Consider the following 144,179-nt stretch of genomic DNA (forward strand, 5'->3'; position numbering starts at 1 on the left):
TCCTCTCTTTCTTTCTTTCTTTCTTTCTTTCTTTCTTCTTTCTCTCTCTCTTTCTCTCTTTCTATCTCTCTCTTTCTCCTTTCTTCCTTCCCTTCCTCCCTCCTCCCTCCCTTCCCTCCCTCCTCCTCCTCCCTCCTTCCTTCCTTCCTTCCTTCCTTCCTCCTTCCTTCCTTCCTTCCTTCCTTCCTTCTTCCTTCCTTCCTTCTTTCCTTCCTTCCTTCTTTCCCTCTCTCCCTTTCTTTCTTTTCTTTTCTTTTTTTTTTTGAGACAAAGTCTTGATTTGTTGCCCAGGCTTAAGTGCAGTGGTGTGATCATAGCTTGCTGCAGCCTTGACCTCCCGTGCTCAAGTGGTCCTCCTACCTCAGCCTCTCAAGTTGCTGGGACCACAGGTGCATGGCAATGTGCCTGGCTAATTTTTAAATTTTTTTTGGAGAGACGGTCTTGCTATGTTGCCCAACTGGTCTTGAGCTCCTAGGCTCAAGCTATCCATCTGCCTTGGCCTCCCAAAGTGCTGAGACTACAGGTGTGAGCCGTCATGCCTAGCTAATTTTAAAATTTTTAGTAGGGATGAGGTTTTGCTATGTTGTCCAGTCCAGTCTCGAGCTCCTGGGCTCAAACAATTTTCCTGCCTTGGCTGGTGTTTCTTTTTTTTCTTTCTTTTTTTTTAGACAGAGTCTCACTCTGTCACCCTGGCTGGAGTGCAGTGGCATGATCTCAGCTCACCACAACCTCCACCTCCTGGGTTCAAGAGATTCTCTTGCCTCAGCCTCCTGAGTAGCTGGGACTACAGGCCTGAACCACCATCCCCAGCTAAGTTTTGTATTTTTAGTAGAGACGGGGTTTCACCATGCTGGCCAGGCTGGTTTTGAACTCCTGACCTTGTGATCCACCCGCCTCGGCCTCCCAAAGTGCTGGGATTATAGGCGTGAGCCACCGCACCCAGCCCTTGGCTGGTGTTTTTTGTATTGGTTATCATTTTGGCTTCCGGGAGATTGAGCACAATCTTAGAGCTTTACTCTTCCCTGGCCATTCTAGCATAATGGCTTCAGCTCCCATCTCCCTGCTTTCAATTATAGAATATTTCCCTTAATCTACAGTCCTATTTTTTGTGCTCCTCTTTATCCAGTTGTCCACAGTGCTGCTATGTGTCAGGCTTGTGCTAGGATCTGGAAACAGAGAGATGAATAAAACATGGTCCCTCAGTCTTCAGCAGCTCATAAAGAACTGGGGAAAACAGAGTTGCAAGGAACTCACAGTGAGTGACTCTAGCTTTATCTTCTGTCTGGATTTTTGTTTTCATACAATTGCACCATTTTTCTTCTGGTTGAGCATGTTCCTAGATTGGACTTAGATTGTATAGGTTAACAATAAATACTGGCCATGCTCATGATTGTGGTTATGTCCACGTAAAGGCTCTCAAATGCCTCCAACTCATGGAGCCCTTGCTTAGCAGTGCAATGTGTGCAGGTAACAGAAACTTAAGAAAAATTTTGAAGTCATTTGAACATTTTTCTGTTTCTATTTTAGTTTTTATTATTGTATTGTTATTTAAAAAAACCCAAACCCCTGCAGGGGAGGAAAGATTTCTTTTTCGCACACATCCTAGGTTCATATTTGAGGCTCCTATAACAAAAGAAGATTAACAAGCAAAAGGCACACATTTATTTAATATAAGTTTTATATGAAGGGGAGACTTCTTCAGGAAATGAAGATTCAAGTAAACAGGTGCACTTGTGTATTGCTATGCTTAGGTTTGATGAAGCATGGACCGTCATGGAGAAATGTGACTGCAGGGCAGAAGGATGTGATTGAATGGTAATAAGCTAGGGGGAAACTTAGCAAGACCTGTTTGTTCAGGTTCCTCTCTGTGTCCCTGTGTCTTCAGAGGTAAGGATGTTCCTTTCACCCCAGGTATAGGAAGGGTACCTTTCAAATGAGGAATTTATGACCTGCTTCGGGGAGAAGGCTGAGGGAAAGGTGAGAGAGGCCTTCCTGCTTCTGTTGTTCTCTCAAATGCCAAGATATCATATTTTGGGATAGTGTATCCTGAACTCCATCTTCCCCGTCCCCCTACTGGATTAATTTGAAGTAAGTTCCAGGTATTATACATATATTTATATGTATCTATATATGTAAATATATATTTATAAATATCTATGCATATCATAAATGCAAATATGTGTAAATATTCCAGCATATATCTCTGAAAGTTAAGGACTCTTTTTATTTTATTTTATTTTATTTTATTTATTTATTTATTTATTTTTTTGAGATGGAGTCTCGCTCTGTCGCCCAGGCTGGAGTGCAGTGGCCGGATCTCAGCTCACTGCAAGCTCTGCCTCCCGGGTTTATGCCATTCTCCTGCCTCAGCCTCCCGAGTAGCTGGGACTACAGGCGCCTGCCACCTCGCCCGGCTAGTTTTTTTTTGTATTTTTTAGTAAAGACAGGGTTTCACCGGGTTAGCCAGGATGGTCTCGATCTCCTGACCTCGTGATCCGCCTGTCTCGGCCTCCCAAAGTGCTGGGATTACAGGCTTGAGCCACCGCGCCCGGCCTTTTTATTTTATTTTTATGTTTTTGAGATGGAGTCTTGTTCTGTTGCCCAGGCTAGAGTGCAGTGGCACGGTCTCAGCTCACTGCAACCTCCACCTCGTGGGGTTAAGCAATTCTCCTGCCTCGGCGCTCCGAGTAGCTGAGATTACAGGCACCTGCCACCATGCCTGGGTAATTTTTTGTATTTTTAATAGAGATGGGGTTTCATCATGTTGGCCAGGCTGGTCTTGAACTCCTGACCTCCTGATCCACCTGCCTTGGCCTCCCGAAGTGCTGAGATTACAGGCATAAGCCAGGACTCTTTAAAAAGTAACCATAATATCATGACCACACCTAAAAAATTATTGGCAATTCCTTAATATTATCAGATATCCAGTCACATTTCACTGATTTTATTATAAGCTTTTACTTTTATAGTTGGTTTGTCTGCATCAGGATTTTTGATAGGTTCCTATGTTGTAATTGGTTGGGATGCCTCTTAAATCTTTTCTTTCTTTCTTTGTTTTTGAGACAGGGTCTTACTCTGTCATCCAGGCCGAAGTGCAGTGGCAAAACCACTGCTCACTGCAGCCTTGACCTCTCGGGCTGAACTGATCCTCCTGCCTCAGCCTCCTGAGTAACTGGGACCACAGACATGTGCCCCTATGCCTGGCTAGTTTTTTTTTTTTTTTTTTGAGATGGGGTCTCACTGTGTTGCCGAGGCTGGTCTGGAATTCCTGGGCTCAAGTGATTCTTCCACCTTGGCCTCCCAAAGTGCTGAGATTGCAGGCGTGAGCCACTGTGCCCAGCCAAATCTTTTCTAACCTACAGGTTTCCCCTCATGTTCTTTTTTTTTTTTTTTTTCATTGCAATTTATTTGTTGAAGAAACTGAGTGATTTCTCCAATAGAGTTTCCTGTAGTCTGGATTTTGCTGATTGCTTCCTTGTAACGTTTAGCCTGTTCCTCTGGTCTCTGTATTGTCATCAGACTGATAGTTAGACCTAAAACTTTAGGCTTGAGTGTAGGGCAGAAATATCTCATAGGGGGTGGTGTGTGTATTTCTATCTGGAGACACGAAATGCTGGGTTCTCTCTGCTTCTGTGACGTGAGCTATCCTGATGTACAGATTAACTCAGCTCCTTAGCTCATAAGAGGTTGCTCAGTGGTAATACTCCAGTTCTGTTGTTGCTTCCTATGCCTTAGCCAGAATACTGGTCTGGAAGAGAAACTTCTTTCATCAGCATTTGGTTACTCTGAGGTGCAGTTTGTACAGGAAAGTCAGAATTCATGCCGGCTTCTTTCCCTTTATTAATAGTTTTTAAGGAATTTAAACATTGAAGACTTCAGGGAGTGTACCCCTTCTTCCCCAAATAGTTTTCTCCTCTTTCCTCTGGCCCCTCTGTAATCTAGAATCTCGCTATCTCTCTCTCTCTATTTTTTTTTTTTTTTTTTTTTGAGATGGAGTCTCCCTGTTGCCCAGGCTGGAGTACAGTGGTGCGATCTCGGCTCACTGCAACCTTCGCCTCATGGGTTCAAGCGATTCTCCTGCCTCAGCCTCCCGAGTAGCTGGGATTACAGGCTCCTGCCACCATGCCTGGCTAATTTTTTGTATTTTTAGTAGAGATGGGGTTTCACCATGTTGACCAGGCTGGTCTCAAACTCCTGACCTCAAGTGATCCGCCTGCCTCGACCTCCCAAAGTGCTGGGATTACAGGCGTGAGTCACTGCGCCCAGCCCCCTCTTTCTCTTGAATCCAACTTTGTAGAGCTTTGGAGAAAGAATTGCAGACTCATTCACACTAAGGTACAAATGACAAATAACAGGTTACAGTGTGATTACTCCAGACAGACTTTCTGTTTAACTTCCATCAACATCTTAAATCAGAGAAATGAAGCTTCTTGGAGAAGAATAACATTTGTATGCACTTACTATTATATGCCAGCTGCAGCAGTAAATGATTTATGTGTGTTGTCTCACACAATGCCTACAACCCTGTGAGTAAGGTATTCTATGTTATTCCCATTTTACAGATGTGGAAACAAAGCTCAGGTTGTTTCAATAACTTGCCAACTAAAAGGTGACAGAGGCGAAACTAAAACATATGATTGTCTCGTTTCAAAGCCAGACATCTTATTCTGGAATCACAGAGGAATCACATCTTGTTCTGCCTTCTTTGTATAATTTCATATCTTGAACGAGGAGAAAAGGCTCTGGGGGAGAGGATGGCTTCACAAGGTTGAAATCTTCCACTAGACAGACCCAAGTTACTCATTGCGTCAGTGTGTACGGAAAAGCCTGGCAATCACCCACGGAACCAAAGATTTGTCACTGGAGTGTCATTGTTGAAAATAGTTCTCTGCCACTGCAGCAATAGCGATGCCTTTGCCGCAGCCAGCTTCTTTCTGCTTTTCCAACTCCTCCTTCCTCTTGTTCACTTGTTCCAGTCACACTGGCCTTTTTTCCTGTTCCTCAAGCTCGCCAAGCTCCTTTCTATTTCAGAGGTTTGCATCTACTGTTCTTCTCCTGGATCTTTTTTAAATTTAATTTTTTCCAACTTCATTGAGGTATAATTGACAAATAAAACTGTGTAAGTTTGAGAGGTACAATGTGATGATTTGATACACATATATATTGTGACATCATTACCACAATCAAGTTAGTTAGCATATCTGTCACCTCACCCTGGTTACCATTTGTGTGTGTTTGTGTGTGTGTAGCAAGAACATTTAGTTTCTACTCTCAGCAAATTTCAAATACATAATACAGTATTGTTAACTAGAGTCACCATGCGGTACATTAGATCCCTAGGACATATTCATCTTATAACTGAAAGTTTGTACCCTTTGACCAACATCTCCCCAACCACCCTTCTCCCTGCCCCTGGCAACCAACATTCTATCCTCTGTTTTCTATGGGTTCAACTTTTTTAGACCTCACATATAAGTGAGATTTTTCCTGGATCTTTCCATGACCAGCTTACTGACATTCAGATCTTAGCATAAATATTACTGAATCAGAGTCATTCCCCTGATCTTTCTACCTAAAGTAGCCACTCCTTACCCAATCCTCGATTTTTTTTCCAGCTCTTCTTACCATTTGAAAGTATCTTCTGTCTTTCTCTACAAACTATAGGGAGAACATGTACCAGTTTTGCTCACTGCGAGGATTCTGGTGCCTGGCATGAGATGGGCACTCAGGAAGCCTTTGCTGAATGAATGAATTAGCTCAGGCATCCTTTGCTCATTGAAGACTACATGGAGGCCTGTCTCACTATCCCAAATCCATCACTGCTGGTTCCAGTTAATCACAAGAACTGCCATGGCTTTTCCTTCTGTGAAAGTCAGGGGTTCCTGCCTTTTGCATTTATAACCCAAAACTTGACAAAAATGGTCACATATAATTCTGGTTAGGTATTAGGTTGAGGTCTAAGGTAATTCCTGTTCTAACTGATACTGTTTGCTTGAGCTTGGTCTGGATGTTAATCCTCCCCTACCCTATGTTCCCAAATTTCTGTTGAAACCTAATCACCAATGTGATGGTTTTAAGACGTGGGGCCATTGGGAGGCACAGCCCTGCTGAATCAGATTAGTGCCCTTATAAAAGAGGTGCCAGTGAGCTTCCTTGCTCCTTCCCCATGTAAGAACACAGCAAGATAGGGGCCATCTATCAACCAAGAAGTGCAGCCCTCGCTAGACGTTGAATCTGCAGGCACCTTGAACTTGGACTTTCCAGCATTTAGGCCTGTGAGAAATAAATTTCTGTTGTTTACAAGCCACCCACACTGTGGCATTTTGTTGCAGCAGCCCATACAGGCTAAATCAGGGCATCTTTCAAATTCTCCATTCTTGTGTGAATATTGAATACCTCTGGGTGAAAGAAGATCATGACAGAATGGAAAGTCTTGCAGAAACTCTTCTGAAGTTGGGTGGCAACAGCTCCTGAGATCCTACAAAACTGGATCTGAAGCTCAAGGGTTTGCATTAGAGTTAACCAGTGACTTGAGAAACAGTTTATAGGGCAGTACAAAACATGGTCCTAAAATTACCTGTATCGGAATCATCTGGGGAGTGCATGAGACTTATTTAAAATGCAGATTAATAAACTGCAGTCAGACCTCCTGTGTCGGTATCTTGGGAGATGGAGCCTGCCGTTCTATATTTTGACAAGTACCCAGTTGTATTTTATTGTATGTTCCCCAAAGTTTGAGAACCAGTGTCGTTAAGAAAGGAAATTGTATTTTATTACAACCTACTTATCCCGAGGAACCTTAGAAAAGCCACCAAAACAAAGCCATCAGCACTCAGTCTCCAATCAGCTTTGGAATCTCAGGGTCCCACCTGAGAGATAGCATCAGTCTCGGTGTGGTCTACACTTGGAGAGTGTTACAAACCTCTGGGTGGCCAAGGTTCACTATTTTGCCTTAAAGTGCCTCTAACATGTCACCACTTTGCTTGGGGAATTTTTGTTTTCTGGCCTGCCTACTTTCTATTTTACAGGGGTGTGAAAAGTGAGACTTCGTAACAAGTCTAATGAGAGACATCGCCAAGCTTTCTAGTGGCAAGAACTTCCTTTGTTCTTTCAGATGTTGCCCTATTTCTTGCCTGAGGAAAGGCGTAGTTTGTCCTCATCTTGCTGTAAACATTGTTTAATATTCAAAGTATGAGTTGGGCTTAACCATCTCTCTTCTGTATCTGTTCTTGTCTTTATGGGTCTTTCTCTGAAAGCTTTTCCTTTCACCTCTAATCTCTCTTTCTTCTTCTTTCTCTTGTCTGAATCCTTCCTATACTTCAAGGACAAATTCAAGTTTGTCTTTATCCACTAATCACCCATCTACCTAAGGCTTTTTTCCTGGCTTGAATTCCCAAAGCTGTTGTACCATACTGTTTAGTACTTCACTGAGTTAATAGAATAGAATAGAATAGAATAGAATAGAATAGAAGAGAGTTTTGCTTAACCATATCTTACTATTCCCCTGCTCTCAGGACTCACGAATGTTTTGTGTGCAGCCATCATTCAAGAGAAAACCCCATGACACTTTGCCAGCACACAGGACACTTCTTGCAAGGGCCAGCAGAGGGCAGTGGAGCACCCATGGTTCTTTCCCCTTTTTCCACCTCTTCGTCTATGTCCGGGAAAACACAAGGAGCCGAGCCATTTGTTGGTGTCCTGAGCCAAGACAAAGCAGTTGTTAAGTCTTCTGAGATGTTTTATGTCCCTTTCTTACCTTTCTGCTCTGCTCCCTCTTTTACACCACATACCCCCAAGCATCCACCCTTCTGGGCCCAGTCCCATCTATTCCCTCCCCTCAACCTCTAAGCTAAAACTGCACACTGTGACCCTTTCCCACTGGGAACCCTCCTGAGTATTTATTTATTTATTTATTGGGAGAGTCTTGCTCTGTCACCCAGGCTGGTGTGCAGTGGCACGATCTCGGCTCACTGCAACCTCTGCCTCCCGGGTTCAAGCAGTTCTTGTGCCTCAGCCTCCCGAGTAGCTGGGATTACAGGTACCCATCACTATACCCACCTAATTTTTGTATTTTTAGTAGACATGGGGTTTCACCGTGTTGGTCAGCTAGTCTCCAACCCCTGGCCTCTAGTGATCCACCTGCCTTGGTCTCCCTAAGTGCTGGGATTACAGGCATGAGCCACTGCGCCTGACCCCTCCTGCCTATTTTAAATGTAAGCTTTGCAGGAGTTAATTTAACAATTGTATCCATGTAAGTTACTCCTTCTCTCTTGGCATGGATTGATCTTGCTGGTGGGGAATTCCGGCCTGTGGCCTGGTGAGAGCCAGAGATGGGGTGAGAAGGGTGCAGAAGAAAGAACTGCTGGGAACAATCCCTTGACTTCCTAGCAGGATAGGGTTAGTCCTAGGCTGAAGAGAGCAAGCCTCCCATACCCTCAGGGGTCAAGCTCCCTTCCTGGAATGATCAGTGATGAAATAGCTGGTGGTTGTGACTTAGCAAAAGGGCCATGCACTGAGAGAACTGTTTATCTTTCGGTGGATGTTCTCCGTGGGCTATTTACTCTCACATGTTTTATTCCAAATCCTCAAAACAAGACTGGCTACAGAATTTATGGGAGCCCAGGGCAAGAGGAAAATGCAGGTCCCTTTTTCCAAAAATTATGAAGGATTTCAATTTGGTCACTGAGAGCATTAAACCTGGCACAGGGCCCCTCTGAGCATGGAACACATCCATGAATCTAGCCCTGCCCCCAAACATGCATAGGACGAGCTCTCCTGTGTCCTAGACTTGGTATGAAACTTTCCCATATCTGACTCCTTCACTGCCCTCGGGAACCAGGGTCTAGAGAATGAGAAAGATACACAGGGAAAGTGGATGAGATTTTATTTGACAGATGAGTAATGGACACTGAGGCTCTGGAGATTCCAAAGTTAACAAAACAAAGTCCTTGCCCTCATGGAGCTTGTACTCTAGTTGTAGAAGACAATGACAGACAAACAGGAGAGTGCCTGCAGATAGTAGGTCAGATAGTGATAAGCATGATGGATAAACGGGGGGCAGGGGGGATAGGAATGCCATCATAAGGAGTGCTGTTATGAATTCAGGAAAGGTGGTCAAGAAGGGCCTCACGAATCGTGTGCTATTTGAGCAAAGACCTTGAGGGAGTGTGTCATACAGGCATCTGAGGATGAGTATCCAAGCAGAGGAGTTAGCAAGTGCAAAGACTCCCGCGGCTTCCTGACTTTGAGAAAGAGTAGGGAGGACGGGATGGTTGGTGTGCAAGATTGCGGCCTGGGAGGATGGAGAGAGATGGAAAGGGGAGGCCAGGTCTTATACAGTAATTATTTTGCATTTTGGATGAGATGGAAGCTTTGGAGATTTTAGAGCAGAGGAGGTTTGTGATCTGACTTAGGTTTTAAAGGACTCCCTCTATGCTCCATCAATAAGAGATTGTGGAGGCATACTGTGAAAGCAGGGTGACCAGTGAGGAGACTCCTGCAATCATCTGGGTGGCTTTGGACTAAGGCATTCATAGTTGAGGTGATGAAAAGTGGTCAGATTCTAGGAAAACTGTAAGCTCTCAGTGGTGAGGGGTCATGTTGGTCTTGTTTACTACTGTGGTTCTATTGCCACACACAAGATCTGGCATATATAGGTGCTTAATAAATATGTATTTAATGAACCCAGGGAGCAAATACAAATAGATAAGATTGGGATAATAAGATAATTAAGACAAATAGATAAGATTAAGTTCTTATAATAGAGCTATAAGAAATAACATTAAAAGAATGGAGGCAGAATACCTTGACAATGTTTATAGTTTTTATTCCCACTTTGCTTCTATTAAATCTGTTGAAATGTTTTTTTTTATTAGAGCACTGAACTGCTTTTTTTAATTATTAAATCTGTTGAAATGTTAAAGATCATTTGATATGAAATAAATTACATGTCTCAACCCTACATAGCCTATGAGCCTGAATATGCTCAAATGGACAGCCTGTATTTTTAGTATCGGGTCAATAGGTGGTGCTATATCTTGTTAGGGCTTCGTCCCCAACTACGCAATGTGAGAGGAGGCTTACTAATGTAGATCAAAATGTTAAATGCAGTCTTATCTGGAGTGTATTCTGAGTCTATTGAAAATTAGATTAGTTTCTCCAGCAATTTGGTAGGACTCTCTTGGAATTATATGTATGAAACTAACATTTGAAAATGTCAATTCTCCCTTACGTGGAACATTTAGATATTTAAATGATAGAAAATGCATCTCAGTATTAGAAACAGAGCTGTGCCCACATGCTGCAGATGCCCTCAATGCCTGATGACATTTTACTTTCTTTCTTTCTCCATGTGATTCTGGTATATGTGTGTATTGTCAATATATGTCTATTTTGGCTGCTATTTGTAAAAAGACCACATAAGGCATCATTAGATTTATTTCGTTTATTGAATGTGTAGGTGGGAACAGAATGTGTAGGTGGGTACAGAAAGGAGTGGCATGGGGAGAGGGGTATACTAGGAGAAAGTGAGGCTGCAGTCATATTTGGGAGACTGTGAGGTTGTGTGGAACATTCTATGAACACTTTTTGGATAGCAAATTTCTTCCAGCTGTGGGCTGTCTCCACCAGCTGGGCCATCTTTCTCCACCCAGAAAGCTCTTGAAGCAGTACCACCTCTTGCAAGATTGCATCTCTTGGAACCCTGCAGCTGGCTAGATCTTTCTTGTCCAATGCCCAACTTTCTGCTGTTAGAATTAGTTCTTGTGGATTAAATCCTGCCATTGTCGGGCCTGAAGAAGTGGAAGATCAAAGATTCTGGGCTGGCTTTCCTATGAGTCAGGCAGAGTAAACCTCACCCTACAAGATGACTTGTGTCCCCCCTCAGGAGTCCTTGGGTGGACTTGAGAGCTATAGGCATCTGAGGATGAAATCGTATTCTTTCATGGTGTTAATGATATGGCTCTCCTGAAATGGAAGGCCTTGAGAACTGCTTCTGCTAGCGGACCTGTAAAAGGGACACAGGCCAATATACTGTTGTTTCAGATGGTTTTCTCTCTGAGCAATATTTCTGCCTTTTCTTTTCTGGGACTTGATGCCTGAAACTGTCCTTCAACCAGCACCTGCTTCCCTCCTTGCTGTGATCTGAGACCTCTGTCCAAGGGGCAAAGGCTCTAACTGACCAGCCAGCATGTCCCCATTTCTTTGACAGAGTTTTTCCTTCAAACTCTTTGACTTGCACTTCCTCCCTCAAGCCTTCCTTGAAGTCCTTCCATCCATTTACTATTTGTTGATTCAGCAAATGCATGGTGTGTATCTCCTGGATCTCAGGCATCATGCTGGGTGCTGGGGAAACAGCAGGACACACTTTCTGTCCTCAACCTTTCCTTAGAATAAGCCTCCTTCCTTTTGACTCATTTAAAGCCTGATTTTCCTTCTATGATACTGCTTTGCTTTGGGCCTGCCTAAAAGCTCCCTATAGTCTAGAGCTAGAAAGTGGGACTTTCTGTCTTCTTACCTGGCTATCATTCATATATTGGCTTTTTGTCACCTCATGGGTGACAAGCTGGCTCAAAGAACTTTTGGACATTATTTCTGCATTCAAGGAAGATGGTGGGGGAAGCACCAACTAAGTCTGTTCATTTTATCAGAGAAGCATAAGTTTTTCTGGAGGCTCCCAGCAGAGTTCCAGTATCCCCACATTGCCCCCTTTAGCTAAAAGGAAAACAGGGAAAACGAGTATGTGGCTTTAGGGAGAAAGGGTTTGGGAATGGCTCCTTAAGTCAGTCATCCAAGAACATTGGCCCCAGAGGGACACTCAATCCAGCCATATTACGCTCTTCTACACAAGTTGCCATAACCTATCAACATCTGGGTCACTCCGTTACATCCATTGACTCCCGGGCTGCCATTTCTCTCCTGACTTCATCTCCTGTTATCATCTGGCTGGCTTTAACTTCAGCACTGACAACACTTGGATGTAGAGTTTCTTGACCTCCTCCATCCCTTTCTTCCACTCCTCCTAGGCAACCCATTAAATAGCTAACACTGAACTCACTGCTTCACCCAAACTTTCACCTCCTCCTGCTTTCCCATGACTGGCTCATGAAAGTTCATCTCACTTGTCATTGTCACTGAGATCATTGAATTCATCCCGTGCTGCTCCATCTTCTTCACTTCTGGCATCCGAATGTCCCTGAATCCTGTCCATCTTATGTCTGGAATAGCTCTTGCCTCCTCCTCCTCTCTGTATTGCCACAGCTCTACTTTAAGTCCTGATTTTCTCTCCCTGTTTCAATTCATCCTCTGAACTGCCACAATTATGTAATTATACCATATAATTTGATTTGATTGTTCTTCCTTGGTTAAAAGGCATTCATGGTTTCTTATTGTTTTAGTATAAAATAAAGGCATGGCATTCAAAACCTTTCCTGCCCAGTCCATCACTGTAGCCTGCTCTTTCCCTTGTCATTCTGGATTTTCAGTTTCCCAAACAGGTCTCAGGGCTTTGCTGTGTCTGGATGCTCTTTCTGTCCTTCCCCTTCAGTGAACTCCTTCTGCAAGCCGAGCTCAAATACAACCTCTGCAACATTGCTTTCCTCAATCTCTTAGAAGGAATGAATCACACTGCCTTCCTTTCTACCGTTGCACTGTTCATGTCATATTTGTGACACTGTTTTCTACATGCATGCTGATCTCCTTTAGGAGGGGACCAGTCTCTGATTCAGCTTTATATCTTTAATAGCTACTGCAGTGCCTGGCACATAGCAGGTGTTCAACAGAGGTTTGTTGAACAAATATTTTTGAACTATTGTGGATTGCGATGGAGGAAATTTTCTGAATGTTGTGCGTTTGGTACATTCTTAACATTTGGTAAATATGAATCCTAAAAGTTTAGTGAAGAAAACTTCAGAGAACAAATGTTTACCACAGTGTAGAGTTCTTCAGTTTCCAGGATCGGAGGTGGTGTGTGTGTGGTTGATGTTTTTAGAGTGAGGCAATGGCTCAGCCCCGTGGGAGCAGATTGCATGAGACAAGCACCCGGAATGGGGGAGATAATGCCAGCCAATCTGTCAGATTTCATCATCTGCTGGTCCTGGGCTGGTAAGATTCTTTATATATGCCTCTCTCATGCTTACATCTTGTGAGGAGCTGCCTTCAAATTTCATCCTCTGCAGGTTGCTTATACAACTCGACATCTAAAAATAATGATTTGAGATAGCATATTATTTATTTTGAATTTCGTAAATGAATCTTGGTGTATTTTTTTTGTTGTTAAGCACAGATTCTAATTATTTCTGCTCTGTGATGAAGTCTATAGGCATGGAGAAGAGGCAAATCTCTTTCATAGGTTATTTCTTAGTCAAGCAAGAAATAATATTTTTTCTTTTAATTTTATACTGCTAAAATTATAATTACATAATTATGAGAAAGCAGTTTGGGGAGGAGTCCATTTATGACTCAAGTGTATCGCTGTTACTTTCTTATTGTGCACCAAAAGAAAGGACCAGCAATTTACTTTTTGAATCTGGGAAACCTAATTGTGGGTGAGGTGTGGGTGTTGTCAAATAAAATGTGTGGGTTGGGAAGTTGTTTGAAGATACTTGCATGACTGTGGGTGAGGTAGTGGGTGTGTGTATGTGCGCGTGTGTGTAGCTCAGCAATTACAACAAAACCTCCTAAGATTTGGGAAAAGGTGGGACATAATGAACCCATGAGTAGATACCTATCATAATTGCACATGCATCCTGTCTTTCTGTGCTAGTATTGTTGAAGATAGCTCTCCTTTAACAAATTGATGATATTTGAAACTCTTTATGTTCTAAGTAGTTTAAATATCTTCCCTGGACATTACTCGTGTTATTAATTTTCTTTGCAATGCCTTCTTTTCAAATGTGCTACAAAGGTAATCTTCAATCAAGGTTGAATTACTGTTATTGTCAGAGTAGCAGGATCTGAAATGATGAGGTTTGATTGCAATTGTCTTATTTCCTAGCCATGGGAGTAATAATGATAGTTCTTCCCATCAGGTTGAAACAAAACAGATGATCATCTGTGTGAGTATAATGTCTTAGGTGCTTTCCTAGAAATATATTTTATAGTCTGGTTTAACTAGGGAAACAAGCAATTGGTAATTGCTAATGAGTTAGAAGGTACTGTTCAGGAATTTTAAGGCAGATCTTCCATTTTTGGGATAAAAAAGGAATGATTCTGATGGGTTTAAGTATCTCATCTCTTCTGCATTCACATATGGCTTTGTGTGAAAAAGAAAGAGACAGTTCTAAATGGGTAACTTGGCAGGAATGCTGGTGATAGGAGATGATTTTACAGAGTTGATAGAAAGAGCAGGTTTGGCCTTGAATGCAGAAATCTGGCTTCTGTGGGCCGAATACAGAGAAAGGACAGTGTGAATGTCCCAATATTGTTGTTCCAAAGGTGTGGCAGCAATATCAAAGCCAAAACTCCATTGTTGGAGCCACAAATCTCAAATTGAGGAAGAATGTTGCAAGTATCCCCTTCATGTAATGAACTGGATCCAGGTTTCATTTGAGTGATAGCTTAATTGCTGGTCAATGACCTTTCATTTTTTTCTTCTGCTTAAGAGATTAAGCTTTATTCAGGGCACAGCTGAAGAGAGAACAAAGAGTCAGTAAATTAGCGGCATAATCTGTTGAGTCATGAGAACATAAAGCCTTTTCCTACACTCACAGAAGCATTTCAGCTTGGACGACACAGATGTGTTCTTTAAGGGCCCTAGGCATTGTTGCTTCTTCCTCCATCCCTCCCTATAGGTTTAATGCCAGCCATGGTGCCCCTTTCCCATTTTTATCATTGAAGTTTTCTATCCTTCCTGTGGGGAAAAATATTCCTCTTCTTAATTCCATGAAACTGCTCGTGAAGGTCACCATGGCCTCTGCCTTGCTGCATCCAAAGCTTGGTTCTCAGTCTTCATCCCACCTCACCTTGTAGCAGCAGCTGACACAGCTGCTCACTGTCTCCTCCAGCAAACATTTTCTTCTCTTGACTTCCAAGACTCTGCACTTTCCTTCCTACCTCTTCTGCTGCTGGATACATCTCCCCAGATGTTTGTTGCTTCCTTCTCTTTTCATTGACACATCCAGGGCTCAGATCTTAGATCGCTCCTTTTTCTTGCCTTCCACACGCTCTTGGAAATCTCATTTGGTCTCCTGGCTGTCTATGCTGCAAACTCCCACACGAGCACCTCCAGCCCACACCTATCCCTGAATTCCAGACTCACAGAGACAACCATCTATTCCATGTCTCTGCATTTACACCTTCACATGTCTGAAACTGAACTCTAGATCTTTCTTCCAAGTTGGCTTTCCTTACCTTCTTTCATATCTCAGTTAAGGACTGCTTCATGTGTTTAAGTGCCCGAGTTAATTGCCTTGGAAGCATCCCTGACTCCTCTCTTTTGCTCACATTTCACATCTGATTTTTCAAAAAACCCCGATATCTGGAATCTCATTACCACTTCTCACTATCTCCACTGCAACCACTTTGGTCTGATCCACAAACATCCCTTGCGTGGATTCTTGCAGTTGCCTTTTAGCTGGTCTTCAAGCTTCTCTCCTTGTTCTCCGAGGTTGATTCTCCCCATTACTCTCAAAGTAAAGGCCAAGGCCCTCATTAAGGCCAATGAAGCTCTGCATGATCTGTCCCTTCCCCTAACTATTCTCTCTCTGACTCCTCTTCCTGTCACTCATCCATTTCAGACACCACAGCCTCTTTGCTGCACCTTTAACTTTCTGGATGTGTTTCTATTTTAGGGCCTTTGCACCTGTGGTTCTGTCTGCCTGGAATGTTCTTTCCCAGACATGTGCATCATGAACTCCCTCACTTCAAATCCTCTCTCTGATGTCATTTTCTTGCTGAGGTCACCTTGACAACCCTAAGTACCATTGCAACCCCCTCCCCCCAGCCCTGCTGACTCCCCTGCTCTATTACTTTTCTATAACAATTATCGTCTAGTAAGATACTATATAATATGCTTATTTTTATGTTTTTTTTTTTTTTTTTTTTTTGAGACGGAGTCTCGCAGTCGCCCAGGCTGGAGTGCAGTGGCCGGATCTCAGCTCACTGCAAGCTCCGCCTCCCGGGTTTACGCCATTCTCCTGCCTCAGCCTCCCGAGTAGCTGGGACTACAGGCGCCCGCCACCTCGCCCGGCTAGTTTTTGTGTTTTTTTTAGTAGAGACGGGGTTTCGCCGTGTTAGCCAGGATGGTCTCGATCTCCTGACCTCGCGATCCACCCGTCTCGGCCTCCCAAAGTGCTGGGATTACAGGCTTGAGCCACCGCGCCCGGCCTATTTTTATGTTTTTAAACATTGTCAGCCACTCCCCACTAGAATGTGATCTTCATGGGGGCAGGGACTCTGTCTGTTTTGTATCCCAGCACCTATGATGGTGTATGGCACATAGTAGGTTCTCGGTGGATGTTTATTGAATGAATGAAAGAAAGCTATAGATGCTAGGGTGGCTGGCTTGCTCTCAGGGTGCCGTGACTGCTTTTCTCTCATGTCTTTGATCGGGGGAGACCTCACTTCCTAAAGTGTTTGTTGGGGAGCAGGAGCAAGAATGAAGTTTCCCAGGGGTAGTTTCTGGGAGAGAGAAAAAGAGAGAACACCTTTCCTGCTGTTGCAGGGATGACTTGGGTGGTTCCTACTTGAGTGACGGAGGTGGGTGGTCAGGGAGCCTGGCCTGGCCTGATGTATTTTGTATTCTGATATTTTTGCTTAACATTATATCATGAGCATTTCTTAGTTTTAAAAATAATTTTCATGGTGATTATTTTAATGACAGCATACTAAAATAGAGTGTTAGTGCCCCAGCCTTGAAAGCAGATATGTAGATGCATGCAGATGATCATGGATTGCTTTCGAGAATCTGAGGGTAATGTAGTTAAGAGCACAGTTACAGTTAGGCTGCCTGGGTACAAATCCTGACTCTGGCCCTTTCTGCCTGTGTGCCCTTAGACAACTCACTTTCCTTCTCCATAAAATTGGAATAGCAACAGTACCTATATCAGTAACAGTAGCAGGGTTATTTTGGAGAATAGAAGAATTGATATTTATAAAGTACTTGGGGCGGGGCATGTTGGCTCCTGCCTATAATCCCAGCACTTTGGGAGGTCCAAGTGGATGGATCACTTGAGGTCAGGAGTTACCAGCCTGGCCAACATGGTGAAATCCCGTCTCTACTAAAAAATGCAAAAATTAGCTGGGTGTGGTGATGTATGCCTGTAGTCCCAGCTACTCAGGAGGCTGAGGCAGGAGAATCACTTGAACCTGGCAGGTGGAGGTTGCAGTGAGCTGAAATCATGCCACTGCACTCCAGCCTGGGCCACAGACCAAGACTCTGTCTCAAATAAATAAATAAATAAATAGATAGATAGATAGATAAATAAATAAATAAAGTACTTGGACCCCTGTTACTCAAAGTGTTGTCTTCAGACCAGCATCATCAGCAATACCTAGGGGCTTGTTATAATAGAAATGCAGACTCTCAGACCTGGCCCCAGCCCTGCTGAATCAGAAGCTGCCTTTTGACAATATCCCTAGGTACTTTCTATGGCCAGGAGAGAAACTGACTTAAGCAGTACCTGGAGCATAGCAAGTACTACATAATGTTGGTTAAATTTTAGAGCAGTTCTGGTTTTTCACCAGTCATAACTGGCCATAGAAAGATGTTGAAAATCTTGAAATAAGGCTTATTTCTTGTTTGCATCAGGCAAGCTTTTCCAATAAATAGCTGGGGTGCTGTCTCAGGCCAATCACTGTGTACCTCTGGGCTTCAGCTTACTCGTCTGTGATGTGAGAGTCAGAAATGAGTAATTTCAGAAGTATCCTTCCAGCTCTGGCCCTTTGGTATAAAATACTGCCTTTCAATTCACATTTTACTGAGCAGGGAGTTAAAGAAGACCCAGGATTTCTTTTGGAAACTGTATAAAAGTAAGGCCTTGGAAAAATATTTACAAATGTCCCCTATGATGCAAGCTAATCATGCCAGAATTGTCCAAATTAAAAAAAACTCACAGGTTCATCTTATTATGTCTTTTTATATTCTTTTTTGAGACAGAGTCTTACTCTGTCACCCAAGCTGGGGTACACTGGCGTGATCTTGGCTCACTGCAACCTCTGCCTCTAGGGCTCAAGTGATTCTCATGCCTCAGCCTCCTAAGAAATTTGGATTACAAGAACCCACCACCATGCCCGGCTAGTATTTTGTATTTGTAATAGAGACTGCCATGTTGGCCAGGCTGATCTCGAACTCCTGACCTCAAGTGATCCACCCACCTTGGCCTCCCAAAGTGCTGGGATTACAGGTGTGAGCCACCACACTCAGGCCATCTTATTCTGTATTAGTATTTATTTCATGATACTAAGAACTTGCAGGATTCTGTTGCTCTTGACAGCAACTGGTCTATATTTATTAGCCATTTTAGAATAAAAAACAATGACCCTTACAAATTATCTAACTTTTGGTGACATAATTGCTTCATAACCCGTGATTCAGACAGAGTTAGCAATTCTTAGAGATTAATTTTCTAAAATGTAGCCAGCAATCATACCCTAACAGTCTGAAAGGGCTCCTAGAAAATAGTCCTTACTTTATAGAACAGGAAAATGAAAAGGAGGATGCCTCTCTTGAAAACATTTTTATAACCTCGATCAAGATTTTCAACATCTTTCTATGACTGGTGGAATACAGGTCCATTTCCTTGGCCTGGTTGGTATTCTTGACCTATTTTTATTTGGCTTTAAATAATCTTTTATGGACTGAATTTTGTCTGTGTTCTTTCCACAGATTTACATGTTGAAGCCCTACCTCCTGATATAACTAATGGGAAATAAAAGTAAAATTCTAAGCCCCTCAACTGAGTGAACAGACCTTCTCTTGGCCATAGCAACCCCAGAATAACCTTGAAAATGGTTCTCAGCCATGATGGTATGAGAGGTTGGACACACCTTGTTATACCTGCTCCCTCATTAACAGCCATTAGGCCTTCTTCCCTACAGGCTGAATAGAAACCAGCCCTCTCAAAAGACTCTGCTGCTGATATCAACCAACCATCTGATGCTGCCCCTCACTTTCGCAGTTTCGGTGCAACAACGGACCAGCATTTCTTCCTGATGAGAGACAATTGACCGTGGAGTTGTTCTGGCCAATCTACAGAGAATGTGCAGTGAAGGTTTTCATGTCATCTGCTTCATCTTTTGATGCCAGAGGGCCTGAAAATCCACCCTGGGATTATGCTAACACTGCCATTTTTTGTACACAGGACACATGAAGAGGCACAAAGCTCAACTGTACATGTGCATGTTTTTCCTTTTGTAAATATTAATGACTCCTCCTATAATCTGTTGAATATGTACACTTAACCACCCAACTTACCATATGTTTCTGTTCCCTTTTCCCCTTCCCTTGAAGTATCTGTTTTTGGCTTCTGACCAGAGGCTACACTTCCCAGCCTCTGGGAATGGCCACCCTGCAGGCTGAAACTCTTCATGAGAAATAAAGCTCTTCTTTCTAAATTTATGAAAGTTGTCATTCTTAAATTGGTATGATATTTGGAGGTAGAGCCTTTAAGAAGGGAATTAAGGTGAAACGAGGTCATGAGAGTGGGGCCCCAATCTGATAGGACTGGTGTATTAGTCTGTTTTCATGCTGCTGATAAAGACATACCCAAGACTGTTTATAGAAAAAGAAAATGGATTCACAATTTCATGTGAGTGGGGAGGCTTCACAATCATGGCAGAAGGCAAACAGCACGTCTTACATGGTGGCAGACAAGAGAGAATAACAGAACTTGTGCAGGGAAACTCCCCTTTATAAAACCATCAGATCTCACAAGACTTATTCACTATCACAAGAACAGCATAGGAAAGGCCCACTCCCATGATTCAACTACCTCCCACCAGGCCCATCCCATGACATGTGGAAATTGTGGGAGTTACAATTCAAGATGAGATTTGGGTGGGGACACAGCCTAACCATAACAACTGGTGTCCGTATAAGAAGAGGTACTAGAACTCACTCTCTTTCTCTCTGCATAAACAGAGATGAGGCTACATGAAGATACAGAGAAAAGGCATTGTCTGTAAGTTAGGAAGAGAGGCCTCACCAGAAACCAACCCTAATGCCACTTTGATCTTGGACTCCAGGCTTCAGAACTGTGAGAAAATAACTGTCTGCATTTTAAGCCACCTGGCCTGTGGTATTTTATTATGGGTGCCCAAGCAGATGAATGCATTCTCTTTGCATTTTTTTTCTTATGCTTCCATAAGGTGCTTGTCTCTTTCTATATGCCCAGGATGTGCCCACTTCCATATCTTTCTCCTGAGTCCTCTTAGGATGGTTTTCCTCTCCACTGCCGCTGTAAGAATCAGTTGGTTTTCATGGCTCTGTTCAAATGACATCTCTTCTGGGAAGCCTTCTGAAGTGGGTTGCATAAGGTCTCTCCCAAATTCATGGTGACCTGGAACCTTAGAATGTGACCTTATTTGGAAATAGGGCCTAAAGACCAGTAACTCGTATATTTATAAGAAGAGGAGATGACCCAGAGATGCAAAAAAAATGGCCATGTGAAGACAGAGGCAGAGACTGGAGGGATGTTACCACAAGCCAAGGAATGCTGGTAGCTGGAACAGGCAAGAGTTGTCTTCTAGAGCCTTCAGAAGGGGTGTGGCTCTGTTGATACTAATTTTGGACTTTTGGCCTCCAAAACTGTGAGAGAATAAATTCCTGTTGTTTTATGCCACCAAGTTTGTGGTAACTTGTTAAGGCAGCCATAGAAAGCTAATAGGCCTTCTCTGATCCTCCCAGAGGAAAGTTCCCAGGGGACATTTTGCCTCTTCCTGAGACTTTCCACCTTCTATTATAGCTTATTTAATTGCATCCCATTGGTTCACCAAGACTGTGACCCCTGGACGGGAGAATCTTTGAGCCAACAAAATACTCATCACAGAACCTTGCATATTGCAATGTTTGTAGTCCTCAAAAATGTCTTAAATAAATGAACAGATTTCCTAAGGGAAATAATAGCTTTTTCCTAGGACAAAAATGCTCCAACCATGACATGTGCACATCTACTTCCAGATTAATTTACATAGCAGCATGTAGGGGGAATGAGAATTTCCTACACAATTGTTAGTGATTGTTTATTGAAACTTCATGAGAGAAACATTACTGTGTAGTAGAAAGGGCACAAGACTAGGCATTTAAAACTCTAGAATTGGGTTGGAGTCCAAGTCTTTCTGATTATTGGCTGTGATACCTTAGGTAAGCCATTCTTGGGCTCAGTATCAATATGAGCAAAATGAGAATAAAATGGTGAGGTGCCGCCTACCCCATGGGCATGTTAGGAAACTTGCATGAGGTAGGCTATAAGAGAGGGTTCTGGAAGCTACAAAGTCTCTGAGCTTCTGAGCTGGTTTGAGAGTTATCTAGAGTGCCTCGTGGGGTCACAGTCATAGTCACAGAGCTGTAGGAGTTAAACCTATCAGGGAGTTGAAGGATCATATAATGAACACTACAATATCACAGGAGGAAAATGAGGCCAAAAGAAATTGTGACTCACTTATCTACTGTGAATCCAGTGGCCCCACAGTGGGAGCCTGGGTCCCTTTTCACTAAGCTGAGATGCCATAGCAAGAGGCAGCTAGCAATGTTTCTTTCTTTGCAGAAACTAATCACAGTGAGCTCATCTGATGGAACAGACAGAACAAGTGCAGGACAATTCCCAGAAACACAATAAGAATGTTATACATAACGTCAAACTCACTTCGCCAGATGATTCTTTGCAGTTCATTTTGAAGAATGTCATAAACATTTTAGCAATCCTAACATGATAAGGGTATAACTTACGATGGCATTTATTCAAGGCTTAGGTTGTAGAATATTATGCCCTAGATATTTGACAGACAGGAGTGTGAATTTTTAAGTCAAATAGATGAGGTGGAGATACCCAGGGAATATACTGGCAAATCAGCAGTTCTCAATGGAAGAGTAAACGTCCATGATGTGATGTAAATGTCCGTGATGTGATGCAGAGATTGACAGTCTAGTTCCTAGACCTGAAACTGTTAAAATGCTGATTCTGGTATTCCCAGTCGCTTGTTGAAGAAGAGGTTAAAAACCTGTTATAAGGCGCTGTAGATGTGAGTGATCAGTTAACTTTAAAATGTCCCTTACTGTGGGCAAGATCACATAGTTGGATGCATGAAAGAGTGCTCTATTTGTTAAGGAAATGAGAAATACGAATGAGAAAGCTGGATGCTAACATTCTCAGATGGGAGCTCATTTTATTTTCTAGTAAAGAAAAACACCAAGGAATATGTCTCAAATTAAGGTTATGCTGTGCTAGATATATGAAGAACTATGTCTTTAAATGACTTAACGGGACATTTTCGAGCAACTCAGCACTTGGCAGATTTCATTTTGACAAGCAGGAGCAGGTGGGTGGCTCAGGCTTCTCAACCTTGAAGAGATGACCCCAAATGACTTTGTGTTTTCCTGATAGTTGCAAGATAAAATAAGGGTTAATTAACTGTCTGGGGGAAGGTACATCCATTGCTCAGGTGAAGGGGAGAGGATTGTATGAGAGACGAATAGAAAGAACCAGTGTCAGGAAAGCACACAGTGACATACGTGCTGGGAAGCATGCTGGCCAGGCATCCCTGGGGTCCGGTGGTAATGGTTTCTGTTCAGCACAAAGGAATTAAACCCAACAGTCAACGGTGCTCACACAAGCGTGCATACTTCTGCAGCTCTTGAGTGAGAGATATTTCTGTTTTTCTGCACTTGAGAGGAGCTGACCCTGCAGAGGCAATACACTTCCAGGCAGGCTTATGCCTTTTCTGAACTTTGAGAGGCTTTAAATGTTTTGAAAATAGGTAATTTTTCTGAAATTGTTTCAAATCGGGACCCTTTTGACACTCTTTTTCACTTTTCCTACTGCTTCTATTTTCTTCATTAGTGCCTCTCCCTCTTCTGCTTCCTCTAATCTCTGTCCCTGCCAGTCTGGGTCAAGTTTCTGGCACCTGACTTGTTTGCCAGGAAAAAGACAACTGCGGGTGAAGGAGAAAACCCTTTCCTGCGTGCTCGGCTGCCTTCAGATCCAACGCTCCTAGCTGGGAGATGGGAAGCTGTGGGCTGCGCAGTGCGTCCTATGGTTTTGGAAAGGGGACACCCCACCTTGTGTTCATCTTTGTAGAATCTGGGCAGGTTTGGGGGTCCTCATGAAAGATTTTGAAATTTTTGAGGTCTATACTCTGCCTGTTTTTCTACAAAATTCTTTAGTAGGTGAATCATTTACTTAACATTGCGTACTTGGGAGAATGTGATGATGGGGACAGAGCATGCTGTATTGCATGGCTTCTTAGGAAGAAAACACTATAGGCTGCCCTGCAGGAAGCAGGCAGAAGCTGTCATCAGTGAATGTTGGGAGGGTCCATAATGTTGGATTGGAGTAGAACTAGAGTGAGGTATTTGATTTTGGTTTTGTTTGTTTGGTATGAAAATTCTGTCAGATTCTCTCATGTTCATATTTCTCCCTGTATTCATAAAAGAACAGTTTTGCAAACCAGAAAAAAGATATATACAGTTGGCCCTCCATATCTTCGGTTTCTACATCTGTGGATTGAACCGATCGCAGGTTGAAAATATTGAGAAAAAATTGTGATATGTGTAAGTCTTTGGGAGTTCATGCTGTATAAATAATTACTGTGAAGTTTCCATTTCATACGTGTAGACAGACTCTTGGAAATATCTAAGATAGTAACAATGGGAAGTGGTCATATATTGAAAGAAAGAGAACAGCACAAATTGAATCAGAATCATAGTTTTTTAAAGCAACTGTGGATGTGAACATATATTACTGTACAGTCATCCCTGAATGTCTAAGGGAGATTGGTTACAGGGCCCCCGAGGATACCAAAACCTGCGAATGCTCAAGTCCCTGATCTAAAAATGGTGTAGTATTTGCATATAATCTTTTCACATTCTTCTGTATACTTTAAATTATTTCTAGATTACTTATAAGATCTAATACAATGTAAATGCTATGTAAGTAGTTTTCACACTGTATGGTTTAGGGAATAACAATAAGAAAAAAAAGCTATTTATACAGCATGGACTCCCAAAAGACTTACACATATAATAGTCAGATGATGATTTAAAAATTGCTATGTCAGGTCTTTCAACCTTTAATTCCATTTTTATTTTGCTTTTCTCACTCTCTCCACAAGCACGAATATACTTATATGTAATGTATATAATATTCTTCTAAATCTTGATCGTTTGGTTGAGGTGGTGTTTGCCAGGCTTCTCCACTGTAGTTACTATTTTTCTCTTTGCAAATAGTAAAAAATTTGTGAGGAGATGCTTCACAATTATGTAAACATCCTATTTGTCTTTAAATTTTCCTGCACTTGTTAGCATCCACTGATAATTTCCCAACTCCAACATGCCAAGAAATAAATGTGGAAGGAATGATGAAGTTAGAAAATCAGAAATCTATTTTTATAAAAAGAATCTGCAACATTTTTTTACTATTCTGGAATGTATTTTATAGGTGGTATAATCTATTTATAACTTCAACTGTAATATAAAGAAGAAACAAAAGGATGATAATGTATAATAAAAAATAATGTGTATTTCAGTATGTAAATGCTGTGGCACTTCTATACAAGAGAATACATTGGGATTCAGGTGTGTGCCCCTATGTGAGAAATCATGGTTCGGGGACAGCTACATGTGCAGAGGTGGCCTGCTGATGTCTCAGAGTCAGCCAGTGGTATTGTGTTGGTAATGTGATTTTTGAAATCAATGAACAATTTGGTAAAATTTGAAATAAAGTGTGCAAAATGTTCCTTCAATTACCCCATATTCACAATCCCACAGAATTTGGTATACATTAAAATAGTGCAAAAATTATTTGAGTTTAAATCTAAGATGTACATAAAATTTAGATAATGATAGATTTTTTATCTACATGGATGCTGGGCAGGACGTTTGACAAATTGTACAGGGTGTGGATAATTCTTTGGAGTGTGGCACCAATCTTCTCATTTCAGGACATCTGATACCACTGGTTTGAACCCACTAGATGTCTTTAGCATACTCTAATCATCCAGACAATAAAATAACTCCCATAAATGTCCGAAAATGTCCCCTGGAGGTGGTAATACTGGTTGAGAAGCAATGTTCTGAGCTCTCTCACAAGCTCAGATTCCTGACCACTGGTGCCCCTGCCCTTTGCCAACAACAACAAAAACACAAAAAGCACATATATTGGTTTTTTCTTGGTGTCCCTGAGTAATGTTCTAGTCGTTCACCTGTTTGCTTTAGCCCTCTCTATTGCATCTTGTAGGTCTTGGGCATGAGAGACTTTTTAATTTCCATGGATGCATAATATGTTGATTTGAGGTTTAAGAGAACAATGTCAAATGGCCTGATCCGCCATATTTACCCCTTCATGGAGATGAATACGAAGATTACTATCTCCTTCAGTTAAGACTAGGAAGACAAGGGACATTTTCAAGGACTCAAACCAAAGCTCTAGCTCTTCCGTATACTTCTCCCCCAACATTTGTAGATGTCTTTAACGTTCCATTAAAGGTTTTGCTCCTTGGTGTTCCTGAATTTAGATCAAAATCTGGAGCAGAAATGTGAACAGATAACAGGAAAGTCTGGTTTTGAAAGGCTTTCTTGCCACATTGAAATAAGAAGCCTTATAAACAAGTGCTTGAGTGACCAACAATGCAATTGTGGAGAACCAGCCTATTACTTGACCTTCTAAGTCATTAAGAATGTTTTGAAAAAGAAGAGCCTGGCCTACCTGATTTATTAATCTGTTTTAAACAATAATAATGTGAACAAGTCAAAGGAATCTTAAGGAAGGAGAACTGTATTTGAGTTGAGGGGTTTCTGTTGATTGAGTTTGGACAGACATATTATTAATAACTAAAACATGTGGTATTTTTGTCATCATTGGAGTATTCCTGGAGTCAATTTCCCCTCTGTTTCTCCATTTTTCTCTCTCTTTTGCTTTCCCAGGACTCCCATAATTTTGCTTTCTTTAATGCTTTCATGTTCCAACATTTTAGGCATGATGAATCTGACTTCTAACTGAACTGAGCAAATGATTTCATTACAGTCATGCTTTAAAATCACATTTACAAATTCTCACAGGTCAGCAGCACAGATACTAGAAACTGGGAGTGCCTACCAAGCACAGATGGGCTACATTATTTTTGTGGCTTTCACTTTGTTCTCTCAGACTGTTTCTTGAGGCCTTCTCCCATCTAGAATCTTTCTCAGGAGTATTCTGGGTGCTTTGACCTGGATCAGTTACTACTTTGGCTTGTGGCAACGTGACAAACTGGCACAACAGGACAAAAATGAGTTGACTATTTCAGCTGAATTTCCTGGGAGTTTCATTCACAATAAAGGAGAGGGAGAACAAGTAGAAAACGGGAACATGTGGCTCCTCATTATCCCTTTGTTGTAGTGCCCTTTGTTGCATTGTATTCATCATGCAATGAATGTTTACCAAATTCCCTTTATGTCTCATAGCAGAAGGCCACAAGGAGAGTGACTGAGTTCACATGGCTACCACAGGAGGCCACCAGGTGGGACAAAGAATTCAGGGTGAGGAAGTCAATGGCCTGGGTCCCCATTTCTGTTGTTACCTCCTAGCAGTTAGCATGTCTGAATCTCAAACTCCTTATAAAAACCCCAGTTTTGTCTGCAGCTCAGAATGATTGTGAGAGTCAAGTGAAACAAGAAAATCCCAAGGATGAGTTAAAGAAAAAAACCCCACAAGCATTTACAACAGCACAAAGCAGCTTTTCTGAGACCACATAGATGGGAATTAAGTTTCAGGAGTCTGGGGTACAAGCCTGAAAGCACATCCACTCTGTGCCTCCCAGGGCAGCTGAGAAGGCTGCATGTTCCGGAGCAAACTCTTTGAATGAGGGCGGAGTGGGCAAGAGAACAAGTGAGCCATCCTATTGTTTCTTCAACCTCAAAATGTCAAAATTGAACTCATCACTTCTTGACCTTGGCTTTAGGCCACCACTTCCCCTTCATGGCGCTCTCTGGCCCTAATACCCTAGCCTTTTGAAGTTAACAGCACGGAAGGCAACCGTGTCCACCCACAGTGTGATTCTTGGCTGCACTGTGAGGACCAGACACTGGGCCAGAGTGGACGTGGCTCTGATGTCTTATGATTCTCCCCGTTGTATGCTCAGAATCTTGTTTACTAAGTCTGCCAAGAACGGAGACTACCTAGAGAAGGTTTTCACTTAAATAATTCAGCGTGGCATTGAACAAAGTCAAATGGCAAATGATGAAATTGGAGAGAAAGAACTAGATTTAGGATTCAATAATCCAGGCTCTACTCTGGGCTCTCTACTTATTTTTTGTTGGCTTTGGAAAAGTTACTTCACCTGTTTGCACCTCAGTTTCCTAATTTGAAAAAGGGGGTTAATAATCACTGCCACTATCAAGTTACAGGGCTGCTGTGAGAGTCGAATGGAAGGATATATTTGGTGTGCCATCAACTGACGAGCTCCCTAGGGTACAAGGAACAAAAAGTAGAGTTGGGGTGATTCGTTGTTAAAGAAACGCAATCGGAAAGAAACTAGAATTTATTGAGGTTTGTTATGAACCTGACTTCATGTTACATATGTAATCACATTCACTTTTCACAAGAATCCCGTGAAGTGGACATTATTATCCTCATTTTTCTCAGAGAGGTTAAGTAACTTACCCAAGATTACACACTGCCAACTGACCTGGCTGGAATTCAAATCCAGGTCAGGCTGATTCCAAAACTCTTGTTCTTTGTATGACATCTGCTGCCTCAATAGTAGAACAAATTATATATATTTGTGTGTATAATTTATATACATATACATATTCTTTTTTCTGAGATGGGGGTCGTTGTCACCCAGAGTGCAGTGGTGTGATCTCAGCTCACTGCAGCCTCTGCCTCCCAAGTAGCTAGGGCTACAGGCCACCAACATATGGCTAATTTTTTTTTTTTTTTGTAGTTTTGTAGTGATGGGGTTTCACTCTGTAGCCCAGGCCGGTCTTGAACTCCTGAGCTCAAGTGATCCATCTACTTTGGCCTCCCACAGTGCTGGAATTACAGGTGTGAGCCACTGCACCTCGCCTAAAACAAATATATACTTTGACTCTAGGCAGTACATGAGTGATTTCTCTACTTGTATGTACAGAGATAAAACAAAAAAGCAAACTTTAAAATTCAATATTTATATCTTAATCCAAACAACACTTCTGTATTTGAGAAAGGAAAGTCCAGGCTAAATGGATATCTCAGAGAGATTCAAAGCTGAAGGTTTTGCAGACACCACACCTAAGCGGGTGTTTAATCCAGGATTGTTAGGAGAAGAATGCCAATTGACAGGACTGCCATGAGATTCCATAGGGACAGTAAACATCCATCGTGATAGCCTGAAGCCAAAACACATGCCATCAGCAGGCAGCTGAATCCACAAATTCAGCTGCATCTGGCTGCTAGGAAGCATTTCACATCATCTTTGCCGGCAAGAGCTCAAACTCACTAGATTTAAATGAAAACTATTGATAGGAAATGCAGAGAACTCATGAAGGAATGTGTTCGGTGGAAACTTAAGTGTAAAGCTCTAAATGTTTTGTTTCTAGGGATCGATGAGAAGGCTTAAGAATCTAAAATCTGGGCATTTTAGATCTGCTTAGTACGGGGATAATTTGTGGCCTCAGGTTTGGAGTCACGTTTGAAAAACTGGCTCTTGGATTGCAGGAAAAGAGAAAAACAATATAGCCATTTGGTATGACTTGTTATAAAACTTAGCTGGTGGTTTTTAAAAATAGTTCCAAACCAAATTAGCTCTGGGCACCTGCTGGAGCTTAGTATGTTTTCAGATAGACTTGTTTGCTGTCAGCCAAAAAAAAAAAAAAAAAAAAAAAAAAAAAAAATCCAACCCAACAAAACCTTCCACCCACATGGTTTGTTATAAAACCTGACACTACTAATGCTTTTCCAAGCCACTTTTCTTAGATCAAATCATTCAAATAAAGAAACATGGCATTTTACATCTTGAAAGAATGGGGCAAATTATTTGCTGTTAGATAACAGTTTCAGAAAGTCATGGGAAGAAGAAAGGTAGGAAATGTTAGAAAATGCAATGTATTAATCACTGTGTGAAAGCTTTTCTAATTCTTCATGTGACTTCATTCCAACACAGATATTATAATATGGCTGGAATGTTGGGATTTACGGCTTTATAGGACAGGCCTCTTAAACCATCTCTGTTATTGCAATGTTTACCCAAGATGTGCGTGGATATAGCTGTTTCAAGTGATTTGGACATTTTGTTTATGTGACGGAAAATATATAAATGATATTTAAACGAATAATGGCAACAATGACAGCAACCAAAGTGGCAAAAATTCGTTTTCTGGAGATTTTATTTTTTAAGCAATGTTGAAAGCTGTCCGCTGCTCATAGAGTATGTTAAGACCTGGATCAACATTCACAAATGAAAATCTCATTTCTGCAGTGCTCTGAGGGTGATTTAGGTTTCACAGGCCTCATTTAAATTCTGATCTGTAGCAGTTCTCTGCCTGTAGTTGGGAAAGAATCCTGTTTAATTATACATATGTTTTATATAGTAAAATGGCTTCAGAAAGCCTCTCTTACCATCACTAGTCTACATATCATTGAATAAAATACTACTGAGTCACTAGTGATTCACCCTGCCTTCCTGAATAACTTTGAATAATTTAACTTCCTAACCACTGCAGGTTCTTGAAATCAAATTGGTATCTTAGAAGTCCTGATAGGAGTAATTATAATAATAATGGCAAGGATATTGATGACTACTGTTGTTACTACTACTTACTAAATGCCTGGTACTAAAATAGACACTTTGTATGCATTTTTGATATACCTGATAGCAGTCCCGTAAAAGTTATTATTAGCCCATTTTATAAATGGGGAAACAGGACCTCAGAGTTTGCACAGTTTAAAAAAGTGGAAATATTGGAATCTGAATCCAAAACAGCCTGACTCAAAACAATGTTCTTTCCATTATGCAAGGGGAAAAAAGGTTGAGTATCAGAGAGAAGGTAAAAGGAGACATTTTCTCCAGGAAGTGACCCACAAAATGGCAAATATGCTTTGATCCCCATTAGAGGGTTCTGAAACCCCAGACATAAATATGATATAGAAACACTCTTGGCCGGGCGCAGTGGCTCAAGCCTGTAATCCCAGCACTTTGGGAGGCCGAGGCAGGCAGATCACGAGGTCAGGAGATCGAGACCATCCTGGCTAACACGTTGAAACCCCGTCTCTACTAAAAAATACAAAAAAAGTAGCCGGGCGAGGTGGCGGTGCCTATAGTCCCAGCTACTCGGGAGGCTGAGGTAGGAGAATGGGGTGAACCTGGGAGACGGAGCTTGCAGTGAGCCGAGATCTGGCCATCGCACTCCAGCCTGGGCGACAAAGCGAGACTCCATCTCAAAAAAAAAAAAAAAAAAGAAACACTTTTATTAGCTCTAAATGAGGAGATGCGGGTCAAAACTTGCAGAAATTCTCTAGGCACTCTTCTAAACAGGTGTGGTTTAAATTAACCCAGCCAAGCACAGTAAGAAAAGCTGCCTTATTTGTTGCTAAAAGGCCTGGTCAGATATAATCATTAAAGTGTGTGAGTTCTCTATTGAGTAATCCACTTTTGCCATGGAAATCTTAAAATAAACTCTTCTTTATGAATGTGAAGGCTCACTAATTCTCCTTTCACTAAACACCAAACCCTGTAATTTTTACTAAGTACCCGAGAGTCTCACAAATGCTGATACCAGAGCATTTTAGTCTATCACAAAGATTTTGTTTTAAATTATCATTGAAAAAAAATCAGATTCAGCATTTCCTATAAGTAATTGAAATGAAACTGGATTTCCCAAATAAAGAAAAGTATTTTAGTGGAGTTAATCCTCGACTTGTCTTATTGACAGCAATTTTTACTTAAGCTTTTGGCATTATTTATCTACACTGGTTTTTAAGGTTAACAGATGGGATTGAAGCATACATGACATTGCTATTTATGTAATTGTTTATCTCAGAGTATTTAGATCTTGGTTTAGCAACCTGGAAAAATATTTACTGGTCTTGGACTTTTTATTATTATTATTTTAAATAGAAGGGGCTCAAGCTTTGTATGAATCCTTGTACACTTCAGGCGACCAAACCAGAACACCTGAAAAATTTGGTCAGCTTCATTTGCCACCACTTGTTTACACAGCTGAGTCATGTACTAAGAATTTGGAAGCATCTCCCATTACTGCTTGTGTAGACTAAGTTAGCCCTCAATGAATTGGATCAGGGTTGAAAATAATCCTATTGTGATCTGTCTGAGGTTATGTAGGCTTGGCTAAAAATACCCTGCCACATCCTTATAGAAAATTAAAAAATGGTAAAGATGATGTAAGTAAACAACTGAATAGCAATGCGTTTATCTCATGATAAGTGTAATCAGAAGACCTCTACTAGCTGAAGTCTTTACCATCTCCAAGCTAATACGAACTTTCTCTTTTAAATCTTGCTGCCTAAAGTACTTAGGTCATATCTTTTTGTTATGCAAGACCATCTGCTAGAATATACCACTTCTTTGTGCATATTACAAAAAGGAACCCTGCTGATTAGATCAATTACAAAAAGGTAGCCCTTGCTCTGGGTCTGGGTTAAGGTAGCTCTGTGCCAGCTCTGTGCAGACTGGATTTCAGCCCCGCTTATCTTTCCTTGTGTGTGGTGACTTGTTCTTATGCTACTTATAGTTTGTCCTGTATGACAGATATTTATATTTTACCATTTACTAATTTATTCACTCGACAAATGTTTAATGAGCACTCATTACATACCAGGCATTAATGAAGCTCTGGAGAATTCAAAGATTTATAAATAAGACCTGGACCCTGCCTTCAAGGAACTCATGTTTTAGTCGGGGTGAAGGATACTGTCAATCAGTATCCCAGCAGCAAACAGATGGCACAGCCATAGGATAAGTTAAAGAGAATGTAATAAAGAGATTATTCACAGGACAGGGTGTAGGGAACTTACAAGGGATAGTGTAGGATCTAGGGGCTAGCAAGGCATCGTTAAAATGGTGGATTGGGGGAAGCAGTTACCAGAACCCAGAGAGAGAGAGTGCTGGCTGGAGAGGGTCCCTGGCCAGAGCTAAATTTAGGAGGAGGGTTACAGGCAGGGACCTGGGGGCTTTGCAACGAGGGAGGTGGGTGGAGGGAATAAACACCCCATCCTCACTCTACTGTCCTCTCATCTCCTCATTGCTTAAAGGTGTTCTTCATTGGCTGAACTTGAGCAGAAGTAGGTTGCTGATTGATGTATCCTTTAGAGTTCAGCCTTTGGGGTGCAGAGAACAGACGTTAAGGAGGGTGGAGAGTGAGTCTGTAGGAGAAAACAGAAGATATCCACCATGACCCATTCCTCTTGCTTCTCTCTATCCACTCCTGTCCTTTAATAGCTAAAAGTTTGTGTTCCAATACAGGAAACATACAAAATCCTATCAGTTTCCACATCACTGACATTGATATCATCAATCTCGTCATACTCCCAGCTGAAAATTAAAATGTCAAGAATCACCAGTGTTCTTCATATAAAGTAATGAGGGTGTGGGGGACAACCTATTAATATAAAATATAGCTGCTACCTTGTCTACCTCTATAGCTCGTCACAGGGCTTAACTGGTAATGATGGCTGTCTTTGTCCCACAGCTGTTTCCCTCGTTCTGTGCTCACATGCTGTCTGGTGCTATGGACTGAATGTTTGTGTCCCCCCTCAAATTCATAGGTTGAAACTCTACCCCAAATGCTATGGTATTCAGTGGGCTCTTTGGGAAATAATTAAAATTAGATGAGTCATGAGGGTGGACCTTCCTCAATGGGATTAGTGCCTTTGTGAGCGATGAGAGAGCTTACTTCAGCTCTCTGTTTTCTGCCACCTGACGATACAATAAGAATTGGAAGTCTATCTGAAAGAGGGTCCTCACCTGATTTCAGACTTCCAGACTCCAAAACTATGAGAAATAAATTTCCATTGTTTATAAGATACCCAGTTTATAGTACTCTGTTATAGCAGCTGAGTTAAGAGTGCTTTACCTGGTGAGGTGACCCAAACCTTCATTCCTATGGGATCTGAGTCTTTGGATTCCAGTTTGAGTTGCTGTAGTTTTCCATTGACCATCAGTTATTGTGCACATCTACTAAGAGGTGCCCTAGTGAATCCCTGCGTTTCAAACAGAGTGCTTCATGCTTCCATTATGCAGCAGCAATCTAGTTTCCTCCTGGTAATTCAGATCAATCACCCTGACCAGTAGAACGACCTTTTTCCTCTGTCTGTTAATTTATAGCCATGAGAATTTCAAGAAGGCAAGAGGGCAGCCTCAGGATTCATCAGAATAGTGACTGTGTTTCCTGGTAGAAGCATGCTTCTTTTGGGCATGAAGACATCTAAACCCACTAAGCTCAAAGTCACATTGAGAGTAAACAACATTTCTTTGAGTTGTGGGAACAAGATGAGAAAATTCACTAGATAATAATAGTGAGAAGGAGTACTTCTACCTTCTTGCCCTGGTTTCTGGACCCATGCATTCTAGCTCTGTAGGAGACAGGACCACATAGTGGAAACTGGCTTAAGACATGTACTGCATCCTGTAGGATAGCACCCCAATTTCCAGTATGTAGTCCCCCAACTGGTACCGTAGCTGGTATTTTAGAAGGCTATTCTAACTTTACATGAAACCAGGAGAAGATCAATGAAGGACATGGATATGAGCTCATTGCCATTCTTCTTTTGCCTTAAAATATTTCCCCTGAGGCCAGGCATGGTGACTCACGCCTGTAATCCCAGCACTTTGGGAGGCCGAGACGGGCGCATCACGAGGTCAGGAGATCGACACCATCCTGGCCAACATGGTGGAACCCCGTCTCTACTAAAAATACAAAAATTAGCTGGGCCTTGGGGCGCATGCCTGTAATCCCAGCTACTTGGGAGGCTGAGGCAGGAGAATTGCTTGGAATCCGGGAGGCAGAAGTTGCAGTGAGCCAAGATTGCGCCACTGCATTCCAGCCTGGTGACAGAGCGAGACTCTGTCTCAAAAAAAAAAAAAAAAAAATTCCCCTGGATGGGGAACTTGTGTAGGACACCAATGGCAAAAGTAAAGCTTTCTGCAACTCCATGTAAGGAAAGCACTTTAGGCAGAGAAGACAAGTCTGTCCCCCAGAAAATAAGTCAAATATGTGAGGACAAATTGACACACTTTCTATGACGGAGGAAGAGTCCACTGTAACTTACCTGACTCCAGCTGACTGGGCCCCTGAGAAATTGTATCATGTCAGGGGTTCAGTGTTGGCCTCTACTGTTGGCAGGTTGGGCACTCAGCAGGTGTGGTAGCTAGGTGCACCCTTCATCCCTGCTACCATGGCCCCCTTTTACATGCCCCATTGAGCAAACACTGAGGAGGCTGAGGAAAGAGGCTTAAGGATGCTGAATCAGTCATTTTACCCACCTGATTGTTGAGAGCCTCCCCAAAAGTCATCTTTCTAATGAATATTTTCATACTTGGTCCATTCGAATAATTCATCTACAAATCTCTTCCCCACTCACTCTTGTCATCAACTTTTCAATTTTGTTTTTGTCAACTCCATGACCATCCAGCCAACACTGTTAGTCTCTGCCCATGAGTTAGTGTAGATCAACCATTTTGCCTTTCTCATGAGGTAGACAACCAGATATACCTCTCAAAGTTCTGCCTTGGGGAGGACTTACATTAACCACTATCTTTCAGGGACAGCCCGGAAGAAGACATACCATGCAGATCCATCTGCTACCAGACCCAGGTATTTTCCTCCTCCCTTAGCTGGCCACAGGGAGCTCCCTAGGACAGCACAGGTAGATTGAGGGAGAGACAGTGAAACACTGGAGCAGGCACTGTGAAAATTCGAGCTTCCTGCTTGTGCCTTCCCAGCATGCTCTGGCGCCTCTGTATTATGCTGTTCATAACTTACAGTGCACAGTTTTATGACTTGGTGGATCAGACACTTTATACTTTCAATACATTATACTGAATCCTGTAGGCTAGCACCTTTTAATACTTTAGTATTATTCCTGAAAATATCAATGTAATGACCACCTTTTATGATCAAAACCCAGTTCATGATAAGCAGCTCAGGTTACTTGATGCCTATGTCTGGCATTCAGTCCCTACCAGGACTTGGAAACAAGCCAGAAACTGCATTTCAAATGGAGAAGCATTGTTGGCATAAGAGTGCATGGCTTGCTGAAGTCTCATTTGCAGTGCCAATGGAAGATAACTCCTGAAAATTCTCTTACAGAAGAACAGATCACTGAGTCAGGTTTTGAAGCACGAGGAACACATAACTGGGTGGACAAGCCATGGAACATCATGTGCAAAAATTTAAAAAAAGTAAAATCGGCTGGGCGCGGTGGCTCACTCCTGTGATCCCAGCTCTTTGGGAGGCCAAGGTGGGAAGATCATGAGGTCAGAAGATCGAGATCATCCTGGCCAACACGGTGAAATCCCGTCTTTACTAAAAATACAAAAATTAGCTGGGTGTGGTGTTGCATGCCTGTAATCCCAGCTACTCAGGAGGCTGAGGCAGGAGAATCGCTTGAACCAGGGAGTTGTAGGTTGCAGTGAGCTGAGATCGTGTCACCACACTCTAGCCTGGTGACAGAGTGAAACGCCATCTAAAAAAAAAAGGGGGGGGGGATGAGTAAAATCACATTTGGGCACAGTGACTCACACCTGTAATCCTAGCACTTTAGGAAGCCAAGGCGGACAGATCACCTGAGATCAGGAGTTTGAGACCAGCCTGGCCAACATGGTGAAACCACGCCACTACTAAAAATCCAAAAACTAGCTGGGCGTGATGGCTCACACCTGTAGTCCCAGCTACTCTGGAGTCTGAGGCAGAAGAATGGCTTGAACCTGGGAGGTAGAGGTCACGGTGAGCCGAGATTGCACCACTGCACTCCAGCCTGGGCGACGAGAGTGAGACTGTCTCAGAAAAAAAAAAAAGGACCCCTGGGGTCCTAATCAGGGGGTCTCGAACCTTGTAGAGGAAGTTACTGAATTCCTAGGCAGAGGAATAAGATAAGACAGAGGAATTGTCTTATCTCTTTAAATAAAGAGACTCATCTTTGTTTTCCTTCTGGTGCCTTTCACAGTCTCTTACAATAGCAGATTATATGCATTTTTTGTTTTAGAATTTTAATTGGAAATGTTACATATTGTGTTGTTTATGTAGGTTCACAGCATTTTTCTACTAGGCTTCTAAACTACTAATTTATTTTTTTAAAAATCAGGCATCCTCCTCAATAAATTTCACATGTGACTTGTTTAGATCCTCCTCTCTGTTTCTCCGTCTCTCTGGTACAGCATAGAGTCCATGTAAGGAGATTGCATGGGGGCACCTAAATGAAAATTGGCTTCTAGTCTGCTATTTGATTCTCATTATTCAAATTTCTAACCTATTTGTGTTCTTTGCTAAGTAACTTCCTAAGAAAAAAGGTTTCACCTCCTCACTTCTATGAGTAAGATACTAATGCAAATATACCCCGTCTGTTAACCTTTTTGTATTCCCTTTGTGGTACATGTAAAAGTATCTTGCCTAAACTATATGAAATATTCTACAGATAATGAGCATTGTGTTTTTGTAAGTGAATGGCATCTTTTTTTTTTTTTTATTCTTTGAGACAGAGTCTTGCTCTGTCACCCAGGCTGGAGTGCAGTGGCATGATCTCGGCTCACTGCAACCTCTGCCTCCCAGATTCAAGCAATTCTTCTGCCTCAGCCTCCTGAGTGGCTGGGACTACAGGCATGCGCCAACACGCCCGGCTATTTTTGTAGCTTTAGTAGAGACTGGGTTTCACCATGTTGTCCAGGCTGGTCTCAAACTCTAACCTTGTGATCCGTCCACCTCAGCCTCCCAAAGTGCTGGGATTATAGGCATAAACCACCACGCCCTGCCGCATGGAGTCTTTAAAACATGAATAAATGAATTGCTAATTTTTTTTCTTTTTTTTTTTTTTGAGACAGAATCTCACTCTGTAGCCCAGGCTGGAGTGCAGTGGCACGATCTCACTCACTGCTACCTCCGCCTCCTGGGTCCTGGTTCAAGCAATTCTCCTGCCTCAGCTTCCTGCGTAGCTGGGATTACAGGCATGCACCACAAAGCCCAGATAATTTTTGTATTTTTAGTAGAGACGGGGTTTCACCATGTTGGCCAGGCTGATCTTGAACTCCTGACCACGTGATCCACCCGCCTCAGCCTCCCAAAGTGCTGGGATTACAGGTGTGAGCCACTGCGCCTGGCCAATTGCTAAAATTTTTATAGTTTAATCAAAATATACAATCTTGAAGAATGGTCAAAGTGATAGTACCAGATATCCATATCTTTGAAATAGGTTGAGAAATGTATTACCTTACTTAGAGAAACACCATCAGTTCTGAAACATTTCTCCCATATTTAGAAATTAAAACGTTTGTTGTTCTGTGACAGGAGTAGGGCATACCACCAACAAAAAGTGCCATCTGGGCCAGGATCCTGGGAGAGAAGGGACTGGAGAACAAATGGCAGATCAAACGTTTGGATCAGAAACTCATGCAGTGTTTACAGCAGGTCTGAGCATGGCGTGCCTTTGATTTCAAAGACTACTCCATGCCTGGATAAGTTTCGTGGACTGGGGAACACAATAGTAACTGGCTCTAGGGGCACACAGAGGAACATTGGGTTACCAGCAGAGAAGGTAAAGATGATTAAGTTTGCAAAGGAAGTGTGAAGGAGACACTGACCAATATAACAGGATTGAGCTTTCAGCAAGCATTCTGAGAAAATGCAGATGCTGTTTAACCATGGAGCAGGGCTTCAAATTCTGTGGGATTGGGGTTGAATTCCTTGAGGGTTAAAGGTTGGTTATATTGTCTGTCAATAAGAGAGAAGCAGAGATTGAATTATTTTGCCAATCAACCATTTTTTATCCCTTTACCCTCTAGAGAATCACATGGTTCTAAAATGCAAAGATGTTCAGCCCTGCTAAGGTTGTCCAAACTTTAGTACTATTCCTGAAAAAAATCAGTATAATGACCATTTTTTTGTGTGTGTGACAAAGATTCACTCTGTTGCCCTCCCTTCCTTCCTTCCTTCCTTCCACCCTCCTCCCTCCCTCCCTTCCTCCCTCCCTCCCTACCTCCAGTGGCGCAGTCTCGGCTCACCACAACCTCCATCTCCTGGGTTCAAGTGATTCTCCTGCTTCAGCCTCCTGAGTAGCTGGGACTACAGGCACGTGCCACCATGCCCGGCTAATTTTGTATTTTTAGTAGTGACGGGGTTTCACTATGTTGGCCAGGCTGATCTCAAACTCCTGACCTCAGGTGATCTGCCTGCCTCAGCCTCCCAAAGTGCTGGGATTACAGGCGTGAGCCACCACGCCCCGCCACAACCACCCTTTTATGTTCCAAACAAGATTTTAGTTTAAAAGTAAAAAAATTTCACCATGAACACAACTCAGAATTCCTTCTTTCCTTCCTTCCTTCCTTCCTTCCTTCCTTCCTTCCTTCCTTCCCTCCCTCCCTCCCTCCCTCCTTCCTTCCTTCCTTCCTTCCTTCCTTCCTTCCCTCCCTCCTCTTTCTCCTTCTTCTTCTTTTTCCTTTCTTTTGTTCTTTTATCTTCCTTTCTTTTTCCTTTTCTTTTTTTTTTTTTTGAGACAGGGTCTCCCTCTGTCACCCAGGCTGGAGTGCAGTGGTACAGTCTTGGCTCACTGCAACCTTCACCTTTCAGGCTCAAGTGACCCTCCCACCTCAGCACCCCCGCCCCCGCCACAGTCTCCAGTAGCTGGAGCCATGGGCACCTATATTTTTTGTAGAGATGGAGTTTCACCATTATGTCCAGGCTGGTCTCAAACCCCAGGACTCAAGAGAACCACCTGCCATGGCCTCCCAAAGTGTTGCAATTACAAGTGTGAGTCTCTGCGCCAGACCTAAATCAGAATTTCTGTTTTCAAAACTAAAACAGTGATCAAATGTGCACTATGGGGTACAGTGGCCAAACATGCATCATCTTCTTCAGTCATCATCTAGAACTATTTAGTAAGCCTAAAATTACAAATAGCCTTAATAGGTGCTATGCAAAGACATGGCCACAGAGTCAGTCTATCTATCTAGTGTCTTATCAAACCACCAGCCTTGACATAAATACTTAGTTACAGGATAGGAAGCGAAAGAAAAGAAGAATAATCTCGAATCAAAGGTGGCTATCCTTAATACCCTTGTTAAAGGCAACAACAGAATTCATCACTGTCATTTATGCCATTGCACTGCTTTTATTTTTATTTTACTAAATAGAATGGCAATTCTTGTTACTGTATCAATGATCTCTCTACTTTTAACTTTTAAATTGCTTTCCAAGGGTATACTTGGAGCTCTATAGAGCTGCATATAGCTATAATTAAATAAACAACTTAGTTTTACATTAAGGCATTTACAAGTCAACTTACAAGCTTTCAGGATGGAAAGCAAGGTTAAATTACAGGGTGAAAACTGGGAGACCTTTGGGCAAGAATGAGCAAAAGGAATGTGACTGTTATTTGTAGCTTCCATATACTGAAAATAAACATTTTTTGAAGTTTTTAAAAAAACTTCTTGAACAACTCCAGTGTCTCTAAGGGTTTATGGAATAAACAGTTAGAATGTTCCTGATGCGTTGTTTGTGGCAAGATTTGCTAAAGATTGCTTCATTGCACTTCTATCCAACAATGACAGTATAAACTGGAATAAACACTGTTACAGCCCAAATCTCCAGGAAAGTAAATCTTCCTTTGTTGCTTGAATTAAAGGAAATGTTTTTGAGCTCACTTAAGCTTTCCAGCAATTTCTGAATTTCTTTTCTTTCTTTCTTTTTTTTTTTTGAGACAAAGTCTCACTCTGTCACTTGGGCAGGAGTGTAGTGGCACCATCTTGGCTCACTGCAACCTCCGCTTCCCGGGTTCAAAGGATTCTTGTGCCTCAGCCTCCCAAGTAGCTGGGATTACAAGCGCCTGCAATCACACCCGGCTAATTTCTTGTATTTTTAGTAGAGAGGGGGTTTCACCATGTTGGCCAGGCTGGTCTCGAACTCCTGACCTCAAGTGATCCACCTGCCTCGGCCTCTCATAGTGCTGGGATTACAGGCATGAGCCATCATGCCTGGCCTGCTTTCCAGCAATTTAGATGCCAAATATTTAATATCTGAGTCAGTGGGTAATTAAGAAACCAAAAGTTAAATCTCCGAAGATTTCTGATTGATTTTTCACAGGAAAAGAATAATACATTTATCTTTGAGGCAAATTCAACCAAAGTCTCTGGAGCTTGTCAATATTTAAAATTATATTTATAGATGGCAAAAAGATTTATTTTGGATCATTTGCCTCCTGGAGTTTATGAAATAATGGATGTGTTCCTGAACTGGGAAAAGATCCTTCAGGCCCATGAATGTTTAAGCTGACTCTGGACATGCATGTAGATGCTAATACTGGTGAATTTTTTCTGTTCCTTTCATCCTATTTTTACAGAACAAGAAGTGCAACTTTTAAAGAGTTTATAGCTGAATGCTCTGCATGCAAATTGATGGTAGATTGCTGTCAATTATTTACTATTGGACTTTACTAGAGAAGTAAAAAATGTAAAAAATTTAAAACTTTCTATGAGACTTTACTTACCTTTTATGTTTGCATTAATCATGTATGTATAGGGTATGACCCATATTCTCAGAATTAACTTCAAAAAAAAATGAAATTATTTTGTGGGATCCTGTCTCCAGAGGAATTAGAAACCTCTCTGGGTATGTTATTATCTCCTGTTTTCTTTTATTTTCCCTGAAAATGTATCTCCATGCTGTAAAGAAATCAATTTCTTATAACATAAAAGATTTGCTCTCTTAAACATAGCAAATATAGGAAGTAAATAATAAACTGATATTTCTTTATTTTTCATTGCAGCAATCAGCAATGTCTTGTACATATTGATTGATTAACTGATAAAATTCCAGAAATTCTTTTTTTTTTTTTTGAGATGGTCTTGCTCCATCACCCAGGCTAGAGCACAGTGGTGCAGTGGCACGATCATGGCTTACTACAGCCTCCACTCTCAAGCTCAAGCCATCTTCCCACTTCATCCTCCTGAGTAGCTGAGACTACAGACATGTGCCACTATACCTGGCTAATTATCAACAAAATTTTTTTTTTGTTCTTGGGATGGGGTCTCACATTGTTGCCCAGGCTGGTCTGGAACTCCTAGACTGAAGCAATCCTCCCGCCTTGGCCTCCCAAAGTGCTGGGATTATAGGGGTGACCCACTGGTCAGAAATTCTTAAAACCAATAAATTGATGATTAACCCATTAATACCAATTAATGATTAGTTGAAAACTTCTGGAATTGCATAATTTAAATAAACTATAGTTCAGCCTAAGATGGACCACAATTTAGCCATGGAAAACGATGTTATAGAGGATTCTTCAGGATATGGGGATAAGAAACATGCTCTATTACTAAGTGAAAATTTTAAATGACTGTATGACACTTCATATTCTTAATTTTATAAAAACAAATGGATGCATATGTATCTTAGAAAGAATAAGATAATATAAAGAATTGTCTCAGCTTGTCAAAAACATTTTCTCTGACTTTCAAATTTTCTTTTTTTCTCCTTCCCTCGTTCCTTCCTTCCTTCCTTCCTTCCTTCCTTCCTTCCTTCCTTCCTTCCTTCCCCTTCCCTCCTTCTTCCTTCCTTCCTTCCTTCCTTCCTTCCTTCCTTCCCCTTCCCTCCTTCCCTCCTTCCTTCCTTCCTTCCTTCCTTCCTTCCTTCTTTCCTTTTCTTTTTTCTTTTTTTTGAGACAGAGTCTTGCTCTGTCACTCAGACTGGAGTGCGGTGACATGATCTTAGCCTACTACAACCTTGAACTCCTGGCTCAAGCAATCTTCCTGTCTCAGCTTCCTAAACGAGACTACAGGCATGTGCCACCACATCTGTCTATTTTTTTACTTTTTTGTGGAGATGAGGACTCACCATGTTAACCATTCTGGTCTCAAACTTCTGGCCTCAAGCGATCCTCCTGCCTTGGCCTCCCAAAGTGCTGGGATTACAGGCATAATGCACCATGCCTGACCTAAATTTTCTATAATGCATCAGTTTTCCCCATCTTTTCTCTTAGAAGCTTTTTTATTCCTTTTTTCTTTTTTGTAGAGATGGGGTCTTGCTATCTTGCCCAGGCTGGTCTCTAACTCCTGAGCTCAAGTGATCCACCTGTCTTGGTCTCCCATAGTGCTGGGATTACAGGTGTGAGCCACTGCACCTAGAGAGATTTTTTTTTTTTAATTATAGAAGGATTTTATACACAAGAGTAGAGGAAACACTATAATGAATCCCCATCATGTATTCATCATCTGGCTTCAACAATTACCAATATTTTACCAATTTTTAAAAAACTGTTTTCTAATATTTTTGGAGAATTTTAAAATAAATTCCTGACAGTATGTCTTTTCATACAAAAACATCTTCCTAGGGCCGGGCGCGATGGCTCACGCCTGTAATCCCAGCACTTTGGGAAGCTGAGGCGGGCGGATCACGAGGTCAGGAGATCAAGACCACCCTGGCTAACATGGTGAAATCCCATCTCTACTAAAAATACAAAAAATTAGCCGGGCGAGGTGGCGGGCACCTTTAGTCCCAGCTACTCGGGAGGCTGAGGCAGGAGAATGGCGTGAACCCGGGAGGCAGAGCTTGCAGTGAGCTGAGGTCTCGCCACTGCACTCCAGCCTGAGCGACAGAGACTCTGTCTCAAAAAAAAAAAAATCTTCCTTGCTTATATTTCCTTTTTTCTTGAAAAAAAAAAAAAAAAGGACATTATCACTGGGTATAAAATTCTGCATTTATAGTTTTTTCTTTTAGCTCTTTAAGGATGGCGCTGTACTGTCTTCTAGCTTGCATCATTTCTGATGAGAAGTCCGCTACAATTTTTACCTTTGTTCCTCTAATTATAATTTCTTTTTTCTCTGGTTACATTCAAGGTTTTTCTCTTACTCATTTGGTGTCAGCAGTTGACGGTGACTTGTTGAGACGTGGGTTCATGTGTGTTTGTGGATGTGTGGACTTAGATGTGGGTCCCCCTGAAGCTGCCTATCTGTAGGGGGCTCTGCTTACCTGTAGGGGGCTCTCTGTGGTCTCCTGCCCTGCCTCTAATCTTCCTTATGAGCTGTTAGTAGAGGCCCATGGAGAAGCGCTTGGGAGTAAATGCAAAATTCCCTTGTGTCATGGGGCTAAGCTATTCCAAAATGCTACACTACCCCACATATGGCCTTTAAAAATTCATTAAAGGTTTAGCTGGTTTGTTTTCTCATCTGTTTGCATGGTGGTCCCCTCTATCTCCTCTGCTTGGCCGGACGGGAGGCAGTTAATGGATACTGTCTTTCCTTGGAGGGACCTGTCCCTCTTTAGCATTTGGTTAACTTGGTTGTTTTGTGTTCTCAGCTTGCTGACACACTTAAGAAAGTTATTATTTTGTAGATTTAATGCATTTCTCTTAGTGTTAGGATAGGAGTGATGCTCTTTGCCCCTTTCTATATCTTAAGCAGGGCGGAAACTGCTTATATAGTAATGCGCTGCATAACGTTTCTATCAACAATGGATCGCATATATGATAGTGGTCCCATAAGATTATCTAAACGTAGAAAAGGTGTCACATTTTTACTGAACCTTTTCTACGTTTAGACATGTTTAGATACACAAATATTATTGTGTTACCATTGCCTACAGTATTCGGTACGGTAACATGCTGTACAGGTTTGTAGCCTAGGTTTGAGGTAGGCTGTACCATCTAGGTTTGTGTAAGTATACTCTGTGATGTTGGCACAAGGAAAAATAGAGCTTAACAATGCATTTCTCAGAACGTGTCCCCATCGTTAAGTGATGCATGACCGTATTTCTATTTAGTACTCTGGATTTCTGCCCTCAGTTTTTTCTATCTCAGTAAATAGCACCACTTAAGCCAGATGGCCAAGAGTTTCCTTGATTTCTTTCTTTTATCTAAGCCTCTCCCCCAACCCCTACCCCATTCATTCTCAAGTCATATTAACTCTACTTTCAATGCATATCCAAAATGTGTCTGTTTTCTTGCTCTCATTGGTACTACCTCCCTATCCATTATCATGTCATACCTGGGCTACTGCTGTGGCCTCCTAACTGGTTTCTCCCTTCATTCTTGCTTTACCCCATATTGCCCAGCAGCCAGAGTCAACTCTAAGATACATAAGTTCAATTATGTTAGCTCTCTGCTTAAAATCTTCTTTTTTTTGAGACAGAGTATCACTCTGTCATCCAGGTTGGAGTGCAGCAGTGCGATCTCGGCTCACTGCAATTTCCGCCTCCTGGGTTCAAGCGATTCTCCAGCCTCAGCCTCCTGAGTAGCTGGGACTACAGGCATGTGCCACCACGCCTGGCTAATTTTTGTATTTTTAGTAGAGGCGACGTTTCACCCTGTTGCCCAGGCTGGTCTTGAACTCCTGACCTCAGGTGATCCAGCTCCTGCTGAGAACAAAACCCAAACTCCTTACTTTCACGTACAAAACTCCACATGAGCTGCTGTGTGCCTACCTTGGTGAACTCATCTGCCACTCTCCTCCTTCCCTGCTGTATTCGGACCTCTTTTCAGTTCCTGAAACATATCAAGCTCATTTCTGCCCAGAGACTTTGTGTGAATGACTAACCTTCTGTTTAGAATACTCTTCCCTCTGATTAGAATGTCCAGCTTTCTTTTTGAAAATTCTAATATTGGCTGAACTGATCTGCACCTGCTTCAGACTGCTTTTGGCTATTTTATTAAAAATGCCACCTAGTATCTTGTTTTTCTGTCACCCTGTATTCAATCTTTGCTTAGCACTTTTCATGTTTATTTATTTATTGGTTTTTCTGTGTATTGTCAGCAGCGCTGCCTTAAACCTGTCAGGAGATGCCCTTACCCCGGGCCCTTTGTTTGAGGATTACACTCTGACCCATTCCACACATCCAGGGATCCACCAGAGCAAAAGGACATGCCTTCCTGGAGCCTGCACTACCTTCTTCCAAGTTACAGACCGTGGTAAGGGAAACTGATAGGCCAGAATTCCCTGTGCATATTGTCCCAAGCTAGCTTCTAGGACCTGTATGGAGCTCATTTCTAGGTCCATCTTCCCAAGAGTGGACTGTGCTATCAGTGTGTGTATTCTGAAGCCTGAGGGATGGCTAGCCAAGAGGTGTTTGCAGGAAATGTCAATAGGACTTGGACACACAATCTGGGGAGTCCACACATATGTGCTCAAGGCCACTTGTTATGTGGCCAGAACTGGGGGTGAAAGAAAAAGGGGGTATCAACTAAGGGGTGGATTTCTACAATTGAGGAATCGAAGAATTCTGACTTTAAACCAAGCCTGCTTAGTTGTTATGAAGGAGTGTCTATCAAAGTAGGAGGCTAGAAAATATTTCATCTCACAATTTGTCAATTGTTATCATTGGTTTGAATTATAACTTTTAATCATTTAGACATAAAGAATACTTGGCTTGAATTTGTATTTTTGCCCTGAGTTCTGTAAATGTAAGGGATAGAAGTGAATGTCTGTATCCCACTGGATTCCATGTGAGCTGGGTCTTTTCTGTCTGGCTCTCTGCTACCTCCATCAAGCGTAGAAGGGTGCCTGCACATTTCAGGTGTGGAATCGATATTTGTTGAATGAAAAATGAAACTTACTTCCATGTTTCTTCTGTCTTGAAAAGAGTTTTATTTCTTGAACTTTCTTTTGTTGGAGATTAATATTGATACTTCTGTTTTATTTATGTTAACATTTGCCATGTCTGTCTTTTTCTATCTCTTTATTTTCAGTCCTGAGACATGTTATTTTAGGCCCCTTTACTATGAACAGCATTTGACTAAATTAAAAAAAAAGTCTCTGTCTTTTAATAGACCATTTTACCCTTTCCCATTTACCGTGATTACTTATACACTGGACTTATTCTGGCACTCTTACATTTTTATTTTAGACGAAGTCTTGCTCTGTTGCCCAGGCTGGAGTGCAGTGGTACAGTCTCGGCTCACTGCAAGCTCCGCCTCCCAGGTTCACACCACTCTCCTGACTTAGCCTCCTGAGTAGCTGGGACTACAGGTGCCCACCACCATGCCTGGCTAATTTTTGTATTTTTTTAGTAGAGATGGGGTTTCACAGTGTTACCCAGGATGGTCTGGATCTCCTGATCTTGTGACCCGCCTGCCTCAGCCTCCCAAAGTGCTGGGATTACAGGTGTGAGTCACCACGCCCGGCCAATTTTCATTTCTCTTTTATTTCTCTCCTCTCCCCTGACCTGCACCTTGAACCCAATTCCTGACTTTTGGGTGAAGATTGCTTTTTCAAGGTTCTATTCTCCTACCCTTATTGGTTTAGAAGTGAAGTATGTTCTGTTTTCTTGTAATTTGCTTTAAATTTTTATCTCTTATAGATAAGCATATTTTTGTATCAACATGTAGAACTAATGTCTTCATCCTTCCCCTAGCCCATACTAGAACTAGAGCCCATTTTTACTTCTTCCTGCTGTTCTAAGCCTTCCTGCCACAATCCCACCCTCCTGTGTGTTCCTGGCCACCATCTTCCATGTCAAGATCATTTGGACTTGTCACTACTTCTGTTTGTTTATTATCAGTACTTATTTAGACTTAGTAATAATTTTTATCTCCTTACCACCATTTTGAATACATTACTTTTAAAAATCTATTTGTTTTAGGTCAGGGCTGATTTTATTATATTTTTTCCAGAGAGTAAAGCATGGGTAGAAGCTTCCTAAATTTTTGCATGTCTGAATGTCTTTATTTATTTATTTACTTATTTATTTTTATTTTTGAGATGGAGTCTCACTCTGTCACTTAGGCTGGAGTGAAGTGGTGCGATCTCAGCTCACTGCAACCTCCGCCTTTTGGCTTCAAACAATTCTCCTGCCCTAGCCTCTTGAGTAGCTGGGATTACAGGTGCCTGCCACCACGCCCTGCTAATTTTTGTATTTTTAGTAGAGACAGGGTTTCGCCATCTCTCATGGCGAAATCCTACTTTAAAAAAAAAAAAATCAAAATCCTCAGTTTGTTCCATGACCTTTGGTTCTGTGGATGTGAGTTTGTCTATATAATGAGCATAGTGCCTTCTTCCAGAAGATTACTTTTCCTTAAATATTTGCTGGGTTTGGTTGCATGCCCCTCTGGAATCTGAGCTCCTATGTTAGCCGATTCCACGCAGGGGTGTGCCTGTGGCTTCCTGGGCAATGGAGGCTTCTGCTTCCTTCCGGATGGCAGTGAGCCCTGTCCTGATGACCAGGACTGACATGTTCGTGGATATGCACTACTCCTGTCTCGCTCAGAGCAGAAGCCTCTGCTGAACGTATGTGGCACCAGAAGGAGAGGAACAAAGGGTTCAAAGTTCCTGGATGCCTCTACTTCCACCAACCACTCTTCTGATTGACCCTGGATCCTCTTTCATTCCTTTCATTTATTGCCTCTCAGCTTGTAGCCTAAAAACACTTTTATCCTCTTTATCAGTTCTCTTTTGTGTCTGTTTTGGCTATTATTTCTTCCTTCACTATAAACTCATCTACCTTTAATTTTTTTAATACTTAAAAATAATCTTGGCTGGGCGCAGTGGCTCAAGCCTGTAATCCCAGCACTTTGGGAGGCTGAGACGGGCGGATCATGAGGTCAGGAGATCGAGACCATCCTGACTAACGTGGTGAAACCCCGTCACTACTAAAAAAATACAAAAAACTAGCCGGGTGAGGTGGTGGGCACCTGTAGTCCCAGCTACTCGGGAGGCTGAGGCAGGAGAATGGCGTAAACCCAGGAGGCGGAGCTTGCAGTGAGCTGAGATGCGGCCACTGCACTCCAGCCTGGGCCACAGAGCGAGACTCCGTCTCAAAAAAACAAAACAAAACAAAACAAAAACTTGTTTTTAAAATCGACACAAAATGATTGCATATATTCATGGGATATATAGTGTCTTTAACTTTTTTAGGAATTTCTATAATTTCTGATCCACTGAGAGCACCAAGTCTTTTTTTTGTGCTATTTCCTTCCTTCCTCCCTCTTCCTTCCTTCCTTCCTTTCTTTCTTTCTTTTTCTTTCTCTCTCTCTCTCTCTTTCTTTCTCTTTCTCATTCTTTTCCTCCTTCCCTCCCTCCCTCCCTCTCTCTCTTTCTTTCTTTTTCTTTCTTCTCTCTCTCTCTTCTTTCTTTCTTTCTTTCTTTCTCATTCTTTTCCTCCTTCCCTCCCTCCCTCCCCCCCTCTCTTCTTTCTTTCTTTCTTTCTCATTCTTTTCCTCCTTCCCTCCCTCCCTCCCTCTCTCTCTCTCTCTTTCTTTCTCTTTCATTCCCTCCCTCCCTACCTCCCTCCCTTCTTTCCTTCCTTCCTTCCTTCCTTCCTTCCTTCCTTCCTTCCTTCCTTGTTCTGACGGAGGCTCACTCTGTCGCCCAGGCTGGAGTGAAGTAACACGATCTCGGCTCACTGCAACCTCTGCCTCCTAGGTTCAACCGATTCTCCTGCCTCAGCCTCCTGAGTAGCTGGGATTGCACGCACCTGCCACCACACCCTGCTAATATTTGTATTTTTAGTAGAGACACAGTTTCACCATGTTGGCAAGGCTGGTCTCAAACTCCTGACCTCAAGTGATCTGCCCAGCTTGGCCTCCCAAAGTGCTAAGATTACAGGCATGAGGCACCACACCCGGCCAAGTGATGTTTTCAATTACTTCCTTTTCTTGTTATTTATGGGAATTTGAGATGGAGGAGAGGTTTTAGCATGTTCTTAGTTTGCAATCTTGATCCAATCTCCTTGTGATCTGTTATAAAACATGTTAGCCCAAATTAAAGGAAGCACATCCGTTCATCTGGCAAGTAATATTTATTCCTATCATAGAATTCTAGTAGAAATATATACTGTGAATATGTTAATATATATTAATATTTATTAAATTCTTGCTTATTAACACCTTTAGTTTGGCCCTCTCACAATCCTGAGATATACCAGTTCTAAGATGGGAAAACAGAGGCTTAGAGAGGTAAAATAATTTACCCAAAGTCCAAGAGATAGCACAAAACAGAGCCAGGATTCATACCTATGTCTTGCCATGACAACAGCTGCCTTCCATTAAAAGACATAAGGTAACGATAATGAACAATGTCTTCACTGTAAGAGATCAACAAAATACACTTAGCACTCACTAAAGTGGATGCTGTTAGATGTCATGAAATCAGTAATTACTGATTATCATGAATAATTTGTCAACAAATCACTGAGTTGACTGTATTTTTCAGTTCCATTTTGTTGCCTTGTCAATAAGATTTATTCTTGGAGCAATTTGTGAACTGTTGGTGATTTTTCAGTGGGCAGTGCACATAAATGGCACGTACATATTGGTAAACATCTCCGCAGTGTTGGCAAGTCGGAGGTTCTATTTTGAATTGATTGTTCTCATAGCTTTCAGCTGAGGTTTATTTTCATATAAGCAGTAATTACAGAAAACGAGTGCCTCCAAGGGTAAATGTTGCTATGCTGGTTAAAGAGCATTTATATGTATTATATGGAGTGCTATAATTATTTGTTTGAGTTATTTCACAGATATTTTTCCCAGCAATTGTGATATATGGGACTCAAGGTCAATAAAGGTAGAGAGTGTAGACGATTTCAGCTTTTATAAAATCTATGTCGTTTCGTTCAAGAAGCATTTTTGGAAAATCTAATATAAACACTTGGAAAATTGAAAGATGGATACAGAAATAAAAATCATTTGTATTTAAATTGAGAAGTTTTAAATACATCAGTGCCAGAGGACTTGAAAATCAAAATGTCAGAGTGCAATGGGTTTTCTGCAGCTGTGGTGTCGAATCCTAGTACTGTCCTTCACAGGTTGAAAATCCTTCTCTACTCTTCAGTTTCTTTGATGTAGAATGAATACACCACCTGCCTCACAAAGTTGTGACATAATGGATGCAAATTGCTTAGGATTCATTTTCACTGATCATTACTTGAGGCAAGTTCTTTACACCAAATCTAGACACTTTCTCACATTTTCTTCTAGTTTCTGCTCCACCCCACCAGGGTTCAGCCTAGGTGTCCAATGCCAAACAGCAGATTACAGAAGAGCCTGCAGAGCCAGCTGAGGGACCTGGAGTCAGTAGTTGCCTCCTTTGGGGGTGTTAGTCCAGATGATAAGAGAATCATTCATGCAGATGATTTTGTCCCTAACATTCTTAAGTTCCAAAGTTCTGAACATGTGTCATACTCATGACTGTTCATCATCTTTTGGATGACCTTTTTATATTTAGGAAAAGTCTTCCTATGGTGAATTTTTCCTTCTCTGTATAGATGTAAACTCAAATTCCAGGATCTTATGCAGCTAGGATGCAAGTATGGGACCCAGACTCTGCCAATCAGATGCATCCGTGTGAGGCTGCAATTCAGATGTCAAGAACATGAGAAAGCATGCTGGGAAGTGAGCTTCCGTTGTTTGGCCATGCCTCCACTGCTCAGTGGGGTGGGGATTTCCTCATTTGGCCAGTTCTGTGATTTGAAATTGAGTTTTGTTTTTAGAAGGTAAGACTTGTGTCTGGCTCCTTGATCTTCTGGGCAACTTATGTGCTACCATATATATGTGTGTGTGTGTGTGTGTGTGTGTGTGTATATATATGTGTGTGTGTGTGTGTATAATTTTATTTTTTTTTGAGACAAGCTCTTGCTCTGTTGCCCAGGCTGAAGTGCAGTGGCATGATCTCGGCTCACTGCCACCTCCACCTTCTGGGCTCAAGCAATCCTCCTAGCTCAGCCTCCTCAGTAGCTCAGATTACTAACATGCACCACCACACCTGGCTAATTTTTGTATTTTTTTGTCGAGACAGGGTTTCGCCATGTTGCCCAGGCTGGTCTTGAACTCCTGGGTTCAAGTGGTGCTCCTGACTCGGTCTTCCAAAGTGCTGGGATTACAGGAATGAGCAACCGTGTCTGGCCCGGTATGTTTTAAATCAACTAATTTTCCAGTTCATCGGTCAGCATTAGCTTCTGCTGCTTACAACTGAGATCTACGCTCGATAGATAAATAATCTGATGTGTTGGGCTCTCCAGTATGACTCATCTTTAAATAACATCCTATTTCTTCAAATAAATTAAGGGAGACTTTAAGGTTGAATTCATTCACCTGTTCAATCAGCACACTGAAGGGTGTGTAAAATACTGCATTAGATACTGAGCTTTCAATGAAAACTATTCTTAGTCTCCAGGGACTCCAAATCTTGGAGGTTAAATAAATATTAGCATATAAACCAAATGTGCTATGTCTGAGGACTCAATCAAATGTGACCTCTGAATGTGATTATAATTGACAAAGTGCTGGGAGTCACTCCCAGGAGATAAGGTATAATAACCTAATACGTTAAAAGAACTTTCTTTAAAGTAGGAAGGGAAATAAGAAAAGGTCATATTTATTGACTGCCTTACTTACGTTTTTTCTTCTAACTTGCTTTGGGGACTAATATGGATGCTTGGATAAGTTCCATTTCAAGCTTGTGGACCATTTCAGACTGGGGAGATGGAGAGAATTGGGCGAATATTGATACTCATTTAATGTTACTCTTGATGATGATGATTTGACTGAAGGATAAAAGAGAGGTACAGAAAACTTAAATGTAGGTTTCACCATAATACTGAGTGCCAGGTCTATGTGCTAGGGGTTTTCCAAATGCTATCACAATCAGTTTTTCTTTTTCTTTTCCTCCCTCCCAGTGCACGTGTACTCTCTTTAAATCACAAATGGAAGAGATGCAGCTCAAACTAGCAAGAGCAAAACAGGGAATGTTTTAGTTCATGTAACTAAAGAAGTTGGGAGTAGCTTCTTGCACAATCAGATCTAGGTTCTCAAATGATGTCATTGGGAATTTGTATTTTTCCATTTCTTGGCACTGTTTTCCTCTCTGCTGGTCTTATTTTCTCATTGCTGCCTCCCTTACGGAGGCTGGGGAGATCTGCGGGGTCATGTTCTACCAGAGTAGTCATGCTAATAGCAGAGGAAGTTCTTTTGTAAGAGTGGCAACAAAAGCCTCAGGTTTGAGCCTGAATCTGTTAGGATGGTTCTGGCCACAAGTAATTCAAATGTTGGATTACAGGGCTTTACTTTTCTTACATAGCAAGAAACTCAGAGGTAGGGGCAGTTCCAGAGTTAGTTAACTCAGGAGATCAAGGATGTTAGTGCATTTGGTCAGGTTCTCTATGAATTTCTTGATCTTCCCCTTATAGTTTCATACTATCAGACTATAGCACCCAGCATCACATCTTCACATGACAATGCCCAAAGGCAGGAAGGAATAAGTCCCTGCTTTGTGTTTTCTCTTGAGAGTGTGGAAAAACTCTCCAGAAGTCACTGAACAGACCTCTCCTATGTCTCCTGAGTCAGAGTTACATCACATGCTCACTCTTTACCAATCCTTTCCAAGGGGAATACAATTCCAAGTATGTTTCATTTTATTGCACTTTGCAGATGATGAACTTTTAAAAATTTTTTTATTTTAAGGAGCAGAGAGTTTAATAGGCAAGATAGAAGGGAGAAGAAAGAAGGAAGAAGCTCTCCTGTACAGAGACAGAGAGAGGGGGCTCCAAAGCCGAGAGAGGTAACCCCACCTGCCATGGATACCAGCCAGGTATATGAAGAGGCTGGAGGAGGTGCTGTTTGATTTGCATAGGGCTCAGGGAATTGGCTTGACCAGGCATGTCATTCATGTAGCCTGTGAAGAAAATGGCCCTCCCATCCTAGCCTTTTAATATGCAAATGCAGGGTGCCATGATGTTTTACGCACATGGGGATACGTTGGGGCCACCATGTCACCAGAAACATATGGGGCAAGGGCTAGAAGGCCGCAGGAATTGCCATGTTGGGTGGACCCAGTTTCTAATGGCTGGTATTTGCATATTAAAGATTGCCAGCCCAGCCATGTTGGGTGGACCCAGTTTCTAATGGCCTGCATATGCATATCAAAGGTTGCTGGCCTGGCTCTAAGAGCCAGGGCTTTACAAGAAACTTTACTGGAGATGTTTTAAAAAATGAAAACTTCCCAAGGACCCCTTTTCCTCTCTGTCTGCCTAAAATATATATATATATATATTGATATGGAGTTTCATTCTTTTTTTGTTGTTGTTGCCCAGGCTGGAGTGCAATGGCACGATCTTGGCTCACTGCAACCTCTGCCTCCCAGGTTCAAGTGATTCTCCTGCCTCAGCCTCCGGAGTAGCGGGAATCACAGGCGCCCACCATCACACCCAGCTAATTTTGTATTTTTAGTAGAGATGGGGTTTCACCATGTTGGCCAGACTGGTCTCGAACTCCTGACCTTAGGTGATCTGCCTGCCTCGGCCTTCCAAAGTGCTAGGAATACAGGTGTGAGCCACTGCACCCAGCCAAAAGATGGTGATTTTGTTTTAATTGTGTCTTCAATTCTGTGAAGGCTGAGAGAGGTGAGGAAAATGCAGAAGAAAATTTGGAAGCTAGAAGAGGTTGGTTCATGAGGTTTGAGAAAAGAAGCCATGTCTGTAACATAAAAGTGCAAGGTGAAGCAGCAAGTGCTGATGTAGAAGCTGCAGCAAGTTATCTAGAACATCTGGCAAAGATCACTGATGGAGGTGGCCACACTAAATAAATTTCTAATGTGGGCAAAACACCCTTATATTGGAAGAAGGTGCCATATAGGACTTTCATAGCTAGAGAAGAAAAGTCAATGCCTGGCTGTAAAGCTTCAAAGGACAGGCTGACTCTCTTGTTAGGGGCGAAAGCAACGTTTACTTTCAGTTGAAGCCAGTGCTCATTTTCCATTCAGAAAATCATATTGCACTTAAGAATTATGCTAAATCTACTCTGCCTGTGCCCTAGAAATGGAAGAGCAAAGCCTGGATGATGACAGCACATCTGTTTACAGCATGGTTTACTGAATTTTTTTTTTTTTTTTTTTTTTTTTTGAGACGGAGTCTCGCTCTGCTGCCCAGGCTGGAGTACAGTGGCCGGATCTCAGCTCACTGCAAGCTCCGCCTCCTGGGTTCACGCCATTCTCCTGCCTCAGCCTCCTGAGTAGCTGGGACTATAGGCGCCCGCCACCGCGCCCGGCTAATTTTTTGTATTTTTTTAGTAGAGACGGGGTTTCACTGTGGTCTCGATCTCCTGACCTTGTGATCCGCCCACCTCGGCCTCCCAAAGTGCTGGGATTACAGGCGTGAGCCACCGCGCCCGGCCTGGTTTACTGAATATTTTAAACCCACTGTTAAGACCTAAAGAAAAGATTTCTTTGAAAATAGTACTGCTCATTGACAACGCACCTGGTCACCCAAGATCTTATGGAGATGTAGAAGGAGATTAATGCTGTTTTCATGCCTGTTAACATAACATCCATTCTACAGTCCATGGATCAAGGGGTAATTTTCTCTTTGATGTCTTGTTATTTAAGACTGTATTTCATAAAGCTACAGCTGCCATAGATAGTGATTCCTTGGATACATCTGGGCAAAGTAAATTGGAAAACTTCTGGAAAGGATTCACCATTCTAGTCACTATTAAGAAGATTTGTGATTCATGAGAGGAGGTCACAATATTAACACTAACAGGAGTTTGAAAGAAGTTGATGTCAACCCTCATGGATGACTTTGAGGGGTTCAAGACTTCATTGGAGAAAGTAACTGCAGATATGCTGAAAATAGCAAGAGAACTAGAATTAGAAGTGAAGGCTGACAGATTTTATGACTAAGGCTCCAAAGGCAAATGCAACAAAAAACAAAAATAGACAAATGGGATGTAATTAAACTAAAAAACTTTTGCATAGCAAAAGAAATAATCAACAGAGTGAACAGACAACCAACAGAACGGGAGAAAATATTTGCAAACTAAGCATCTGACAAAGGACTGATATCCAGAATCTATAAGAAACTCAAACAACACAATAAAAAATTCCTCAAGGCCAGGCACAGTGGCTCACGCCTGCAATCCCAGCACTTTGGAGGCCAAGGCGGGTGGATCATGAGGTCAGGAGTTTGAGACCAGCCTGGTCAATATGGTGAAACCCCATCTCTACTCAAAATACAAAAATTAGCAAGGCGTGGTGTGCATACCTTTAGTCCCAGCTATTTGGGAGGTTGAGACAGGAGAATTGCTTGAACCTGGGAGGTGGAGGTTGCAGTGAGTCAAGACCACACCACTGCACTCCTGCCTGGTGACAGAGCAAGACTCCATCTGAAACAAACAAACAAACAAAAAAGCACCTGTCATATAACCCCATTAAAAAGTGGTCAAAGAAGATGAACAGACGTTTTTCAAAAGGAGACATACAAATGGCCAAAAAACATGAAAAATGCTCAATATCACTAATCATCAGAGAATGCAAATTATAACCACAATGAATAGCATCTTACAACAGTTAGAATAGCAATTATTAAAAAGTAAAAAACAAAACAAAACAAAACCAAAACAACAACAACAAAAAACAGATGTCGGCTAGGAGGCAGAGAGAAGGGAACACTTATACACTGTTGATGGGAATGTTAAATTGGTACAACCTTTATGGGTAATGGTATGGAGATTTATCAAAGAACTAAAAATAGAACTACCATATTTTATCCAGCAGTCCCACTACTGGGAAAAGAAATAATTATATCAAAAAGATACCTGCACTCATATGTTTATCACAGCATTATTCACAATAGCAGAGATATGGAATTGACCTAGGTGTCCATTAACAGATGATTATATATGGCATCTATCTATCTATCTATCTATCTATCTATCTATCTATCATCTATCTATCATCTATCTAGCATCTGTCTATCTACCATATATCTGTCATGAAACAGTACTTAGCCATAAAAAAGAATGAAATCACGTCTTTTGCAGCAACATGGATGGAACTGCAGGCCATTATCTTAAGTGAAAGAACTCAAGAGAAGAAAGTCATATACTATATATTCTTACATAAGCGGGTGCTAAATAATGTGTACACATGAACAGAGTGTGGAATAATAGACACTGGAGTTGTGGAAGGGTGGGAGTGAGGAAGGGAGTGAGGGGTGAGAAATTACTTAATGGGTACAATGTACACTATTCAGGTGATGGTTACACTGAAAGCCCAGACTTCAGCACTATGCAATGTATCCATGTAACAAAACTGCCCTTCTACCCTCTAAGTTAATTTTTTTAAAAAGGAAGTAGAGCCTGAAGATGTAACTGAATTGCTGCAATTTCTTGATAAAATTTAACGCATGAAGAGTTACTTTTTTTTTTTAGACTGAGTCTTGCTCTGTCACCCAGGCTGGAGTGCAGTGGTGCAATCTCGGCTCACTGCAAGCTCCGCCTCCTGGGTTCACACCATTCTCCTGCCTCAGCTTCCCTAGTAGCTGGGACGCGCCACCACACCTCGCTAATTGTTTTTGTATTTTTAGTAGAGATGGGGTTTGCCCATGTTAGCCAGGATGGTCTCCATCTCCTGACCTCGTGATCCGCCCGCCTCGGCCTCCCAAAGTGCTGGGATTACAGACGTGAGCCACCGCGTCCGGCCGAAGAGTTACCTCTTAAGAATGAACGAAGAAAGTGGTTTCTTGAGACAAAATTTATTTGTGTTGAAGAGGGTGTGAACACTGTTGAAATGACAACACAGTGTTTGGAATATTCCATAAGCTTAATTGATAAAGTAGCAGTAGCATTTGGGGGAAGACTGACTACAATTTTTAAAATGGTTCTACGGTGGGTAAAATACTATCAAGCAGCAACACACGCTACAGAGAGATCTTTTATGAAAGAAAGAATAAACTAATGCAGCAGTCTTCAGTGTTGTCTTATTTTACACAATTGCTACAGCCACCCCAACCTTGAGCAACCACCACCCTGATTACTCAGCAGCCATCAACACTGAGGCCAGACCTCTCACCAGTAAGAAAAAGTTACCACTCACTGATAGCTCAAATAGTCATGAGCATTTTTTAGCAATAAAGTAATTTTAAATCAAGGTTTGTACATTTTTTAGACACAATGCTATTGCACACACTAGACTACAGTTTAGTGTAAACATAACTGTTATATGCACTGGAAAAATTTAAAAATTGTGTGACTTGCTTAATTGTGGAATTAGCTTTATTGTAGTCTGAAATTGAATTTATGATATCTCTGAGGTATTCCTGTACCTTAATAATTTTAAGCTTATTAAAATTTATCTCTTGTGCCCATGGATGTTGCTTAAAAACTAAACAAAATCAGAGTTCATTTAACAAAGAAGAAGGGGTGAACTGGAACATGTTTGGTGTTTAAGTACCCAACTGTATCTGCCAGTGTCTCACTAGATTAACTCGGTTATGTAATCATTTCTGAACCAATCACAATGACCACTCCTACTCACATGCCTCCCTGTGGGGCTGTGGAAATGGTGATCACCGTGTTAGGCAGAGGTATTATGTCAGTTCTGCCCAAGTCACATAAACTGAGAGCAGAAGAGATTGGATCTCTGTTATGCTGTGTCTCCTAGGCTAACTCTCATGCCCAGAAGAAGCATAGTTTTGTTTTGTTAGATCCTTGACCCAATTTTTAGTTTTAAAAAAGGGGGGTCCGTTTCCTATCATTTAATCTTACTCCAAGATTTTGGGTAGCTCATAAATATTTTAGAGTCCTCATAGAAAGTGAGTTAGGTGGTCAAGAATAAAGGAAAGCGTATGTTAAAAAGGATCCCTCATTACAGAGACATGTTATAAGCTGCTCAGCAAAACACTGTTATTATGGACCATCTGTATGAAAATGGAAATATCTGTTACAGTCACTTATTTTAATGATACTTGGTGGTGTGAAATTTCACTGTTACTCTGCTTCTTTGCTTTGATATATCTTTTGCGAAGTTTCCTTTTAAGAATCCTCTATAGGCTGGGTGCATTGGCTCACACCTGTGTATTAGTCTGTTCTCGAACAGCTACAGAGAAATACCTGAGGCTGGGTAATTTATAAAGAAAAGAGATTTAATTGGCTCATGGTTCTGCAGGCTGTACAGGAAGCATAAAGGCTTCTGTTCACCTTCTGGGGAGGCCTCAAGAAACTGTGAATCATGGCAGAAGGCAAAGGGGAAGCAGGAACATCTTGAATGTCATAAATGGCTGGAGCAGGAGCAAGTGGGGTGCGGCAGGGTTGTGGGGAGGTGCTACACACTTTTATACAACCAGATCTTGTAAGAACTCTAACAGGAGAACAGCACAAAAGGTGTGGTGCTAAACCATCCACAAAGTATCCACCCCCATGATCAAATCACCTCCCACCACGCCCCACCTGCAACATTGGGGATTATAATTGAACCTGACATTCGAGTGGGGACACAGATCCCAACCATATCAACCTATAATCCCAGCAGTTTGGGAGGCTGAGGTGGGAGGATCACTTGAGGCCAGGAGTTCAAGACCAGCCTGGGCAACACAGCGACACTTCATCTTTACAAAAATAAAGAAAGAGGCTGAGTGTGGTGGCTCATGCCTGTAATCCCAGCACTTTAGGAGGCTGAGGTGGGTGGAACACCTGATGTCTGGAGTTCGAGACCAGCCTGGCCAGCATGGTGAAACCCCGTCTCTACTAAAAGTACAAAAGTTAGCAGGGTGTGGTGGAGCATGCCTGTAATCCCAGCTACTTGGGAGGCTGAGGAAGGAGAATTGCTTGAACCTGGGAGATGGAAGTTGCAGTGAGCCAAGATTGTGCCACTGCACTCCAGCCTGTGCGATGGGGGGTGAGACTCCATCTGAAAAAAAAAGGAAAAAAAAAAGAAAAAAATAGAAAGAAAGAAAGAGGAGAGAGAAAGAAAGAATAGAAAGAAAGAGAAAGAAAGAATAGAAGGAAAGAGAGAAGAGAGAAAGAAAAGAAAAGAAAAGAAAGGAAAGAAAATAAATTAGTCAGGCATGGTGGTGCATGCCTGTGGTCCCCGCTGCTGGGGAGGCTGAGGTGAGAGGATTGCCTGAACCTAGGAGGTTGCGACTGCAGTGAGCCATGATTTTGCCACTGCACTCCAGTGTGGGTGACAGAGTGAGACCCTGTCTCAAAACAAAACCAAACAGCAGCAACAAAAGAATCCTCTATATAAATGTAGGTGACCTTAGGGCTTTAGTGAAAAGATGATACCTTGGAATTGGGCACGGACATAAATACCTGTGGGATGAGTCTTATACACTCCATTTTGATTGAGTGGTTAAACAGTTCCATCATGACATGCTCTTCAAAATGCATAACAGCTCTTGTTCCCTACTGACTTAATATCTTATTTCAGGACTGTTAATAATTGGCTTCCCTTTGCTTTCAGTCATAATGCTGCACTCTCACACCTAAGCTTCCCACTCCATCAGGCAGGTCCCTTCTCTGGCCTGGGCACCTCCTAACCTCCTGACTTGGGTTGTGTGTGCTTTGACCCTCTAAATGTCCTTCATTTGATTGTCTGAATCCTGTGCATCCCTGAAGGCCAGGCTCTTTTTCCCGTATTCTGCCAGCTGATGTAGTTTGCCCTGCTGTCTGAACTCTTAATTCATGACTTCTCCATTGAAAGCAATTTAGCATATAAAAACAGTGCATGTTGCTTTGTTCATTAGTTGTTTCCATGTGCACATCCTGTCTTGTCTCCTTAGTAACATCACTTGGAGATATAACAGGTATCTCCTGCTCAGATATTTCTCTTAGCACCAAATGGCCACTGGAGACCTGAACTTGGATGTCTCAGAGGCATCTCAATTACGGCATGTCTGAGGTGGTACCTGTTACCTACCTCTCCTTCCTACTCCAACCCACTCCTGTTCCTGTAATCAATTTCTACAAATAAACTCCTATGCAGTTGCCTAAGCTAGACTCCTCAGAGGCACTCTTGATTATGCCTTCCCTTTCTTTCAGAAATGCACTCATCTAGTCACCAGGTTCTGTCAATTCTATTCCTAAACGTATCTGGGGATATTCTTCTCCACCCCCGGCACCCCTGGCCTCATGAAAGCCTTTGTCATACTTCACTAGGACTATTGCAATGGCCTTTCAACAGATCACCCTTGCTCCAGGCTCACTTCTTTCAATCCACCGTCTTTACTCTTGCCCAGAGATCATAGATTATGCCACTCCTTCACTTGAGAACCTTCAGTCATTTCTATTTGTTTGCCAGAAAAAAAAAAATTTCAGACCTCTTAATATAGCTTAGAAAGCCATCAAAGATCCAGTTATAGCTAACTCCAGTGCTTTCCAGTCTGGTGTTTTATATTTCCTGACAAGTCCTTGACTCCAGGCAAATTGAATTCCTGGTGGTCACGTGAACATCTATGTTCATTCCATTCAGCAGACATGGATTCAGCATCTGGAATTACCAGGTGTGGTGCTAAATGCCCCATAGAACCTTAATTGTATCGTTATGTGTTTCTTTCCTCCATTGGACTGTGAGGTTTTTTTTTTTTTTTTTGAGAAGGAGTGCACTGGCACGATCTCGGCTCACTGCAACCTCTGCCTCCAGTGTTCAAGCAATTTTTCTCTCAATGCCTAGTACAAACTAGGGACTCAACACATGGTAGATGAATGAGGTCATGATGATATGTAAACTCGGCATGACACAGGACTACCTATCATAACTTCAGATCTCTCACTGATGACGTGTAGTATTAGGCCCACACAGGCATTCAAAACATACTTGCCATTTGATGGACTGTTCGTCAGTGCTGAAGTTGAGGATTCTGCTGCGTCTACCAGTTTTTAGCAAAATTAACCTTAGGATCTGTCCGTGTCTTTAGCGTTATCAAATGCATTGTTGACTCGGTTTATTGGCACTCATACATGGGTTTGCATATCCGTTGGTCCCTTGATGGGTAGAATTCTGCGTAGGCTGAGGCAGATGTTTGTTGATACCTTCTGGTGGTATAGTGTGAAGTCCCCTTGAATTTATCCTATAATAAATCACCCAAATAATAGGTTATTCAAAGGAATAAGAAAGATACACATAACTTAGAACATAATTTAGAGATGAAACCTTGCCACAACCTCTCTTTTGGATTATCCACTAATATATTTCAAAGTCCACACTTTGGGTGCAAGTAGAATGTAAGTATATTAAGTGTAAATATGTGACGCAGACTCAGTAAAAGGTTTCCAGGGAAAGTCTAAGTGGTGAGTTCTATTTTTCTAGTGATGATTAACATACAGGCAAGGAATGTCATCAGACAGATCACATCTATCCACGAACAAAGCTGTTATAGAAGAGCACCAGTGACCTGGGATTATCGGTGTGCCTCAAAAGAAAATATTGTGTATGAGTCAGTCTTAGCCCTGTAAGTCCTAAAGCTTTTAAATGGGGTGGGTTGGCAATTTTAACAATAGAAAACAATCATTTATCTTAATGGTTCAGACATCAATTGCTCTTCTACCTTGTAATAAAATGATTTTTGGGGTAGGAGTAGGCAGTCCATCTCTAAATTCCTCACATGGTGCCAGCAAGAGCAGCTGAGATTCTATCTGCTCTTTAGCTGCCAGACTGTGCTAGTCTTTCTTCCCTGTCTCTTTGTTAACAGCTCTCTTGTCCACTGTCCCCTCTTGCTGCTGGTAATTTTTGTTGTCTTTACTATTTCTAATCTCTAATGCCGTATCTTCTACATGCCACGTCTTAAGCATGCCATTCCTTTCCTTCTGTGTCCCACTTTTTATTTTAATTTTGTGGCCTTTCTTTTTTCCAATTCTGTTGATCATGGAGCTTAGCCTTTTTAGCTGTCATTAGCCAGTGCCACCTCTTTTTCCTGTTTCTATAAGCGCGAATGGTCCGGCTGCCTATTAGCTGGAAACAGCAACATTGCCCATGCTCTTCTGATGTATGGAGATGTGATGTAGGGAGCAGCAAGGTGCTAGAGCATAAACAGATGAGGCTCTTCACTCTTAGACAGAGGGTTTGCATATTCTCTCCCCATTCTGTTAGAAATAGAGCATTTCTGGCCAGGCACAGTGGCTCATGTCTTTAATCCCAGGAAGGAGGGAGAATTTCCTGAGACCAGGAGTTCGAGACCAGCCTGGCCAATATAGTAAGACCCCATCTCCACAAAAACTAAACAACAACAACAACAACAACAAAACAAAACGAGCCAGGTGCAATGGTGCATACCTGTAATCCCAGCTACTTCAGAGCCTGAGATGGGAGGATCGCTCGAGCTCAGGAGTTCGAGGCTGAAGTGAGCTATGGTCACATCTCTGCATTCCAGCCTGGGTGACAGAGTGACACCTATTCTCAATTTAAAAACAAAACAAAATGAAAAGAAATATAACATTTTATTCAAAGAAAAGTCATTGCATTAATGGCCTCGTGTGGGAAACAAAATAATAATAATAATAATAAGATAAAAAATTAAAAAGAAAAGATTGTAATCGCCAATCTCCCTATCTCTTCTATACTAGAGTATAAGCTTTTTCAGAGTGGGAACCATGCCATATTAATGTCTGCTGTCATTATACATATACATTTTACATTATATACACAACATATATACACAGTATTCATTACATAGCACCTGGAATTGATTAAGTGTTCAAAGCATGCTTCTTGAATGAATGAAATAATGACTTGAATGATCAGAGGTGTGGCAAAGGTGTTAGGGCGGTGGTTTTTAGTAGCATAACAAAACGCTCATTTAGAAGACATTGATGCCTAGGTCCCCAAACCAGGACAAGTACCATTAGTTGATTCTAAGATGCAATTTCCCCCCACATTTTATTTTTTATTTTATTTTTGAGATAGGATCTCACTCTGTCACCCAGCCTGGAGTGAAGTAGCGTGATCTTGGCTAGCTGCAACCTCTGCCTCCAGGGTTCAAGTGATGCTTCTTACAGTCAATGTGTTAAGAAAGGTATTTTCTCATAATTTGATTGAAAACATTTTTCTTTTTTAGTTGCACAGAAAATGCACTTCAGAGAGCCAACGACATCTTAGATTTGATGAAATACAGTAAATCAGAATCTCTAGAGGTGTAGCCCAGGGCAAAAGTATGGTTTAAAGTGTCTGAAGTGAGTCTGATGCACATTGTAAGTTAGAAGGCTCTATATTAGGGGGACTTTGATGAGGGAGAAATTAACAAGGGACCACTTTTGTGTCTACCTCTGAATCCTCAGCACAGCACCTGGTCCATTGCTGAACCAGATGGAATTATTTAGGGCCTTAGAGAAGCCATCAAAATTGAGATGATCTAGTAATTGTCCTGAAAGACATGTAGGAATTTTCCAGGTGAGAAGAAAAAGTCTAAGAGAACAGCATGTACAAAAGAAGAGAAGTATGGCAGCCCAGACTACCTGGGGAGGAGCAGGCAGTGGCTGTCATTGGAGTGAGAGGCAGGCGGGGCGGGGGCAGAGGAGTCTGGGAAGATGGTGTATTATAATTTAACTCAGTCTCTGTTGGGATACATTTGAGAGGAGATCAACTAGGAGCTAGGGAATCAGAGCAAATTTAAATGCTGGTCTCCACTCTTTCAAAGTTCTGCACAGCCCAAGGGTTTCCTTAACCACCTTCTAGCTTTCATTTTGTTGGGGTTTTATTTTTATACCAGGTGCCGTGGCCTTAATGCTAGTGCTTGCTGGCCCAGAAATCCCACCAGGCTTCTACCTTTTCTCTTTTTGACCTCATTGTCACTCAAAATATCTCTAGCGCCTCACTGACTTATCACTTTACTTCCGCTTCAGAGTGGCCCACCTCCAGGGGGCACCATCCACACTGTAGTAGCTGAATAGTGCCTACCCTACACAGCTCTGCAGCATGGAGGCCACGGGGGGCTGGGTGTTGGCAAGAGTATGGGCTTTGGAGCAAAGCTGTGAGTTTAAATTCTGACTCTTGCCACTTACAAGCTGTGTAAAAGGAACAAATGGCCTGCTGCTGTGCCTGTTTACTCTTCTGCAAAATGGGGATAATAGTACCTCTTTCACTGAATTGTGAGGATTAAATGGTTTAAAGTGGAAAAGCTTCTGAAATAGTATTTGGCATATAGTAAGCACTCCAAACCCTTAGCTAATATTATTTGCTTGGCGCTTTCTATACCATATGTAATTTCCTACTTTCCGAGAGTTGCTTGGTATTTGCTGTCCAGTTATTACTCTTCATTTGGCTACAAAGAGGAAGAATAGTGGTGGAAGTGTGCTAGTAACCTAGTAGTCATCCTTGTTTCAGGTGTAATTGTGTTCCTGTATTCCAAAATTACCCATAACTTCGATAATAGTTCTCTGCTTCACTATGTTCTATTTGGCAGAATGTGATGGAATTCACAGGAGGAAGCAAATTAATTTGATGGAGTCAGTTTCATATTACTTAGCTTTCTTTGGAACATTTCCACTTAGAGATTATTAAAATGATCTACCTAAAGTTAATGTGGAATGTTGGTGGGAAGACAAGCACCATGCCTTTCCCTCCTTGAGATTTGGACTCTACATCTCTGATCAATACTGTGGGTAATCTTTTATTTTTAAATGGTTTAACTTCAGGCTTTTTGCCTTGTTACACCAAGCCCAGGCTTAGTGTGGCTGCCTTATTCACCGCATAATCAGCAGTCTTAATTTGAAGAAGGAATTAGCTAAATGTTGGGGACTTCCTGTGTCATATTAAACTTTCAGAACCAACCTGAAGCAAACCCAGTTAGGTCTCCCCAGAACACATTTGATTGGTAGTTTGTTGCAAAAAGGGATGGCTCGGGTTTTTAAGTGAATGTTAATTACGGAACGATGTCACAGGGAGCACACTGAATGTCTTTAACCCATTTTTAAAAAGCAGGTCAAATTCAGCATCTGGAGGATAACTTGTAATTTGGTTGAAAATAATTGAACAAGTTTAACATGAAATTCAATAAAGGGGTCAAGGCTATTCTAGGTTTAAAATTCTGAGATAAATTTGTTCAACCCAAGGCTCTTGTCTGCTATCCATGATCACCAAGTCCAAGAGAGTACCGCGTTTTTGTTTTTCCAGGGTTTGTATCTGCCTTGTAAAAAGAAGATTGTGCTGAATCACTCTTGGCATTTCTTTAGAAAGACATTGAGAAAAGCCAGCGGTCTCTCTACTGTAACAGGTGAGGTTGGTTGAACTATGGTAGAAGGAATGTAGAATATAGAAAGGTTTCAAGCTCACACCTTCTAGGAAGAAGGAAAATGAGAGTGACTTCTGTCACATGCAGCAGACCCTGAGAGAAGATTCGCGTGTAAGTGGCCTGTTAAGGATGGTAGCCAGGGGGACCAGTGAGGGAGTGGGGCAAGCGGCACAGGGAAGGAGAGCCAGAGCTCAGAGGGTAGCTTCATCCTGACCCCACCAAAGAACTCAGGGGTATGGATTGTGCAAGGGAGCAGAGGCTTTTATATTCCTGCCCCCATTAACCAATGGTTAAGAATCACGGGGGGAAGCGGGAGGGCTTTGGGGACAAATTCTTGGATACTCTCAGTTTGCACAGATGAAGGCAAGCAGGTTCCGGTTACATGCCCGCGAAGATTCTCAGGTGTTGGCTGTTGAAGATGAATGCCGTGGACATGTCAGAAAATATTTATGTAGAAAAAGAAAGAAAATAAATAGCAACAATGCTATAACACAATCCGGAGGAAACCATTGTTTACACTGTGGTGTGACTCCTTCTCACCTTTTAGTCAATGCATATATACGGAAAGATGAAAGCCATGGACGTGCACAAAATGGTGAAAAAGGACCCAAAGGGACTTGGGCAGAGCACTGACCTTGTCCACTACAGCGAGGAAGAGAGAGACCAGGAGCAGGAAGGCAGAGGCCAGGGCTCCTTTATTTCCCCCCTGCCTCCCCACTGCCTGGGGCCAAGCTTTAATGGAAAGAGAGGGAGAGGGTGCCTCTAGGAGTATCTGGATGTGAGGGAAACATACAGCGTGGGCGTACGCCAAGCTTTTATTGAGGGCAGTCTGGCACTGTTAGGGTGGGGACAGAGTTATCAGATAGAGACAGAGCTGGGATTCAGTCTCCTTTGTCTCCTTGCACCAGGAAAGACGTGCAGGGATTCCCTCACGCAGATGGACTGCACTGGGTCAGGTGCTGACTGGGAGTCAGTAGATCCCAGGTGTACATATTTGCACCAGTGAGAACCAAGGTGAAACAAATACAAGTCAATCATCCAGGGAGGGCTGCAAGGTCATAAGGTTGGAGGCACTGAAACACAGGTGAAGTGGGTCTTTTGTGGAAGGTGTCAGTGGAGCATAAAAAGATGAGTTGGAGCTGTCAGTCCCGTTTTCCTCCATGTGCTCTTGTCTCTCCGTTTGGGTTTCCATTTAGAAGATTCCTTTCTCCTGTGGAGAATGAGAAGGGCCAGGGTAGGGCTTGGAGGAGGGGAGTCAAGAATTGAGAGCTTTGGCCTAGTTGTAGACTTTAAATTCAAGGGTGAGAGACAAAGGGACCTTGGAAATCACTGGGGGAGGAAGAGAGGCAGCCCAGGGGTCCTGACAGAAGCCTCACCTGGGCCCCGAGCGAAAGTGCATCTAGCTATTGGCCCCATTCTTCTGCCTGCTTTGGGGAGCCGGCACGGAGAGGTGGGCACAGGAGAGTGAGGGACGAGGCAGGCAAGACTGGATGAGGTGAGATGCAGGTGAGTCTCAATGTCTCCCAGGCCCATTTTTGCAAAGGCCTTCCTCTTTCAGTGACCTTGGACGCCTTCATCATAACACTGTGGCCCCCCACCCAGGCTGGCTTCACCTAATGTAGAACTGTTTCATCCTGTCTGAGCCTATCAAACATCTCATTTCCTCAGCACTCTGATATCAGCTAGCTGGCTTTCCAAGTAATTAACAGCAAGGCATTAATACCTTCCTCTCATGCTCACGGTTTAATGTGCTTCCTTTTCCAAGGTTATTTGCAAGGGAGAAGGGTGCAATCCTTTTGTCTCTGAAAAATAATTTTGTCATTTTCTTATTATGAAAACGCCTCATTTCAGAAAATATTTAAGTAGAAAAAGATAGGAAAAAAATAGCAAGAATTCTGTAACGCAGCCCAGAGAAAGCCATTGTTGACACTGTGGTGTGAGTCCTTTTTGCCTTTTAGTCAATGCATATATATGGAGAACACATACATGTATATGCTAAGTTTGTTTGCATTTTAGCAGAGAATTCTTGAGGAGATGGCCAAAGTTCTCAGCGAAAGAAATGAATGTGTCCCAGTGAGACTTGCGTTGTCCCCTCTGCTTACACGGACTCTGTAGTGAGCAGGGGCAGGAGTGAGTCCAGTGAACAGCCTGAGATATCTACCCTTTGTTCAACTGGCCTGGGGCTGGTGAGGTGGCGGGCTTGCAGACTCGGACAGCAGGCATTCAAATATAAAGACTTAGGAAAAGCAGGTGGGAGTCACGTTTGGAGCAGTCCCAGATGGAGGTCCCAGTGGGTTTTGTTGCCTGGACAGGAATCTGAGTCAGTTTTGTTCTCTGGCAGCTGGAACTCACTCAGCTTTTTTGGTTTACATATTAAGGTGCACCAAGTGTTAAAGATTTAGAAACTTGTAGGGCAATACTTGACCCTTTTGTAGATGTCAAAATTCATTGTGTTCCAAGAACAGCCAACTTATGTGTCACAGGCTAGTTTTCCAGGAAGCAGGCTCTGGGATGAAGTTTCATGAGCAGAGAGTTTATTGGGAAGTGCCCTGGAGAACAGCACCTGTGGAGGAAAGCAGGCTTGGGCAGAAGGAGAAAATGAGTTGCAACGCGTGCCTGCCAGCTTCCGCTGATCTCACCAGGGCTTTAACATTGGAATGGTCCATCAGAGTCACCCTGTGTTGGGATCAGATGACCTAGCCTTTATTCTCTTTTCCTGCTTCATTGGTCATTGGATGTGGACTGCCCAGAAGGGTGTGACTTGGGGAGGCAGCTCTCTGCAGCTGAGGCAAACCCTGAAGGAGCTCACAGCTGTTTGGGAAGAGTCATGAAGGAGATACAGGACACATTCATGACACGTGTCCATCCCTGCACCACAGTAGGTGGGCATGAGACAGTCTGGCATGTTGAGGATAGTGGTGAACTTGGGGGGTAGGATGCAGGCCTTGGTCTAAATCATTGACATCTAATTTATAAAAATATCGTGCTGGCCAAGCAAAACACATTTTGGATTGGCCTCTGGATGTGGCCTCCTGTTTGGATCCTCTCTGCTCTAGGGAGAAGGCAGTGTTTCAGCTCCAGTTGTGGCTTACTTGCTGTAAGACTTGGGCCAGATGATGTAATCTCTGCATGTCTCAGTGGCTCATCTAAAAAAAAGAAGGGAATCATACTTAAATCTGCTGTGGAGAGCTGCTGTGCAAATTAAATGAAGTAATCCATGGAAAGCACTAAGCAGAGCACCAAACACATTGTTAGCACTCAGTCGATGTGATTTATTCTTATAGTAATTATGACATTGACTTTGTTGTTGTCGTTGTTTTGAGAAAGAGTCTTGCTTTGTTACCCAGGCTGGAATGCAGTGGCGCAATCTCGAGTTACTGCAACCTCCGCCTCCCAGGTTCAAGTGATTCTCCTGCCTCAGCCTCCTGAGTAGCTGGTACTACAGGCATGCGCCACCATGCCCGGCTAATTTTTATGTTATTTTTAGTAGAGACAGGGTTTCACCATGTTGGCCAGGCTGGTCTCAAACTCCTGCCCTCAAGTGATTTGCTCGCCTTGGCCTCCCAAAGCGCTGGAATTACAGGCGTGAGCCGCTGCGCCCGACCGACATTCGCTTTTACCTTCAGATTACCAGAAGTTCCTGGTATTTATGATTCTCAAACTTGATCTTCTGGGCTATCTCTCCTGGCTTCATAACCTGTTCCCATTGCCTACTGGATTTTTCTATCTGGTTCTGACTAACTCAAGGTCAATTACCACCTGCCACCCAACCCCTTATGAGCTATATCTCCTTCCTGATCCTGTTTCTCCACACTTACTGCCTCCCGAATCAGACACTCTCCATGTATTTCAGAGTTACCCAAAATGGAATCTTTAGAGGTATCCCTTCTACCTCCTTCCTCTCCCTTTCTTTCCAAATTCCATTACTCACCAAAGCTGCCCTGTTGATTTCATCTTCTCCTAAAGAGTTTCTTACCACCTCCTCTTTCCCTTGCCTTATTTCACCTCTCATCCCTGTGTCTACTTTTGATGAACTGCATTTCATTCTCCAGATGGCTGCTAAGGAGATTTTTTTCCAAACCACAACCATGATCATGTTATTCCTCAGCTTACATCCTTCCTACCTCATTGCTTCCAGCAGAAGTGCTAAGCTCCTCAGACTGTTTTGTGATCTGGGCTCTACCTACTCTTCAAGGTTCATCTTTTACCACTCCCCACAGGAGCCCTTGCTACCGTGCTAATCTGCCTGCAGTTCCGTGAATGTGCCGTGTTCTATAACTTTCCCATGCACAGTTGCTTCTGTCTGGCAGGCTTACTTCCCCGGTTGCCCATCTTCCTGGAGAATTCTTATTTATCCGTGAACTCTTAGTTCATACATCATCTCCTCTGGGATGTCTCCCTGACCTAGTTCAGACTTTGGCATTCTCTTTTTTACAAATCTCCATCATTCATTTATTTAAAACTTATTTTTTCAATAAACACTTACTGAGTTCTCATGATATGTCAAGCAATCTGATCAATGCAGCTATTGAATTATTTGTCATATGTCTAACTGCAAATCTGTGAGCCATGAGGGTAGTGGCTTTCTTAATTTTGTATTCCTAGTATCTAGCATAGTGCCTGGCATGTAGTAGGTAGTCAAAAATGCTGTCTGTAAATGAAGATAAAGTGCCTATTGCCTAAATAGTAATCTGGACAGATGATCTGACCAAACACTTTTTTAATATTAATGAATGCATTTATGTAGAATCTTGTAAAATTAATTTATTATTAATTATTCTGCTGGCTATGTGAAAAACAATACAAGGACACAGAACTGAACAAGTTTCCAAAACTGGTTTACTCTGATTTGGGGGTTACTTTCTTTGGGCTTAGTTGGGGGTCCCCTGGAACCTTGATTTTCTGGGAGTTTATGAGAGTTTGGCCCTTTCCTCATTAGTGTCCTATTCCTTTAAAGGACTAAAATCCATCCTGGTCTGGAAGCAGGAGACCTGGTAGTAGAGATGATGATCTCACGTATAGCTTCCTAGGAATCCACAATTATTTTGCACCATTTTATTGTAGGCCAATTCTACAAGAAGGAAGCATTTTCCTTTTCACTTCATCTTTCATTCCTTCTGTCTTTGAACTTTTCTTCTTTATGTGCAGGCAATTATAAGGTCTACCTTCATCCTAGGCTTGCTGTGGCACACATAAACTGGTAGCCTTTTGAGGGAGGCACAGAATGGCTGAGAGGAACTCTGTTAACATTTAGTAGCTCTCCAGCCCAGCCTAAGTACACTGAGAGATCGTCCTGGGTGCTGCCTGTGGTCACTTGGAGTGCTTCATTTCAACTTCTCAGTGGTCAAAGTTCCAGACTGAGGCGCTTGGGAGTGGTTTATTTGAACTGTGAGCTCTTGTGCTTCTGGAATTGGAAGTGTGGCATGAGGCCATCACGTCGGGTAGTGGGTGGTATGCAAGTACCTGGAAAAGTATTTGTCTTCCTTGACTTCCAGCTGGTCTTTTCCCTCCTCTAAAAGGACTATCAGTGTGGAAAGATACAGAGCCTAAAAGCTGCTATTAATGTAGCATAACTAATTAGTGATTTAAGGAACTTTGAAAGAACAAGGAGTTCCATAACAAGATGACGTTTACATTAAAAATGATCCCCAGCTGGGGAAATGTACTAGACATGCAGTTTATATAAGGAAAGAACATCCCTCTCTCCCTGATATAGTTCTTGCTGCTTTTAGAAAATAGTTAAGCTTTCTTTGATGGACAGATGATGGATTTATGTCCTACCCAGAATGCTGTAATCAAGAATGCAAGGCTCTCCTTGTTCTGGCTGAAAATGGATAGCTGTATTGTGTGGTAATCTGGTCTTGTTCACAGACAGTGATCACTATCAAGTCATTTCGCACTAATATCTATTGGCTTTGTCTCTGAGTTTAAAATTTGAAAATTTCACTTATAAGCCATAACAAGTCTTTATAAATTTAGATAGTTAAATAAAATCTTTCTGGGCTCAAACATTTCTTCTAGGAAACTGTTACATCTTTTTATTCAAGGGGAGGCAAATTTACATATATTCCTTATGTTACCCTTTATGTTTTAGGATCAAAGGGCATATGCCTGTCATTTTTGTTTTAAAATATATGTTTTTAATGATACATGCATTATAGTATGAAATATATAACGCACAAAATCACATACAATTGTTAAGCCTTCCAGAAAATTAAACTACTCAGTCTTTCTATGCTTACTTGGAGTTATTTCCTTATTGTCAATTTATCCCTCCAGAATTATTCAATGCATGTCAGGAGTAGAAAATATATATAATGTTTTTAACATGAAGAATAAGGCCTGCTTTTCCTCTTCACTTAATAATATTTCTCCTAGTTGATGGTGGTAAACATCATTGCTGCTCCCCCATATTTCCACTTCTCCTCTTGCCTAATTCAGTAGGAAAGCACTTCTAACCCATTGCAGTTATGTGGCCATATGACTTCTTTGAATGAATGAAATGTACCCAAAAGTGACACATGGCACTTCTAGGTAGAAGAATTTAAAAGTAGATGCATAATTTTCTTTTTCCCTCATAGATGCCCCTGCACTATGGTTATGAATTTCTGGATGATGAATCCAGGACCCTGAGAGAGGATAACGTGGTGCAGGGCATCCTTCTGTTCCACGAGTATATGTTGTGTGATAGAAAAATAGTTTTGTTGGCTTAAGCTACTAAGGTATTGAGATTGTTTGTTATTGCAGTGTAACCTAAGCTATTCTGGGTAATATAGACATTGTTCTATATTAGTACATATACAGCTACATCATTCTTTTAAAAATATGAATAAAAATCTATTGTTTGCTTGTAATATGGTTTATTTGACTAATTGCCTGTTGATGGATATTTAGTATGTTTCTAATATTTTGCCATTACAAACAATACTGCAGTAAATACCTTTGTAAATTATATTGTTAGAGTTGGATCCTTTCTGATCCTTCTTCTTTGAATGAGATGAGATCTTCTTGGATCCACTATTTGCTGGAGTGTGCATGTGTGTGTGTATGTGTGTATATGCATTTGGAAGGGGGTCATGATCAGGTCATGTTTAGGCTGCCAAGAATTCTTTCTTTCACAGTAACATTTCTCATGAGATGCAATAGCATGTAGTATTACTTCCATGAGATGGAAGTAATTGATCTAACTCAATTTGGGAGTTACTAGTTTATACAATATGAAATTTGCAATTTTTGCTGTAAAAAATCCTAGAAGATCAGCAATTTCATGTGGCCAAACTGAATATACTAAGAGTCTGTTCATCATGGAAAACACTTAGTGCTTTTTCTGCTAAATACAAAGGCATGGGAACTCCTTCTGACAGTTGCTGTTGACCATAGCTATCTCTGTCTTGCCTTGGTACCATACCATGAGGGGCCCAGGCACACTGATGCATGACATTCTGACTGGGCATTATAGCCTCATATTTGAAAGCCTAGTCCTGGCTCTATTTGACATGCAGCACAGAGTAGGATAAAAATTGGTTTTTTTTTTTTTAATGCTAAGCAAGTAAATTGATACTATAGTTTATAGTTTCTTTATTTCAAGACCAGCCATAACATATTGTATAGAGAGCATGTAAAGTTATTTGCTTCCAAATGGCAGCATTCCCTACATTAGAATGTAATCCTTACTAGAAATAGCTAAGTAACAAACCCTAGAATACTGCATTTGAGCCTGAGGGTGACAGGTAGAATTTTCACAGTGTGATCCAAGAAATAATATAGTAAATGACTTCTATGTGATTGTTTGATTTTTTTGGCTAGCATTCTATCATTCTGGTTATCATTCTAAGAGCCAGTGAGTGTTGTTTCATTGTCCCTGAGTTTGTTATATTGGGGGTGTAGCAGCTGTAATCCATGTTCCAGTATATCTCTGGCATCACTGTTCCTGAAAAGGCAACTGCTTCTTACTGCAAGTACCTGCAGCTCTCTGTGGGTGGCTACAGGAGCATACTTGGCCCATGCACAGGGCAAGTGAGTAGTGCTGGAGAGTTAACACTCCCAGGAGCAGTCCTGAATCATGGATAGATGGGAGCTGGTGGATAAATAGCCCAGCTTTCTTGAGCCACAGCTGGGAACACCCAGTTCTATGAAGTTTCTCAGCGTTCCCCAATGGGATTAGCCCCACTTGTCCGCAGTGGTAGTCAGCTCACTGACACACTTATTTTAGTTTCCTTTCTTTCTCTCTCTAGTATCAGGGGTGTCCAGTCTCTTGGCTTCCCTGGGCCGCATGCAAGAATAAGAATTGTCTTGGGCCACACATAAAATACACTAACATTAATGATAGGTGATGAACTGAAAAAAGAGAAAAAAATCACAAAAAAATCTAATAATGTTTTAAGACAGTTTACAAATTTGCATTGGGCCACATTCAAAGCTGTTCTGGGCTGTGGACAAACTCAGTCTAGTTTCTTTCTCCCTTATGAGACTTTCTGGGATCACCTCCCAAATAACGTTTTTCTACCCAATCCATGTCTCAGGCTATCCTTCCAGGACACCCTAATCTAAGGCAGCTGGTATCAGGAGAGGTCCTAGTGGGCAGATTCTTAGGATGAGATCCTAATGTTGGGTCATCCTCTGGCTGGCCAGTTGGCTACAAGGGCTTCATTGCTGGGTTCATGTGGCACTTGTGGAGTCCTGATACGATAAGTAAGCAACAACGAGGGAGAAGCCCCAGGTGGTAGAGAACAATTATCGTGAAAAATGGCTAACTACAAACAACCTACCTGCACAACATTCTGTTCCCAAATACCTCTTTCCACATGCCCCTCCAGCATAGCCCTATAAAACTTCCCTCCAGCCCCTGTCTCTTTGCAGATAGCCTCTTCCCTGCTGTGCTGCCCATTGCACTCTTGCAATGTACCTTTGTACTTTCGCTAATAAATCTGCATTTCTTTACCTACAACTCTCTTGGTAAATTCTTTTACCACCCACATCACTAGCCCTAGCCAGTCACACCTGCAACAGCACTGATAGCCCTTGGAGTCTTATAGCTCAAACGTATTAAAACCCTCACCTGGGATGGATTGGGTAGTGTGCAGAGAGAAGGGGAGGCATGGACTTATCTAATAATCCTAGTGCTTGAAAGATGTGGTCCATGGTGATTAATGAGCTATAGAACAGTTGGCTGGTATTAATGGTCATAGAAACCCTAAAGGAAGAAAATAACATGCTCAGACTAGCCAACTATCAACTCAGGGCACAGCGTAAAAACTAGGCCTTTAAGGCAGCAGTTTAGGTGGGTCCTGATGTCCTGAAGCAAGAGGGCAGGCTGTGCTGAAAATCAGGCACAAGATTTGGTTGTAAGTGTGATAAAGTAACAAAGGAGGCTGAACCAACAATCCTAGAAAGTCTCCTATGATAAAATAAAGCCCCTGGTAAGGAAAGGGTCAAACCCTGAGATATGGGATGAGGGTATTTGGGTATAAGACCCAAGATCCCCTAACTGCTCTGGGCTGGCAGAAATGGAAAAGAGCAGCCTCCTATTGATCAATGTATTCGTTTCCTAGAGCTGCTGTCACAAATTATCACAAAGTGCATGGTTTAAAACAACAGAAATTTATTCTTTCATGGTTCTGGAGGCCAGAAGTCTGAAATTAAGGTGTTGTTAGTGTTGGTTCCTTTTTGGAAGCTCTGAGGGAGAATATGTTCCTTGTCTCTCTCTCTCCCAGATTCTGGTGGTGTCAGTATCCCTTGGCATCCCTTGGCTTGTAGGTGCTTCACTCCATTCTTTGCTTCTATCTTCATATGGCATTCTTCCCTGTGTCCATATATCTTCTACACTTCTTCTAAGGACACTAGTCCTGTTGGATTAAGGCTCACCCTAGTCCAGTATGACCTCATTTAACTTGATCACCTCTACAAAAACCCTATTTCCAAATAAGGTCACATTCACAGATATTGGTAGTTAGGGTTTCATACTTTCGAGGGGATACGATTCAACCTACACCATCTGGAGACCATGTCAATGGAAGCGCCACAATATGGTACTCATCTTTCTCAAGATCTGCCTCCTGTCATTGCTTCTAAACCAATGACTAGGATCATGTTCCAGCATGGCCCAAGAAGGGACACTTTCCCTATCATGAGAAGAAAAAGATTATTCATCAAAAGAGCTACAGGATACGCTCATATAACCAGCAAGAACAGGAAGAGTAATACTGGAAATTGATCTTGAGAATTTGGACCAAGGAAGGTAGAATATAAAAATAATAGGAGAGTGTTTGATATGGGGCAGAATTTTATATATTGGCAAGGACACTCAGAATCATTCCTTATATGCTGATGGGATGGCCCTTTGAAGCTTGGAAACAACAGTGGCATCCAGTGAATGAGATGGACACGCTATAATTGACATGGCAAGTTTTAAAGAAAGGGGTCAAAGGCTTAGAAAGCTGGTTCTGTTAGAATCAGAACTGTGATGTGGACATAGACCTTGATAATTAAAGAATAAAACAATCTAATTAGAATTGGTCACAGACATTTTTCTTTATTTCAGTAAAACCTTCTTCAATTCATTACTGTGAAGAATTAGAATCAATGCCCAATACAAATGGTAATGAAAGCTGTATGTATTTAAAACTCTACTTATAGAAGTAGGGAAACTACCTTCTGCCCTGTCTGCTCTTGTTGGTGGAGTCTATGTCATGACACTGAGATTCTCTAACTCTTTCTAGAAGGCTTGGAGTCAGGAGTTTTGCAAAGTTCTTTAGCTGCTTTATCACCTGAAGTTTAAGAAGTTCTCTCTTAGCTACTACCTTGGGATCCAGAGAGATATATCCACTTGTATATCACGGATTCTCAGGGGAGATTCTTTGGCAGAAGCTGCCTGGTAAATCAAGTGGCCAGCTCCTTGGGCTCACAGCCACGAATTTCATTTTTCCATGTCCACAGTTTCCCTGTATTTTCTAATGCTTCCTTCTAAACCTTGAGTTGAAAGCAGCTGCTTAGCTTTCACCTCATATGCAGCTGCATTTATTAAAAACTTAGTTATATTCTGATCTCTATTCAATATTGGATTTGTAACTCACTGCAGGATTCTGCAGGAATAAATGAACTGAAATCATATTCTTCCTTTCAACAGTGACATGGAATCTTCAGTTAGTGTGTAAGGTAGTTGTTGTGGAAGCAAAAACAAGTCCCTACTGTGAGAGCAAGAAGGATGCTGCCTGTATTATAGCTGAGCCACGTGGCCTGGGAAATACAGTGACAACTTAATTGAACAATTGTTTCTGTGACTGTTGGAGTTTTACATTTCCTGAACAAGACCATCAATTACCATAAAAACAACATAGCATATTTCTTGCAGTTGAAGCAATACATAACAATTAGGGGATGGAATCTATTGTGTGTAGAACCCCCCCAAAAAAGATGAAACCCAAATTCTGACTGGGTCTGTGGAAATCCCGTTCATTTTCTTACCAGGATCCTCCTTGTGGAAACTGATCACAGCTCACTTTGCTGCTTTTCTGGGCCACTTAGGGAATTTGAGGTGATGACTTTGGCCCTGACATCCTCTTGCCAAGTTCTCCCTTGTTCTACTTGCCACACCTATTTTTGGCTAGCCAATGAGATATCCCACTTGGAGGCTGCTAGCCAAAGCCACAGGCATGATGTTGCCTACAGATCTGGCATGATGTGGAGGTGGATGAGCAGATTATGCAGCAGGCAATGCTTGGAGAGACTGACAACAGCAGCAAATTCCAAGTACTTCTAAGTCATCATCTGGACTCAACTAGCATGCAGCACATAATTCACCAATCACCTACAATTTATATTAGGTGCACGTAGTTTCGATTAAAAAGAAGTAGGCTGAGCGAGATGGTTGAATAGGAACAGCTCCAGTCTGCAGCTCTTAGCGAGATCAACTCAGAAGGCAGGTGATTTCTGCATTTCCTACTGAGGTACCCAGCTGATCTCACTGGGATTGGTTAGACAGTGGGTGCAGCCCATGGAGGGCGAGCTGAAGCAGGGTGGGTCATCACCTCATCCAGGAAGTACAAGGGGTCAGGGAACTCCCTCCCCTAACCAAGGGAAGCTGTGAGGGATGGTGCCATGAGAAACAGCACACTCCGACCCAGATACTATGCTTTTCCATGGTCTTTACAACCCATAGACCAGGAGATTCCCTCAGGTGCCTACACCACCAGGGCCCTGGGTTTCAAGCACAAAACTGGGCGGCTGTTTGGGCAGACAGGGAGCTAGCTGCAGGAGTTTGTTTTCATACCCTAGTGGCTCCTGGAATGCCAGCGAGACAGAACCATTCACTCCCCTGGAAAGGGGGTTGAAGCCAGGGAGCCAAGTGGTCTAGCTCAGCAGATCCCACCCCCATGGAGCCCAGCAAGCTAAGATCCACTGGCTTGAAATTCTCTCTGCTAACACAGCAGCCTGAACTTGATCTGGGACTATTGAGCTTGTTAGAGGGAGGGGCGTTCACCATTACTGAGGCTTGAGTAGACGGTTTTCTCCTTACAGTGTGAACAAAGCTGCAGGGAAGTTTGAACTGGGTGGAGCCTACCACAGCTTGGCAAAGCCGCTGTAGCCAAACTGTCTCTCTAGATTCCTCCTCTCTGGGCAGGGCATCTCTGAAAGAAAGGCAGCAGGTCCAGTCAGGGGCTTATAGATCAAACTCCTATTTCCCTGGGACAGAGCACCTGGGGGAAAGGGCGGCTGTGGTCACAGCTTCTGCAGACTTAAATGCTCCTGCCTCCTGGCTCTGAAGAGAGCAGTGGATCTCCCAGCACAGGGCTTGAGCTCCGCTATGAGACAGATGGCCCCCTCAAGTGGGTCCCTGACCCCCACGCCTCCTAACAGGGAGACACTTCCAAGCAAGGATTGACAGACATCTCTCACAGGACAGCTCCAGCTGTCATCTGGCAGGTGGCTCTCTGGGATGAAGCTTCCAGAGAAAGGAACAGGCATCAATCTCTGCTGTTCTGCAGCCTCTGCTGGTGATACCCAGGCAAACAGGGTCTGGAGTGGACCTCCAGTAAGCTCCAGCAGACCTGCAGCAGAGGACCCTGACTGTTAGAAGGAAAACTAACAAAAAGAAACAGATAGCATCAACATTAACAAAAAGGATGTCCACACAAAAACCCCATCCAAAAGTCACCAACATCAAAGACCAAAGGTGGATAAATCCATGAAGATGAGGAAAAACTAGTGCAAAAATGCTGAAAATTCCAAAAACTAGAATGTCCCTTCTCCTCCAAAGGATCACAACTCTTCACCAGCAGGGGAACAAAACTGGACGGAGAATGAGTTTGATGAATTGACAGAAGTAACCTTCAGAATGTGGGTAATAACAAACTCTTCTGAGCTAAATGAGCATGTTCTAACATAATGCAAGGAAGCTAAGAAGCTTGAAAAAAGGTTAAAGGAATTGCTAACTAGAATAACCAGTTTAGAGCAGAATATAAATGACCTGATGGAGCTGAAAAACACAGCATGAGAACTACGTGAAGCATACACAAGTATCAATAGCCGAATTGATCAAGCAGAAGAAAGGATATCAGAGATCAAAGATCAACTTAATGAAATAAAGCATGAAGACAAGATTAGAGAAAAAGAATGAAAAGGAATGAACAAAGCCTCTAAGAAATATGGGACTATGTGAAAAGACTAAACCTACATTTGATTGCTGCACCTGAAAGTGACAGGGAGAATGGACCCAAGTTGGAAAACACTCTTCAGGATATTATCCAGGAGAACTTCCCCAACCTAGCAAGGCAGACCAACATTCAAATTCAGGAAATACAGAGAACACCACAAAGATACTCCTCGAGAAGAACAACTTCAAGACACATAATTGTCAGATTCACCAAGGTTGAAATGAAGGAAAAAATGTTAAGGGCAGCCAGAGAGAAAGGCCGGGTTACCCACAAAGGGAAGCCCATCAGACTAATAGCAGCTCTCTCTGCAGAAACCCTATGAGCCCGAAGAGGGTGAGGGCCAATATTCAACACTCTTAAGGAAACAAATTTTCCACACAGAATTTCGTATCCAGCCAAACTAGGCTTCATAAGTGAAGGATAAATAAAATCCTTTACAGACAAGCAAATGCTGAGAGATTTTTGTCACCACTAGGCCTGCCTTACAAGAGCTCCTGAAGGAAGCACTAAATATGCACTAAAGGAGCACCCAGATTCATAAAGCAATTTCTTAGAGACCTACAAAGAGACTTAAACTCCCACACAATAATAGTGGGAGACTTTAATACCTCACTGTCAATATTAGACAAATCAATGAGACAGAAAATTAATAAGGTTGAGCTCAGCTCTGGACCAAATGGACCTAATAGACATTTACAGAACTCTCCACCCCAAATCAACAGAATATACATTCTTCTCAGCACCACATAGCACTTATAAAATTGACCACATAATTGAAAGTAAAACACTCCTCAGCAAAGGCAAAATAACAGAAATAATAACAAACAGTCTCTCAGACTACAGAGCAATCAAATTAGAACTCAGGATTAAGAAACTCGCTTAAAACTGCACAACTACATGGAAACTGAATAACTGGCTCCTGAATGACTACTGGGTAAACAACGAAATTAAGGCAGAAATAAATAAGTTCTTTGAAACTAATAAGAACAAAAATACAGTGTACCAGAATTTCTGGGACACAGCTAAAGCAGTGTTAAGAGGGAAATTTATAGCACTAAATGCCCACATCGGATAGTGGGAAAGATCTAAAATTGACACCCTAACATCACAATTAAAAGAACTAGAGAAGCAAGAGCAAACAAATTCAAAAGCTAGCAAAAGACAAGAAATAACTAAGATCAAAGCAGAACTGAAGGAGATAGAGACATGAAAAACCCTTCTAAATCAATGAATCCAAGAGCTGGTTTTTTGAAAAGATGTACAAAATAGATAGACTGCTAGCCAGACTAATAAACAAGAAAAGATTGAAGAATTAAATAGACACAATAAAAAATGATAAAGGGAACATCACCCTGATCCCACAGAAATACCATCAGAGAATACTATAAACGTCTCTATGCAAATAAAATAAAAAACCTAGCAGAAATGGATAAATTCCTGGACACATACACCCTCCCAAGACTAAACAAGGAAGAAGTTGAATCCCTGAATAGACCAATAACAAGTTCTGAAATTGAGGCAGTAATTAATAGCCTACCAACCAAAAATAAATAAATAAGTAAATAAAAAAGCCCAGGCACAGACGGAGTCACAGCCAAATTCTACCAGAGGTATAAAGAGGAGCTGGTGCCATTCCTTCTGAAACTATCCCAAACAATCAAAAAAGGGACTCCTCCCTAACTCATTTTATGAGGCCAGCATCATCCTTATACCAAAACCTGGCAGAGACACAGCAAAAAAAGAAAATTTCATGCCAATATCCCTGATGAACATCGATGCAAAAATCCTCAATAAAATACTGGCAAACCAAATCCAGCAGTACATCAAAAAGCTTATTAATCAAGTCGGCTTCATCCTTGGGATGCAAGGCTGATTCAACATATGCAAATCAACAAACAGAACCAATAACCACATAAACAGAACCAGTGACAAAAACCACATGATTATCTCAGTAGATGCAGAAAAGGCCTTTGATAAAATTCAACACCTCTTCATGCTAAAAACACTCAATAAACTAGGTATTGATGGAACGTATCTCAAAATAATAACTATTTTTGACAAACCCTTAGCCAATATCATACTGAATAGGCAAAAGCTGGAAGCATTCCATTTGAAAACTTGTACAAGACAAGGATGCCCTCTCTCACCACTCCTATTCAACATAGTATTAGAAGTTCTGGCCAGGGCAATTAGGCAAGAGAAAGAAATAAATGGTATTCAAATAGGAAGAGAGAAAGTCAAATTGTCTCTGTTTGCAGATGACATGATTGTATATTTAGAAAACCCCATTGTCTCAGCCCCATGTCTCCTTAAGCTGATGAGCAACTTCAGCAAAGTCTCAGGATACAAAATCAATGAGCAAAAATTACAAGCATTCCTATACATCAATAATAGACAAACAGAGAGCCAAATCATGAGTGAATGCTCATTCACAATTGCTTCAAAGAGAATAAAATACCTAGGAAGCCAACTTACAAGGGATGTGAAGAACCTCTTCAAGGAGAACTACAAACCACTGCTCAAGAAAATAAGAGAGGACACAAACAAATGGAAAAACATTCCATGCCCATGGAAAGGAAGAATCAATATCGTGAAATGGCCATACTGCCCAAATAGATTCAATGCTATCTTCATCAAGCTACCATTTTCTTTCCTCACACAGTTAGAAAAAATTACTTTACATTTCATATGGAACCAAAAAAGAGCCTGTATAGCCAAGACAATCCTAAGCAAAAAGAGCAAAGCTGGAGGCATCATGCTACCTGACTTCAAACTATACTACCAGGCTACAGTAACCAAAACAGCATGGTACTGGTACCAAAGCAGATATATAGACCAATGGAACAGAGCAGAGGCCTCAGAAATAATACCACACATCTACAACCATCTGATCTTTCACAAACCTGACAAAAACAAGCAATAGGGAAAGGACTTCCTATTTAATAAATGGTACTGGGAAAACTGTCTAGCCATATGCAGAAAGCTGAAACTGCATCCCTTCCTTACACCTCATACAAAAATTAATTCAAGATGGATTAAAGACTTAAATATTAGACCTAAAACCATAAAAACCCTAGAGGAAAACCTAGGCAATACCATTCAGGAAATAGGCATGGGCAAAGGCTTCATGACTAAAACAGCAAAAGGAATTGCAACAAAAGCCAAAATTGACAAATGGGATCTAATTAAACTAAAGAGCTTCTGCACAGCAAAAGAAACTGTCATCAGAGGGAACAGGCAACCTACAGAACGGGAGAAAATTTTTGCAGTCTATTCATCTGATAAAGGGCTAATATCCAGAATCTACAAGGAACTTAAACAAATTTACAAGAAAAACACAAACAACCCCATCAAAAAGTGGGCAAAGGATATGAACAGACACTTATCAAAAGAAGACATTTATGTGGCCACAAACAGACGAAAAATAGCTCATCATCACTGGTCATTAGAGAAATGCAAATCAAAACCAAAATGAGATACCATCTCACACCAGTTAAAATGACGATCATTAAAAAGTCAGGAAACAACAGATGCTGGAGAGGATGTGGAGAGATAGGAACACTTTTACACTGTTAGTGGGAGTGTAAATTAGTTCAACCACTGTGGAAGACAGTGTGGTGATTCCTCAAGGATCTAGAACCAGAACAACCATTTGACCCAGCAATCCCATTACTGAGTATATACCCAAAGGATTATAAATCATGCCGCTATATAGACACGTGCACATGTATGTTTATTGCAGCACTATTCACAATGGCAATGACCTGGAACCAGCCCAAATGCCCATCAATGGTAGACTGGATAAAGAAAATATGGCACATATACACCATGGAATACTATGCAGCCATAAAGAAGGATGAGTTCCTGTGCTTTGCAGGGACGTGGATGAAGCTGGAAACCATCATTCTCAGCAAACTAACGCAGGAACAAAAAACCAAACACTGCATGTTCTTATTCATAAGTGAGATTTGAACAATGGGAACACATGGACACTGGGAGGGGAATGTCACACACTTGGTCCTATCAGGTGGTGGGGACCTGGGGGAGTGATAGCATTAGGAGAAATACCTAATGTAGATGACAGATTGATGGGTGCAGCAAACCACCATGGCACATGTCTACCTATTTATTAAACCTGCACGTTCTGCACATGTATTCCAGAGCTTAAAGTATATGAAAAAAAAAAAAAAAAAGCAGACTGAACACATAGCTAATCTCAAAAAGTGCTCTGTTATGGAAAGAGCCACATTAGGCTGTTAGGAGACACCAAATGTTTTGTTCTTTGTTATCATTGATGACAACATGTAATCTTACCTGTTACTTATATTTGTATGTACCATTACATTCAAACACAAACAATAACAGCCAACATCTACCGAATGTTTAGCAGACACTTGGCACTTTCTAATGCTTTACAAGTATTAATTGATTTAATTCTATGCTCTATATCAAACCCGTGAAATAGATACTATTATTATCTTCATTTCACAGAGGAGAAATTGAGTTAGAGTGGTAAAATAATAAGCCTAAAGCCTAGCAATCACAAAGTGGAGAGCTGGCATTTGAACTGAAGCAGCCAGCTCCGGAGCTCATGTACTTCATCATTGCTACCTCCTGGCTGATAGCAATCCCTTTTACTCACTATTTTGCCTGAAATGATTTGCTCATGATGTTATGGTACTAGGCTCAAGACAGCAAGATGGTGGGTGCACCCACCCCACTCCACGTGTGTTACTGTCATTCTTTCCCACTGCTTAGATTGCAGTGTGAAGGCTGGCTCTCTGCTTACCATTAGGAGCCAAAGTGAGAGGGCAGGATGGTTCAGTATGACTCCAATTCCATTACTGGAAAAACAGTGCAAATTGTGTGCTCAATGAGAGTCAGTAGGATTAACTTTATCTTTGTACAGATTTACTAATTCCCAAATTGAACATTCAGATGAGGACTCTTCAGCTCAGTTCCTTCTATTTAATGAGAAGAGGCAGGAATCATAAAGGGTGCAATGTGAGACAAGACAGCCATGTTACACAAACGGCAATTTCTATTTGAGAGAAGTTCTGCCCCCATTGGCTTAGATGGAGAAAATAATGGTATGAAGGGGCAAATAAAATTTCTGGTATTAGAGTTTTAAGGGTTTATAATTTATTACTCCTCTGTCTTTCCTGCCTAAGTTCAAAACTGAAGGATGGAAGCAAGAGAAAGGTTGATGCCAAGAGCCACCCAGGCATTTTCACCAGATGCTGGAACAGAAGGGCAATAACTGGCTTCCTTGCATGGACACACCCCTCATCATCTCCTAGGAAAGTGCCTGGAACATACCTCTCTGCAGCCAGGCTGGCTCTAAGAGAAACCAACCAGGGGCTGAGCGGAGCATGCCTAGTTCATTTTTCCAAGCTCGTCCATCAGACAATTCACTTCTTCAGGGTATGGAAAGGGGATTGAGGAGTGGGGCAAGTGACCAGCTGTGTTAGTCTAGTTGATATTCTTCTCTCTGGAAACATAAGGAGATGAGCAGTGGGAACAAATGGCGACCTTCGCTAACTCCAGGTTGTTTCGTATTGTATATGGTAACTGCAGTCAAACAGTAGGAATCTGATTACCAGCACAATAAGACTACAACACTGCTAAATTAAATTTAGCCTAAAGCCACGTCCTTACATATTTTAAGTTTGAAGGGGTTTCTCCACACATAGTGAACGGTAACCGAATTAGATGTGCAAACAGAAGTGCAAGCAACCTACTCTTGTAACAAAAGCCAATCACAGCAGCCAAGGTTAGGCCAATCACAGACAGTTGACTGTTAAAGCCGTGTTGGAGTAAGGTAAACTCTGAGTTGTAGCCAGTCTGGCTGTTTCTGCACCTTACTTCTGTTTTCTGTATGTCATTTTTCTTTTTCTGTCCATAAATGTGATCCAACCACGAGGCAGCCCCCAGGTCGCTCTGGCCCTATTCTGGTTCCGGGGTTGCTCTATTTGCAAATTGTTTTTTGCTCAGTTAAAGTTTGTCTAAAGTTTTCCTTTTATCAACACAGAAATACATAAGACAGAAACACACATTGGGAGGCTAACAGGGCAGAGAGGCTTTTTCATGTCCAATGTGGGCTGGTAAGTGGAGGAGGAGTAGAGACCCTGAGGAGATCCTGCAGGGACCCTCTGAGCATTCCATGGAAAGTTATGGCAATCAACAGGAAGAAGGTGCAATGGTCCAAAACTATTGCTTTGCTAGAAGAAAATATTACATTTGTTCGTCTTTTCCATTACTGGAAACTGTAGAGGTACAAGTAGAAGATTTTAAAATAAGACAACCAATTATACAGTGGAAGACAAGACGTTAAAAAATAAGCTGGATGCAGTGGCTCATACCTGTAATCCCAGCACTTTGGAAGGTGGAGGCAGGAGGATCACTTGAAGCCAGGTGTTCGAGATCAGCCTGGCCAATAAAGGGGGACCCTGTCTTTACCTAAAATACATTATCCAAGCATGGTGGTGTGTGCCTATAGTCCTGGCTAGTAGGAGACTGAGGTGGGAGGATCACTTGAGCCTGGGAGGTTGAGGCTGCAGTGAGCCATGATCCACACTACTGCATTCCAGTCTGGGTGACAAAGCAAGGTCCTGAAAAAGATGCCCCAACAAGATGCATTAATTCTTCTGCTTTGTGCATGAGGTAGAGGACAGACACGAATGGGAAACCTGGGGAATTTGGGACTTCCTGCGAAAATTTGGGGATTCCTGTGGCTTATTTTTCTAATTGTTATTTCTAAACTTTTATGTTTATTTTCCAAAACCCTTGGTAAGGTTATTGGTGGATATTTTAGCTATTCCTAAGGTGATTCAGAGGAGGTAGTGGTGAGAATCAACATATCCCATGATACCAGTTATCTGGAGAATGCAGGTAAACTGAAATTGGCACCGTTCTTTATGAAATTAACAGAGATTTATGTATTAGTTTGGTCGATGACACAGAGAAGAACTTAGAATGCCTGTGGTGAGTGCCATGTTAATGGCCCTGTCACAGCCTTAACCTCTCTGTGCTTTGGATTCCTGTTTGAGAAATGTCCTAGTATTTATTTATATAAAAATGTAAAAGTGAGTCTCTACAAGCACCTGATGTTGCTCAGAAGAAGGAAAATACTTTTACATGAGGCTTCTATAAAGTAACATGAGAAGACTTTGTAAATTCTAAATACAAATGTAAAAGCATTTGGCTTTAAACATTTCGTTGGCATGACTTTTCTTTTTATGTGTCATAGCTTGCTTGTTACTGTAGATGTGACATCTTACCTAGGCCCTGCTTTTAGGCCTGAGGTAAGGATAGTCACAACTGTCCTCCTCTTCCACATCTTTTTCTTGAAAAATGTCTTCACTCTCCCAAAATATATATGACAACATGTGGTTAGCATCTCCTCAGTGAGTACAGGAGCCCCTTTCTAGCCTTATTCCTTTACATGGCCAAAGTTTCTTGGAGGGTGATTACCTATAGTTGCATGTATTGCCTCTTATTTGGGTTCATGGGCACAGAAACGCATCATACACCAGCTTTCCCTTCTCCTCACCATTTTCCTTGTAGGGGAGTTGGCAGAATATCGCATGTTACCAGAAGAGACCTCCCATGGTGAATTCTCCTTGTTCGCAGCAAGGAAGCTGCCAGAATAGGAAACAGAGTGGGAAGACAGAGCAGCGGAGTGAAGGTGGCCCAGGACACATGAGGGGCTCCCTACAGCCATCCAGCCTGGCTCTGAGACCTGGGTATTGGGTAGTGGAGCAAGTTGGCCCAGGACACGCGAGGGGCCCCCTAGAGCCATCCAGCCTGGTCCTGAGACCTGAGTACGTGATGCTCCAGACAAGAAACCAGGCATTTTAGTTACCTGTTAGCCCTTCCGTTTGCACAGGTGATGTGTTCTTGTCCCATTTTGATGAATAATTAACATTTGTTCAGTTTACAAAACACTTTTCCTTGTGTTATTTTATTGGGCCTTCTCAACAACCTGGAATATATTTATTGTCTTTTTACTGGATAGGGGAAGAGAATTGAGGTTCAAATAAATTAATGCAAAGCCATGAAAGCCAGGAGGTGGGAAAAACAGAACTTGAATTTAGGTTTTCTGGTTCCAAACTCTGCCTTTTTTCTATGAAAACCACCCTCTCCCTTACCCTGATGATTTCACGTAAACTAAAATTTTAAGCCATGTTCAATTTCTAAGAAGAGATAAAAAATATTTTTGAGCGCATACTATGTGCCAGATATTGCACTGTGTGGTTTTCCTACTTTCTATCCTCGAGTCCCCACACAACCCTATGAGTTATGTACTACCGTCATTCCCATTTTACAGATGAGAAGGTAAATACCTTGACCAAAGTCACATGGCTTGTAAGTGGCAGAACTGGGATTTGGATGCCAGTCTTGGACTCTGATGGTGTGGTCTTAATTACGGCATTACATTGCTTCCCTAAGAGCTGGTTTAATCTCGATGACATTGAGAGTCGTCTTTGAAGCCAGTAAGCGAGAAATTGGAGGGAGAAGTCCCATAGGTGCCTGGAAAACACAGTAATGGATCCTTAAAGAACTCATGGCAGGCAGGGCTCTCTTGCTCACATGCAACCTGATATGCTGATGCAGGAAAGTATGTGGTGTGTTGTCCTGGGGTGAAGCCCAGGGGTTTGGAAAGACTTCCAGCTTTTACTGTTTGTCCTTTTAAAGGCAATTAGAAGACAGAAAGGCTGCTTAGGAAACTATAAGCTCATGAGCTGATTTTAAAACATCCAAGGACAAGCTACCATGTCTGAAAGTAATTCAACACCTTTGGTTAGCGAATTCTTCTTGTAGTGGTAATGCTAGGGACAATGACACTAAGTGCTTTCTTTATTTTTTAAATTTTAGCATGTAAATATTTAAGGTGCCATCTTGGATTATACCTTGAGTATGTGTGATTTTGAAAAAGTGAAGTTGTATCTTTTGCTCCAGATCTAGTCTCATTATTACAGCAACAAAGAACTCCAGCAGTAAGATATTTTCTTGCAGTCTCTTAGTAATGACACTTGCTTTGGGAAAGTTTCTAGGGAGCCTCAAATACAGTGCACCTGGGGAAGAAAACATGATTTACTGTTTTGTTCATCAACTTGAAAATCTTGAGAAAGTGTGAATTCCCCATGAGTGGACTCAGTCTGGCCTCTGCTTTTGTGGATTCCTGACATTGATATGTTGTAATGAACCTGTTTGATCAAAATTGGTGTCGCAATTATGTTTTGGAGGGTAAAAGAAAGTAGCAGAAGCATTTTGCTTTAGCAAATTGTGAAATACAAATTCCTGTATGGAAGGTGAGTACATGATTACTGTGCAAGTCGGGATGCTTTTGGAAGTGAAAGAGGGCACTATGCCTCATTATACCAAACAATACCCTAGATCACACTGTCCCAGAAAAATGGGACATATGCTCACCCTGCTTTCCTGAGTCTTAGTTTGCAAGAAAGGGGTTTCTCTAAATCCAATGCCAGGTATTGTCAATTATGTACACCCACCGCCCTCCTTTCTTCCAGCGTGAGCCATACAGATATCTAGGGATTATCTAGATATAGAAATGTCATGCACTGTTTTACTACTCTGATATCCTCTCCTGGCCATCCTGGCTTGGGCAGTTTACTTCCTTGCCACATAACACAGAGAAATACCAATCACTCTGCCCCTCTTGCCTAAGAAGTGAGATGTGATGGACAGCAGGCTGCACTGGCTCCGCTAAGTCAGAAATCATGGGTTTGACCCTTGGTGCTGCTTCTTTCCATCTGTGCAAACTTAGAGAATTTCCTTTTTTTTATTTGAATCTCAGTTCTCCATTCTGTGGAATGGGGTTGATAATTAATACCTATCCAGTCTATCTTTGTGGTTCATTGTAAGGGTTGGGGAGCAGAAGCACGTGATAAACAGTACAGCACTATCCAAATGTTGGCTGTTAATGAAGCACTACTTTCACTGTTAACTAGCAGAGGAACACTGGGCAAGTTATCTCACCTTTCTAAACCTCCATTTTCCTTATCCATAGAAAGAGGAGCATATATCTGCTTCTCCAAGGGGCTGATTAAATATATAGAGCACCTGCTCTACACAAATGTGAATTAGCTTCTTTTTAAATTGGGCTTTTCCTGGAATTTTGTAACTGTTTTGTTACTTGGAATTTTGTTTGCTTTTCTCAACATGGTTGTCAGGGGTTGATCTCTTGCTGTCTTAAATGTCCTCACTTCAGACAAAAGAACACTGGTAAGCTCTGCAGACCACTTGAGTGGCGCCCAGGCAGGGGTGAAGATGCTGACTGGTGCCGAAGCTGGGAGGATTCAGGGGATGGGCTCAGGAGTGACAGACTGCAAGCCTGCCAAGAAACAGCACAGGGAGCTCCTTCCCTCACGCCGCTAAAAATACTGCTGGGAAAGTAATTTCTCTGGTCCTATTTTAGAAATCAGAGACAGATCCACCATATTCATGTTTGGATCCTGGTCAGCCTTCTGGTTTGAGTCTTAAATTTCAAGAGTTTTTTTTTTGTTTGTTTTTGGTGGGGGTAGGGCAGTTAAAATAGTCTGCAGAGTTTGAGAAGCAAAATTTGAAAATACTGTTAAGGAAGATATGTGTTGGGCATTATGTAGGTACTAGCAATTATTATTATTATTTATTATTATTATTATTTTGAGGCAGAGTCTCGCTCTGTTGTCCAGGCTGGAGTGCAATGATGCCATTACACAACTCACTGTAGCCTCGACCTCCCAGGCTCAGGTGATCCTCCCACCTCAGCCTCCCCAGTAGCTGGGACTACAGGTGCATGCCACCGTGCTAACTTTTTAATTTTTTTGTAGTTATGGGGTCTCACTATGTTGCCTAGGCTGGTCTCAAACTCCTGGACTCAAGTGATCTTCCTTCCTCAGTTTCCCAAAGTGCTGGGATTACAGGTGTGAGCCACCGGGCCTGGCCGCAATTTTTGTAAAGGCTTTATTAGAGTCAATCAAAATGTCATAGTGGCAAAATCTTTCCAGCTGTTTCTTTGCCCGTGTCATTGATTTTTAATATGTAATGTGTGTGTGTATATATATGTGTGTGTGTGTATATATATGTATTATATACACATAAATGTTTACTTAAGGTGGATTTATAAAAAGATATTTTCCTCCTTCTTTTCCATTCCTTAACTTTCTTTTCCCTCTTCTTTTCCATCTTTCTCTTCTGAAAACTTCCTTCTGACCATTTTTTTTTCTCTCCCTCTTTCCTTTGTCTCTCAATGACTGTTTCACACTGAGACAGAGGCCCTCCCGATGTGTGGAAGTTTGTCTGTCTCTGCGGGAGCCTGTCTGCTCTGGCCTTTTACTGTGTACTTTGTTCACCCTCTTTCACAAACTTTTACCCAGTAGCTATTAGTACAAAACACCATATCTGGCTCTTGGAGAGGAGTGGGGAAAATACAAAGATGAATAGCACATGGTTTTTGCTCTGAAAGGATCCTACAAAGTAGTGGAAGAGACGTAAGTTCAAGACCAAAACAACAAGGGAATGAGTGTGTGGGCGGGAGGAGGGGGTGGGAGGAGGAGTAGTATTTGTGTGTGGAAGCAGGCCAGTTGCCTAAAAGTCAATTTCCAAAAATCATTTCACCAAATGGCCAATATACTGAAAGACCAACTGACTGAAAATAAATTTGCAATTGGCCTAGAGCTGCCAGGTATTGCTATAGAAAGAATTCACCTGAAGTTTCAACAGGGACAATCTCAGTATTACAAGAGGGACCACTTTTAACTTCTGGCCCAGGGATATATCTATGGTTGAGAGGCCTCTTGGATCTGGTCATGGAAGAGCGTTTTGTATACACAGTCGCAGTAAGCAGAAGCATAGTTTGCTTCAATAATACTGATTTTTTTTTTTTTTTTAATTAAAAAATTTGTTTTGAGGTGGTTTCACTCTTGTCACCCAGGCTGGAGCGCAATGGCATGACCTTGGCTCACTGCAACCTCTGCCTCCCAGGTTCAAGCAATTCTCCTGCCTCAGCCTCCTGAGTAGCTGGAATTATAGGCACCCACCACCACACCCAGCTCATCTTATTCCTGATGTGTCAGTTGTGGTTCCAGCAGGAAACAGATGGCACATAAGAACTTGGAAATGTGAAGATTGTCTAGGGAAGGGGCTTTTTTAAAGGCCCAGGTAGGATTCGGAAAACCAACAAGAGTGCAGTCTCTGGAGGTAGCAAAAGCAGGAAGCTATTGCCTCTGGAACCTGGGGAGGGTGGCTCTACTGACAGGGCCACTGGACTGGAGGAGGGGTCCCCTTCTCATCTCTTACAGATGCCTCTCATCGGCCAAGCCCAGCTGTAAACTAAGGAAAATGATTTCTTGTCACAAAAAAGTGAATCTTGAAGGCATTTGCTATATTGGGTTATGATTAAATAACATGGCACCAAATTATCATTGTGTTTCCTCAAGGAAGAATATGGTTGTCATTTCAGACTTAAAAAATCAGCATCCTTCCAAATTTATCAATTAAGGATTGAAATATGTAACAGGATTCCCAAGAAAATTATTTTTAGCAAGAGGAATTCTCAGTAATTCACTGTATAGGTGAATACAACAAACACTTTTGGAGTAGATCTTTGTTCAGAAAAGTCATTTGCATGACACTTCCTCATGTGCATAATGTAAGGTATTTTTAAAGGGCATAACAGAATCTTCTGTTTGGCTTAACAAGGCAACTCTGCTCTTGGAGTATGGGGGATTAGGTACCCTGGACTTGTCACAAAGTCCAAAGGGTTTTGGGAGAAGGCTGGGGCACAGCACGTGGCCAAGGTTAGAAGCCTACTGGCTTGAACCTGACTCTGGAGAAAGGTACTTTAGCTGTGAGTCTGAAGCAAGAGAGCTGGCCTCCAGGGTTATACAGGGATCTGGCAGAGAGTAAAACACCATGGTTGCTAGACTGTGCAGGACCAGTGTTCAACAGTGACACCATGTGGTGGGGATGAAGCTTGGTGCTAGTGGCAACTACATTTCTCACTTTTCATCTGGATTCATTTCCTTTGGATTAAGTAAATTTCCGGGGTTCTCGGATACTCAAAGAAGAAAATGTCCTCAAGAGGGCAGTCATAGAGTACCTGATGATAAAGACAGATGCAGCGTTGAGGAATTAATTGGAGTAATAAATAAGATGTTATTTGACATGTGCATTAAATTGGTGAAGTAGATCATATTTGCTACAAAACATGAACAGAGGTTTGTTCATTGCTGACTAGATGTTCCAAGTGCCTTTTTAAGGCAGAGGCAGAAGCAGTGGTTGCAGTGGGAGGAAGAAGGAATAAAAATAATTTGTCTTAGAATTGTACTGCTTACACTTCCTCCGTATTCACAGCTTTCATCCCAACACCATCCCAGCTTCAACTTAGAGGTACAGAGAAGAGATGAGGGCAGAGGCAAATGCCCTCCTGGGGTAACTTGGGGCTATCAAAGTTTACCAAACCAATTTTGGACTTGTAAAGAAAAAATTGCCAACCTTAAATGATGAGATTCAGAAAATATGATTAAGTACATGATTAAGTATAAAGTTTACTCAAATGCAAAACTTGAGGATAGCCACCCAGGACACACCAACTCTAGACAAATGAGGTCAGCATTCCAAAGTGGAGGAGTTAAGGTTTTGCTTATATCAGCAGAGACAAAGAAGTTCCAGCAGGATTACAACATTTTCCATACAACAGTGTATGCTGCTTGGATGATGGGTGCACCAAAATCTCCAAAATCACCGCTAAAGAACTTATTCATGTAACCAAACACAACCTGTTCTCCAAAAACCTACTGAAATAAAATTAAAAAAAAAAACAAAACCCAAAACCTATTTTCTGTATAAGATCAGTGTGTATGCCATAGTGATTTGATTGGTTGCCAATTGCTACATTCCAAGGAAGATTACTTTATTCCTCTCTGAGGCGGGGCAGTGATCTGAGGGAGTCTTATCTCTGGTGCTACTTGGTCTTCCTAAGTATTTACAGGGGAAAAAAGTAGAATTTGTAACTGCATGCCATGTGACTCAGGTTGCATAGCCACATTCTTCTCAAGGCCAAGAACGTTTTATGTTCCACCAGGTTTAAGTCTGAATAATTTTAATTCACAAAGTGAAATGGAATTCCATGACATTTTACTAGACTTCCTTCTAATCTCAGTCTGGAACATCAACTTTAAACCTGGAAGGCGGATTTGAAGAAGGGTGTTAAGAGCTGTGTTTAAGAGACAAGTATCACAAATGTAACTTGTTTATCGATCAGTATGAACTTGACGGGTAACAGTTTTCCTTTTTTCTAGAATCTGCCCCTGGCTGTGCTATGTTGGATCTCTGCTTCTCCCTAACAGCAGAATCGTAAAAGCATCTCGAGCAGATTTGATAACTTCCCAGTCATTTCTAGTTGTTTAAACTCAGGACAGCCCAATCCACTTTAAAGCTCCGACTTATAGTCAGTGTGAAACTTTGCTCACCCCAGTCAGGTTTGGGTTTAGGGAGGAGGTCTTTGTGTACTGTTGGGGCTTATTTCCCCACATATTTTAAGCTGCAGGAATTTGAGAAAACTTAAGAAGCAGCAAAGTCTCTCTGATCTTCTCCTACCCTTCTGTCCTGAAGCAGACCATAAAACCTAGGAAAGATGTTCTGATCTTCCCCTGAAGCAGGTCATAAGACCCTCAGGTGAGAGGTGCCTTCCCTATATACAGAGGAAAGGAACATCTTTATCTCTAAAGACCCAGGGACACACAGAGACAAATCTGAACAAACAGGCCTTGTTAATTTTCCCCAGTTTATTACTATTAGATCATACCCTTTTTGCCCTATCCTATTTCTTCACAAATATCCACTTTTCATCAAACCTACTATATAAAACATTCAGGTGTTTTCAGATCTCCAATGCTTCATGGAGGCTCCCATGTCACATAAAACATAAATAAATGTGTATGTTTTCTCTTGTTAGTCTATCTTTTGTTATAGGGGCCTCCACCATGAGTCTAGGATGGGTGAGGAAAAAATATTTTTCCTCCCCTCCACTATCTTTTAATTCTTCTTCTGAATACTGTAGTTTGGGGTTGGGTGGTTGGGGAGGGGCACTGTTCTGGTTCTAGGACCTCTTTCTTCCCTGCTGTCTTCTAGGCTCTAGCTATATCCATTGACTGGGGAGGAGGAAAAGTGTGATGACTGGATTTACCTTTCACCAGCAGAAGCTCTTCTTAGGAGGGAGGCAGCCCCAGTCTTACTCTGGCTCACTGAGTAAGTAAGCCAGTATATCAAGAATGGCAGGGTTTTGAAGCAAAGAAAGTTTAATAATTACAGGGCTGGCCAAGTGGCAGGATGGAAGTTAATTCTCCAGTCTGTCTCCCATAAAGCTCAGGTTAGGGTTTTCATGGATAACTTGGTGGGTGGGGGCTAGAGGAATGGGTGCCTCTGAATAGTTGTGGATGAAGTCATAAGGGTGTGGAAAACGGTCATCATGTGCTGAGTCAGTCTCTGGGTGGGGCCATAGGACCTGCTGAGTCATGAGTCACAGGTCCGAGTAGAGTCAGTCAGTTGCCAGAATGCAAAAATCTGAAAAACATCTCAAAAGACCAATCTTACATTATACAACAGTGATATCATTTGTAGAAGCACTGGGGAAGTCATAAATCTTGTGACTTTTGGCTATGTGGCTCCTGAGCAGTAAATGATGATAGAAAAACAAGCTAGGGAGCAGTGGCTGGTTGTCATTGAAATATACCTACATCTCAGCAAAATTCAGGACACTCCCACAATGCTAATCTTATCCTTTTTTTATTTGGAGACAGAGTCTCACTTTGTCACCAGGCTGGAGTGCCCTGGCGTGATCTCGGCTCACTGCAACCTCCGCCTCCCAGGTTCAAGTGATTCTCCTGTCTCAGCTTCCCAAGTAGCTGGCACTACAGGTGCCCGCCACCACGCTCAGCTAATTTTTGTATTTTTGGTAGAGACAGGGTTTCACCATGTTGGTCAGGATGGTCTCTATCTCTTGCCTTGTGATCTGCCAGCCTTGGCCTCCCAAAGTGCTGGGATTACAGGCACGAACCACTGCGCCCGGCTTATGGCCTTTCATTAGCCTTACAAAGGTCGTTTCAGTCCCTGAACAAGGAGGGGGTCAGTTTTAGGGAGGGACTATTATCAATCTTATTTCACAGTTAAACTATCAATGAAATACCTCCCATGGTTAGCTTGGCCTAGGCTCAGGAGTGAGTGAGGATAGCCAGCCTGTGAGGCTAGAAGCAGGATGGAGTCAGCCATGCTTAACTTCTTTTGCTATCATAATCCTTGCAAAAGCAGTTTCAATGGCTTCTTTCGTGAGTGTGGTCTCTGTAAAGTTGTTTCATCTCAGCTCCTTCTTTTTTTTTTTTTTTTTTTTTTTTGAGACATCTTGCTCTGTCGCCCAGTCTGGAGTGCAGTGGCCGGATCTCAGCTCACAGCAACCTCCGCCTCCGGGTTTACGCCATTCTCCTGCCTCAGCCTCCCAAGTAGCTGGGAGTACAGGTGCCCGCCACCTCGCCCGGCTAGTTTTTTGTATTTTTAGTAGAGACGGGGTTTCACTGTGTTAGCCAGGATGGTCTCAATCTCCTGACCTCGTGATCCGCCCGTCTCGGCCTCCCAAAGTGCTGGGATTACAGGCTTGAGCCACCATGCCTGGCCCATCTCAGCTCCTTCTAATGGCGAGGGTGCAGCTATGCCTCTTTTTGGTTTGTGACAGTGGTCCACGTTCCTAAGCATCTTTCTGGGTGGGTCATCTCCATTTGTGTCCTTCTGTGCATCTTCTTGGCTTCTGCTCCTTCTCTACCCTGTGCTCCTTCCTGTGAAGCCACAGGAACTGCTGAAGGTTACCTCCCACACCTTTGAAGGCTACAGGGATCTGGGATGAGGTGAAGGGCCGCCCTCGTATTCTTTCCGGTCTTATGGACTTCACTGTTATTCCGTCTCATCCTGTTGTTGCAGGTAACATCTCCAACTCTCCTAGCTTCAGAAATCTCCAGATAAAAAGCAGACTCTGTGCTCTATGTTGGGTGTGCCTGCAAATGCTAGAGATCTTATAGGAATCGTTACCCCAAATTTATCACACTTTGCTTTGCTCTGATAGAGGCGTGAGGTGGTTCTACTGACTTTTCAGCACAGCTGATGTCCACCTAGAGAATGAAAAATCACTTTCCCCTTCTGGAAGACACCCCATCTTTACAGATAATTTCCCTGGGTCCTCTTCCCTTGCCTTGGGATGGAGAGGGTTGAAAGTGGGGAGGAGGATCTTTCCTCAGGATTCAGAAATGTCAGGACTTGTTTGAAGATGTCTGTCTCATTGAGGAACTGAAGAAACTCATCAAAAATAAATCATCTAGAGGAGGAGAGATTCAAGGAGGCCCTAGGCCATTGGTCAAACAGTGCCCTGGGCACCAAAAGAAACGAAGATTTTGAGTATAGCAGGGTTTCTCTCTGTCCCCTCCCCCAACCCCCAAAGGATTTGTGTCTCCATCTGTGGGTGGGGGTGGGGAGAGCTATTTGAATACAAAAAGAAAGACGAGCTGTTTTTACACAAACAAACTCTCTTTGAAACATTGGGAGTACAAAGCAGCATTGTTTCGAGAGGCATACAACAGAAAAACACAACATGGGGGGAGAGAGGTCCTTTGCACCTGGGCACAGAGTGCAGTCATTTGAACGTCAGGGGCTTTGGCACTTTGGTGTCTCCTGCACATCAGTGGCTCACCAGTTCCAGTGATGGCTGCCAACACAGCTGATTTATTCCGTAGTGGCAAGAGGAAAAGGGAGGGGAGAGGAGGTGAGGTGAGGGGAGAGGAGGAGAAGGCCTTGCCAGTGACAAGGAGTGGGGCTGAAAGCTTTGGAAGCAGTGGGAAATGGTGCCCTTGGCCTGGAAACCAGCACCCTTTCTCTCAGGTTGGAGCCAAAGTAGCATCCAATGTCAGCTATATTGATGTTCTGGTACAATACAATGGCTTAGGTTTACCCCACCAGCCTACCCCAGGTGGTGCCTGGCCAGCGGGGCACCCACCAAGGGACCATCTCATGGCTGAATGGAGGCTCATGCTCACACCTCACGGGCAGACGGCACCAGTGCTGCGAGGGCAGAGATGTGGAAAATGACCATGAGTTGTTCTTGATAACTTGAAGACCCAGAAATAATTGTAGGGAGGAGGAACTTCTCAGGAATCAGAGTGTAGTTGGGTTAAGGGGTCCCATTTATAGTTAATGGTGTTCCCTCAGCACATGATGAGAATGGGTATTTATCTTATCTATGTGTCCATATATCTATGTCAGAGGCATTTGAACCAGAGTAACTCCATCTTGAATATGAGCGGACAAAATGAGGCTGAGACCTCCTGGGCTGCATTCACAGATGATTAAGGCATTCTAAGTCACAGGATGAGCCAGGAGGTCGGCACAAGTTACAGGCCATAAAGACCTTGCTGATGAAACAGGTTGCAGTAAGGAAGCTGGTAAAAACCCATCAAAACCGAGATAGTGATGAAAGTGACCTCTGGTCATCCTCACTGCTACACTCCCACCAGGGCCATGACAGTTTATAAATGCCGTGGCAATCTCAGGAAGCTAACCTATATGGGCTAAAAAGGGGAGACATAACTAGTCCACCCCTTGTTTAGCATAAAATCAAGAAATAACCACAAAAATGGGCAATCAGCAGCCCTGGGGACTGCTCTGTCTATGGTCGAGTAGCCATTTTTCATTCCTTTTCTTTCGTTCTCTCTCTTTCTTTCTCTCTCTCTCTCTCTCTCTCTCCCCTTCCTTCCTTCCTTCCTTCCTTCCTTCCTTCCTTCCTTCTTTCTTTCCTTCTTTCTTCTTTCTTTCTCTCTTCTTTTTTTTTTTTGAGATGAAGTCTTGCTCTGTTGCCCAGGCTGGAGTGCAGTGCTGTGATCTCAGCTCACTGCAACCTCTGCCTCCTGGGTTAAAGCGATTCTACTACCTTAGTCTCTTGAGTAGCTGAGACTATGGGCACGTGCAACCTTGCCCAGCTAATTTTAGTATTTTTAGTAGAGATGGGGTTTCGTCATGTTGTCCAGGTTGGTCTCAATCTCCTGACCTTGTGATCCACCCGCCTCAGCCTTCCAAAGTGCTGGGATTGCAAGTGGGAGACCCTGCATCCAGCCTCATTCCTTTACTTTCTTAATAAACTTGCTTTCACTTTTATGGACTCGTCTTGAATTCTTTCTTGCACGAGATCCAAGAATCCTCTCTTGGGGTCTGGCTCAGAACCCCTTTCTGGTAACATCTATGCTTAAAATGTACAGAAGAGGAGAGAGGATGAGATGGATGGAGAGAATTTCTGAAAGGAGATGCCCTAGAGATTTATATACATAAATAGCCCAATAGGCAATGGAGTCATGTGGTGACAACTCTTGGTAGAAATTCAACTTCAACATCTAAACATTTTCTATCGTTATAACAACTACTCCTGGATGAAATCATTGGCAACTTTTCTGTGACACATACTTTCTTAAGGCATCAAATCAACAGACAAACCCATTTTTCACCCGGCTGTGTGCATTTGACTTGGTAAACTTTAACAATGAAAGCAATGCAATAAAACCAGGATTCCTAGCTTTGTAATAATATCCTCTTAATTGCTATGGGGAATACCTGTAAGAACTTCATGTTCTCAGCTTTGAGTTTATTTTGGCCCACAATGATGCAATCAATAGTAAATACAGGATTGATTTGCATGAAAAAAATACCGGAGGATTTTGTAAATGCCATTACATAGTATCTGAGGAATTTGGGAGAAATGATATGGAGTCAGTAACAGTAAGAAGGAGGAATCTGCTTGGTGAGAGCAGTGACAAAAATGCTTATTTATTTATTTTATTTTATTTTATTTTTTTGAGACGGAGTCTTGCTCTGCCACCCAGGCTGGAGTGCAGTGGCCGGATCTCAGCTCACTGCAAGCTCCGCCTCCCAGGTTTACGCCATTCTCCTGCCTCAGCCTCCCGAGTAGCTGGGACTACAGGTGCCCACCTCGTCGCCCGGCTAGTTTTTTGTATTTTTAAGTAGAGACAGGGTTTCACCGTATTAGCCAGGATGGTCTCTATCTCCTGACCTCGTGATCCGCCAGTCTCGGCCTCCCAAAGTGCTGGGATTACAGGCTTGAGCCACCACGCCCGGCCGCTTATTTATTTTTTAACAGATGGGGTCTCACTCTGTTGCCCAGACTGGAATGCAATGGTGTCATAACTCACAGCAGCCTAAAATTCCTGGACTCAAGTGATCCTCCCACCTCAGCCTCCCGAGTAGCTAGGACTGCCATGCTTGACTAATTTAAAAAAAAAACTTTTTAGAGATGGGGTCTCACTATATTGCCTTGGGTAGTCCTAAACTCCTGGCCTCGAACGATCCTCCTGCCTCAGCTTCCCAAAGTGTTGGGATTACAGGTGTGAGCCACCATGCTGGGCTGAAAATGCAAATTTAAAGTAGCTTAGGGCTGGGTGTGGTGGCTCACGGCTGTAATCGCATGACTTTGGGAGGCTGAGGTGGGTGGATCACATGAGATCGGAAGTTAGAGACTAGCCAAGCCAACATGGCGCAATCCTGTCTCTACTAAAAAAAAAATTACAAAAATTAGCTGGCCTGGTGGTGCACACCTGTAGTCCTACCTACTCGGGAAGCTGCAGCAAAAGAATTGCTTGAACCCAGGAGGTGGAGGTTGCAGTGAGCTGAGATCATGCCACTGTGTTCCAGCCTGGGTGACAGAGTGAGACGCTATCTCGAATAAATAAATAAATAAATAAATAAATAAATAAATAAATAAAGTAGCTTAGATTTCTGAGAGGCAGGATGGTGACACTTAGACATATGCCAAAAACTTTCTTCATATTTACAATTTCTTCAGCTATACTGAGAAAAACACAGTAGATTTTTAAAAATAAAGTTTAAATAGAAGTAAATGAAATACAAAATACTGGTTTTGAATGATTCTGAGAAAAAAACTTTGGACTTGTCCATTGGTATGTGCTAAGAAGATGGAGGGGGAAAAAAACCCAGATTTAAAGATTAACTTCAAATTTGAAGTGCCTAACTTGGCATTACAAAACAGTAATTGCAAAAAAGCAAACTGGAAGTTTATTTGGGAGATCAAATTTGGATTAAGAAATATATTTTATTTTAAAAGTACATTTTTCTATACCTTTGCCTGGGTAAGGAGGGTCTTAGACATACCTTAGACAAGCCCACGCTGATGCTATTCTTGACGTTCCTTTGAAGTCATTTATTTCTCTGGTTGTCTGAGTGCAGTATCGGCTCCTTTCTCCTGTGGTTTGCTTCCTCTTGCCATGGCAGCAGCACCTTGGCTTTTGCTCTATCTCAGCTCCACTTTCTCCCCGCTGCAATTCATTGTGTTCCACAGTGAGACACTAATCTCCATCCTCAGGAACAATTCATGACACTCCTGTCAAAAGTCAAAATTACAACAAATTTTGTTACATGATCAAATTGGTTTTTATTTCTGATTCATGAATGAGGGTGACATCTCCTTTAAACATTTAGGAAATGTGCTTGAGGAGCTGAGCAGAGGAGGTTGACTTTTTAGGCAGGAAAAGGCTGAAGAAAGCAGGAACAAGGAACAAAAAATGGATCAGTTAGTATTACGCTACTTAGATTACTCCCCCTGTAAAGGTTACAGCTGAGAGGACTTCCTTATCTTGTCAGCTAAAACTGGCGTGTGTAGGGATTTGGCTATATCTTGCTCTCTTGATTTCTCGAAAGGTCAGATAAATAACTTCGAACTTGGAACTTCAGCATGAGTGACTCCATTTTGGTTTGGTCTGTTAGGGCCTACTGCTGGAGCTCAGTCCAAATCAAGGGACTTCTATAAATTTGTTGAACTCTCCTCTGCTTTTAAATCTAGAGTAGCTTTTTCTGCCCACTGAAGGAGATCCAAACTCCTTGATCCAAAATAAGGTCCCTTTAAAAATTTAAAGTCCAGTAATTTCCCCTTTCAACTCATCTCCCACTATTCCCCTTCGCACATGCTAGCTCTGGCCCAACCCAACTATTATCAATGCTATGTTGACTTGAAACATTACCTGATTGTTGCCAGGTAGAAGAAAATTCCACTTCTGAATTCTTTTTTTTTTTGAGCTGAAGTTTTGCTCTTCTTGCCCAGGCTGGAGTGCAACGGCATGATCTTGGCTCATTGCAACCGCTACCTCCTGGGTTCAGGCGATTCTCCTGCCCCAGCCTCCCGAGTAGCGGGATTACAGCTAATTTTTGTATATTTAGTAGAGATGGGATTTCATCATGTTGGCCAGGCTGGTCTCGAACTCCCGACCTCAGATGTTCCACCTGTCTTGGCCTCCCAAAATGCTGAGATTACAGACTTGAGCAAGCGTGCCTGACCCACTTCTGAATGCTTACAGCACTTTCCTCATGCCCCTCTGTTATGGCACTTACCACATTTTATGTTGTTTTAAAATTTACAAAGAATGGGTTTTATCTCTTCTAATAGACAGTGTGTGGAGGGTGTCCGTACCTGTGGCTATCATCTTTGTATCCACCTCATTCATGTCTTGTCCAGTGTTGCTTCTGAATGCATATTTTATTTCAGTCAGTTAATTCTGCTGGGTTCAACTGGGAATATTTGATCAAGTTGAGGAGTTCACTGGGTTACCCTTTGATGGAATTAAACCTAGGCTTGGTCTTCAACTAATTTATTGTTCAGATCTTTTACAAATCAGGCCAAATGTGGGACCAGACTTGATAGCCCTTAGGACATCCTTGAAAGGACAGGACTCCCTCAGGTTTTACTTGTCCAAGCTCAAATTCAGAAAGTAGCCTCAATGACTCAAGTCAGTCTGGGCTCTCAGGTGACCGCCCCTTTTGATTCAGCACATCCTTTCTGATAGTAATGCCTTTTGCATACATGACTACTGTTTTTGGAGTACTTCTTTTATGTGACTTTGCCACCCTGTTAGTCCAGGAATGGGACCAAAGAAGCAGGAGTGGGTACAGTAACACACGTAGTATTGAAGTGACCTCATTCATCTGGGGAAATACCCAAGGTTCGTCATCTCATGTCAAGGAAATCAAGGACACGGGCACATGTGGAGTGAGGTTAAGAGCAGAGGTTTAATAGGTGGAAGAAAGAGAAAAGAGAACAGCTCGCCTTCCTGCAGAGAGAGAGTGGCACCCCAGTGGGTCTTCTGTTTCTGTGGTGAAATGCACAGGGTTTTATAGATGAGCTTGAGTAGGCAGTGTCTGATTTACAGAGGGCACAAAGATTGGTTGGATCAGGTGTGACATTAACATAGTGCAGGAAGAAGCTGGCCACTTCACCCTAATCTTTTATTATGCAAATGGATTTGCTACTCGGCCGGCTGCATGTTGTCTGCTCCTTACTGTACACATGGTTGACAAAGAAAAGGGAAGATGGAGGCTCCATTTTGAACATGCCTAGCCCCCAGGTAGCCTCTTCCTATTGGCGCAGCTGCCAGCATTCCTCCGTGCAAGCTTCGGAAAGCTTGCTTATCTATGTTTGCAGCTCGACTTTACAGGCTGCTTTTATTAGAAAAGAAATGATTTGGGGGCTGGTTTTCATTAAAAGGAAAACCTTACAGTGGACTTCCATACCCTCACTATCTGCCTAAGTAATTTCTTTTTAACTTTTATTTCAGTATTATGGCTGATCAGATCTCTCAGATGAAAGTAAAAGGGATGGGAGACAGGCCCCAAACAGCGAGGCCCACGTCACCTCTCTTCAAGTGGGCAGTGGGGTCACCCTCTGCTGTGACTGATGTGCAGGAAGCCTCTGGGTGGGTGCTGAGCTCAAAGCTCCTCTTGCTATTATTTTAGATTGGTCACCATCATCACCATTTCCAGGTTATGCTGGTTCAGTCAATGATCAGATATTTATTGAGCATGTACTTGAGGCAAGGCATCAGACTAGATATTGTAGAGAAACAAAAAGAAGTTTCAGTCACAGGCTCTGCCCTTTAGACATTTGTAATCTCTTTAGGAGAGATGTGTCAGGTTGAAATAGGTGTGGGAAATGTCAATTATATAAAACAACATTAGGCATATAACATAATCATGAAGAAGAGCCTAGTTACAAAATATTGGTAGTTCAGAGGATTAAATTAACACACACTAAGAGACACCATGTACATTGATTTAAGCCACTTCTCTTCAAAATATGCCACAATTCTCAGAAGCTTCTAAGCTTCTCTGAAGAACTCAATGAATAACAAATCGTACTGCAAGTCAAAATTTCTTTGATGCTAACTCATACTCTGATATCTCTAATCATCTAACTTATTTAGGGGCTCTTTTCTAGGAATAAATGAAATTGTTTACAATGAAATACTAAAGGATAAGAAATAGTGGATCACTGGAAAACTTCTAAATTATCTTATTTGGATAAAAGTGTAAGACATAAAATACCAAAAATATTTTAGTGTCAAGATGAGCAGACACCCATTTCTCCATATTGCAAATTAAACCTGGATGGAGCATTTACTTGCTTCAGGCCAGAAAAAGATCCATGAATGAATATAAATAGATGCCTGAACCAAAAGATACTACTTACCTGGCAAGAATGTCCAAGGCACCCGGCTGAACACTGAAATTAGAAAGGTCCTTTGAATTTAAAATGACTGGTACTTAACAAGGAATCGTATGGCTCACTGCAACCTCCGCCTCCTGGGTTCAAGCAAGTCTCCTGCCTCAGCCTCCTGAGTAGCTGGGATTACAAGTGTGTGCCTCCAAGCCTGGCTAATTTTTGTATTTTTAGTAGAGACGGGGTTTCACCATGTTAGTCAGGCTGTTCTCGAATTCCTGACCTTATGATCCACCTGCCTCGGCCTCCCAAAGTACTGGGATTACAGGCAGGAGCCACCATGCCCGGCCTCGTTTATGTATCTTAATCAACAAAATGACTGGTACTTAACAAAGGAATCAGAAAATTTAATAATAAAAAAAAGCTATCATTTATGTATCTTAATCAAACCAGGAAGCAGGCACAGCAGCCTGAGTTCTGAACTTGGAGGCCCAAGGTGTGAATGTAAGTGACGGCAAATGACACCTTCTCATATCCCAAATCACTTTCTCTGCAATAATTCTACTAATATTATCTACTTTATGGGAGCATTGAGAACTGAGAAGAGGTGGGACAGAGGAAGTGTTCTAATTATTATAAGTCCAATTCCTACATATTTAAAAGGGAACATAAATGTTTAACCATATGAAGGGAATTTGCAGATGTTTGTCTTTCAGTTGTGGAATCCCAGTTATCAGTGGTCTTTCACTCTGCTGTACATATTTGGTCTGTTTCCCTCAGTGCAATTCAGAGCAGAGAGACTTCACTGAGTGCTGCTGTCTTTCTCCTGGAGATGGATGTCCTGGCATCTGTCCTTCTGGTTCTCCTCCCCCCTGCCACACCCCACTCCTAATACACACACACACACACACACACACACACACGAACTTCACTTTCTTTGCCTCCCTCCCTGGCTCTTTTTTCTCCTTCCTCCTTTAGGTGAGTGATCAAGGAGAAAGGAATTCCCTAGTTTCTTGCCCTGGTCTTCTCCACACCCCATCTGCCCTCTCGATCTGTCCCATCCTGGGATCTCCACCTACTATTACCCTTACCATGAGCCCTTTAGACAGCCAGCCTGTCAACTCAGCTTCGCCTTGCCTCCTAGCTACTCTAGCCTAGACTCCTTTGGGCACATTTGAAAAAATCCAATATTTTAGTGGGCATTTTTATTGAAAAAAATAGGATGAGGTTTAAAAAAAATGCTTTAATTTATAGAGTCTAGATTTTGATCCCAACTTATTCACAGATTTTCTTGGTCAGCAGTTTCTGGGGACCTCTTCCTGGATCCCTTTTCTTTGTGCAACCCAGGTCAGAATGACTGCTAGTCTTAGCTACCTGGCCTTTCATCCCCTGTGAATTGAGGATGATCCTGCTGCTGGGTTCAGGGTGTTTTCACTATTCTTGATCTTGCTTTTACGTATATATTTTATATGTTTAGTTACTTAGTTTAACCCTCTGATCTATGGTTCTCAAGAGCTCTATGAGCTCTTGTATTAAAACAAAACAAACAACAACAACCCATTTGTTGATCACCTACTTTGAGCCAGGCAATGTACCATATGATATGGAGAATACAAAGAAAAGCAAATGTCTGGGTGGAGTAGTTCAGAGCTTAGTGAGAAAGAGGGACAATACCTATAAAATTGCAGTAGAATGGGGCCAAAACTTTGGTAAACACCTGAATGTTTTTGAGTACCCAACAACCAGGCCTTCTTTCTATTCCTGGGGAGCTGGTAGAGATTGCAGATTTGTGCTAGGCCGGGCTTTCTTTCACTTTGTACAAACTATAGGAATTTGTTCTTTCGTATCTCCAGCAATAAAGATACCAGGATGTGACCATGCTCAGCTAATTTAATGCTCCTTCCAAAGATTTTTTTTTTTTTTTTTTTTGAGACAAAGCCTCACTCTGTCACCCAGGCTGGAGTGCACTAGTGCTGTCTCAGCTCACTGCAACCTCTGCCTCGGGTTTAAGCAATTCTCAAGCCTTAGCCTCCTGAGTAGCTAAGATTACAGGCGTGCACCACCATGCCTAGCTAATTTTTTGTATTTTTAGTAGAGATGGGATTTCGCCCTGTTGCCCAGGCTGGTCTCAAACTCCTGAGCTCAGGCAAACTGCCCACCTTGGCCTCCCAAAGTGTTAAGATTACAAGCATGAGACACCGCGCCTGGCTCTGTCAAGGATTTTGAATCCAGATGGAGATAAATAAAGATACAGGGACTACTATTGAGAAATGTTTTATTTATTTTTTTATTTTTCATTTTTTGAGATGGAGTCTCACTCTGTCATCAGGCTGGAGTGCAGTGGCGCAATCTCAGCTCACTGCAGCCTCCGCCTCTCAGATTCAAGTGATTCTCCTGCCTCAGTCTCCCAAGTAATTGGGACTACAAGTGCGTGCCACCACACCCTGCTAAATTTTGTATTTTTAGAGATGGGATTTCACCATGTTGGCCAGGATGGTCTCGATCTCTTGACCTCACGATCTGCACGGCCTTAGCCTCCCAAAGTGCTGGGATTACAGGCGTGAGCCACCGTGCCGGGCAGAGAAATGTTTTAAAGATTGTGGCCCCGGCACTGAATCCAGAAACTACATTTGGTTTCTGTACATTTACCAATGTACTCTAGACTTCCAGGCACTCCGTATATTCCAATATATTTATTTTCTTCTTAAATTATTCAGAGGTGTGTGTGTGTGTTGTTTTTCTTGCTTGAAATCAAGAACTTTGATACAAAAATTAATAATGGGGAGTGCAATGCAGGCAACAGATCCTTAGGGATGGGAAAAACTAAAATTGGGAGGGGGTCCGTGAAACTTGCATTAGTCTTAGTTATGGGATTCTGGCAACCATGACATGAAGTGGTGAACACTAATTCAATGACCACCCATGGTCACTTGTAATGAAGCACTCATTGAAGGCAAGATTTCAGGGACCACTTTACTGCTGACACAGAATAGTATGAAGAAATAAAAGAGTAGTATGAGAAATTTTTAAATTTAATAATAGTATGAGAAATTAAAGAGTAGTGGGTAAGGTGGATTCTTTTAATGGCACTAGAAAATCTGAAGAAAGAAAATGATAGGCCCAAATATATTAATTCAGCCTTTGGCTGTTTCCTGTCTTGGGGGAAGAGGACTTTTGTCCCTGCAACTCCCTTGCTATGTGAAGTCAGTTCTTCTCAGGTCTTAGCCATCTGCCACTGTCACCCCCTCAATCTAACTTACCAGTAGAATAGCTGCCAGCTTTGAGTGGGACTCAGGACAAGAAGATGCTCTCTGGCTGGTATAATCAGAAGGACAGACAAGTAGAATGGTGAGCAGTGCTCATGGCTCAGCACAGCCAGTGCTGTGTCTTAGAGGAAATCATGCCATTGATTAGTTAAGAATTTCTATCACAACACCTGAGATTCTACCAACACCACAACATTTATCTTTTGTGAATCAGCTGAGCATCTACCAAGCAACTTCGATATTATTTTTTCATGAGTAAATGTGCTTTAAACCTCTCCCAAATCATTTACAAACACAGCTTTGAAACATAGGCTGTTTGTTCCCGACTGTGTGTGGGTGCATGCGTACACACACAAACATGCACACAAATAGTTGTATGTGTAAACTCATTGAGCTTTGCTTTTTACTTTGTATAAATATCTTTTAACTCAAGTGCACATTTCTACTTAGCCTAGTGTAAGATGCAAGATGCATTGTAAGCCTTTAACCAGTAATTTTGTTATCAATAATTTGCTGAATCAAGACATAGGCACTAATAATCTCTGATTCCTCAGATTCATAATGCAACATATTTTATTTTCCTCATGGATTGAATTTCTTCCTAACTAGGTTTGACTCCAAACTTGTCAAGAGTTTATATCACCAAAAAAAGTATCCCATGGTGAAGAAAACATGTTTAAATTGTTGCATCTCTCTTAAATGTTATACTCTTTAGAAGGAATGCTTAACTAAAGGCAAATAACTGGCCACACTTCCTCCTCCTCCTCCTCCTCTTCCGCTTCTGCTTCTTCTTCCGATGGGGTTGACCAGACAAGTCTCAAACTTCTGGCTTCACAAGATCCTCCCACCTTGGCCTCCTAAAATGCTGGGATTACAGGCGTGAGCAACCACAGTCAGCCTAAAATTTTATCTTTTGAAGTTAGTATGGTGTATCATTTTTTAGAGGGCCCATTTCTACATAACAGGAGAAATGAAATACCTTTTACTGCTACAAAAATAGAATTAGGTAAGTGTGGTTTGATGAACAAACGTGTTTTTGGATGCTTAATAATGTGTTTCTTTTTTTTCTTTCTTTTTTTTTTTTTCTTTGAGACCGAGTCTCGCTCTGTCTCCCAGGCTGGAGTGCAGTGGCGTGATCTCGACTCACTGCAAGCTCTGCCTCCCGGTTCACGCCATTCTCCTGCCTCAGCCTCCCGAGTAGCTGGGACTACCGGCGACCACCACAATGCCCAGCTAAGTTTTTGAATTTTTTTTTTTTTTTTTTTAGTAGAAACGGGATTACACTGTGTTAACCAGGATGGTCTCAATCTCCTGATGTCGTGATCCGTCCACCTCGGCTTCCCAAAGTGCATGTGTTTCATTTTTTAAGGCATATGTTCTGTAGAGGTATAACTAATATGAATTTGTTATCACTGGAAATGTCTTAAGGTCTACTTTCTGAATAAATTTCAGAAATGAAAGAAGCCATTTCATAGTGGAGCTGGGAGCTCTCATGGTAGGATCTATGTTATAACTGAAACTTCTTTGAAGGGTTCATGTAGATATAACCTTTATTTAAGTATTTGATCTATTTGATGTAGATGAGGAGTTGGCAAATTTTTTCTACAAAAGGCTAGATAGTAAATATTTTAGGCTTCGCAGACACCTATGGTCTCTGTTCCTTTTCCTTCTCCTCTCCCTCCTCCTCCTCCTCCTCCTCCTTTCTTTCCCTTTCCTTCTCCCACTTCCCTCCCCCTCCCTGCACCCCCATTCCTCTTCCTCTTTCTCCTCTTTCAGTCCATTAAAAAGGAACAAACCAATTCTTTGTCTAGAAAAACAGTCTGCAGACTGAATCTAGTCTGCAGGGCACAGTTTGCTGACCCTTGATGTAGATTATTATATTAGTCGGAGTCGGGTGACAACAATAACAACTCTAAAACTCTGAAGTCTCTGTGGCTTAATACGTTTATTATTTATTTTACACGTATGCAGGTCAGGTGACCCTTCTCCATCTTACAGACCTACTAGATCCTCATCAGCCATCCTCAAACTTCCTACAGAACAGGGTTGGCACCAGGGTGAGGCAAGTGAGCTCTTTAGGGCATGGAATCCAAGGAGGTCCTGACTCTTAGGTTCACCAGGGTCTGTCTGTGAAGGGGAAGAGAGAGCTGGGGGATCACGAGGCATTTGTTAAAGAAATATTTTTTAGAACAGTTTTAGAATTACAGAAAAGTTGAGGAGACAGTACAGAGAATTCCCATAAATCTGCATCTGGGTTCCCCTATTATTAACATCTTATATTGGTTTGGTGCATTTATTACCATTAATGAATGAATATTGCTACATTAACATTAGCCAAAGTCTATACTTTATTCAGATTTCCTTAGTTTTTACAAAGTGTCCTTTTTTTAAAAAAAATATTCCAGGGTCGCATCTGGGACACCACATGATATTTAGTCACCATGTTTCCTTAGGCTCCTCTTGGCTGTGACAGTTTCTCAGAGTTTCCTCGTGTTGGATGACCTTGACAGTTTTGAGGAGTACTGGTCAGGCATTTTGCAGGATCCCCTTCTATTGGAACTTGTCTGGGGTTTTTCTTACAGTTCAACCATTTTTGTGTGTTTTGGGGAGGAAGACCACAGAGGTGAGGTGCTATTTTCCTCACATCATATCAAGTGTGCACACCATCAACATGATTTATTGCTGTTGATGTTGACCTTGATCCCTGAGCTGAAGTAGTATTCATTACCCTCTTCCTGTCTTCCCATGCTGGACTCTTTGGAAAGAGTAATTAAGTGTAACTTGCACCTAGGTAGCAGGGAATAGCTACATAAATTATTTGGAATTCTTTTGATTCTTCTTTCCCATTTACTTTCTTATTTTTTTGTTTTATTTTATTTAAAATTGACAAATAATAATGGTATATATTTATGAAGCACAATGTGATATTTCAATACATGGATACATTGTAAAATGATTAAATCTGGGTAATTAGCATATCCTTTACCTCAACTATCATTTCTTTGTTGTGAGAACATTTAAAATCCTCTTTTGGATATTTAGAAATATACAATACATTCTTATTAACTGTAGTCATCTCACTGTGCAACAGAACAGCAGAACTGATTCCTCCTAACTGTAACTTTGTACCCATTGATCAATGTCTCTCCTTTCCCTGTACACCCCATGCACTCACCAGACTCTGGTAACCACCATTCTACTCTCTACTTCCATGAGTATGACTTTTGTAGATTCCATGTATAAGTGAGACCCTACGATATTTGTCTCTCTGTACTGGGCTTATTTTATTCAATGTAATATCCTCTAGATTCATTCATGTTGTCACAAATGACAAACTTTTCTGTGTATTTTAAGGCCATATAGTATTCCATTGTGTATAGATATCACATTAAAAAATTCATCTGTTGATGGACACTGAGTTTGTTTCCACTTCTTGGCCATTGTGAATAATGCTGCAGCGAACATGGGCATGCAGATATCTCTTTGGCACACTGACTTCGATTCCTTTGGGTATGTACCCCACAGTGGAATTGCTGAGTCATATAGTGGTTCCACTTTTAGTTTTTTGAGGAACATCCATACTGTTTTCCAGAATTGCTATACTAATTTATATTCCCACCAACAGTGTTGAAGGGGTCCGTTTTCTGCACAGCCTCTGCAACACTAATCTTTCAACTTTTGATAATAGCCATTCTCACAAGTCTCACTGCAGTTTTAATTTGCATTTATCAGATATTTAAAATCTTCAGCATTGTTTATATTATGTATGTCTTCTTTTGAGAAATGTCTCTTCAAGTCCTTTGTCCATTTTTATTTTTTGTTTTTGTTTTTGTTTTTTTTTTGAGACGGAGTCTCTCTCTGTCGCCCAGGCTGGAGTGCAGTGGCCGGATCTCAGCTCACTGCAAGCTCCGCCTCCAGGGTTCACGCCATTCTCCTGCCTCAGCCTCCCGAGTAGCTGGGACTACAGGTGCCCGCCACCTCACCCGGCTAGTTTTTTGTATTTTTTAGTAGAGACGGGGTTTCACCGTGTTAGCCAGGATGGTCTCGATCTCCTGACCTCGTGATCCACCTGTCTCAGCCTCCCAATGTGCTGGGATTACAGGCTTGAGCCACCGCGCCCGGCCGTTGTCCATTTTTAAATAAGGTTATTTATTTTCCTATTATGAAGGCAGTATGAATTCCTTATATATTTTGGACATTAGCCCCTTTATCTGATGTATGGTTTGAAAATATGCCATTTATTAATTCATTTATATTAGTAGGGGCTCTTGGATATTTACTTTATACTTTGGATTATAATTCAGTACCTTATTTTGGGGCTTGAGTTGTTTAGTTTTGGCCACAGGGACTCTTTTAGCTGGCTCCTGTGCTTCTTTGACATAAGTAAGTACTGCCGTACTTTTTGGCACGAAAGAACCCTTCAAGTTCGTATTTTCTGCTCCAGCTTTAGAATCAGCCATTTCTCCAAAGAGCCCTAGTTCCTTCTGTTGGAGAATGGTATTAGAAACCAATATTTGGGTGTTAGTGTGCTCATTGCTACTGGGGTATTATTGGTTCTATCTGGGACATTTTTGGGACTTGAAAGTGTACCATACTTTGAAGCTATTTCTGTACCAAACCCACAAAAGCATCATCCTCATTTGAGAGATTTTTAGAAATATATACTTTTTGGGCCCAGACCTACTGGATTAAGATCTATGTTTTAACAAAATTTCCAGGTGATTTGCACGGACATTCAAATTTGAGAAGCACTGGCTGGAACTTAGTTCTCCAACTACTAGGAAAGCTAGAAATGTGTGCTCAGAAAGAGGAAATAATGTGGAGGGCATATAGTGTTGTCTCTGCCACAACTATGCCCTTGAGTGTTTGCTGACAATTGCTGATTTGTTTAGATAACTTATGCTTAAAACACCTGTTTTATTTTTGTTCCTGCTCTTTCATTATATTATTTTTTACATAAAATATTCATTCATTTATTCAAATAATTATTCATTGTATTAGTCTGTTTTCACCCTGCTATAAAGAAGTTGTCTGAGATTGGGTAATTTATAAAGGAAAGAGGTTTAATTGACTCACAGTTCCACATGGCTGGGGAGGCCTCAGGAAACTTACAGTCATGGCAGAAGGGGAAGCAGGCACCTTCTTCACAAGGTGGCGGGAGAGAAAAAGAAAGAGTGCATGAAGAGGGAAGAGCCCCACACTTACCAAACACCCAGATCTTGTGAGAACGCACTCATTACCATGAGAATAGCATGGGGTAAACTGCCCCCATGATCCAATCACCTTCCTTCCTTGTGGGGATTACAGGTCCCTCCCTTGACATGTGGGGATTACGATCCAAGATGAGATTTGGTTGGGGACACAGAACCAAATCATATCATTTATCAAGTCACTGCTGTGTTTCTGGTACTGTTCTGAGTACTGGGGATGCAACAGTGAACACAAATATAAACATTCCTACCTTCACAGAGTTTACAATTCATATGGGTGGGCACAGAAAAAATATGTATATGTTAAATGTGATGACTGTTGTAAAAAAAAAATAAGGCAGATCAAGGGGTAGACAGTACTGGAGGGGTTGGGGGCAGGTTGATGATTTAGGTAGGATGGCCAGCGAGGGCCTGTTTGATTAGGTCATCTAAGAAGGGATTTGAATAAAGTGAACACGTGAAAGCTGTCCTTGTCTGGAAACATTGCAGGCAGAGGGGACACTATACCAGTGGTTCTCTTCAAAGCCAAAGAAACATATTTTGATTACAAGTTTAATTCTCAGCTCCAAAGCCAGGTGTCCAAATATCCAGATGTCAAAGCCTTTTGGATCCTGGACTGATATTTTGTTTTTCCCCCATCTAGATTTTTGACAAGATATAGATCCTGCTATGTTATTGCAACCGCTTTTGTCATCAACATATGTTATGTAGTGGTGCTCACTTTATGGGATATAAAAGACTGTACTATAGTCATTCTCAAGATTTTTTATCTCAAGACCCTTTTTCACCCTTAAAAATTATTGAGGGCCCCAAAGAACTTTTGTTTATGTGGGTTACATCTATAGATATTTAGTACATAGAAATTAAAACTAGGAAAATTTAAGCATTTATTTGTTAATTCATTAAAAAAGAAAGTTATTACATATTAACATAAACAGCACAGTTTTTGTGGAAATAAGTCTATTTTTCAAAACAAAAACAAAATCTAGTGAAAAGAATGGCACTGTTGCATTTTGGCACATCTCTTGGATGCCTGCCTTAATAGAAGCTGGCTGGACTCCCGTATCTGCTTCTGCACTCAATCTCTTACATTGTCATGCAGCATCTGGAAAACTCTATGATATACTTGTGAAAGCATGACAGTAAAAAGGGCAAATAAGAGTTTAGTGTTATTACAAAAATAGTTTTGATCTCTGGGACACCCTCAAGGGTCTTGGGTAGCTCCAGGGGTCCTTGAAGCACAGTTTGAGAACCTGGCCCTGTGAATTGCAGCTTCAGTATGCCACCTTGGGGGTGTTATTTAATCTTCTGTGTCTTAACTTCTTCCTCTTTAAAATGGGGAGAAAAACAGCCCTTACTTCCTAGGGTTCATGTGAGGATCAAAGGACAATTCATGTGAGGCATTTAGAGCTAAGCCTAGTACAGAGAAAACTCCGCAGTCATCAGTACAATGTTTAAACAAGCACAGAAGTTGATTATGACAATTTCTGATTTGTGATAGAGTATTGTTCACATACAGGATTTAATTTTATGCTACTTCCTTGGTCAGGAATGCAATATAATCTTTTTAAAACTTATAATCTTTTAAAAATGTCATTACTTTTTTTTCATATTGATAATCTCTTTGTGATCAGAACTGGGAAAAACATGTTCTTCCACTCCTCAAGTTGAAACATGCCCATGTATGACAGCTCTCCAAACATAGATCTCATTTGCTATTTACTGTTGCTGTGGATCTGAATTCCTGAAAGTCCAAGACTTCAACCACTGTAATAATTCCTTTGAGACCACTGACTTTTCAATGCTTCTTTCATTTACAACCATTTTGCGTAGTTGATCTAATTGCTATAAAAATAGTATGAATTAAAACCACCAATCAAGAACATTAACATGGAAAGCTGTTTTGTTGTTGTTGTGTTGTTGTTGTTGTTGTTGATTTTTTTCATGGTCAAGTTGCAGTGATTTTTCTCTTAACTCAGGATATAGGGCATTCACATTCTGTTTTATTGCACCATGTGAGTTAAAATGAAAAAGCTTCACATTACTTAAGTAACAGATGTACGATACACGCAAAGTTGTGCAGTCTTGTGATAACTGTCTTAAATGTAAAAGAACTTCAAAAGACAATAATGTGAGGTTAATCCAAGAAGCATTAACAGTCTCCTCCTTATCCACCCTGAAAAGGGAAGCATTTATGTAACTAATTAGTGTTCCATAGTAAATAATCCACTGACATTTATAAGAAGCATTCCTATTAGAGTCTGGAGTAAATATTATGTTGCATGTAAAACTATAAATAGGATGAATAGTGGTACCAGGCCCAATTTTAAAATGCTATGGAAAATAAATGAGCACCGTCTGGGTAAAATGGGTGTTCTATGTCCTCTATATACCGGTGTCCAGCTGCCCAGCTCAGGTTTCCCTATAGCTGCAGTGGAAACTCGATGATTCATCTCAGTTTCCAGTATGACTCTACAAGGTGGCTAAAAAAGTGAGCGAAGTTTCTCTTGTGGAAACAAAATGTAGAGGACAAAAGAAAACAAAATTTCTAACTGACTTAGAGATGTAGATTTCACCTACCTTTAAGTGAATGAAGAAAACAGGGTTTTCTACATCATAGAATATGGAGTTTCTATGCAAAAGCTTAGACAATTTGAAGAGAGTTTAAATAAGGAAACCCTATGTTGCCCCAAATAATTTTATAACAAATGATCTTTGCCTGCAAGATCTGAGTATTTGGTGGTTTTCTTCAAAACTGCGTATCAGGTATAGAAAGAATAAAGCACAGAGTAGAAAAGTAAACAAGGAAATGACATGTCTACATGGATAAAATTTCATGAGCCCACAGATTGGGGTGAAGCATAAACCATGTGCTCAGTTTAAGGCCTAGTTAAGAGGGAGTGAAGAGAGGAGTAGAAAAGAGAACCAGTATTTTTAGGGCTCACCCCGGCATAGCCAAAGAAGCAGCTGCTTTCCCAGGATATGAGGAGCCCAGAGATTCTCACTTGCCCCATTCCTGAAATTCCCACCATGAGAGCCACACATTCTGATTAAATCCCTTTCGGTGGAATGATCCCATTCCTGTGTGTGACTATGTATTCATCGACTTAGTCTTTCACTCATTGATTAAACATCTATGAATAATGCATTGGGCTACAAATACAAAGATAAAACAGAAACATAAGAAAAAGCTATAGTTCCTGTCTCAATGAGTTTATAGTCTGGTAGAGTAGAGAGAGGAAAATAAATGACATTTTAGTGTGACAGGTGATTTGATGGGGATAAATTCCAATAAGTGCAAGAGTACAAGAGATGGGGACCCAACTCAGGTTGGAGTATGGTTGGAGTAGATCCAGGTAATATTCCTGGAGGGATGGAGGACAGTTAAGGGTGGGAAGAGAGGAACGGAGTCCAGAGCATGGGTCTCGGGGCTTCTCACAAACAGGGGAGGGTGGGGTAATCATGTCTATCCTCTAGTTCCATTAAAGCAGACCTTACCCAGTGTTTCCACTGCTGAATCTTACTGAGGACAGAGTGTGGTACACCCTGGATAGCAATATTTGTGCATATAGGTGATAAGTATTCACAGATCACCTGTTATGTGCTAGGGATACTGCAGTGAACGTGACAGAGCCTGATTCCTCCCCTTGTGGAGCTGATGTCCTTTTTTTTTGAGACAGGGTCTTGATCTATTGTTTAGGCTGGAGTGCAGTGGCATGGTCATGGTTTACTGCAGCCTCCACCTCCCAGGCTCAAATGATCCTATCCTACCACCTCAGCCTCCTGAGTAGATGGGACTACAGGCATGTGTCACCATGCCCAACTATTTTTAATTTATTTTTATTTTTTTGTAGAGATGTGGTCTCCCTATGTTGCCTTTGCTGGTCTTAAACTCCTAGGCTCAGGCAATACTCCCACCTCGGCCTCCCAAAGTGTTGGGATTACGGGCGTTAGCCATCATAACTGGCCGAGCTAACACTCTTGTTTAAAGAATGAATGAGTACCTATGAGGTAAAATTAATTCAGGTTATGGTTACACTAAAAGCCCAGACTTCAACTACACAATATATCCAGGTAACAAAAATGCACTTATACCCCCTAAACCTATAAAAAAATATTTAAAAGGAATAGATGGGGCGCAGCATGGTGCAAATAGTTAATAATAGGGCATTGAACATTTCAAAATTGCCAAAAGAGTACATTTCAAATGTTCTCACCACAAAATATTTTAAGTATTTGAGGTGATGAATATGTTAACTAGCTTGATTTAGTTGTATTCATAAATCATAATATCACCTTGTACCCCATATATACAATTACAGATGGTCAATATTCAATTAAAAAATAAAATTTAAACAAATGAATGGAATGGACATACAGAAAGAGTTCAATTTCTTGTGGAGCTCCCTTCCTAAAACTGCATAGGAAATACGAATTGGACATACAGTAATTAAAAGATAACCATGGTTACTTCTGGATACCTGGAGATATTTATATTTTAATAATTTATTTCTGTGTGCTTTAATTTTGCACACTTTGTTGCCTTAGTAATTATAAGAAGAATAAAGATGCAAAAAGAAAAAAGGGAGTGTATGCTTGTGTAATAAATGATACTGCATTGATTTTTACAAAGATATTATAGAAAGTCCTGCTTCTGTTTCCTGGGAAAATGTGAGTTTTTCATCTGCTCCCTGACTTTTTTAGTTGTTGGGTCAGAATCCATTTCCCTTCAGTTTTAAGGCCGAGAACATTTTAAGGCTTTCTGCTCTTTTAACACTTTTCCGTTCCTAGAATGATTGACAGACACTATTGCTGAGCGAACTACATTCTTTTTAAAAACATTCCCTCATCAAACACAGGACATCTGTAGGTCTTAGGATAATATTAGACCCATAATATTAGATACTTTATTTTGCTAATACGATGTCTTCAATGTGAAGTATGCATCTGTCCATCCATCCATCCACTCATTCATTTATATTATGCGCTTTATGGTATCTAAATAGTTTAATAAGAGATACCAACAAGTAAGCAGGCCAGAGTCACCAATGTCATAGTGCTCTGGGAGCATACTGTAATAGCTATTTGGCTAAGATGGAATTAATTCAAACCTAGCAGAATGAAGAAAATGAAAATTTGAAATATTTATCATACATAATGGTTATATTTTAAAATTTCTATTTAAAACTAAAATCATTGGAAGATTTTTGACAAGACAAGATAGCTGATGGCCTAAATTATTAAACAGCCCTGCTGCAGATCATGTTACCTCCATGGAGCTGTGCTTTGAGGATGTGCTCCAGAATTGCACATTAGATAAGGCAAAATAGTACCCTAGGTGGTAGAAAACCAAGCAAAGAAACACAGTCTCTGAAATAGTTCCTTCTGATTTGGGTGAAACCCTTAGACTGGGGTGAAAAAAATCAGATGCTCAACTTAAGACATAATTAGGGAGGGAAGAGGTGCATGGCAACGTCTGCTAATCACAGTCACACAGTTACAAGGGCCTCTGCTGTTCCTCATGCATGGTCTGTGTGCCAAAGCCCTTCCCCATGAGCCAGTTGCTATGAAAATCCCCCAGAGGGAGGAGCTTCCTGTTCAGCTGTGCCTCTACTACCCTTAAGGAAATGGAAGGGAGGCTGCATCCACTATTAATGACATCAATTGATATTCCCATACTACCAATAGGCTTAGAAGAAAGAACATCAAGGTGACAGCAAAGTCATGATAAATGGTCCTTTGCTGGATGACTGGCTCCAAAACTTTTTTCTAGGTTAGCCCAGCATGGTGGCATGCATCTGTAGTCCCAGCTACTCAGGCGGTTGAGGTGGGGAGGATCACTGAGCCCAGGAGGTCAAGGCTGCAGTAAGCTGTGATTGAGCCACTGCACTCCAGCCTAGGCAACAGAGCAAGACCCTGTCACAAAAACAAAAACAAAAACTAAACAAAACCCAGAAATTTTTTCTAGGGCTAATATGCCCTTGGGGCTGAGGCTACCTGTGTCTGTTGTTGCGCTCACATGGAATCTTCCTGGGATGTGGAGAAGGCTGAATCTGGTCAGCTGCAGAGGCCTGGGGCAGGATACCCTTGGGAATCCCTGTACCATGGGGTCCATGTCTATAATTAACTCTTCGCATTAGGAGCAGACAGGACTGGGCAGGGCTGGTACTCATACACCCAGTAAACCTTCTCTGAGCAGAGGACCAGCCTTTAATTCCCTGAAGCCACATCGGCACATAGTGTCTCTCTGAGATTGTTCAAGGTTCTGGTTATTGAGGAGTTCCATTCCTTTTGTGGTTCCTGTTGTCTAATTAAGTAGATGTGCTTGGAGGTGGGTGGTCTTGGTAGTGGGTTGGGCAGAGACAGACTTGCAAATAGGAATATTCAAGGTTATTCTCCACCTGGTGGTTATGATGAATGTCACACCCAACCAAGGCCAGGGAGGGGCATGATGGCTGAAACAGTGGCTGGGGAGGCCACTTAGTGTCCTGCTGCAGGCTTGAGCCTGGCCCACCAGCTCTTCTGTTAACCACTGCTATGCTGCCATTCCAGGCCCCCTCTGGACCGCTCCAGTCAGAAGAGAGGTGAGGATGGGCGCATTTGCTGGAGATCCCTGACCGAGTCATCTCTCTCTTTGGGATGAATAATGGAGGACAGTACCTCTTGCCTCCAAAGGATTCTTGAGAACAAAACCCAGATTTCTTGTCTACACACTATCTCCTGCTGACTTCTCTGAGGTCCAACACACTGTATTCCCTGCTGATCCCTCTTCTCTTGCCAGCCCTGCTGGTTCCTGGGCTGATCCTAGAACACACAGGCAGAATCCCGCCTGTAGGCATTTGTGCCTGCCTGCCTTTCCCTCAGCCTGGGGTTGTTTTCATGCCTTGCCCATTCAAGGGCTTCTTGGAAGTATCTGCTCAACTGTTGTCTTATCAGAGACCACCCTATTTAAAATACTACCTTCCTGCCTCCCCTTCCTCCCTGCTGAGTCTCTACCCCTTTCCTGGCTTTGTTTCTTTTCTTAGCACTTCCCACCAACTGACTTATGTTGTGCGTTTGATGTGACATGCTGAGTGTATGTCTCCCATCACCCAAATGCAAGCTCCTTGAGAGCAGCAACGTGGTGTCCCCAATGCCTGGAACAGTACGTGGCACCTGATGAGTACAGTCAAAGGTATTTTGGAATGTTTGCTGAGTGGGTAAGGGCTGTTTTCCCAAAAAGAGTCCTCTTCCTGTAACCTTCACTGTCTATGCTTGTTTACCTTTGATTCATTTTGTAATTCATGGCAGTGACGCTTCATCCTTGGCAGGACCACGTCCTCTTACACACTTACAGTTCTTTGTAGTTCCTATTTGACTTCACCTTTCTGAAGCAATTTATGTTATGGAAAGAGTACTATGGGCTTTGGAGCCAGAAAGTCTGGCTTTGAATTCTGTTTCACCTCTTAGTAGCTATGTGAATCTGGGCATGTTATTTCACCTTTCTTGGCTACCATTTTCCATGTTAGTTACATCAGACATACTAATGGCTCCTTCATGAGATTTTCCCAGGAACATGAAGTGAGAGACACAGGTAAAACTCCTGGTACAAGACTGAGTACATAATCAGAGTTCAATAAATGTTAGCTCCATTACTTTCTTCCCTTTTCTACTCCACTTTTTTGTGACTCCACTTTCTTCTCTATTATGTTTCCTCTCTCTTGTCATTTCTTTGTGTCCCTTGCACACTTTTCTTTTTTCCTTCTCCCCACCTTCCGAAAACTATTATGTTTCCCCAAATCTGTCCTCAGCCTTGCTCTTTTTCTGCTAATGTGTGCTCCCTGGGTTATCTCGTCCACACCTGTGACTCCAATTAGCATCTATCAATGACTCCAAAGTCCGCAGGCCCATCCCAGGCCTCTCTCCTGGGCTTCCAGCTCATACTTCCCAGTGCTGACATCTCCATCCACATGTCCCATGGGCTTCTCCACCTCAGTGTGTCCTGACTCAACTCATTCACTTCCCTCCAACCTCTCCCCTGTCCTAGAGCATGGTCCCATCTTCCCAGTTGCTCATTGGAAATTTGAGTCAGTTTTTACTGTTCTCTCTCCTGTGTCTCATATCACAAAGCCCAATAATTTCTTTTTTTTTTTTTTTTTTTTTGAGGCGGAGTCTCGCTCTGTCGCCCGAACTGGAGTGCAGTGGCCAGATCTCAGCTCACTGCAAGCTCCGCCTCCCAGGTTTACGCCATTCTCCTGCCTCAGCCTCCGGAGTAGCTGGGACTACAGGCGCCCGCCACCTCGCCCGGCTAGTTTTTGTATTTTTAGTAGAGACGGGGTTTCACCGTGTTAGCCAGGATGGTCTCGATCTCCTGACCTCGTGATCCGCCCGTCTCGGCCTCCCAAAGTGCTGGGATTACAGGCTTGAGCCACCGCGCCCGGCCAAGCCCAATAATTTCTAATTGCCAAATATACTTTAAACATTTTCACCTTATCTGCTGCTTCCTTAATTTAATTTCTAATCTTTTCTCACCTACTTGACTGCTGTTGTTTTTAACTGTTCTCCCCATTCAATGTGTTCTCTCTTAAATAATCTTCCAGAGTAAACTGGAAATATGATTATATCACTTCCACTTAAAAAATGAGATAATTCAGTGGTTGCCTGTTATCTTTGGGATTGAGTTAAAACTCTTTAGCCTAACAAACAAGACTTTTCATGAACTGGCCCCATTCCCAGCTATACTTGTAGTTCCCCCAACATGCCCGAGCTATTACAAGCCCCTGACTTTGCACAAGCTGTTCCTGGTGCCTGGAACACCCTCCTCTTCCTCTTGTCTATTTGGCAATCTCTGGTTAAGCCTTGCAGTTTCAACATCACCTCCTCTTTGAATCTTTGCTGCACTTTCTAAGCTGGGGCAAGTGCCTGCCTTGGAAGTCCTTCTGCATCCCTTGTATTCCCATTATATGACTTACCTCACTCCACTGTAACCCATTGATTTTCCTGTTTCATGTGCAGTCCCATAGGCAGGAATGTCACGGAGCCACTCACCTCTGATTCCCCAGCATTTAGCACATCTGGCCTTCAATAGATAATGGTTGGCTGAATGAAGAGTGGGGTTAGTGTTTGTTTTAGTAGAACAAACTGATAATGGCCTAGCTCACCCTGTAGGGCATCGAAGCTGTTGATAAATTCAGCTTTGCCTCCCTCCACCATTGTTCCCCACCATATATTGCATGTGAATTCATTGGAGACTTGCCTTCAGCTTCTTTTTTGTTCTTTTTAGAACAAATTCAGTATTCCTCCTTCATCAAATCTGAAGGAGTACATTGGACTAGTTCATCTGTAGGCTCCCTTCCCACTCTGATATACCATAATGACTTCTACTGAGAATAGAAACAAACAGCCCCAAAGGCATGTCCCAGCCCTGTCATCAAACAGCTGTAGGACCTTGCACAAGTCACTTAGCCTTCTTGAGCTTCCACTTCCTCTTTATAAAATTGAAGGAATATTCTTCTAAATGTTTGTGGGGATGAACTTAAAGTATGTGAAAGCATCAAATGCAAGGCAATATTTTCAGGGTGTTATACCCCATATTTCTACACTTTATGCATCTTGAAATAAAGAGGGACAAATGTCACATAGCTGCCTGGTCATGCTATTTTGGATCAGGAGAGGCCATATCAAGAACTTCGGGTGAAGTCGTGAGGAGATAATGCAGTCCTTAAATAACTCAGATTATTCGAAACATACCAGAAGACTGTCTTAGAGAAGTGGTCTAAGAACCTCTCTTCTGAAACCTAGATGAGCTGAAATGGAATCCCCTGGGGTGAAGCTATGAAGACTGGGGTGATGTCCACCTTGCTGGATCTTTCTGAGCTCTATCCAGGGTGGTGCCCTGGAATGTTGTGCTGATGTCTTCTTCTGAGACCACTGACAATCATGGATAAAGATGTCACTGCTGTGATTTAGAAATCCAGGAAATCCTTGAAGAATGTTTCAAACACAGAGCCCCAGAAGCTATCTGGCGTCATGGCTACAAAAAAGACCTGGTCATGAGACCACAGCCAGGGATGGAGGCTGTCTGTGGATAAACCAGTTAATTCGATAAGACTTAGTGAGCAACTGGTATGAGTCAGGTCCACTGTCAAGCTCTGGGAAGGCAAAGATGAATAAGAAATGGTTTGCAGCTATAGTAGAAGTTAGAGAAGGGTTTGATATCATCAGGGTCTGGAGGAAAGGATTGCCACAAGGAGATGTGACCCATCTCCCAATGACTGACTACCAGAGTGCCTCAGGGACACAGGGACCAAGGGTGTGGGAGGAAGCCCAGCTTGGTACCCACTTGTGCAGACCCCTCCCAATAACTGCATGAGTGACAGGTACCTGTTCTCCCATCTCTATACCATGGTGGTCAGGGGACCTCCCAAAGGTTCAGATGCTGAACCGTGGGTGTGGTTTGGGGTGTGAGCAGCCAGGCAGAGCTATCACTCACACACATGGTTCTACTTGGTAGGCACAAAAAAGCCCTCCCACTTAGAAATAACTTCCCCAGAAGCCTGTATTTCCTGACCTTTCACTAATACAGATTCATTGCTTCAAACTATCAATGAATGACCATTAAAAATAGGGATAATTCTGCAAATACTAACGATACTTAGTACCTACTGATATTTCCTTTATGATAGCCTCTGAGTGCTTTACTGCTTTTAAGTCATTTAATTCCCACAACAACCTAATGAGGCAGGTATTATCATTATCCACATTTTACACATGAGGAAATGGAAATGCAGAGCTATGAAGGAACTTTTCCGAAGCAAGTCACACAGGGAAGTAATAGAGGTGAGATCTGAATCCAGGCAGACTGGCTCCAAATTCTTGCTATTAAACACTATGCTTTTCTAGAAAGAGCAGCATTATTATTAGTTATTAGCAATTAGTTCCTTAGTTTAAACTACAGTAGCTAATATTTAATGAGCATTTATGGTGTGCCTGACACTGCACCAAGTGGTGTTTATTATTTAATTTATTGTTAATAAAACCCATAGACTAGGTACTGTTATTAGCATTTTACAGATGAGAAAAATAAAGCTTAGGGCAGAAAAAGAATTAACTTGAGGTCATATAAGCGGGAAATATGGAAACAGGATTTGAAATCAGGCAGTTTAACTCCAAAATCCACACATCCAACAGATACCTTCAATTGTGATGTACAATTGGGTGAGACCAGACACTTGGGAGCTGCCACACCCAGTTTGTCAGTGGGAGAGCAGGCCTTGTGGGGAAGGTCAGTCCAAGGGCTCTGTGGCACTCCTGGGGAAAAGAGGACTTGGGACACATGGAAATAACCCTTTTCACCCCTCAATTCCATCTGGGGCTGACTCTGCCCACCGTCCAGCTCAGAATTGAAGATATGGCTTTATTTACTAAAGCCTTACCTACTAGGCCTAACATTCTATCACTGAACTTTAAAACAAAAAAGGTTAAGGATCTTCTATTTCAACATCCCACCCAATGCCACATGTAATCTCCCTGACAGGTACCAGCATTCTCATTTACAAGAACTTGTCTTTCTCAGGGCAACCATTCCTTTGTTACAGCTTGCTATGGTGGTCAAATTATTGAACTGTAATCTCTCCTCCTGGAACTTCCATTTCTACCCTCCAGAGGCTGAATGAATCAGGTCCCTCTCAGGCAATCAAGAAAGCTGTGTTCGCTGCTTCCGCAAGACCTCTGCTCATGCTATTTCCTCTTCCTGGAAGTCTAGCTCCTCCCTTCCGACCCATTTTGTTAACTTTGATTTGTCCTTTCACTTCAATGCAGTCATTTCCTCAGGAAGCTTTCCCTGGCCTCCCTGACTTGGTCAAATCTCCTAATTATATACTTTCAGAATATCATTGTCTTAGATCATGTTCTCTAAAAGCAGAACCTGGGGTAGGGGATGTGTGTTCTCATGATTTATTGAGGGAGCACGCCCCCCTAAAAAAACTGCGAGGGAGTAAGAGCCATGCAAGCATGAGGTTTCAGGTGAGTCTGGTTCAGCCTGATTTGGAAAGGAGCGCAGGAGGGTAAACTGAATCTGTCCTGCCTTGAGGCAAATGTCGGGGGCTCTTGCATTCCCAACTCGGTCAGTGATTGGCTGTGGGCCGCCATGGATGGGTGAATTTCCAAGCACTTCCTGCAGGAAATATCATGGGCAATGCTCTGGAAAGGCTGCAGGCATCAGCCATTAGGTAAAGATTGGCAGCAGCTGCAGCAGCCAGGCATGGGCTTGCTCACTAAACAAGCGAAGGGCATCCCAGAGGTCTGAGTGGGACACCAGCAGTGTGTGCTACAATCACAGCCTCTCCTTCATGGAACTTGCCCAAGTAAGACTTTTACATTTCTGCGCATGGTTATTCGATTGAAACCTGACCCTTCCACTGGAGCATAATCTCCTTGTGGCCAGAACCTGAGTCTCGTTGAGTTACTTTCCCACAGTCATTGAGCCAGTCAATCAATGTCTTTGCTTGTACAGTTGCCACAGTGCCAAGCACAGGGCTTGTAGATAGTTGGTGTTCAGCAAGGACTAGGTGAGTGAATAAATAGATCAACAGATAAATGATTGAAGTCTACTTTCTCTTATAGACGATAACAGTCTCTTTTATATCCATATCTCCTTTTCTACTTACCAGCTTTTGGACACTTTCAATTCTCTTCTGTCTTACAGAATCTTTTCCTTTCTGGCTTCCTTGAATTACATTTTCCATCCTGTCTAGGAATCCTATATCCTGGTTGTTAACAAGCCAGGATGTCTAGAGACATTTATCAAGTGCTTGTTCTCAAGAATGGGGCTCAGCTTGCCTTTGTAACAACTCATAATTCCTAAGGGCCTCAAGGAAAAAGACCAACAGCAGATATCCTTTAGATAAGGTTCTTTTCGGTTCTTTCAATGTCTCTGGGTGTCGGGGAAACAGTGGTGAATTACAGTCATTTTTCTTCTCCTGGAGATTTTCGTGGCTAACTTTCCGCTGACCTTTTGCTGTATCCTACTACCCACTTTATACTATTTAGAGTGCTGAGGATTTTTATTCATTCTTGCTAATCTATCTATTGGCTCATTAAATCAGCCAAATTCCACCTGTTGTCATATAGATTGTTGAGGGGTCAGGGTCCAGAAGCAATGGGACGAGAGAAGGCTAAGTGTTGATGGTTGAGAAGCTGTTTGGAACCTAAATGCTTTTAGAATGTTTAGGATACTGGGCATTGGGTACAGAGAGTGTTCTAATGGGTGATAGAAGGTTCTGAGGCAAAACTAGTCTGGCTTCCATTCTAGGAATGACTCTATTGGATTAGGCAGTGGAGTTCCAATTGTGCTCTGCCTTAACAAAATATGTGCATGTGTGTATTTTTGTGTTGTTGTTGTTGTTGTTGTTGTTTTGAGATGGAGTTTCGCTCTTGTTGCTCAGGCTGAAGTGCAATGGCACCATCTCAGCTCACCACAACCTCCACCTCTGGGTTCAAGTGATTTTCCTGCCTCAGCCTTCCTGAGTAGCTGGGATTACAGGCATGCGCCATCACGCCTGGCTAACTTTTTGTATTTTTAGTAGAAAGGGGATTTCTCCATGTTGGTCAGGCTAGTCTTTGAACTCCCGACCTCAGGTGATCTGCCCACCTCGGCCTCCCAAAGTGCTGGGATTGCAGGCATGAGCAACCGCACTTGGCTTTGTGTGTGTTTTGATTAATCAGTCAAAAATATTGTCTGGGGTCTACTATTTGGCAAGCTGTGTTCTAGGTACTGGGAATATAGGAGACAATGAGATGACAAGGTCCCGTCCTTCAAGGAGAATTCCAGAGTGTGTGTGTATGTGTGTGTGCATGCATGTGTGTATTCATGCATAAATCCCATCCTGAGATTTGCAGTTGTCTAAATCTGCTCCTGCAACATGCATACTCTTCTGGATTTCCATAGCCTCTCCTTCCACACGTCAGAGCAGCTTGGTATATGGAACAGAGCACTAGGCCAGGAGTGAAAAGGCTCCATTCTTAGCTCTATATTAACCAGCTGGGCCACATTAAGAGCTATACCTCATGTCTCTGAGCCCAAGTGTCTTCATTTATAAAACAAAAGTGTTGGAATACATATTCTCCATTTGCAGAATTCTAGGGAAACATTTACTGTGGGTCTACTATGTGCTGGGCACCTTCGTGGTATCTCATGAGATTCCATTTTCTCATTGAATTATCAGTGGAGCTGCTATCCTCCTTGATTTGTAGATGAGGAAACTATTGAGTTACCTTCCCACAGCCACTTAGCAAGTCAGTGTCAGAGTCAGGATTAGACCCATTAGACCTGAACTCATGTCCAGTGCTATGCTTCATCATAACATCTGCTTCTCACTTCACTGCAGTGCCTGCCACTGACAGGGAGTGAAAGGTGGATTTGGTGGGGAGAAAAGAAATGGGCGAATCCCATCTGGATTGGCTATGACACTCCTACTGCCAACCTGCTTTAAATCCCTGTCTCCACACGTCCATCCATGCTGGGGCAGCGAGGCAGTAGCATCGTTGGGAAGGAGAGCCCCAGGTAAGGCGCTGGGCAAAAATGCACAGAATTTAGTGCTGGAGGCTAACTGAATGCATGTTCAATGATGTGCACAATAGCTATTATATTCTATAGTTTTTAAGAATCAATAGTAGTTTATGTAAGTATGATAAATATTAGATTTTAAAAGTTAAGCCGAGTGCTGTTAGTTTTAGAAGAAAAGTCTCGGCTAAGATAGAAAATTCTTCACATTCAACTTTTCCCCTAAATGATTTGAGTATCAGCTCTGGCCTTACCTGATCGTGTATTCTTGGACAGTGGTTCACTGCGCCCACTGATACATAGTTTCGTCATCTAGAAAATGGGGACAACAATAGTAACTATTTTGGAGGGCTTTGGTAAAGACTAGATTATGTCATGAAAACAATTTTGTGAAGTGCCAAACAAATGTTCATTTTTGTTTTGTGGTAGTTCTTGTGCTATCCTAGTTGCTGGGGATATAAAAATGAAGAGGACACAGCCTTCTTAACAAGCCAGGGTATCTGGAGACCCTCCTCAAGTACTTGGCTTTTTGATGACCTTTAAATGCTGTTTCCTTGAGGCCCTTGTGGGCAGGACTGCCTTTGACTTGTGTGTTCTAATTGCTGCAGGTCATGTAGTTTCCTAGTCCTCTCACTCTGTTGATTTATGTTACCCATGGAGCAAACTGAGTTGATTTAAGGGAGCATCTCATTTCCTGCCATGCAAACCTCCAGTCTTCTACCTTAGATTTTCCTGTCAGATTGCTTTCCTAACACCTGCATTCATTTGTCAGTGACTGATAGCACAGCAGAGAAGCTCCATGCAGAGTGTATTGCTGGCATGGGGTAAGGAGGAGAAGCCATCCAGAGTGACCTGGCCCAGCAATTGGGAACCAGGGACCTTGACTAACTTTGTCCAGATATAAAGGGTGAGTATTGCAGAGGCTGCCACTGTCCACTCATAACAACCTCCTTTCTTCCGTTAGTCAGATATCCCCCAGTTTAAGCTGGGGATGTGACTTCTACTCTCCGTGACACGTATGTGTGCTTGGGAGGCTAAGTTCTGTGATGTGAACACGATTGACACGTGCAACCCCCGGGTTGTGTCCTCAGGGGAAGGGGTTTTTACCCAGCCTTCTTTTCTTTCTGCAGTCTAGAATGTTGGTACGATGGTTGGAACTGTAACAGCCATCTTCAACTACAAAATGGAAGCTGCATGCTACAAATGACAGAATGACAAGAACCTGTGTTCCCAGCGCTGCAGAGCTGTCGGAAATAGACATAACTGTTACATAAGAAAGAAATATACCTACTATGTTTAAGCCTCTGTTACTGCAGCATGTGTTGTAGCAGTTGTGTACTAAGTAACTACTGAGAAAGAATAGTTTGTGCCCTGGTAAAGACGGATATCTCTATATAATAAGAACCATTTGATGAGGTAATTGTAATTTAGTAGAATAGTATCAAATATTAATGTCAAATGACTAGTTTGGAATTGCCACATAGTAATTGTTGGGCAAGTTATTAACCTGTGTCTCAGTTTCCTCACTGGTAGAAGAGCAGTAACAGACACGATGGTACTACTGTCCAACATTTTACTGAATATGTAGCTTGGCTCAGTGCCATACATTATTTGAATTAAAGTAGAACAAGAGAGTCCTGAGTAAATATAACCCAAATGTAAATTATTTTTAAACTTTATTATATATGTGAATATTATTATTTGAGTTTTCTCATCCTGACTTCTTATTTACTTAACTGATTCTAGGCATTGACCACTCCTGAGATTTTACATCCATAACCCCTAAAAGATCTGGTCCAAAATTTGCACATAATACATATTTAATGAGGGCGTAGCTTATTTTTAAGTGGATACCTCTATTCACAGAATGTTTCTCTCTTGATTAAAAAATTAATTGCATTATATACATAACATAAAATTCACTATTTTAGCCATGTTAAATGTGCAATTCAATGGCATTAAATACATTTACATTGCTATGAACCATCACCACTATCCATTTCCAGAATTTTTCATCATTCCAAATAGAAACTCCATATTTATTGAATAATAAATAACTCTCCATTCTTCCTTCCCTCAGCCGTGGTAAACTCTTTTCTACTTTCTGTCTCTGTGCATTTGCCTATTCTGGGTACTCCATATGAGTGGATTCATTCACTATTGGCCTTTTTGTGTTTGACTTATTTCACTTGAGATAATGTTTTCAAGGTTCATCATGTTATAGCACAGCCTGTGTTAGAATTTCATTTGTTTTAAAATTTATTTTACTTTATGTTCTGGGAACATATGCAGAATGTGCAGGTTTGTTACATAGGTATACATGTGCCATGGTGATTTGCTGCACCTGTCAACCCATCATTAGAATTTTATTCATTTTTAAAGCTCAATAATATTTTATTGTAGGTGTATGCCATATCTTGTTTATCTATTCATCCATCAATGGACTTGGATTGTTTCTACCTTTTGGCCATCGAACAATGCAGCTATGAACAAGGGTGTACACGTTCTTGATTTGTTGTTAAAGCAGCAATTTTGACTTCATTGCAGGAGTTGACACTGATGTTTCTCTGCGGTGGTGCAGCACACTGGAACCTGCTTGCTGTGTTTCTGTTTCCGGTAGAACAAGCTGGTCCAACCCATGGCCCATGGGCTGCATGTGACCCAGAATGGGTTTGAATGTAGCCCAACACAAATTTGTAAACTTTCTTAAACATTGGAGCTTCTTCCGAGGTTTTTTTTTTTTTTTTTTCTCCTCATCAGTTGTCGTTAGTGTTAGTGTATTTTATGTGTGGCCCAAGAGAATTCTTCTTCTTCCGTTGTGGCCCAGGGACGCCAAAAGATTGGGCACCCCTGTGGTTAGCACGATGCTTGGAATATTGAGTATTTCATTGGTGCCTAGACACAAGAACTATCCCTGGCAGAGCTGTGAGAATGTTCACAGTATGAAGCCATCTCACTTTGCACAGAAGGACTCTAAGTCACAAAGAGAACATGGAGAGGGTGACATCAGGGTATACAGGCACAACAAGAGTTTGTGCAAATGAATTTCTCTCTGTTCCTGGGTATAATGTGTCACACCTGATACTTCCAGACTGGATGCAGTGGTGCTTCAATTTACTGAACAGAGTCAGAGTTGGAGATGGGAGCTGCAGGTCAGGCCTTCCATACCCAGTACTGTAAATGCTGTGTATGTGTTTGGCCGATAATCCTTCCATCTCTCAGTGTTGGCTCCCTGTTGTAGAGGCAGAAGCTGATGACTTTGAAGCTGCGTTACAGCAGAAGATTGCCTGAAGAATGTGACCATTACTCCAGCTTCTGCAAAATGCAGTCATGAGGATTCTCACTTAGGTCGTTTAGCTCCAAAGACATGGCTCCCTAGGCCTGCAGTTTTTATACTGACTGCCAGTCAATTTTAGAATTGGTGTCAACATAGAAAGCACTGCGTGGCCTTGGAGTCTCTGATGTTGATCCTGCAGTCTGACAGATCAGATTCCGGGATGATGGGATTTTGACTGTCTCTAAATTTCAGCAAAGTCAGATGAGGACACCACAGGCAGGTGTTCTCATACATCCCTGATTTTAGCTCTGTCCCTTTGAGTTTCAGTCATTCAGTACAAATTCATATCCTTTTATGTATTGTAGTTTAAAATATTTTTGATTGTTTACTGCTTCTTAGGCTGTGTAAAAGACCTAATGAGATATACTAAGAAAAGTAAGGATGTTGGGCTGTGCTAGAAAAACAAAGGACTTATATTTCATGTTTTGGTTAACTGCAGAAATAAAAGAGTTTATGGAATGGAATAGCTCCCAATCCTCTGGCTGGGGTCCAATGCCCTCATTTGTGCTCTGCTCACTAGGTTTCTAATACAAAAAAAAGAATTAACTAGTTTTTTTAATTGAAAAAGAAATACATGCCTTAGTCTGGGAAGCCACCTGAAGAAAACTGAAGTGCTACTGCTTAATTGGTAGGTACAATGCCAAGGCAGCAGGAGCAAGGGAAGGGGTGTTGAGGCAGGGAAGGATGGAAGCAAACACCAGGTGGTGTGTTACTGCACATATACATACAAGGTGGCTGCTGTTCACAAGTGCGTCAGCCCCTTGGAATGGCTCTGGACAAGATATGCAGAAACACCATATCCTGCAACAGTCCATGGAGGGATGAATGACGAAGACATTTATTTGTTGGTTCTTTCCCATTTTCTGTACTTCCATAAGTTAAAGTTCACCCTATGGGCTGTTATTGACCCTGTACCCTCAGGTTGCATCCCCTGACCGCTTGGCAGCTGTTGTAGAAGTCAGACTCCACAGGGTGTCACTTCATCTGAAGCAGTGGGAAGAACCGGAGACTTTGACCATTGATCTCACTGGGGTAGACCAGGTGGGTGGGGCAAGCGAAAGAGGTCAAGGAGAGGGCTGAAGCTAGAGAATCTCTGGTAGCCCACAAGATGGGTTCCCTACAGACACAGTAAAAATTTCAGCAATACCAAAGAGTATACAATAAATACATTTTCCTTCCAGCTCAGACCACCAAGTCACTGTCAGTGGTTTGCCCTAACATCTTGTGTATACCAAACATTCGTCTATGTTTATAAGATCATATGTTACAAGATTTTGCTGCTTGTAACAGAAACCCCACAAACATGGCTAAAACAAGAAAGAAATTTATTGTTCTTTGTCATGTAAAAGTCAGAGGAAGGCAGGAAGGGAGACTAATGGCAGCTCCCTGGTGATCATTCTGCTTCATCATGTTTAGCATGGCTTTTATCCTCAAAGCTACTTTATCAGAGCAAAAAAAAAAGAAAAAGAAAAAGAAAGGACAAAAGATCATGTCTTCTAGCTGTGTTAGTCTCATTTAAGCAGTTTTCTCAAAGGCCCTACCCAATAATTTTCACTTCACTTTCATTGGCCAGCCCTAGCAGCAAGGGAGGCTGGGAGGCTGTGAAATAGAAACTTTTAGACAGATATTTTGCAGCAAAATAAAATCAGGGTTTATTTAGTAAAAATGGAGGAAAGAATGAATATTAGGTAGACAACTAGCAGGTTCGTTTTACACAAATTCAACACCTTGCTTCTTATAATGTAATGTGTTTTGGATATTGTTCAAGAGTAATGCATATAGATGTACTTCATTAATTTGAATACATTCATTGTATTCTATTGTGTGAAAATACTAAAATTTACTTACATATTCTCTACGGGTAGAGAATGTGAATATGTAATTCACATATCATACAATTCACAGGTTTTTAGTATATTCATAGAGTTGTGCAACCACTGCCATTATATAATTTCAGGATGTTTTCATCATCGCAAAATAAATCTTGTATCCATTAACAGTCACTCCCATTCGTCTTCCCTTCTTATGTTCCTTGGAAATCAATAATCGACTTCCTCTTTCTGTGGATCTGTCTATTCTGAACATTTAAATATAAATGCAATTATACAATATGTGACCATTAGTGTCTAACTTCTTTCACTTAGCATAACGTTTGTCAAGATTCATCCATGTTGTAGGATGTACTAATTAAATACTTCATTCTTTTATTTCATTTTTCATTGTGGTAAACTGTATATAACATAATATTTATTATTTCAAGCAATAAATATACAGTTTAGTAGCATTAAATACATTGACAGTGTTGTGTACCTATTACCACCATCCAATTCCGATCTTTTTCATCTTTCCAAACTGAAACTTTGTACCCATTAAACACTAACTTCCCGTTCTCCTCTCTGTGTCTATGAACTTGACTATTCTGTGTACCTCATATAAATGGAATCATACAATATTTGTCCTTATGTGTCTGGCTTATTTCACTTAATGTAATGGCATAATGCTTTCTAGACCATTCATATTGCAGCATATATCCAAATTTCCTTCCTTTTAATGGCTCAGTAGTATGCCATTTTACATATATATCACATTTTGTTTATCCATTAATATGTTGATGGACACTTGGGTTGTTTCTATCTTTTGACTATTGTGAATAATATTGCTATGAACAGTGATGTACAGATATCTGTTTGAGTCATTGCTTTCAATTCTTTTTCATATAACTTAATGGGTGTGAAGGAGTATCTCATTGTGGTTTTAATTTGCATTTCCCTAATGACAAATGTGTTAAGCATCTTTTCATGTAATTATTGACTATTTGCATCTTTTTCCTCAGAGAAATGTCTACTCAAGTCCTTTGCTCATTTTTAAAATTGACTTGTTTTTGTTGTTGAGTTAAAACAATACTTTAAACAATCTGCATTTCCATATTGTTCAGTGTCTTCTCCTGACTATTTATTTGTCAGTTTCCTTTTTCCTCCTATTATCCTCCTGTGTCTTAGTTCGTGCAGCTGTGGTATCATAAAATACCATAGACTAGGAACTTTATAAGCAATGAAAATTTATTCCTTACAGTTCTGGAGTCTGGGAAGTCCAAGATTTGGTGTCTGGTGAAGGCTTCCTCTCAGCTTTTAAGATGGTGCCTTGTTGCTGAGTCCTCTAACATTTCCCTTGTACTTCTTTTGCGAGAAGAGGTGAATATTTCCCTTGTCCTTCTTTTGTAAGGTCACTAAACCCATTCATGAGGGCTCTGCCCACATAGCTTAATCACCTCCTAAAGGCTACACTTCTTTTTTATTTATTTTTTTTTTGTGATGGAGTTCTGCTCTTGTTGCCCAGGCTAGAGTGCAATGGCAGGATCTTGGCTCACCAGAACTTCCAACTCGCAGGTTCAAGCCATTCTCCTGCCTCAGCCTCCCGAGTAAACGGGATTACAGGCATGCACCACCAAGCCTGGCTAATTTTGTATTTTTAGTAGAGACAGGATTTCTCCATGTTGGTCAGGGTGTTCTCAAACTCCTGACCTCAGGTGATCTGCCTGCCTTGGCCTTTGAAAGTGCTGGGATTACAGATGTGAGCCACTGTGCCTGGCCATGGCCCCCCAGGGTGATCAAGTTTCAACATACGAGTTTCCTCAACATATTTAGACTCTAGCATCTTGCTTTGATGCTCTGCGATCATCCACCTCTTAGATGTATCTGCTCTTTATAGAAGATCCTTTGTTCAGAGTCATGCATAGCTCTCCACTGCCTTATTTTTATTCTCCATATACCCTAATCATTCCAGGTTACTCTTATGATTTAATTTTCAAACTTTTATGACCTCAGGACTTACTTTTTATGTAAGATAATCCTGAATCAATATGTGCCCTGATGTTAAATTTGTAGTCAATTTGATGTATCTAAAATTAATGTATATGATCATTTTTTTTCACATTGTCTTTGTCCTGTTCCCTCTTAACCAGTTGTGTCCTGGTTAAAGGGGCATAGAGCCCAAATGAATGGCCACTGGAAAATTTATTTTCATTTTTTTTGTTTGTCATTTTCAGTTAGTTATCTTGGTAGAAGTGAATTGGTATTTCAATATGGTTTTGATTTGCATTCTCCTAATAATAGATGATGCTGAACATCTTTTTGCATGCTTATTTGTATATCTTCTTTGGAGAAATGCCTATTCAGATCTGTTGCCTATTTTTAAATTGGGTTATTTGTCTTTATATTTTTGAGTATAAATGTTCTTTATATGCTCTAAATACAAGTCCTTTATAAGATATATGACTTGCAAATATTTTCTGTCGTTCTGTAGGCCATCTATTCACTTTCTTGATGGTATTCTTTTTTCTTTTTTAAAATTGTAGCTTCAGGGAGTTCATATCCAGGTTTGTTACATGGGTATATTGCATAATGCTGGGGTTTGGGCTTCTACTGAACTCATCACTCGAATAGTGAACATAGTACCCAATAGGTATTTTTTCACCCCTTCCTCATCTCCTCCCATTGGAGTCCCCAGTGCCTATCGTTCCCATTTTTATGTCCATGTGTACTTATTGTTTAGCTCCCACTTACAAGTGAGAGCATGTGGTATTTGATTTTATGTTTCTGCATTAATTCACTAAGAATAATGACCTCCAGCTTCATCCATGTTGTTGCAAAGTATATGATTTCATTCTTACTTATGGCTAAGTAGTATTCCATGGTGTATATGTTCCACATTTTCTTTATCTAATCCACCATTGATGGGCACTTACATTGATTCCATGAATTTGTTATTGTGAATAGTACTATGATAAACATAGGAGTGCAGGTGTCTTTTTAATAGAATGATTTCTTTTCCTTTGGGTGTATACCCAGTAGAGGGATTGCTGGGTTAAATGGTAGTTCTATTTTTAGTTATTTAAGAAATCCCTATCCTGTTTTGCATAGGAGTTGAACTAATTTTCATCTCCATCAACAGTGTATAAGCATTCCCTTTTCTCTGCATCCTCACCAACATCTCTTACTCTTTATGTTTTAATCATATGCATTCTGACTGGTGTGAGATGGTATTTCATTGTGGTTTTAATTTGCATTTCTCTGATGATTAGCATTTTTTCATGTTTGTTGGCCACATGTATGTCTTCTTTGAGAAGTGTCTGTTCATGTCTTTTACCCACTTTTTAATGGGATTATTTGTTTTTTGTTGTTGTTGGTTTGAGTTTCTTATAGATTCTGGATACTAGTCCTTTGACGGATGCATAGTTTGCACATTTTCTCACATTCTGTAGGTTGTTTACTCTGTTAATTGTTTCTTTTGCTGTGCAAACTCTTTAATTAAGTCCAATTTGTCAATGTTTGTTTTTGTTGCATTTGTCTTTGCGGTCTTAGTCATAAAATATTTGCCTAGGCCAATGTCCAGAAGAGTTTGTCCTAGGTTTCCTTGTAGCATCTTTTAATGTGAGGTCTTGCATTTAAGTCTTTAATCTATCTTGAATTGATTTTTGTATATTTTGAGAGGTAGAGGTCCAGTTTCATTTTTCTGCATATGTCTAGCCGGTTATCCCAAACCCAGTTGTTGGATAGGGTGTCCTTTCCCCATTGTTATTTTTGTCAACTTTGTCACAGATCAGTTGGTTTTAGGTATGTGGCTTTATTTCTGGGTTCTCTATTCTGTTCCATTGATCTAAGTGTCTGTTTTTGTACCAGTACCATGTTCTTTTGGTTACTATAGCTTTGCTTGAAATCAGGTAAAGTGATGCTTCTGGCTTTGTTCTTTTTGCTTAGGATTGCTTTGTTTATTTGGGCTCTTTCTGATTCCTTGTTGGTGTTCTTTGAGCACAACAGTTTTAAATTTTGATGAAGTCCAAGTTATTTAGGGTTTGGTTTTTGTTTTTGTTTCTATTTGTGCTTTTGGTGTCATATCTAAGAAACCATTGCCTAATCCAAGATCATGAAAACTTATTCTTATATTTTTTTGCTAAGAGTTTTATAGTCTTAGCTCTTACATTTAGTCCTGTGATTCATTTTGAGTTAGTTTTTGTATATGGTATGAGCTTAAGGTGAAACATTTATAAAACCATTTTTATAAAACAAGAAGGTTTTTATTATATCTAAGCAGTATACCTCCTCCCTTAGGTTTAGCTCATTTTCCTTCAGGAAAGATTTGTTCATTCATTTATTCAGCAATGATTTGTTGAGCAACTGCTTAGTGCCAGGCTCAAGCACACAGTGTGAAGGAGAATAAGGAGTAGTATCTATTTCCAGTGAGCTAACACTGGAAGAGAAAAAAGAGAAGGAGATCAACAATTACTGCATACTACAGCAATAGGAGGGGTGCTGAATTCTGCTTGAGGAGGTCAAGGGAGAGTGTTTCTCTGGAGAAATAATGATTGACTTAAGCATTGGAGAATGGAGTAAAATTTATCAGGTGCATGAGTGTGGTGGGAGAAAGATGATATTCCAGGAAGGCGAAAGCACGTGTAAGAAAGTCACAGAGCCCGGGCCGGGCACGGTGGCTCAAGCCTGTAATCCCAGCACTTTGGGAGGCCGAGACGGGCGGATCACGAGGTCAGGAGATTGAGACCATCCTGGCTAACATGGTGAAACCCCGTCTCTACTAAAAAATACAAAAAAACTAGCCGGGCGAGGTGGCGGGCGCCTGTAGTCCCAGCTACTCAGGAGGCTGAGGCAGGAGAATGGCCTAAACCCAGGAGGCGGAGCTTGCAGTGAGCTGAGATCCGGCCACTGCACTCCAGCCTGGGCGACAGAGCAAGACTCCGTCTCAAAAAAAAAAAAAAAAGAAAGTCACAGAGCCCATGAGGAAGCATGGTACATTTGCAGACATGAACGTGCGGTTGTTATTTTTCAGGGCATCATACTTGGAAGTTGTAGTACAGTTCTGGTAGCAAAAGCAGAACAAAAGAAAAACAAGAAAAACATAGGTGAACAGACCTTGTTCAGGAAGTCCTTTGCTATAATGCAGATTAGAAGTTATTAAAGGCTTAACTGAATCAGAGTTAGTGAAAATGAAGGGGGAATGTAGATTCAAGGAATACTTAGGAAAGTTGAATTGATGGGAGCTGGTAATTGATAGATTTGGACAATGAAAAGGAGATGCCTAGGACACAGCTTTGCAGTACGGAGGGATTGGAGCGTAGTTCACTGAGATGATGAATTCAGTTTGGGACCTAACTATGGTTTCTAAACTTATCTACCACATTTTAAATAACCCTGGACCAGATCCAAAGCTTTCAAGAGTTCCCAATAATGTCATTTAAGTGCTTTACTCTTCAAAGTCCAATTCAGTTCTTTTACATTTGAATTATTAAAATAGAAGCGTTTCTTAAAATATTGCTAACACATCTCCGAATTAGGCTTATATTCCTTTCCCTACCTCTGTCCTGCCTTCAAATTTTTTTTCCCCCTTTTCAATACTCTTTTTAAAATTTGTGTTGAACTAGCCTATTGCAGGCTGGGGAAAGAAAGAGCAGAGAAGTTCTGACTCCCAGCACTGCTTTTCCCCACTGCTTCCCTGTGTGGAGTTTTGTCTCCATATTGAAGAACTTGCCAGATACCAATGGATGCAAAAGAATTTGCTTTGCTATTTGTTCCCTTCGTAAAAGCATTGCATGGAACTAGCAGATGCCTCACAAGGAGAAAACACTGCTTGTTAGCATAGGAAATGCAGATAATTGGCATGCTTCCTTTCCTGTCTGCCAACACTGGCCTGAAAACAAGCCATCATTGAGTGCAGCTTTTCCTCAGTGCAGCTGTGGCTCCCAGCACTCAGTGTCTGTTCTTTGGGGATTAGAAACACATTGATCTGAGCTGTAAAGGCTGATGGCTAAAGACAGTTCAATTGCATAAGTCGTCTAAGAGGCTCTAACTAATGAATGCACTGTTTGGTCAGTGGGGCTGTCCGGGTGGTGAGTGAGCCAGCTCTTTACTTCTGTTTCTCCTTTCCTGTGACCCAGCATTTCAATGGCAAGGTATGAGCATCCTTATGACAGGGCCAGGAGACCCAAGGGGAGCCAGAGAGGCAGTGTGTATGTGTCTCCTTCGCTAGAGTGTAAGCTGCTTGAGGACAGTAGAATTTATTTTTGTATTTTCCATAGCACCTAGCATGGTGTTCTTCCAGGAGAAAAGTTAGTTTACATTGATTCACCTAAGTACCCTTGCTCCGAGAACATGGCAGATTGGCTTCATCTTTGATTCCTTCTCTTTCTTGGCTCATTCTCAGGTGAGCTAATGGGGCTTGGAGTGGGTATTTGAGCTATGACACCAGATGTCTAGAGAGAGCAGACACAGGATTTTCTTCTCCCTGGTATCTGGAGAGGGCTGAGGGACCAGCAGAAGAGAAGAACTTGCCTTACCTTGAGGTCTAGGCAACACTGACCTTTCCTGGTTCCCCGTGGAGGCTGAAGTTGGAGAATTACTGCCTATGTTACTTTCATCTGGTAATCCTGATGGCCCCTTCCCTGAGCCTCAGTCGTGTAGTCCTGGTGTGCTGACTGGCTTGTGGGTCCACCTGCTCATGATGGTCCACTTCCATCCATCATTGGTTTGCCAATGTGCCAAAGCCCCCAACAGCCTAACTTGGTTGCTTGCAAGGCTGGGGTGGACACAAAATCATGAACAAAAAACCACAGTCCCTGGATATGAAAGCCAAGTGGGACATCTGGCCCAGGTGACTCTCTCCAAAGCTAAGCTCTTTCCATAAACTAGGTAAAAAGGAACTTGAACAAAATATATCACAAAAAGTCTTAAGGCATTGAAATCACAGCATTAGAAAGTCTTTCTGAAACAAAAGAACTATAATTTTTAAAGAAATTCAGCAGATGCATTTTGAGCACTTAGTATTTAAAAAAACCCTATGCTAAGTGCAACGAATACAGTGATGACTGGGACTGTCCCTTCTCTCAAGGACTTTACAATCTATTGAAGAAGACAGACTTATGGATAACTAGACATGGTACAAAGGAGGATGACATCAGAGCTTATGTAAAGTAGGAAGAATGTGTTTTGCATCCAGAAGCAGGACCTATTAATTCTAAATGGCAGATAATGGAATGTTTGCAGAGGAAGTGTTGTTGCAGCTCAGTTCTGAGAGACGAGAAAGGTCTCAGCAGTGGGAGGATGAGTGGAAGGACAAACAGGGCTGTGAGGAGTGCTGGGCTTGGGGAACAGTGTGTGCAGGCCTGTGAGGCTGGAGAGAGGTCACAGGAGATGCAGCTGGAAAGAGGATTCATTCCACAGGTGTAGAATCAGCATCAGGGACCTAAGACTGGCATCAGGCACATATAGTTTTCAAGGCTCATTCTGTCACTCACAGCTGTGTGCCCTTTTGCAATGGCATTGTTACCATGAAAAGAGGAATGCTGTAAGAACTGGGAATAATACATGCACAGGGTGTAAGGTACATCGTGGTCTCTTGGGGTAGGTTTGCGATCTGAATAAACAAACCAGAGAGAGGCATGGGTATGTTATTTCCATTTTTATAGTTGGGCTATTCGAGATGGAAAGAGTTGAAATAGCTTGTTTAAGCTGTTTCAACAGTAAGAATTCCTGTCCAGATTTGAATCTACCTTCTGCCCCTTAAAATACACTGTTTCATGGGGAGAAGGCACGATGTACGGAGGGGCAGTATAAACAACGTGTGTCGCTGCCTTCAGAGCGTGCAGTCTGGCTTGTTAAACACGAAGGCTGGACTGCAAAACAGAAGGTGCCACAGAGTGGCAGTGCTAGAGGGGCTTAGAGGAGGCATAGTCCCAGTGACGGGCAGTGGTGGGGGGGACTTTCTGGAGGAAGTGGAACTCTCCCCTGGAGTTGCTGAAGACAGTAAGCAGAGAGGGAACCCCAGAGTGGTGGCTGCTGTAAAGGCCCCAGTGTCCTTCTTAGGAATGAGGAACTTACTCTCCTGGCTGTAAGAGGTGCTGCAGGAAGATGGCCCTCAGCTGCCAGTCCTTTGGGGACTGCCTCTACTGAAGAGACTACCTTGCCCACAGTCCCACCTCCTTCCACACCTAGGAACTGAGGCTTGGGTCTTTTGCCCAACTTGTGCCAACTTTGAAGGCTCTCTCAGAGCTCAAGGTCGTCATGGAGTCAGCTGAGGTCCTCTTTGGGGCTGCACTGGGGTGACCTCTCCTTCTCCTGCTCTGTCCCCACCACGGGTGCTGGCCCAAGAGCACTAATAGGCATCTGTATGTCTGTTAATCTCTGTTTTATCTTCCCAGGGAACCCAACCTGTGACATCCAGATCTGGATCAAAGCTTGTAGCTTTGGACTGCAGCTGAGTCTGCAGGATGCAGCCCACTTGCGGGTGCTGAGTGGTGAGAGAGGGGGATCAACATAAATGGTTGATGGATACCCCAGAGCCTGCTAGTGTGTTTTCACACAGGACCTGCGGCCTACCATCCCCCACCTCCCACCCACCCCCTCAACATTCTTTTCTGGGAGGGACACATTCTTTTCCACCTGATGGGTCAGAGCTGAGGGTATGTGTGTGGTGCGGTAGGGTGGTGGTCAGGGCGAGGGAGGACTCCAAAGTGCAGGCACTGTCTTCCACAGAGGTCTGTAGCCCTCACTCAGTGGAGAGAGGGGCAGAATGTGGGAAAGGAAACTGGGGAGGGACCAGCTGAGAATGAGGCCCCGTGTTGAGCAGGAACGAGAATCAGAGTTCAAGAAGGACCCCTAGGTGGTCTCAATCTTACAAAAACCTGGGCTCACTTTCGATGGAATGAAAATATGAAAATATCATGCTCAGTTATAAATATTAATTTAAGAGTGCTTTCATTTAAGTGATTTTTTACCCCTAAGATTATATTTTAAATATACTTTGGTCTGAACATGGTGGCTCACGCCTGTAATCACATCTGGGGCAGGAGGATTATTTGAGGCCGGGAGTTTGGGCAACATAGTGAAGCCACACACACACACACACACACACACACACACACAACACACACACACACACACACACATATATATTTCATAACATTGTGTTACTTTAAATACACACACTGTATATATTATATATTCTATACACATATAACACTATGTTATGAAATGTATATATAGTATAATAAAATGGTTACTATAGTAAAATAAAAGAACATATTCATTGGGTTAAAATAATTAAACAGGCATAAATAAATAGCACATCATAAGGAAAAAAGAGTCATGCTTGAAAGGATCACAGATGTGCAGAGTGGAGAGCCCAACTTCTGCAAATCCCCTCAGGAGAGATGGTTCCATTGGGATTTATTTTCTGTAGTTTGGATCAAGAAGCAAGTTATTCTTCATTCTACTTAGTGAATGTAAAATTATGATTTGTAAATCAGAGACTCCCCTTTGGAAGCACAGCAGCTTGAGGCTATATGTATGTGAAGCTGGAAAATCTGGCTGGCCCAGTCTGTGGGGGTCCCCTTAGTGTTGAGCAGCTCCTTGGGGAACTTGCGGGTCTTTCAGAATCCCTCTTGCACTCCAATGACAGGAGGGCACAGGCCTGACAAAGTATCTCGGGCCTGCCTGGCTTGCGTGTGGGTGCACAGATGCAGCCCTCAAGTTTCCAGTGAGTTTTCTGAGTGACAAGAGCCTGCTCTCTGCCCCTCTCCTGTCTGATTTCTCATGGCCAAGCACTGGCCATTGAAAAGCTGAGCCCCAGCAGGGGCCCTGGACCCCATGGCAGGGGTAACCTCTGACATTCTCAGGCACCGAGACCCTTAATCAGAAAGAGTTGGACCTGATCCTGGGAATACACGGAGGCCCGTTTCCCTGTTTCTTCCAATGTGTGCGACAGCAAAGAAGCTGGTACACATTTTTGAATAAGGAAGCATGAGGCTCAGAGCTCACTTTTGGAAAGATTTGGCTTCGTATCTCTGGCAAGTCCTAGCTGCAGCAGTAGAGAGGGCAGATTGGGGGCAGGGAGACCAGTCTGGATGTGCCTGTGACCCTTCAGCTGGTGGTAAGGAGGAGCTGCACTGGAGTGGTGTCTGTGGGAATGGAAAAGGGGATCATCTGGGGTGCACTGGAGGCAGAATGTGTGGGCAGCAACAATGGCTCAGACACAGAGAAGTCTGGTTTCAGCCCTGAGGGAATGGTGGCTGATAATGCCATTAAAAGAAACTGGGAAGTCAATTCTCACAAACCCTGTGAGACAGGCTTCAAAAATAGATCTGGTTTCAAATTCTAGCCCTATTACTACCAGCTGTGTGGGTGCCACTGGATATACAAGTCACCTTACGGAGTCCAATTGTGTGTGTGTGTGTGTGTTTTAGATGAAGTCTCTCTTTGTCACCTAGGCTGAAGTGCAATGGTGCGATCTCGGCTCACTGCAACCTCTGCCTCCTGGGTTCAAGCAATTCTCCTGCCTCAGCCTCCCGAGTAGCTGAGACTACAGATGCATGCCACTACACCTGGCTAATTTTTGTATTTTTATTAAAGACGAGGTTTCACCATATTGGCCAGGCTGGTCTTGAACTCCTGCCTTGTGATCCGCCTACCTCGGCCTCCCAAAGTGCTGGGATTACAGGCGTGAGCCACTGCACCCAGCCCTTGTTGTTTTTTTTAATTTGTAAAATTGGGGATGATGATGATGATGATTTCATAGTTACTTATTGCAAAGAATAAAAGAAAACACAAAACATTTTCAAGAGGACAGCACACAGTTGGCACTCAATAAATGGAAGTGACTGAAGTAGAGTCTGATTAGTGCAATTTATGAGGTTGTAGATGAAGTCAGACCCTCAGAGGAGAGTGAAGGTTCCAGTTGAGCGGCGCACGGAAGGCTCATGGAGGAGCCAGAGATTGTGCTAGTGTCTCTTCAGGGTTTTTGAGGTCTTAGAAGGCCAACTTTTCTAAGCACAGAAATGAACCAATTTATAAAATGGTCTCTTATTTCTCAGAGTTAGACGCAAATGATAAGCATGAATACTGTTGATAATCTCTTTCATACATAAGGTAGAAATAATTTTCTTCCTCTGTTTTGCAATTTTTTTTTTTTTTTTTTTTTTTTTGAGACGGAGTCTCGCTCTGTCACCCAGGCTGGAGTGCAGTGGCCGGATCTCAGCTCACTGCAAGCTCCGCCTCCCGGGTTTACGCCATTCTCTCGCCTCAGCCTCCCGAGTAGCTGGGACTACAGGCGCCCGCCATCTCGCCCGGCTAATTTTTTTTTTTTTTTTTGTATATTTTAGTAGAGACGGGGTTTCACCGTGTTAGCCAGGATGGTCTCGATCTCCTGACCTCGTGATCCGCCCGTCTCGGCCTCCCAAAGTGCTGGGATTACAGGCTTGAGCCACCGCGCCCGGCCTGTTTTGCAATTTTAATAGCAGCTGAGATTTTAAAAAAAGGGAATTAAACCATAATGACATTTATTTTTTCCTTAACATGAAACATTCAACAATGTTATTAAGGAGCCAGCCTCTTTCCCAATTCTTTTTGGGTTTTTCATCTTATACCTGTTGCTTCATGGTTGCAAAATGGCTGCCATAGCAGAAGGGATCACATTTATGTTCAAGACAGACAAAAAAAAAAAAAAAGAAAAGAGGAAGGTGCAACACCATTGAGCTTGCTGATACCTAGCCCTCTTATCAGCAAAGCAAACGTTTTCTAGAAGAGTTTCATTGGCCTGAATTAGGTCACATCATCACGACCAAGGATTAAAAATGTCTGGGAAAGCGAATATCTGGCAAAGAGGAATAGGATTGCCTGATAATGATTCTGTATGCTAGTGAAAGATTTTTAAGCAGCTGAGATTTTGGCAACTTAGAATTTTGGTTTATCCGGTGATTTACCATTTAACTGTAGATCAATAACATTTTAATAGATGACTGCTGTTTTCCAAAGGATAAGAGAACTGAAAGGGCGTTTGAGAAGAAGAGATATTTTTGCCTTTTTGGTTTTCCAGGGCCTACAGATGCTTTAATTCTGCTTCCTTATTTTTTTTAATTCTTTTTTCTTCTTTTCTTTTCATATTTCAGTAAGTAAATAGAAGACTCTTCAATTAGCTAACTAAAAAATATTGGTGGACTTCAAGCTTAAACTTTGTGGTTGGATTTTAAATTTATTTCTGAATTCAGCAGTAGACTCAGTTGCACTGGAAGCTGAAACAACAGGAAGGAGGAGAAAGATGCCCATGTCACCTCGTGCAGGAAGGGGCCCGTGCAGTAGTCATCAGCAGCTGCTTCTCTTGTCCTGATGGCAAGGCCCAGGTTCCTTCTGGTAAAGAAAAACCCTCCTCATCCTTCATGATTAAGCTGAAGATAGCTTAAGCATCCACAGATACTTAACAGTAGTTTAATTATCAAATTTCTTGTTCTAAAATGACTTAGAAAAGTTGTATATTTGATTTGGTATTCGATAACTTCAACAAGTTACGTAATAACCTCAAATGCCTCTGTAGTAAA

This window comes from Trachypithecus francoisi, unplaced genomic scaffold (assembly GCF_009764315.1).
Source record: "Trachypithecus francoisi isolate TF-2019V2 unplaced genomic scaffold, Tfra_2.0 Lachesis_group7, whole genome shotgun sequence".
Taxonomy (NCBI): Eukaryota; Metazoa; Chordata; class Mammalia; order Primates; family Cercopithecidae; genus Trachypithecus; species Trachypithecus francoisi.